General features: G+C 44.6%; 4 protein-coding genes and 1 pseudogene across 6 annotated transcripts in view; 3 read left to right on the forward strand and 2 right to left on the reverse strand.

Moving 5' to 3' along the window:
• The window catches only part of LOC112266056 (striatin-4), a 22,401-nt gene extending 19,468 nt beyond the window's left edge, over positions 1 to 2,933 (forward strand). The window contains exon 18 of the mRNA XM_042295883.1: positions 1 to 2,933. This exon is cut by the window's left edge and continues 1,982 nt beyond it. The gene's annotated coding sequence lies outside the window, so the exon portion shown is untranslated.
• Positions 2,934 to 4,850: 1,917 nt separating this feature from the next.
• LOC112266057 (serine/threonine-protein kinase D2) lies at positions 4,851 to 52,404 on the forward strand. Of its 2 annotated transcripts, none has more exons than XM_042295881.1 (18): positions 4,851 to 5,788; positions 35,521 to 35,659; positions 36,893 to 37,024; positions 37,513 to 37,814; positions 38,070 to 38,253; positions 38,392 to 38,463; positions 39,332 to 39,494; positions 39,577 to 39,688; positions 41,180 to 41,257; positions 41,710 to 42,031; positions 42,219 to 42,271; positions 42,401 to 42,473; positions 42,585 to 42,691; positions 43,330 to 43,491; positions 50,439 to 50,537; positions 50,762 to 51,029; positions 51,161 to 51,246; positions 51,517 to 52,404. In XM_042295881.1, the coding sequence occupies exons 1-18, from the start codon at positions 5,462 to 5,464 to the stop codon at positions 51,736 to 51,738; spliced, it is 2,901 nt and encodes a 966-aa protein (XP_042151815.1). In that variant the 5' UTR covers positions 4,851 to 5,461; the 3' UTR covers positions 51,739 to 52,404. The 2 variants fall into 2 exon arrangements, with proteins under 2 accessions (XP_042151815.1, XP_042151816.1); XM_042295882.1 differs by lacking the exon at positions 4,851 to 5,788 and adding an exon at positions 23,749 to 23,869.
• Positions 52,405 to 53,653: 1,249 nt separating this feature from the next.
• On the forward strand, positions 53,654 to 78,181 carry LOC112265092 (G-protein coupled receptor 4). Of its 2 annotated transcripts, none has more exons than XM_024442134.2 (2): positions 53,654 to 55,625; positions 76,133 to 78,181. In XM_024442134.2, exon 2 carries the CDS (start codon positions 76,162 to 76,164, stop codon positions 77,164 to 77,166), a length of 1,005 nt encoding a protein of 334 aa, XP_024297902.1. In that variant the 5' UTR covers positions 53,654 to 55,625; positions 76,133 to 76,161; the 3' UTR covers positions 77,167 to 78,181. The 2 variants fall into 2 exon arrangements, with proteins under 2 accessions (XP_024297902.1, XP_024297901.1); XM_024442133.2 differs by lacking the exon at positions 53,654 to 55,625 and adding an exon at positions 66,665 to 67,521.
• A 13,388-nt stretch (positions 78,182 to 91,569) lies between these two features.
• On the reverse strand, positions 91,570 to 97,436 carry LOC112265941 (prolactin-releasing peptide receptor-like). Its single transcript, XM_024443458.2, has 3 exons — positions 97,352 to 97,436; positions 94,352 to 95,196; positions 91,570 to 93,942 (listed from the first exon to the last, which is right to left on the reverse strand). The coding sequence occupies exons 2-3, from the start codon at positions 95,177 to 95,179 to the stop codon at positions 93,604 to 93,606; spliced, it is 1,167 nt and encodes a 388-aa protein (XP_024299226.1). The 5' UTR covers positions 95,180 to 95,196; positions 97,352 to 97,436; the 3' UTR covers positions 91,570 to 93,603.
• A 31,970-nt stretch (positions 97,437 to 129,406) lies between these two features.
• The window catches only part of LOC112266058, a 147,698-nt pseudogene continuing 137,104 nt past the window's right edge, over positions 129,407 to 140,000 (reverse strand).

A 140,000-nucleotide genomic window follows, 5' to 3' on the forward strand; every position in this document is an offset into this window, starting at 1 on the left:
GGGTTAGGGTAATCTAATCCTAGATATGTGGTTAAGGTCAACTTTAACCAAGAGCGCCTACATGCCACAGGGTCACTACAGGGGTCAGAGAATCAAAGGTTGCTGGTAAAAAAAATGACTGAGAGGTCAACGTTTCTCTCCACTGCAAGACCTTCTGGGAAGCCACTCTCTGGTTGGACAGGTTTTTGTGGGCTTGGTTTAGTTAATGTCAGCTTCATGTGTTTGCTTTTACATGATGGTTTCAGATGCATTGAATTTGATGAGGCAGAGAGAATGCCTCAGTGCTACTTACTGTAGCACACTGGGTGCTGTCATGCTTTGTTGTTGAGAGGATAACTATAGTACGCAGTTGTCAATCACCCAGCTGATGGTATCACCCACCTCTTGGAAGTCCGGTGGCCATTTTTTGTGTAACAGTGCATCTACTCCCACCAACGTTATAGCTTCCATACGAAGTGCATTCCAGTGACACACTAACTAACGGTTGGCTATATGCAGCATTACATCAGCTGCACTAGACCCCAAGACTAGACCAAGAGGTTACCCCGTAACGAGCCCGTTTGTGTCTTAGTGTGGCTGTGGAGCCCATGGCCCAGTTTCCCAAAAGAGTCTTAAAGAGCGGCTGGCCCTAAAAAGTAGCATCGGTGTGAGTCGTAAGCATTTATTTTACTGTCAAAATTGACTACAATGTGTAAATAGAATCATTTTGGTCATAAAGTCAGTCTTGTCCAAAACGGAGATTTGAGAGATAGGAAAAAAACTGTATTTCACAGAATGAAAAGTACCATAACAGTTTTCCATAGGTTGGGTTTATTTGAATCCTTCCCACAGCTGGCTGCACCCAAGTAATCATCAATTCTGAGTGCAGCTGCACCATGACCCAATGTAATGTTCATGATCAATTTGGTTTGACTTTGGATATCCCTATGGGGCAAGTTAGGGACCATCAGTAAATTACACAATGTACATGGGACAATATTTGAAATGTTCAAACCAACTATACAATGCAGAAAACCAACTATAAATCATATCGCAATATTGAAAGCAATTAATGAGACACCTAAAAGATGTGCAACATGAAAATATTGTCCCGGTTACATTGTGTAATTTATTGACGTCCCAAACTATCCCCAGAGATCAGCTATCCAAAGTTAAACTAATTTTGCCACGGTCGCGTACCAGCTAGCTGAAGCTAATTCGCGAAACGATTTTGGCGAACTCTTCCCTCCTGCGAACACGCACAAGAGACACTCACATCAAACCACACCCCGACTGAATTCAGTCCTGGCCGCTAAGCATTTACTAATGAACCGAATCTAAAACGAGGACAAATCAGGAAGTGCAGTTCATCGTTAGAATCTCCATAGGAGCGTCGTTAAATCGCCAAGCTGTTTCCCAAAACCATTACTAAAGTCGCATTTGAAATCGAGTGCCTCAGAACAGCGAAGTGTGTCGTTAGATGCTTAAATTTAAAAAAACGTTGTTTTTTTTACCCATCCTGGTCACTTTATACACAGACCAGAAGATGTCATCTAAACAGAATTCGAGATGTTTATCTGTCTCACTGTGAACGCAGATAACTTCAGACCGAAGTTGACCGCGAAGGATACAAATATGCATCAAATGAAAACCGAGTTGACTGCATTAAAAGATGGATACAGAAAATAGGTTTATAAACATACATACATAGGCCTGTTTATTTAAATCATATTGAAATCCATTTCATGTTCAATCAATTGAGTTCTATTTAGCTGGCTAGTCTGTCTGCAATTTTTGCCTCAATACATTTCATGTGTAATGTGCGCAATGATATGCCAAATCTGTGATTTGTGCATTATTATTGGTTAAGCATTAGAATAAACCACCTCAAAATTTGCAGCCATTAGGTGATCATCTCTCTAGGAGCTGACCGGTTGCCAGTATTGTGAAAGAATTATGTTAAGGTAAGATATGAATAGAGAAAGCAGCCTTTTTATCCTATAGGTATCGACACTTGCTCCAACGACGCACTTGGCGAACGTTCTTTCTGCGTGGTGTTTTGGGAAACGCATGTTACATCTTCGGCCGTTGCAGGAACGATGCATCGGTTAAAAATACTTGTACGCCTAAATTCCATCGCTACCGGGAAACCAAGCCCCGAAGTGTCTCCCTGGTATTTCTCCTCCCTTCAAGTAAATATTAAGACTGCATGAGTGTGTTGGACGAACTCTGCACTCCGTGTCTGTGTGTCAGTCAGAGTCCACATGTACGTCTGCAGCATTGAGCTACAGACTGGTCCTGATATAAACGCTCAAATATGTCCCGTCTTCTGAGAACAGACAAATCAATGTGAAACAAACAAAAAATACAAAATCAAGAAAGCGAGAGGAAAATAGATATGACTGTAAATGATAGAAGACTAGAGCAACCATTATCTGATTTACATGTCCATTCTCATTTTTTATTTGTTGCTTTCCCCCCTTTGATTAGAATTATTATCTAAGAATACTGTAGTATCAGTGAAATATTTCTTCTTTGCTAGGCTTAGAACTTGCTTGTGATTGATAATGACAATGTATACCTTGTAAAAAAACAACAACTAAACGGTTAACAAATCAGAAAAAAAAGAAAAAAAACATCAAAAAGTGATCAGTCCGAGGCCAAGGTAAAGGACTCTTGTTTCTTTGTGTTTTTATTTTTTTAATAGCAACTTATCACTGTGTGATATTTTGTACATCATATTAAGCGGTATTCAAACAATTTCCTCTAACTACAAGGGATAAGAGACCTGCTTTTTATTGAGTTTGTTTTATTATATATATTTTTGGAACTGCATTCTAGCTTGTATCAAATTACAGATTTTCCTTCTCTTTACTTTGCGGGTCTCGTGTTGTATGTCATTAAAGAAGAAAAATACAAAAAATTCTAATAAAATAACGATTTTGTACAGTGAATTGAGAGCAGTGTTGTCATTCATTGTATCATGACAACTGTAATTGATTACTGTATTACTACATATTAATTATCAAGTTAATGATACATGGTTTCTTTATTTATGTTATTTCATTTTTAAATTTATCTGAATTATATATATATATATTTAACCCCTTTTTCAATTACGATCTTTTCTCATGGCTGCAACTCCCCAACAGGCTCGGGAGATGCGAAAGTCGAGTCATGCGTCCTTTGAAACATGACCCGCCAAACCGTGCTCCTTAAAACACGCTCGCCAGCTGCACCAATGTGTCAGAGGAAACACTGTTCAACTGACGGCCGAAGTCAGCCTGTCCTTCTGTGCACCCTCTGAGACTTCTAGGAAGATTTCAAGCCACTTAACCCCAACATTTCTCCAAGTTTTCCCCATTATTGCAAAGCCCTAGTTATTTTGTTGCTTTGACAAAGTCATTTCTAAAGATTATTATTTATTAGTGATTCATTTTACGCTTAAAATAAAAACTTTCACAAATTTTAAGTTACGTTAAGTGGACTGAACTCTCATTTTAATATGGTGAAACTATTCCTTTTTAAATATTTTTTTTTCTCCAAAAGAAAAAAATGTAAAATAATTAAATCATAGCATGAAATCATGACCTGGTTCTACTCTTTTTTTGGCCATTTTGTGGTGGAAAACTGACCGTGTCGAGCATAATATGTCAACCCTGTTGCCCATAGCTCGACAGGCTAGAAATGTTTTAACGTTCTCCGTCACAAGCTTTATCGCTGATGTAAGATGGCGTCGTCAACCCTGTTACTTTGCAAGTATTTTTTATTTACTTATTTGAAACCTCTTGAGATGGGGAAAGCATGTTTTTTAAAATTCAGTTTATCATGTCCTCTTTATGACAGAGTGTAAACATTTGCAGAAATCAAATAGGTTTTTTCCAGCACCAAGTTCCACTGCCCAAAAGGGACTAATTTTGTGGAACGACCCAATACGCTCTTCTCTCCCTCACCTGACTTCTCTTCAGACCAGGAATGCCTGAAGTACCCGTCTTCTAACCCGGTCATTGCCAATTCTGCAACTAGACAGTTTTTACAGGGCTCTAGGAAAAGATACAACACGACCCACAGCAAGCAAGTGACCAAGGGATTGTTAACGAACAAGCCACATTAACATGACAATCTTGACAGCCACCTGCTACCCATGCTCTGGAGAAGACAACCCAGAAATATCAAGCTCACAGCACCCCTTCCTGAAGATGAGCAAGGCCGGTTTTATTAGTTATGTGATGAAGATCAAAACAGACCTTGGATCTGTTCCAGTGTTATGATTATGTCAGAGACTCTGGGGGATACATCTCCCTCTAGTGGCCCTTAAAGGAGGTACAACTCAGAACAACCATCGATAAGAAAGTGCTTCTTACAGTAGGTTTATTGTGGCCACATCTCTTAATTACCTATATCTAAATAATCGTTTTTCACAATAAGCAATTATACATTGAACAGATATTAAACAAAGAGTACCTACCACAAGTAATAAACTGAGTGAACTATCAAAAGTAATTTTTTACAGCTCTTTTCTACTTCACTGAGTAGAATGGTAGTTGAACTGTAGGTGTGGTCCTACATTCGAATCAGAGAGAGGCCTGAATGTCATTGGCACTGCCAAGAGGGTGAGGAGAGAGAACAAAAAGCAAAGCCACAGAGAAAAGAGGGATAGTGTTTTAGAGGGAGAGAGATAAATAGTTGTGTGCAGTTCCCCTCAGGCTAGAATAAGAAGAGCCCAGCTGTTAGAGAAGGAGTAAACAAGACAGATTACTGCAACATAAAACATAGAGCATGGGAGAAGACCAGGGAGTGGGAGGGACTGACATGGGCTTATCCAGAGCTCTCCTCCACCCATTGGCCGAGAGTTGTGTCAGTCATATCACTTCCTCCTTGGCTGTTGCAAGTTGAGAAAGGAGGGAGCAGGAGGGAGAGGGAGGTACTCTCGGTCTTGCTTTTCTACAGAAAAATAGTTAACTCGGCTGAAACTGAAACAGGACAAGACTTGTTAAAGAAAAACACCACCAGGCTGTCTCTCCTTCATTCTCTCAGTTTCCTGCTCAAGGAAGCCATTTTGTACAGGCTGGAGTCTAAGGACAACAAACTTTTCCCCCCCTTCTTACTCCTTCCTCAAGTGTTTCCTGTGAAAATTGAGACTTTCTCATCAGCAGAACAACTTCTTCACCCGAGAAGGAGGAGCGGTGGGTAGGAGGGGAGAAGTTTTTCTCAGTCTGTCTCTCACGCTTGCCTCGCCGGGATAATGAAAGAAGACGTGTGAGTGCAGATGACAAAAGATCAAGAGGGAGAGATAGAAAGAAAGAAAAGAAGAAGCAGGTCTTCCTGGATAGGGATCTCCTCCTGACTCCTCTGGGAGAAGGGGTGGTCAAAGGGCAGAGACTCCCAGTAGCGGTGTGTATTTGTCTGTGGATCACCGTGTCGACACCCTCGCTCTCCTGCTCTTTTGAGGGAGGTAGAGCGTGCGCGTGTGTAGCGAGGGATGGCCAACGCCAGCCCCTGTATGTCGTCGGGACCCCTATCCCAGGTCTTCTTCCACACGGGGGGCTCCTCTCCCCCAGGCTCTGTGGTGATGCAGCAGGGGACCCCCATGGCCGTGCCTCCCTCCCCTGCTCACGGTGGTCTCCCCCCTGTGGAACTGGGGGCTGGGCTGGGCCCTGGGGGGGTTGCCAATTCCTACGTGCCCCCCACCCCAGCTGGGGTCTCCTTCATCATCCAGATTGGGCTGACCAGAGAGTCAGTGCTGCTGCCCCAGACCGCTGACCTTGCCTACGTCAAACAGATTGCCTGCTCCATTGTCGACATCAAGGTGAGAGCACAAGCTGTGTGTGTGTGTGTGTGTGCAGCCTGGCCTCATAGCCATACGAAACATACTTGACGTATTTCTGAGCATCTCCAAGATGTATGGTCTAGTTACTTTAGACAGAAACAAAAGTAGGGAGGTTGATCAGGGAGGATGGGTGGGCGTACTCTGTGACCGTCTAGCAATCCAAAGGTTGCTTGTTTGAGTCGCGATGTGTCACATATTTAAGTACAGAATAATACTAATTGCTCTGAGACCATGTCGGCGTGTGTGAGATTTACCTACGGAATACTGTATTTGCCCTGAATTGGTGTGTGTGTGTCGTGTTTATCTGTTTAGTAATCGCCGATGAGCCCTAAATGCCAGTGCTATCTTTATCCAGCTGTCTCTGACATCTCATAGCTGATGATGAGGAATTTTGGCAGTGAATGTCTCTCTCACACACACACACACACACACACAAACACACACACTGAGTACATCCAGGTGCCATGAAGTGACATATAGATGTATATGATTTTGTCTCGAAGTAAGTCCAGCAGTTGATGACATCCAGGCAAACACCGTTACATCACTGTGACAGACCATGAGCTAATAATGTCACAAAACCAGGACGCCTACCAGGCCACTCTAATTACGACAAGTACCCCTGCATGAGCCTCCCATGTCTGAAAGGATACCTTCCACAATCTGCATTCGCAGTCCAATTTATGAAACGCATTTAAAGCCACTGATGAGGTTTTCATTTGATTTGGTTGTGCTCAGAGTGGCACCAATCTCTGTGCATCAAAAGGAAAGGTAAACAATTACTGAGTAATCCGCCGTGGTGTCTTACCATACAGCCAGGTTTTTACCTGGGCCATGCATGTGCAGTACAGGGAAGAAGGCGGCCATTTTGCAGCAGCCAGCAGGAGAGCATAATCCTCAAGTCAGTGTCTGGCATGAGAGGCGTTGGTTTCTCTCAGCCAATTACACTCTGAGATTGTTAGATTACCAGATTTCCAAAGCCAGTCGCTGGAGGTTTGGCCAACAGCAGCTTGAAAAATGTGCAAAACGTGGTAACTGTTCCAGGAAACGCTGCTTTCCCTAATCTGTTTATTGTTTTGCGGGAACAAAATCAGCTCCACGCCTGCCCCTTCATGTCCCTGTTACGGGTCTCAGAAGTCCCTGTGTCAACTGTAGATGTTTATGCTAGGACTCCCCTTTTCTCCCCCTTCGGGAAACACTCTACCGTACTCATCACGGTTCACATTTTAATGTCACGTGCGCGAGTACAGTGAGGTGCCTCTCTTGCAAGCGCTGAACCCAGCGATGCGGTCTTCAGCATCAATGTGGCGCCACAAATAAATAGAACTCAAGAACACGCGGAAAATCAAGAAATAAGAAGAACACGAGAAGGTAAGAAGCTATGACACCGGGTCAATTCCCATAACATGTTTCCAAGGTGCTGGATACTGGAGTGACGGAGGCAGATATGCATCGGGGTTAAGGAGACTAGGCATCAGGATGTGTGATAAACAAGGGAAACAGCAGGCATAAAGGAAGATTGCATTGGAGTGTGTGTGTGCATGTTATGTGTGTGTTGGAGTGTCAGTGTGCGTGAGTGTGTAGAGTCCCGTGTCTCTACACACTCACGCACACTGACTTATTGCTTGTGGATAGAAGCTGTTCCAGGCGTCTGTTGGTGTCAGACTTGATGCACCGGTGCCGCGCGGAGAACAGTCGATGGGTTGGGTGGCTGGAGTCTTTTAACGGTTTTCCAGGACTTTGTTTCACGCCGCTTGTTATAGAGGGTCCTGGAAGGCAGGGAGCTCGGCCCCAGTGATGTACTGGGCTGTCCACACCACCCCCTGTAGCTCCATGCGATCGAGGGCGGTGCTATTGCCACACCAAGCAGGGATGCGGCCAGTCAAGATGCTCTCAATGGTGCAGCTGTAGAGCTTTTTGAGGATTGGAGGGCCCACATGCTAAACTTTTTCAACCTCCTGAGGGGGAAGAGGCGCTGCCGTGCCTTCTTCACGACTGTGCGTGCGTGTGGACCATTTTAAGTCTTTAGTGATTTGAACCAGAGGAACTTGACGCTATCTACCCGCTCCACTGCAGCCCCGTCGATGTGGATGGGTGCATGTTATTGGTTCAAAGGAGACTGGAGGGCCACTTTAATGAACACCAGCACCTGAAAACCAGTCAGTCAGTCCCCCTGTCCTTACATATGGATGGCATGACAGGGGCTTTGTATTTAGGGGGATTTCAGGTTTGGCAGTGTGTGTGTGTGTGTGTGTGTCAGGAGTGTGTGTCAGGAGTAGGGGGGTTTTGTCACGGTTCCATCATTCCCTTCGGCGCTCCTCTCCCGTCCGTCCGTCTCAATCAGAAATGTTGAGTCACCAGCCACGGCCAGGCCAGGCTGCTCTCTCTCTCTCTCTCTCTCTCTCTGTTTATTTAACAGCCAGCCAGCCTCGCTGTGTTCCACTGACACGTTTTTCCATTAACTCCAGAGCCTACAATATGTAGGAGGACACTCTCTTTCCCTGCCCTCCAGCCCCTGCTCCTAGTGGCATAAGATCAAATAAGACCTTAACACTAGTGCTGTGTATGTCTGTTCAACCCTGAAACAGCAGAACACTTGATGGTTTATTCAGTGATTTGTGGACAGGCATCCTTCCATTCCCTCCTCCTACTCTCATCTTCTCTCCTTCCTTCATTCTCTTCTTCCCAAAAGCTGTTATTCTCTCTCCGCCTCCCGTCCTCCCTTCCTCTCCCCCATCCTCACCTCTCTCCCCTATCTGCTCCTCTCTTCCCCTGTCCTTCCCTCTCTTCTTCTCACATCTGTTCTTCCCTCCTCCTCTCCCTTCCTCCCCACTCCTCCTCTCCCCATCACTCTCCCTGCTAGCGGTGGCCCATTGTCTGACAGATAAAGAGGAGGAAATGAGGCCTGTTTCCTCTTGGAGTCCACTCTGTCCGGGGGCGATCCACGTCCTCCTCCTCCTCCTCTTCCTCCTCATCCTTCCACCTCCATCCCCCCCGTCGTCCTCCACGTATTCCCCCAGGGCGCCTCCCCCTCTCTCTGGGGTTGGTGGGAGACGAGGTAGGGTAGGGGGAATTTGGTGCTGACCGTTGGGCAGATCTCTCTCATTGTTTCCGGACAATTGGGGTCTATTGAGCCTCCACTCCCAGTGTGTTGCTGAGTTTCAGACGGTAACTCTGACTCATAGAGACCACCCCCGCTTCCCATTGGTCCGAGGCTAATACGGACCTCCTGTGAAGCCACAGGATCAAACGTTAAGTCCCCATAAGACCATGGCTGGAAGGCAAACCTACGGGACAATCTACAGTAGATATGTGTGTCGGGGATGTTGTACTGCATGCTAGAGACGTTTTAATGTCGCAAACAAGCACCAGTTGAAAAGTGGTAATTTGTGTCTCGTCATAGAGCCATTCAGTCCCATGTGGCTGTGAGCTTCATGTTGCTTGTTGTGTCTCTTTCATCGGCCAATCAAGTCTCACTCTGCCAAGAGGTGTGTCTATTCAAGCTGATCCTTACCTCTCAGAGCAACAACCTGTTTACTAATTGGACTTGTAATGAATGTGCGCGCATGAGACTGGGGAGGGCCGACCTGTCGAGGCTTGACTGTGTCATTTGAAGTGTTACCATAGTTTCATCACGTCAGATGATTGTTGTAACAGGATTGTAATAACTGATGCCTGAACGTTGCACAGATCCTTTGCACTGAGGTTGGTATGGTTATTCACTAAGAAAACACTAGCAAACCCACCTTTCATTGGTTTCCCGCAGACGGAGAGAAAATACTCTCAGGATCACAGATTTCTACTGTAAGTCAACCTTGTTTGCTTGCTATTTAGGTTTCAAAATTCAGCAAGGCAATGCCCCCGTGCGCAAAGCGAGGTGTGTATTTAGTGTAGGTGTCTGTGATTCTCAGTCTAGCATACAACACGTGGCCACCCTCACTACTCCTGCACTCTAGAGTGGCATCTGTAGTGAACGAGGCTCACGGAGGAATGGAGAGACCAAGAGAGAAGAAGAAGGAGTTTAGCATGTAACAACAACAAAAAAACACTTAAAGGGAAAAGCGAGAGAAAGACAGAGTGAGAAAGACAGAGTGAGAAAGACAGAGTGAGAAAGACAGAGTGAGAAAGACAGAGTGAGAAAGACAGAGCAATTGAAATGTGGAACTGTACACAGGAAGAGGTGTAGCGATTTGGACAGGTGGGCCATACACCCCCCCCACACACACACACAGCTGTAACTGAAAGTCACTGGCCATTGTTTCCACCTCCGTTCTGGAATGGGCAGTTTCTTTATCTGCCTCCCTGGAGGAGCTGGGCCTGGGAATGTGATCATATACACACACACTATCTCCTGTTTACCTCTGTCTCTCTTTAACACACACACACACACACACACACACACACACACACACACACACACACACACACACACACACACACGCCCATGTGTACGCATGCATGTAAGCACACATAGACACCCAGTGGTGTTGTCATACTTGAGCGAAAGTAAAGATACCTTTTTAATATAAAATTACGAAAGTGAAAGTCCCCAGTAAAATACTACTTGAGTAAAAGTTTAAAAGTATTTGGTTTTAAATGTACTTCAAGTATCAAAAGTAAAAGTAGAAATAGTTTCAAATTCCTTATATTAAGCAAACCAGACTGCACAACTTTCAGGTTTTTTATTATTACGGATAGCCAGGGTCACACTCCAAACCTCTGTCAGGTATACTCCCTCTCCGGCCTCTAGGTCATCAGCCTGCTGATTATCCCGCACACCTGTCACCATCGTCTCGCGCCTCATGACACTCACCTGGACTCCCATCACCTCCTTGATTACCTGTCACTCCCCTTGGTTCTTTCCTCAGGTGTTAGTGACTCGGACTCTGTTTCAGTTTCATGTCTGTGCGTTGTTCGTGTTTTGTATTATGTTTTCATTTATTTATTCAATTATTCACTCCCTGAACTTGCTTCCCGACTCCCAGCGCGCACGTTACAACCTCAGACATAATTTACAAACGAACCATTTGCGTTTATTGAGTCCACCAGATCAGAGACAGTAGAGACGACCAGGGTGTTATCTTGAATCTTGGAATTGGGCCATTTTCCTGTCCTGCTAAGCATTTAAAATGTAACGAGTACTTTTGGGTGCGAGGGAAAAATGTATGAAGTTAAAAACTTCTTAAAGCTACCCATCCCTGTCGCGGGATTATTTTCGTCAGCAACCGCTGAATAGCATATCGCCACAGTCAAATAATATTACAAAAAAAAAAATCATATTCATGAAATCACAAGTGCAATATATCTCCACTCAGTAAAGCCTCAAACATAAATTGTACACAACAGTGAAATGGGCAAAAAAAAAATATTTGCATTTTATTTATTTTTTTACCCCCTTTTTTCTCCCCAATTTCAATCTAGTCTCATCGCTGCAACTCCCAAACGGGCTCTGTAGGCGAAGGTCGAGTTATGCGTCCTCCCGAAACATGACCCGCCAAACCTCGCTTCTTAACACCCTCCCGTTTAACCTGGACGCCAGCTGCACCAATGTGTCCGAGGAAACGCCGTTCTCCTGATGACCTGAGGTCAGCCTGCAGGCACCTGGCCCACCACAAGGAGGCGCTAGAGCATGATGAGCCAAGTAAAGCCCCCCGGCCAAACACTCCCCTAACCCAGACGACGCTGGGCGTTACTACAGACCCGGGATCAAACCCAGGTCTGTAGTAACGCCTCTAGCACTGCAACTGTCCTGTTGCGTAACAATCACATTTTGGAACAGTGAGAGCATTCTGACATCACGCACATAAAAAAACTCCTGCTGGGGCGACCGTTAGAGATGTTTGGAACTCACATGTGAAAACGTTAAAGTATTTTTACCAAAATACACCACTGCACACACCACACACAGGCAGGAACACACACACACACACACACACACACACACACACACACACACACACACACACACACAAGAAAGCAGTAAAGAATACTTGCGCGCGCACACACTGCACCGCCAGTCCTGATCGTGACAAAAAGGGTCCAGCCTGATGGACAACGTTGTATTGTGTGGCGGAAGACAATCCTCTAGCATTCAATATTATTGCTGTTATTGTAGCTACATGACGACTCCGCCTAATCCAGGTCTGTCTGTCTCAACCAATCCAGCCCTCCGAACGATTGATCTGCATGTATCACATATGTTCATTTGATACATTTTGTTCTTGTTCTAACCCATTTTGGTTGAGTGCGTGTGTATGCGTTTTGGGAGCCCTAAATCAAATTGTATTTGTCACACGCGCAGAATACAACAGGTGTAGACATTACAGTGAAATGCTTACTTACAAGCCCTTAATCAACAATGCAGTTTTAAGAAAAATACCTAATAAAATAAAGAAATAAACAATGTAACAAATAATTAAAGAGTGGCAGTAAAATAACAACAGCGAGGCTATATACAGTGGGTACCGGTACAGAGTCAATGTGCAGGGGCACCGGTTAGTTGAGGTAATATATTCAAGTAGGTAGAGTTATTTTAGTGACTTATGCATAGATAATAACAGAGAGTAGCAGCAGCGTAAAAGAGTGAGGGGGGGGCAATGCAAATAGTCTGAGTAGCCATTTCATTAGATGTTAAGAAGTCTTATGACTTGGGGGTAGAAGCTGTTTAGAAGCCTCTTGGACCTAGACTTATCAGACCAATTCGCTAAACCCAGGCAGGTGCACAGCTCAGTGAGTCAGGAAAGCATTAGTGTGGTTAGCACAATGGTCTGAGCCGCCACTCCTTTACCACACCACAGCTTTATGCAGACACACACACAACCAGCAGGCTTCTAGAGGAAATGGTGTCCCATATTGAAACGACAGCTTCCGCCATTGATCCACACAGCACTCCCTTACCCAAACCCCGTACTCTTCCCTCTTCCCCACTCTGTTCATTTGCATCATAGCAGAGCAGCTCGGAGCAGCTTTGCATGAACGTACAGTGTTTCCTGGCGGGCATTAGCAGGCAGCGTACTCCTCCATTTGACTATTCAAAGCACTGCTAATGACATGTCCACTTATCAAAGAGAGGAGGGGGAAAGGGAGAGAGGATGACAGAGAGCGATATAAAGGGGTATTGACAGGGATTGAGAGATTTAGAAAGAGAGCGAGAGAGTAAAAGGACATTTACAGAGATTGAGAAATAGTGAGAGAGAGAGAAAGCGAGAGATGGGAAGCAAGGTTCAGGCCATACGCTGCTAGGATCATTCTGCTAGGATCAAGAATGCTGTGGTTTTGTACCTAGTTTGAAGCCACGGTTTTCTCGAGTTGAGCAATCGTTCTTTTAAGCGCAATGAAAGTGGACTTGATCATTTCAAAAATGTTGAGGCCCGTCTGTCACTCAGTTAGTCTAGGTAGTAACAACCTTGTCAGTGTTTTTCTACAGAAGGTGTCAAAGGCTGTATAGTAGGTCCATACTGACTGTTACTGTAGAGCCCTGCATTCCAGATCACCCCGAGACATTATAAAACTAATCCAATGATTTAGCTTTGTACCATAATTCAATTTGAGGCAACAGCAGCAGAAGCATTCGGTGTTACTATGCAAAACCCTCCCAGCTGGTCCGGCAGGCAAGCAGGCAAGCAAGCAGGCAGGAAAATTCTTCACATTTCCAGGGCAGCAGACGGAACACACAGGGCTCTTTGAGAGCAGGGAGAGAGCTCTGTGGATCAAGGGCAGACAGACATGTGCACTTCTATCTCTTCAGACAACAACGCTCACTCACGTAAATGCCATGAATCCCTAACCCAGTTGGTATACATTCAAACCCGAGGAAGGGGTTCCTAAAGGTGCACTATTCAGAAATGGCTCTGCCATTTCCTGGTAGCTAAAGTTCCAATTTCTGTTTGGTGACGAAACAAGCAAGTGTCGGTTAGAGAATCGCTGTACCATTTAAACCGCTGTGAAATACGCCACATGGCTAATAAGTATCGTCGAACATCTCATTCCAAAATCACGGGCATTAATATGGAGTAGGTCCCCCCTTCGCTGCTATAACAGCCTCCACTGTTCTAGGAAGGCTTTCCACTAGATGTTGGAACATTACTGCTATAACAGCCTCCACTCTTCTGGGAAGGCTTTCCACTCGACGTTGAAACATTGCTGCGGGGACTTGCTTCCATTCAGCCACAAGGGCATTAGTGCGGTCGGGCACTGATGTTGGGCGATTCCAATTCATCCCAAAGGTGTTCGATGGGGTTGAGGTCAGGGCTCTGTGCAGGCCAGTCAAGTTCTTCAACGCCGATCTCGACAAACCATTTCTGTATGGGTCTCGCTTTGTGCACGGGGGCATTGTCATGCTGAAACAGGAAAGGGCCTTCCACAAAGTTGGAAGCACAGAATCGTCTAGAATGTCATTGTATGCTGTAGTGTTAAGATTTCCCTTCACTGGAACTAAGGGGTCTAGCCCGAACCATGAATAACAGCCCCAGACTGTTATTCTTCCTCCACCAAACTTTACAGTTGGCACTATGCATTGGGGCAGGTAGCGTTCTCCTGGCATCCACCAAACCTAGATTCGTCCATTGGACTGCCAGATGGTGAGGCGTGATTCATCACTCCAGAAAACGCGTTTCCACTGCTCTACAGTCCAATGGCGGCAAGCTTTACACCACTCCAGCTGATGCTTGGCATTGCGCATGGTAATCTTAGTTTTGTGTGCGGCTACTTGGCCATGGAAACCCATTTCATGAAGCTACCGATGAACAGTTATTGTGCTGAGGTTGCTTCTAGAGGCAGTTTGGAACTGAGTAAATAGTATTTTTACTCACTAAGCGCTTCAGCACTCTGCGGTCCCATTCTGTGAGCATGTGTGGCCTACCACTTTGTGGCTGATCCATTGTTGCTCCTAGACGTTTCCACTTCCCAATAACAGCACTTACAGTTGACCGTGGCAGCTCTAGCAGGGCAGAATTCTGAAGAACTGACTTGTTGGAAAGGTGGCATCCTATGCCACGTTGAAAGTCACTGAGCTCTTCAGTAAGGTAGTTCTGCTGACAATGTCTGTCTACACATGCCTGTGTGCTCGAATTTATACACCTGTCAGCAACGGATGTGGCTGAAATATCTCAATCCACTCATTTGAGCGGGTGTCCGCACACTTTTGTATGTATAGTGTATATTTTACATAACCAAAAAATATTGTATTTTCAGCAGTTTGAAGCTGGTGTACAAAATCGAAAGTAAAAGACGCACAAACAAAAGAACTGAAAGCATAAAAATAGCACACAGAACAGATCTACCTCTTCTTAGACTTGCTTTCAATGACAATGACAGATCTGAAACTCACATTTCATTTTTAGGTGAATTTGCTCAGATCGGCCCATATCGCAGCTTCAACTTAGATGCCGTTTCTTTTTGAGATGCTGCCTGGACGATGTTCTTCGGTGCTTTCCAGGAAAAGCCGTGTTTGCTCTGGACGGTCTGGGGCGGCCTTTTTCTACAAGGCCACGGATGGTATCCGTGGTTAACAGGCACGGCAGCAGATACTCAGAGGGTTACGTGTGTGTCGGTGCTGGTCCGCGACGTGTGTCGGAGGCCTACGTAGGCACGCACGCACGCACACACACACTACCGCACTCGGGGAACCTGAGGTTAGAGAAGCATTTAGTAAATACACTTGACACTGAGGCTGGCACTGCCGTGACTTTCATAAAAAGAGGAAGGAGGGGACATAGACGATTATCATAGATAGATTATATGAGAGAAAGATATAGGTGTGTCATGTGGGTCTTCAACCCTCTCGGTCTCGTGCGCTGGGCTCACAGTGAAAAGCTGTTCAACCGTGGCTAATTACTTTGAGTATGTGGGCTGACAAACGTGATTTATCCCAACTAGTGGTTTCCCTCTTCTATGGGTTTTCTAACATGCTCCTTTGATTTTGTTAGAGCCGTGGCGTGTGGTTTGAGTAAGAATCGCACGGTAGAATAATAAGAATCGATCATGTCATAATACATTTAGCAACAAAAAAAAGTGATCTTTTAATTTACAGTCTGTGGAAACTATGAGAATAGAAAGGTTCAGAACTTTTGTGAAGCATCACAGCGCAGTTGAGAAATAAATGTCAAAAAGAAATTCAATATGGATGGTGTTAAGTGATAGATGGGAGGGGTTGAATGGTGCTGAAGGGTGGGACTAATAACAACAAGATAACCAACGTGAAATGTATAGAGGTTCAGAACTTTTGTGAAACGGCACAGTTAAAAATATACATCAAAGGGAAATAAAACTGGATGGACTTCAGAAATAGAGGAAGGCCAGGACTAAAAACAAACAAAAGATAACTACTGTAACATGTACATAGTATGTATAAGCTGGAAGTAGAAGCCTAAGTGTTGTTGTCCATTAGTTTACTACAATTAGGTTAGGGGAAAATAATGAAGGAAATTATATTTTTAAACAATATAATATACAATATAAATCTAGATATTTGCAAAAAATATATGGGGGATTGGAAATGATGCAGACAATTACATTGATGGAAGCTACAATCTATCTGCAGTATTAAAGCTAATCTCACACCTAAAAAACCACCAAAAAATACACAGGAAGTACAGAAACCTTAAAGATCAATTCTACAGAAGTTGGTATGTAGTTTCATATCCACATTACAATCCAACATGAAGCAATACCAAAATGGCCGCCATATGACAAGAAGGGTTTAGTGTAAGAGTTAAGGTTGGTGTTTTAGTAATGGGCCGTGTTAGGTAAGCCTGACGACAATGGGGTCAGTGTGCTAGCTGGCTGGGTGGGGTCACCCTTGTCCGCCTGGGGCTGTTTTGGGACTGAGCCTGAGGAGGTGAGAGGACTGCCAGACTGGCTGGGGGAAGGGATGGGGGGTGGGAGGGCAGGAGAGGAGCTACCTCAAGTAGGTAAACAAATTACATTAGGGCTGAGTAGAGGACTCTGGCAGTGGAAAGACAAGAGTGGAGAGAAAATGGGAGAGAGAAGTGGGAAGGTTAGGGAGAGAGATGAAGTCAGAATGAAATGATTTGTTTCTAGTATTATGCTGGGAGCATCACTAGAAGGGAACGCTGATGTCCCTTGTAAAAATGTCTAGACAAACTCTTTGTAGAGGGGAGCGCTGACATTAGTCATGTGACTGGAGCTGCAGCACTAGCCTGCATCTCTCTCTCTATCTTGTTCTCTCTCCACCCTCTCTCTCCACTCACTCACTCACTCACTCAATCTTGTTCTCTCTCCACTCTCTCTCACCTGTTCTCTCTCCACTCTCTCTCACCTGTTCTCTCTCCACTCTCTCTCACTTGTTCTCTCTCACTTGTTCTCTCTCCACTCTCTCTCACTTGTTCTCTCTCTCTCTCTCGCTTGTTCTCTCACTCACTCACTCACTCACTCACTCACTCACTCACTCACTCACTCACTCACTCACTCACTCACTCACTCACTCACACACACAAAAGCAGTGAAAACCCCTCCATCCTGACCTGGGAATGAGGGATAAAAACCAGAACGGGTTATGGGAGGAGGGAAGGAACACAAGCAGAGGGAGGAGAGGGAGCCTACATAAAGGGAATGACTCACAGCCCAGTAATGTGTCCATTGTGGTTCCCAGTGTGGATGGGGAGGAATGTGTGTGTGTGTGACCGACCATGCACGCCTTGGGAATGTTCAGCAAACACACGTTGTGCAGTGTTCTTTTGAGATCTCTCTGGAGAGTCCCATCTATAACACCCGGCCTGCTGAGTGGAGGTGGGATGGAGGGAGGAGGAGGCGTTTCTGGGAATAGAAGAGGGGGTCTTTCTATCTTCTTTACATTTTGCCCATCTTAATCTCCTCCTCTTCCATCTCTTTTCCTGCTCTACAGATGCAGGACCTTCATTTGACCCCCCTGTTGTTGCACAGCAGGAAATTTAAACTTGTTGTGCATTGAAGGTTTCAAAAGGCTTCTAAAGTTTGCACTTTCCACTTAAAAATGTCAGACTTGACTTGACCCAACAAAAAAATTGATCAACCCCTACGAAAAATGTCCATGAACAATAATCCACACAGCAATTCACAATTTCCTGTTGCTGCAGGTTTATTTTCCTGCTGTGAGAAACATGGTCAAATGAAGACCCTACATCGGTATGCTTCGTACACCTGTTCCTCTCTCATATCCCTGACTCCTTTACTTTCTCTCTTTTTTTTCTTTCAGGTCTCGCTCTCCATCACCCTTTTTCCCTCTCCCTCCTTCTCTTGTGAATAAAGAAGGCTGTGCTCAGTTCCGAGTGTGTAGAGCGAGGCCCGGGGGGATCAGGGGCCAGGTTCCTATCGGCTTACCTGGCCAGGCAGAGGGAGAGGCAGGCCCACAAAAGCCCAGTCCAGTGCAGCGGAGCACAGCTCCTTTATCCCCAGCCCCCCCCCGCCCCAGTCTGGACACGGCTCTCATATTACCTCCCCGCTCCCCCAGAGCAGAATGAGACGCTTTGTCGCCGAGCCCCCACCCGAGACCAGCCCCCTCTAACACACCGATCCCACCAAACAAACTTAAATGCATGTGTACCCACACATGGAAATGAACACAGACCTTGCTTATAGCGTATAAACTATCCCTCTCTCCTACGCATAATCCTCCCGTTTCATAAGAGACACCTCACAGGACTGGGCTGCTGGTTTCTGTGTACTATAATAGCTAGGTGTAGATTGTGTGTGTGTGTGTGTGTGTGTGTGTGTGTGTGTGTGTGTGTGTGTGTGTGTAAAATATGCCAGATGTTGTTGTGGGGGGAGGCCAGAGGGAGGAGCTTATTTTGGAAGTGGGTTGCTTTTTCAGCTCCTACTTGGAGCAGACCTTTGCCGCCAATTTACTGAAATGCCAGCCCCTTGTGTTACACCTTAATAGCTTTGGTTATCAGCGCAAGCCTGTGGGGCTGATATTCAGGAGTCTCAGCCATGTACTTAGGCTGACAGTATGTGGCCTTCAGATTGCAGGCCTGAATAAGCAGCTAGCGAGTTAACGCTCTGTGTCGGCTTTGCTGTGTGGAGAAGATACTATCTGTATCCACAAGTGTCCAGATATCCATGTCCTTTGAAATGGTTGAATCCTTCTCAACTGTAAAGTGATTTGTGGATTCAAATAAAGTATTTAATATGTGTGTGTGTGTGTGTGCACGCTTGTGTGTGTGTGTGTGTCTGTAGAGGATATTGGTCAAGTTATTACTATAAATTATTAATTTATCTTGTTATAAATCGGGGCACCAGTCCGTTATTGGACAAAAATGACCTTTTTAAGAAGACCTGACCCATGCTGTATCTTAACAATTGCACAATAAGAACAAAATGTGAACAATAGTACAAATGGATTTATCTGAATGTATATCGGAGGAGCCTAATATCAGACTCATGAATTCGTACCGTTTTCTAGAGTGTTTTGTATCAGAGAAACAGCAGGTAAAATACAAAAGCTGGATAATAAAAAGAGTAAGATTGAAGGATGATAATGGCAGATGTTACAGGGGGGGGGGGAAGGTTAATTCAATAGGTTGTTTACCAGCAAAGTGTTAGAGGATAATACTGTCAATTTGCATCGAGCAACATTTACATACTCAAGACTTTACTTAATTAACAGGTCAAGCAGGTGCATACCGCGAAAGAGTATGGTCTGTGAATTATGAATGGAGGAAGCAACTTAAAGGGGCAAGTAGTGGTTCGGTTATAATGTTAAAGTTACCTAAAGAGCTACATATTACACATCATGCCAATGCTAGGGAGAGAAAGGGACATTTGCTGTATAGTTACACTCAATTGATGGAAATGGGGGTCAATGGTCAGACGACAGTGCTGCCGCACTATCTGACCGTAACCCTTAACCCGTTAACCTAACTCCTAACCTTAACCTCAAACCCTAACCCCTAGCCTAGCTAACATTAGCCACCTAGCTAACATTAGCATTAGCCACCCAGCTAACATTAGCAACAACAGATTGGAATTTGTAAAATATCATACATTTAGCAAATTTGTAATACATCATACGAATTGTAATTCGTAACATACAGTATCACACAAAATGGATGATGGATGTCCACAAATTAATACATATCATACTGATGGTAGTGTCTCGGATTTACGGTAACTATGTTACGTCTACCCCTGAGTCCAGGTTGGATATGTTGGTCCATTGTTGAATAAGTAGGCCTGTTTTCTTAGGCATATGGTGTTTTCTTAGGCATAAGGTATATGAATCTGGACTTTTATTCCCTTGTTGTATACTGGAGCAAAAATTATTCCAGCTTGGGCTCTTCCGGTTTGTGTAGAATATGTCATATAGCCCTGGATCCAGATAGCAGGCTGATTGGTGCCATATCCTGGCCCTGCTGGTCAAGATTGGCACTATTGGTACTAGATGTGGGCATATCTGTATTTGCACTCTAGTGTGTGTGTATCTGTGTTGTCACGCTTGTGTGTGTGTGTCATCAGTTTTTCCACTCCTCTCCCACTCCTGTCCTGCTGGTTTACAGAGCGTGTTCTGGTATGCAGCAGCCACGTCAGGAATGTAAACCTGTGTGCCTTTCCATGCCCTAATCTCCATGACGAAGTTCAGACAGAGCACTGCCTCATACTTCCTTCCACCGCTAACCACGAGTCAGCGAAAAAAGGCGCGTTCACTGAACAAGAACACATAAATAGCATTCCTCTCTGTTTGAGTAGACTAAATTAGCTGCATTAGCTAATTAAGTGAAAGGTAAACAAATAAAATGAAATATAGTTAGCTCTCTCTGCTGCTTCTCCTGCATTTTTTAACAAAATAATTTGCTCAAAACTGTTAAACTATTGCCTTTCTCTCTCTTTGACTCAAGTACGTACCACACATTACGCACTGCAGTGCTAGCTAGCTATAGCTTATGCTTTCAGTACTAGATTCATTCTCTGATCCTTCGATTGGGTAGACAGCATGTCAGTTCATGCTGCAAGAGCTCTGATATGTTGGAAGACGTCCTCCAGAAGTTGTCATAATTACTGTGTAAGTCTATGGAAGGGGGTGAGAACCACGAGCCTCCTAGGTTTTGTACTGAAGCCAATGTACCCAGAGGAGGACGGAAGCTAGCTGTCCTCCGGATACACCATGGCGATACCCTATAGAGTGCTGTTGATGCTACTGTAGACGTTCATTGCAAAATAGTGTGTTTCAATCAGTTATTTGGTGATGTGAATATATTTAGTTATAATTTTTTAAGATAAAAATTGTGAAACCTTAGTATAGTTTTATTTTTTATTTTTATGAAATTCACTGAGTAGGATGGTCCTTTCCTTCCTCAGAGGAGGAGCCTCCACTGCATTACACAGCACTATGCCTATAACCATGAGGGCAAATGTTAAAATCACATACTTAGGGTTAATATTACTATAACTTTATGTTAAGCTAGTGGTGAATAATTTGGTGGCCTACACATCTAGTCTCTGTTGCTCAATTCCAGGGTTTCTCTCTGAAACTTGGGCCAACAGTCTGGCTATTAGGAGGCCCGAGCCTGTTTCTTCCTGTGTGTGTGTGTGTGTGTGTGTGTGTGTGTGTGTGTGTGTGTGTGTGTGTGTGTGTGTGTGTGTGTGTGTGTGTGTGTGTGTGTGTGTGTGTGTGTGTGTGTGTGTGTGTGTGTGTGTGTGTGTGTGTGTGTGGTGTGTGGTAAGGCTGAATGTGAGGACGCAGGGGAATACTGCACTCAGGCTTGTGACACAAACACTCTTCTAGCGAACGATCTGACTTCCTGTCTTCCAGAGAGTATTGGGCCTTGTGTCTAGGTGTAGTTAGTAGGTTTGGATATCAGTGATTCGGCAGTCATCTCCCAGTTTGCAACAACCGGTCACTCTCACACTTCCGCATTGGATTTATGGCATTAACAATAGGCAATATTCCTACCACCACCCTCCTCTCTGTTTTTCATTTTACTGTTGAAATCGGAAGTTTACATACTTAGGTTGGAGTCATTAAAACTTGTTTTTCAACCACTCCACAAATTTCTTTTCAACAAACTATAGTTTTGGTAAGTCGGTTAGGACATCTACTTTGTTCATGACACAAGTAAGTTTTCCAACAATTGTTTACAGACAGATTATTTCACTTATAATTCACTGTATCACAATTCCAGAGGGTCAGAAGTTTACGTACACTAAGTTGACTGTGCCTTTTAAACAGCTTGGACAATTCCAGAAAATTATGTCATGGCTTTAGAAGCTTCTGATAGGCTAATTGACATCATTTGAGTCAATTGGAGGTGTACCTATGGATGTATTTCAAGGCCTACCTTCAAACTCAGTGCCTCTTTGCTTGACGTCATGGGAAAATCAGAAAAGAAATCAGCCAAGAATTGTAGACCTCCACAAGTCTGGTTCATCCTTGCGAGCAATTTCTAAACGTCTAAAGGTACCACGTTCATCTGTACAAACAATAGTACGTAAGTATAAACACAATGGGACCACGCAGCCATCATACCACTCAGGAAGGAGACGCATTCTGTCCCCAAGAGATAAACGTACTTTGGTGTGAAAAGTGCAAATCAATAGATACAAAAGTATCTATATCCACAGTAAAACGAGTCCTATATCGATATAACCTGAAAGGCCACTCAGCAAGGACGAACCCTCTGTTCCAAAACTGCCATAAAAAAGCCAGACTACGGTTTGCAACTGCACATGGGGACAAAGATCGTACTTTTTGTCTGATGAAACAAATATCGAACTGTTTGGCCATAATGACCATCGTTATGTTTGGAGGAAAAAGGGGGATGCTTGCAAGCTGAAGAACACCATCCCAACCGTGAAGCACGGGGGTGGCAGCATCATGTTGTGGGGGTGCTTTGCTGCAGGAGGGACTGGTGCACTTCACAAAATAGATGGCATAATGAGACAGGAAAATTATGTGGATAAATTGAAGCAACATCCTGAGACATCAGCCAGGAAGTTAAAGCTTGGTCGCAAATGGGTCTTCCAAATGGACAATGACACCGAGCATACTTCCAAAGTATGGTAAAATGGATTAAGAACAACAAAGTGAAGGTATTGGAGTGGCCATCACAAGCCCTGATCTCAATCCTATAGAAAATTTGTGGGCAGAACTGAAAAAGCGTGTGGGAGCAAGGAGGCCCACAAACCTGATTCAGTTACACCAGCTCTGTCAGGAGGAATGGGCCAAAATTCACCCAACTTATTGTGGGAAGCTTGCGGAAGGCTACCCAAAACGTTTGACCCAAGTTAAACAATTTAAAGGCAATGCTACCAAATACTAATTGAGTGTATGTAAACTTCTGACCCACTGTGAATGTGATGAAAGAAATAAAAGCTGAAATAAATCATTCTCTCTACTATTATTCTGACATTTCACATTCTTAAAATAAAGTGGTGATCCTAACTGACCCAAGACAGGGAATTTTTACTTGGATTAAATGTCAGAAATGGTGAAAAACTGTATTTGGCTAAGGTGTATGTAAATGTCCGACTTCACCTCTATCTGTCAGTCTCTCTCTCTATAAACTCTGACGTCACTGGCCTGTGCTGTCACTCTTACCCTGCCGGTGCTGATTCGGGGGCAAAGGGAGGACAGGAATAGAAGACATTCCTGTCGTCTGTTTCATCCCTCCGTCACAGTGACCTCACGGGGTTAAGAATAGCCCATGCCCCGCTTACCCACAATGAGAAAGGAGAAATTCCAGCTTCGAGCCAAGCTGTTGTCAGGTGCTAATGAGGCTGCACGCTGACGTCTTTTACACCTCAGTCGCGGCGGCAACGCCTCATTAAACACTTGTCCCTGTTTCAGTGGCAGCATGGTTCTCTTTCATGTCCTCTATTAGGCCCCGTTCTAAACATGTCCCTGAACAGGGAGGGTCCCAACTCCCCACAGGACTTTCCCACTATGGAGGACTTTCCACGCCCTGTCTGGAGATACTCACACTCTCAGTGATGGGGTTTGGCATTGGTGTTGTATACTGTACAGTGTGTTCAGCTGAAAAACGAGACATGGCTGTCTAAACAATGGCTGTTGTTTGAGGAGGGTGTATGTTCCTCTTACCTTTAGAAGAACAGGAGGACAAAGCTATGGTGAGAACTCTTCTGTTTCTGACTCTGTCGTAAAGCCATGTATGGCTATTGAAATATTGTACTGAGGAGCCTTGTTCACAACACAAGGCACGAGTTATGTTATTGATAAAAGCAACTTTTTGGATAGTTGCATAGTATTGAGGTAGAGGGAGGATAAAAGCGGTATTTCTGTGTCCCTGCGATCATAGATTGTGTGAAAATGTCATCACTTTGGCGATCTAAAGGCTGTCAGAATAGCTGGAGGGGTACACGGTAGAGGTCGACCGATTATGATTTTTCAACACCGATACCGATATTTGGAAGACCAAAAAAAGTTGATAACGATTAATCAAACTATTTTTATTTATTCATTTGTAATAATGACAATTACAACAATACTGAATGAACACTTATTTTAACTTGATATAATACATCAATAAAATCAATTTAGCCTCAATAAATAATGAAACATGTTCAATTTGGTTTCATTAATGCAAAAACAAAGTGTTGGAGAAGAAAGTAAAAGTGCAATATGTGCCGTGTAAAAAAGCTACCGTTTGAGTTCCTTGCTCAGAACATGAGAACATATGAAAGTTGGTGGTTCCTTTTAACATGAGACTTCAATATTCCAAGGTAAGAGGTTTTAGGTTGTAGTTAATATAGTATTTATAGGACTATTTCTCTCTATACCATTTGTATTTCATATACCTTTGACTATTGGATGTTCTTATAGGCACTATAGTATTGCCAGTGTAACATTATAGCTTCCGTCCCTCTCCTCGCCCCTACCTGGGCTCGAACCAGGAACACATCGACAACAGCCACACTCGAAGCAGCGTTACCCTCTGCAAGGGGAATAACTACTCCAAGTCTCAGAGCGAGTGACGTTTGAAACGCTATTAGCGCGCACCCCACTAACTAGATAGCCATTTCACATCGGTTACACCAGCCATTAGGCTGATAGGCTTGAATTCATGAACAGCGCTGTGCTTGCGAAGAGCTGCTGGCAAAAGGCACAAAAGTGCTGTTTGAATGAATGCGTACGAGTCTGCTGCTGCCTACCATCTCTCAGTCAGACTGCTCTATCAAATCATAGACTTAATTATAACATAACACACAGAAATACGAGCCTTTGGTCATTAATATGGTCGAACCCGGAAACTATCATTTCGAAAACAAAACGTTTATTATTTCAGTGAAATACGGAACCGTTCGGTATTTTATCTAACGGGTGGCATCCCTAAGTCTAAATATTCTTGTTACATTGCACAACCTTCAATGTTATGTCATAATTACGTAAAATTCTGGCAAATTAGTTCGCAATGAGCTAGCCTGCCCAAACTGTTGCATATACCCGGACTCTGCGTGCAATGAACGCAAGAGAAGTGACACAATTTCACCTGGTTAATATTGCCTGCTAACCTGGATTTCTTTTAGCTAAATATGCAGGTTTAAAAATATATACTTCTGTGTATTGATTTTAAGAAAGGCATTGGTGTTTATGGTTAGGTACAGTCGTCCAACGATTGTGCTTTTTTCACTAATGCGCTTTCGTTGAAATCAACCTCCAGCGCTGCATCGATTATATGCAACGCAGGACACGCTAGATAAACTAGTAATATCATCAACCATGCGTAGTTATAACTAGTGATTATGATTGATTGATTGTTTTTTATCAAATAAAATAAGATTTCCAAAATTAAAACCACTTGAATCTGATTTCCTGGTGTTTTTAAGTGTTTTATGTCCAAAAAAGAAAAATCTGTAAAAAATAATAATAAAAATAATTTGCTCAGAAAACTTGGGGGCCCACATAAAACCACCTGCAAGCTAAATTCAGCCCGCGGGTCACCAGTTGGGGAACCATGCCAAAGACAGTCCCTCTCTCTTGCTTTCTCACTGTCTGTGATGTCATAGACAAAGTTGCTCTTTCTGTGAGGTCATAAACACAGTCCTTTCTGTTGCTGTGAGGCCATGGTGTAAGCACTGTAGAATGCTATGAATGCTCTAAATGAGAGTTTTTCCTAGGAGAGGTCACCATAAAAAACCTCACATGTCTAATCCCTCTCAGGGCACCTCTTTAATAATGTCGGGGAGTTGTGGTTTTGCCTCGCATCATGTTGTTGTTTCCTGTTACGGCTATGTGTTTTACTGAGTGAACCCACATGAAAAAATACTATAGAATACTACAGTACTTTCTATAGAATTCTGTAGTAAACTGTAGTATACTGTAGAATACTATACTACATACTGTAGTATCCCTCAATTGTGTACTACTTACTAAAGAATGTTGTAGTATATTGTAGAATACTATAAAAAATGCTAAAATAGTATCCATAAAAACACTGTAGTAAATACTACAGTAATGTCCGCAAAAACGCTAAACTTAAAAAAAAAACTGTAGTAAACACTACAGTATTTAATTTGAGTATACCATGTGCATCCCCCTCCCCGATTTATTGCCACCCATATGTGAGAAACCTTACAGTACATGCCAAGTATAGACAACATACTGTGTTCCCTATAGGTTATAGAAAAGAGAAGAAGCTCTGGAAAATGTGCCCTTTTAACATTTCTCCAGTAGGTTTTCTCAAGGAGAAAGCCTCCACTTCTATGTCAAAGATAATAAAACAGAAACACTATAGTAAATACACGCCTCATTTCCCTGTTGTTTTCCAACACATTTTCATCATATCCTATTCTACCATATGATCATATGGCAGTGATATGTCTGGTCAATCCAAGACGGGAGCGAAAGTCAAACGATTTAGGATTTGATTAAATCCGTAGCACGTTGTAGCTCAATTTTACATTTAAATGCAAATGTTTCCACATTAGCGGAGTTTGCATTCACTGTAAAAACTGCACACTCTGCTCAATCGGAAATTACCTTTTCATTTCAATCGAGCGATCACACGGATTGAATCTAATCAAACCCTTAGCCTCAAGAGAGAAAGAGATGGAGAGAAAATATGTCAGGAGAAGCCGGGCCAGAATCAGGACAAGGAGCTCTCTGCCAGAGGCTACTGAATACAGCCTGGATGATCACAACAGATGACCACAAGGTCAGGTGATAGCACTGTTAAAAGAAACAAGGAAGCAAATAAACAAACAAACTGATCGAGAGCAGCGATGTGGAAAGGGCTGCTTATGAAGCATGACGTCATTTGGTCTGAATAGAATATATTGTTCTCTGAGCTCCCATTTCTAAATCAAAGAGATTTCTCCATGACACCCAGCCTATTCATTTGTTTGTATTGTGTGTGTGTGTACCCTTGACTTCACTATGTTTGTTTTGAGTGCTGATGTTTTTATATTTTCGATGTGTGTTTATTTCAATTACTTCGGTTTGGACAATCTACCCTCTGCCCAAGATAAAGATTCTGAACTCAGCAAAAAAAGAAACGTCCTCTCACTGTCAACTGCGTTTATTTTCAGCAAACTTAACATGTGTATGAACATTTGTATGAACATAACAAGATTCAACATCTGAGACATAAACTGAACAAGTTCCACAGACATGTGACCTCTCAGAAATTGAACAATGTGTCCCTGAACAAAATCAAAAGTAACAGTCAGTAGCTGGTGTTGCCACCAGCTGCATTAAGTACTGCAGTGCATCTCCTCCTCATGGACTGCACCAGATTTGCCAGTTCTTGCTGTGAGATGTTACCCCACTCTTCCACCAAGGCACCTGCAAGTTCCCGGACATTTCTGGGGGGATTGACCTTCACCCTCCGATCTACCAGGTCCCAGATGTGCTCAATGAGATTGAGATCCGGGCTCTTCGTTGGCCATGGCAGAACACTGACATTCCTGTCTTGTCGGAAATCACGGACAGAAAAAGCAGTATGGCTGGCGGCTTTGTCATGCTGGAGGGTCATGTCAGGATGAGCCTGCAGGAAGGGTACCACATGAGGGAGGAGGATGTCTCTCCTGTAACGCACAGTGTTGAGATTGCCTGCAATGACAACAAGCTCAGTCCGATGATGCCGTGACACACTGCCCCAGACCATGACGTACCCTCGACCTCCAAATCGATCCCGCTCCAGAGTACAGGCCTCGGTGTAACGCTCATTCCTTCGACGATAAACGCAAATCCGACCGTCACCCCTGGTGAGACAAAACCGCGACTTGTCAGTGAAGACTTTGTTAGTCCTGTCTGGTCCAGCGATGGTGTGTTTGTGCCCATAGGCAAAGTTGTTGCCGGTGATGTCTAGTGAGAACCTGCCTTACAAACAGGCCTACAAGCCCTCAGTCCAGCCTCTCTCAGCCTATTGCGGACAGTCTGAGCACTGATGGAGGTATTGTGCGTTCCTGGTGTAACCCGGGCAGTTGTTGTTGCCATCCTGTACCTGTCCCGCAGGTGTGATGTTGGGGTGTACTGATCCTGTGCAGGTGTTGTTACATGTGGTCTGCCACTGGCGGACGATCAGCTGTCCGCCCTGTCTCCCTGTAGCGCTGTCTTAGGCATCTCACTGTACAGACATTGCAATTTATTGCCATGGCCACATCTGCTGTCCTCATGCCTCCTTGCAGCATGCCTAAGGCACATTCACGCAGATGAGCTGGGACCCTGGGCATTCTTCTTTTTGTGTTTTTCAGAGTCAATAGAAAGGCCTCTTTAGTGTCCTAAGTTTTCATAACTGTGACCTTAATTGCCATCTGTAAGCTGTTAGTGTCTTAATGACCGTTCCACAGGTGCATGTTCCTTAATTGTTTATGGTTCATTGAACAAGCATGGGAAACAGTCTGTTTGGGATAGGGGGCAGCATTTTCACTTTTGGATGAAATGCGTGCCCAGAGTAAACTGCCTCCTACTCAGTCCCAGATGCTAATATATGCATATTATTAGTAATATTGGATAGAAAACACTCTTGGGTTTCTAAAACTGTTTGAATGATGTCTATGAGTATAACAGAACTCATATGGCAGTGGAAAACCTGAGACAAATCCAACCAGGAAGTGGGAAATATGAGGTTTGTAGTTTTTCAAAGCTTGGCCTACCGAATACACCGTTTTTATGGGGTGAAGTTGCACTTCCTAAGGCTTCCACTAGATGTCAACCGTCTTTAGAAACTTGTTTCGGGCTTCTGCTATAAAAGAGGGGGAAATGGGAGCTGAATGAGTCATGGGTCTGGCAGAGTGTCTCAGGCTCGTGACGCGCGGTCCCAACAGAGTTAGCTCTCGTTCCAGTGCTTTTCTACAGGCAATGGAATTCTCCGGTTGGAACATTATTGACGTTTTATGTTAAAAACATCCTAAAGTTTGATTCCATACATCGTTTGACATGTTCCTACGACCTGTAATGGAACTTTTAAATTTCTTTCTGGATGTAGTGCTCGCGCCTCGTGAAAATGGATTACTGGGCTGAACACGCTAACAACAAGTGGCTATTTGGACATAAATTATGGAACTTTATGGAACAAATCAGTCATTTATTGTCGAACTGGGATTCCTGGGAGTGTATTCTGATGAAGATCATCAAAGGTAAGTGAATATTTATAATGTTTTTTCTAACTTCTGTTGACTCCAACATGGCAGATATTTTTTGGGCTGGATTGGGCTCTGAGCGCCGTACTCAGATTATGCTTTTTCCTTAAAGTTTTTTTGAAATCTGACGCAGCGGTTGCATTAAGGAGAGTCTATCTTTAATTCTGTGAATAACTATCTTTTCTCAATGTTTATTATGAGTATTTCTGGGATTTTATGTGGTTATCTGCAAAATCACTGGATTTTTAAAAATCAAAACATTACTGCACGTAACGCGCCAATGTAAACTGAGATTTTTGGATATAAATATGCACATTATCGAACAAAACATACCTGTATTGTGTAACATGATGTCCTATGAGTGTCATCTGATGAAGATCATCAAAGCTTAGTGATTAATTTTATCTATATTTCTGCTTTTTGTGACACCTATCTTTGGCTGGAAAAACGGCTGTGTTTTTGTGACTTGGCTCTGACCTAACATAATCATATGTTGTGCTTTTGCTGTAAAGCCTTTTTGAAATCGGACACGATGGGTAGATTAACAAGAAGTGTATCTTTCATTTGATGTATTGGACTTAATGTGTGAAAGTTCCATATTTCCAAAAAATATTTTTGAATTTCGCGCACTGCCTTTTCAGCAGAATGTTGTCGAGGGGTTCCGCTAGCGGAATGCCTGCGCTAGAAAGGTTAAAACCTTTACAATGAAGATCTGTGAAGTTATTTGGATTTTTACAAATTATCTTTGAAAGACAGGGTCCTGAAAAAGGGCCGTTTCTTTTTTTTGTTGCTGAGTTTAGTTGTTATTGACAGCGTCAACATGGTGGACACTTGGAGAAAGGGACAGTGTGCAGTCTGTAGGACATTTTCTGATGAGGGCTGGCTGCTATAGGGACTGCTATAGGGTCATCTCTCTCCCTTCTACTCTTTGTGTGACTCAAAACATAGTCCAGTCAGTGAGAATAGAAGGAGAGAGAATAGATCCTGTACAATTGATATATTTGATCTCACTTTAATAGATCTCAGCTTTTTGTTGTCGAGTGCTCTAACTCCTTTCTACCTCAAATTAGTTTGTGCTTTTTGCGTACTCATTGTCAAGCATGACAATCCATATGGCGTTGGCAAAAGAGCAGAAACAAACTAGTACCCAGGCTAGAATGAATAGCCCACCGACAGAAATCCTGGAGGATTTGATCACCTAACATCAACCCCAACAGCAGCAGAGCTCCTCCAACCAGTAGCCAACCCAGAACAGAACTCCCTCCCCTCAGTCACAGCCAACAGCAACATGACTTCATCTGCTAATAGAGGGAATGAACCCACCTCCCTGGTGGACACATTTCTCCCCATGTTTGTTGGACTTCTGAACGACGGGGCAGCAAGGGGTCAGACGGCTGGAGGTGACAAATGTGGCAATGGCATCACTGCTTATTAGCGACAACCTGAGGTACTTCGTCGAGATTGACTGGGGTTAGAATGAGTGGTTGGATAGATTTTTAAAGCCCTGCCGACCTGACGGGTTTTACCTTGGGCTGGGCAACTCTTCCTCTTCCTAACTTATTCTGAAGCAGTGGATGATGGGGATGGAAAGATCAGGGAGGAGAGTGAGAGAGGAGGCAGAATTGAGAGAGTGGAGGAACCAGGAAAGAGGAGTCGAGAGAGAGAGAGTAGGGCAGGAGAAAGTAGGAAGGGGGAGGAAAAACAACGGAGGAATATGACAGGATAGAGAGTGGGAATGTGCAGAGAGGAGGGCCTCCATAATTGATCAGTCAGTCATAATGAAGGCATTGGCCCGAGGAGGGAGCAGGCGGGAAACCTGATCCTTGGCAACACAAAGACGCTGGCTAGAGACACAGCCCTGTCTCCAGGCAAACGAACTAACTCAATCTGCCAACAAGATATGATTGCACCCGCTCCCATTGTCTGAATACATACTGCACAAACGGGCCTGTGCAAATAAATACTCACACAGTCTACATGCATTTAGATATAGACTGCTTAGAAGCCTAGTACACTATGCCTCCCATGCGCTATGCTAACCCAGATACCGGGAAAGAGAAGATGTCTTGTTACCCACACCACAAGTTGCTCCACTTAAAAGTAGAAGAGCCAGGCCAATGAAAAGGGAGGTTTGGTTATGTCATCTAGCCGAGGTGTCAGACTGTTAATGCATTCAACAATACTACATTGTTGCCTAGGTTAAGTTTGGCCCAACCCAAATTGGCTAAAGACGCTGGCAGCAAAGGCTAAGGATGTTATTATCGTCCGCATCGAGGCCAGGAGGCTAGCAGCGCCACAGTGTGAGGAGGAGGCAGTGTTGAGAGCATTGGAAGCTGCCTATGTTTGCTTCAGTAGAAGCGCGGCAATTGGCCTAGGACGCCTAGCAGGGGCGCTTCGCGTGGATCGACTGAGGCCTGTCGTCGGGTGGGAAGGCAGTGGTTGCGGAGTCGCGTCTGCAGCAGCAACATGGCAGTGTGTGTCATACTGGGATAGTGTGACAGTGTGTTGTGATTAGGGCCCACCACTGTGGTTTGGGAAGATGGACATTATAACCTTGAGTAGGTCTGTGGTGACAGCGTTCTGGTCTGGCCCTATAGCAGGTTTGGGTGTGATGTTGACGAACAGAGTTGGAAGGTTAGTGTGGGAGCAGGGTCAACAGGGCTGGGGGGTTCCTTTGTGGTTCTGGGTATTGGGACAGGCCTGGTCTGGAGTGGGTCTCACTGTGTGTGTTGTTGACTCCTGTTAGGGCAGCATAGTAGCATGACCCAGCTGGGTGTGGTGGGCTAACCGGGTTGTGTTGTTTGGCAGGGAGTCAAGCAAAGCTCTTGGCCTCCCTCAGATGTGATGTTGTTGATTCCCCACTGGGAGAAAGAAAGTGGGTGTGTTTGGTGAGCAGCAGAGACGTAAACAGAGAGACTGTGGGAGTGTGTGCAGTGTGTACAGGCAGGGAGTGTGTAGTGTTGTTTTTACAGCTTGTTCTTTTGTTGTTATATATAGACATTTTACATATAGCATTATTAGTAAAAATAAATAAATAATCATTGCATGAATTAAGTAATCTGTCATCAAGGCAAAGGGTGGCTACTTTGATGAATCTCAAACATAAAATATATTCTGATTTGTTTTTTATCGTCACTCCATGATTCCATGTGTCATTTCATAGTTTCGATGTCTTCCCTGTTATTCTACAATGTAGAAAATAAAGAAATCCCCCCCTTGAATGAGTAGGTGTGTCCAAACTTTTGACTGCTAATGTATATACTTATATTACTGTTGATTGGTTGACTATGGCTTTCCAAATCTCCCAACAGTGCTATTTATTGGGTTAATTTGAACTAAATGTGATTTTTCAGCCATTCCTGAACCTGTGACCAGAAACAAGCTACATACTGTAGGGGCAATACCAGAATAAGTGATCTAATAATTCTGTCTCTTCCTAGCCTAAATCTGCAGAGCTCAGATCGTTGTGTGCCCCATATACATAACGTCTGTTTGAGGCAAGAAATGTGTATAATCATTTAAATTGAAAAAAAACCTCCAACAAACTTCAGTTCTGAATCAAATGTCGTTTTGCGTATCAGTTCGTAAACCATGTGGCATGGAATCGGCACGTCGAGAATCTCTTTCCAACTATTTTGCAACCGCAGTCAACATTTTGGTCCACCCCCCAAACAAGAAGTTGCTAATTCTGGTCTTTGATAACGGGAAGAAAAAACAACTTCCCCATCTTCTCCCCCTTCCTCTTCCTGTTAGTGTGTAGGGTCTGGCCAGATGGGCTGCAGGGTGGAATCATGGGAACAACAGGAGAGGGAGAGAGATGGGGTGGAACAGAGGAGGAGTGAGACAGATGCTGAATACCAAACCAGTCCCTTCCCCACTCTCTCCAGCCCTCCATTTGCACGACAAATGTCCCAAAACGGAGGGAGTGAAATTGATCGAGGGTGTACAGTAGGGGCTAGGCTGCGATGAGTTTACGCAATTTCATGCTAAATAATGGAGAGGCGTGCGTGATTATATGCCACGTGCATTTGTTTGTCTCTGGTTGTCGCGGCGTGACACGTAAGACACGAAACGCCTCCCACGTGAAACGGTTGAATTGTTACCGAGGTCAACACGGTATATTGTAAAACGACAGGGAGAATTGTTCTTTTGAAATTCATGCTCGTTTCATCATGTGGAATATGGAATTGCATCATTCGAGTCCCGATTGCTTCCAGAAGTTGATGGGTTTATTTGATATTCTTCTCGCCAGTCTGGAAGTCGACAAACGGGAGGGCCTTCCGGGTGAGGTGGTAGGGGGCGAGCGAGAGGTCGGGGCCGCTTTCTCTTGACCAGCTCCAGTGTGTACATTCCAGCACGCAGGCCTTCTCTCCTAGTAAACGAGTAACGCTACCCCATAACCCCGTCATCCCTTTGACAGGCCTAGCAAACAAGTTGAACGTACCTGTGCCACGCCCCATATGGGAGAGGTCATCACCTCGCTGTTCCCGATGACCCAGATACACCGACTCCCTTACTAACATTAGCAGCATGCTGCATTTTATGCCGCCATCAAGCAATCCTATTTCATAGGCCCATATACTGTGCGTGCCAGCTGTTTTATACATCACCCTGGGGATTCTTGTGGTGCTGGATGAAGTGGTCCTGTCCCAGCCCTGTTGACCCGCGCCCTGTAACATGTATAGTGCTGCTGACCTGAACCAGACTATACGAACTATTCAGGAGCATACAAACCACTAGCCTCGCCATACAAACCACTAGCCTCGCTTAGGTGGCATTGACTGACTCATTCATAACTGCCAGGGTACTTTTGGAAGTCGTGTGTGTGAGTGTGAGACAGGGGTATAGTGTTACCCCTGTGGCTTTTTTAATATGTTCTGTCTGTTCCATACAGAGCACCCCCGCCCATCCCCGTATGATATGGAGTTGTCTATTATCTATCCTGTTGCCTCGTCACTTTACCCCTAGCTATATGTACAGTACATAGCTACCACAATGACCTCGTACCCCTGCACAACGACTCGGTCCTGGTACTCTCTGTATTATAGCATGTTCATTTTTTTATTCGTTATTCCCTGTGTATTTATTCCTCGTGTCACTATTTCTATACATTTATTTCATTCATCTTTATCTCTGGACAAAGGAAGCATTTCAACTGTTAGTCTACACCTGTTGTTTACGAAGCATGTGACAAATAACATTGGATTTGATTGTTGCTTCTCAGTTCTGTGGCTCGGGGAAGGGTTATCTTAACACTGACCCCCAGTCAGCTGTGAATTTGATTTGACAGCTGCTCACTGAGATTTTAACCGCTTGATATCTGAAATAGGATTCTGGATTATATACAGTGAGGTCTGAAATGATTGGCATAGCCCTAAAACACGCTAACCTCTGCGCGTTACCAATGACACGAGAGGTTAAGCGTGTCCTAGAGATATGGTCTTTGACCCTCCTGAAACTTTCTCACTCATCATTGTTCACGATTCATTCAGGATTTTCCGTAATTATTGTAGTATCCACATGAATGTAAAGTGTATAGAAACATATTCAATTCTTATTTACACTAAAAGTGACTCCAAACTTCACCATTAAATTCTATTGGGCACAAAGTCATTTGAAAACAGTAGTCATACGATATAGCACAATATTTAAATTATTTATTTAATATAGTCATTATTACTCCTCCTTATCAAGGGTGTCAATTATTTTGGAGCCCACTGTATGTGTGTATGTGTTTGCCATGTGAACAGCATGGTTTTTTCAGAATGGTGAGTGTGTGTGTGAGAGCCACACACACACACAACAGGAAACGGTTAATTACCCCCTTTCCCCCTAACTCACCACCCAGTTGCCAGGTGTGTATGTGCATGTTTGCCCCCCATTCCCTTTGTGCCATCCTTAACGCTTCACTGAATAGAGTTTCCACTGGGGGGCACACCTGCAGCCTATCACTATGCAAAAAAAAATCTGTTTGGTCAGCATTTATTTAACAACTTGGGTGTGACACCATATAGCAATTCCGTAGACTACACATGATATGTCTCTCACTCTCATATGCGTCAAGACGGTATATTAGTGTCTCCAAGATTACCTTGGTTTTTAGAGATGGTGAAATTATACAAAAAAAGAAGAAGATATGAATGAGGTATTAATCTATTCTTTCTGTCTGTCTGTTGTAGTTCCCAGAGTGTGGCTTCTATGGCATCTATGACAAGATCCTGCTATTTAAACATGACACAGGCACCAACAACATCCTGCAGCTGGTCAAGGCTCCCCAGGACATCCAGGAGGGAGACCTGGTGGAGGTGGTGCTCTCCGGTGGGTAGCAATCTCTCATCCACTTCTGCTCTCTTTTCATCCGCCCGTCCCTCTTCTCCCCTTACTCATCCTTTCATCCGCCCGTCCCTCTTCTCCCCTTACTCATCCTTTCATCCGCCCGTCCCCTTCTCCCCTTACTCATCCTTTCATCCGCCCGTCCCTCTTCTCCCCTTACTCATCCTTTCATCCGCCCGTCCCCTTCTCCCCTTACTCATCCTTTCATCCGCCCGTCCCCTTCTCCCCCTACTCATCCTTTCATCCGCCCGTCCCCTTCTCCCTTACTCATCCTTTCATCCGCCTGTCCCCTTCTCCCTTACTCATCCCCTTTCATCCGCCCGTCCCCTTTCTCCCTTACTCATCCTTTCATCATCCTTTCATCCGTCCCTTCTTCTCCCTTACTCATCCTTTCATCCGCCCACCCCCTTCTCCCTTACTCATCCACCCATCCCCTTCTCCCTTACTCATCCCCTTCTCCCTTACTCATCCTTTCATCCGCCCTTCCCCTTCTCCCTTACTCATCCTTTCATCCGCCCGTCCCCTTCTCCCTTACTCATCCTTTCATCCGCCCGTCCCCTTCTCCCTTACTCATCCTTTCATCCACCCATCCTCGTCTTCCTGCTCCCCTCCTCTTTTTTTTCTCTCTGATCCCCTCGGCCTCTTATTCCTCCGAACCCTCTCTGTTCCTATCCCTTGTATCCTTATGGGACGCTAAGTAGAGCCACAGGGAACATGCATGACACCATGCACTCAACACCATATGTGTTTGGACAATTTGCCTCTGTACTCCAGCATTATGGATTTGGGCCAAGCATAATCGGAAACACAATCAAAACAAACTGTAAATGCATCCACTTGCAGAGTCACACGCTTCATGTAATCATTGGGTGCAGGGAATATAGGACCAAATACGACACTTTTGACTACTTTTGTAGTGTTTGACTACACTATAAGTGCATTTGTCCAAATACTGATGACTGCTGCAAATGGGGACTAGATACAAACCACGCTTTCATTTCTATCCGGAAAAAAACAAATATGTATGAAAATACCCTCAAATGAAAGGTGACATTCTGTAATGTTGCCTCATATGAAACATGTGGTCTCCACTCCAAAAGGCTGAAGTACGAAACATATTCACAGACAGTATATCATTGCTAATGTGTTTGACAGGTTGATACCCAGGTTGATGCCCAGACTGACTGTTGTGTTCTCTGTTGTGTTGTCCGTCTGCAGCTGCGGCCACCTTCGAGGATTTCCAGATCCGGCCTCATGCCCTGAACGTCCACTCGTACCGTGCCCCGGCCTTCTGCGACCACTGTGGAGAGATGCTGTTTGGACTGGTCAGACAGGGCCTCAAATGTGACGGTATGAGAGAGAGTGTGTGAGAGGAGGGGAGGAGGAGGGGGACCTGTTCTGCTTGCCCGATAAGAACTTTGTCTGACGAAGGATATATATTTACATTAAGCGACTTACTAACTGTGAGCATTCATCTCAAGATAGCTAGGTGGGAAAACCACATCTCAGTATTCTTTCTCAAATACAGTAGCTATCAGCAAAGTCATTTCCCTTTCGTGGGTGAGCTCATCTCCCCATCTCCTCCCCCTTCCTTTCTCTCTATCACGCGGTCTCTCTTTCTCTCTCTCTCTCTCTCTCTCTCCCACTATATATATATATATATATATATATATATATGTGTGTGTGTGTGTGTGTGTGTGTGTGTGTGTGTGTGTGTGTGTTTTTCTTTTTCTTTCTCTTTCTCTCTCTCTTCTTTCTCTCTCTCTTCTCTTTCTCTCTCTTCTTTCTCTCTCTCTCTCTTTTCTCTCTTCTCTCTCTCTGCCCCCTCCCCCTTGCAGGCTGTGGACTGAACTACCACAAGCGCTGTGCCTTCAGCATCCCCAACAACTGCAGCGGCGCTCGCAAGCGGCGCCTGTCCACCACGTCTCTGACCAGTAGCCCGTCGCTGCGTCTGTCCACCAGTGAGTCCCTGAGCAGCGTGGGGACCAGCTCAGTCAGCACCTGCATGGAGGATGCCAGCCTGATCCGCTCTCACACCACCCAGACGCTCCCGAACTCCACCTGTACCGCGTCAGCGTCCCTGGGCCTGTCCACCAGCGCCTCCATCACCAGACCCATGGCCCGCGCCAACACTCACATGGTGAGCCAACGCTCGCATTCCATTTCAATTCAATATATGCAGGAAGTCATGTGACGCGTGGCTTTTCAGGAACATTTGAGTGATGTCGGTTTACTCCCCCTCCCCCCTCGCGACTGTGTTGGAATGGGATTGACCCGAACCGTGGCTCTGTGCGGTAGTTAAGGGGAAAGCCAGCGCTCTGATTTACATAGGTAGAAATGCCACTGATAGATCTGTGTAAGTCTAGTTTCTTGGTCTCCTCGCGTCCCCTTCCAGCCGCGGACCCCCAGCGAGGCGCGGCGGTTCTACACGGGCCGGCCGGTGCACCTGGACAAGATCCTGATGAGCAAAGTGAAGGTGCCGCACACGTTCGCCGTGCACTCCTACACGCGCCCCACCGTGTGCCAGTACTGCAAGAGGCTGCTCCGGGGCCTCTTCCGACAAGGGCTGCAATGCAAAGGTTAGTGTGGGGTGAAAGTTCAATGTGGGGACCCCCTTTGGGTGTTTATCAAGAGGGGGATAAATGTATTTGGAGTGCATATTGGGAGGAAGATGAACTGTCTTAACAATGCCGCTGATTGTTCGCGTTGTGTCGTAGACTGCAAGTTCAACTGCCACAAGCGCTGTGCGTACAAGGTTCCCAACGACTGCCTGGGGGAGACCATTGGAGGTAAAGCTGACAAAACACATCTTTGTTGTGTCACGTTGTGCCATGATGTGTCATGTTGTGTCATGTTTTATCGGGTTGTGTCACATTGTGTCATGTTGTACCATGATTTGTCATGTTGTGTCATGTTGTGTCATGTTTTATCGGGTTGTGGCACATTGTGTCATGTTGTACCATGATTTGTCATGTTGTGTCATGTTGTGTCATGTTTTATCGGGTTGTGGCACATTGTGTCATGTTGTACCATGATTTGTCATGTTGTGTCATGTTGTGTCATGTTTTATCGGGTTGTGTCACATTGTGTCATGTTGTACCATGATTTGTCATGTTGTGTCACCTTGTGCCATGATTTGTCATGTTTTATCGGGTTGTGTCACATTTTGTCATGTTGTACCGTGATTTGTCATGTTGTGTCATGTTGTGTCATGTTTCATCGGGTTGTGTCACATTGTGTCATGTTGTACCATGATTTGTCACGTTGTACCATGTTGTACCATGATTTGTCCAGCCACACTTGAGAGGACATAGTCTACAGCAGGGAGGGTTAACTTTGATGGGGGGGGTGGGGGCCACACAAAAAATGAAACTCGTCATGCAGGGCGGCAGTGGCTTGTGGGCCTGCGTACCCACATCCATATCACCAATATTATATACAGTATTAGTACTTATATGGAGCACTAATATTACATAGTACTTACTTTGCACATTTGATTTATTTTATCAGACAACGCAAGTGGTAAGTACAGCCTACGTACCTACTGGTATAGTGGGGCGTTGTAATGGAAGGTGGTGTTACCCTGTTTTCTCTGTCTTATTCTCTAGATCAATTTGTAGTCATGTGTGGCTGGCTCTGTCCTCCTCTCTCCTCCAGACATGTTGAGTCCCAGTGTGGACCACGAGGTGCCTATGGACTACAGCAGTGAGTATGCCGACTCAGACAAGTCTTCTCTGATGGACGATTCAGACGAGGCCTGCAGCATCCCTGGCTCTTTCTCCCCCGAGAGCAGCCAGGATGGGGTCGGCGGGGACCAGAGGTACGCGCGTACGCTCACGCACACTAACGCCCACACGCATCACACCCACCGACCACCTAACCCTGTCCCGCTTGTTTCTCAGCGCTAACATCCCGTTGATGAGGGTGGTTCAGTCCATGAGGCAGACCACCCGTCGCTCCAGCACATCCATCAAAGAGGGCTGGGTGGTGCACTACAGCAACAAGGACACACTGGTAATGCTACTGACTGACTGACTGACCGACTGACAATGTGAGACATTTTCTCTACCACACCAGATTCTATTCTCTCTCTCTCTCTCTCTCTCTCTCAACTTTTGCATACAATACATTTTCTCTACCACACCAAATGTTACTTTTTTTCTACTTCTTTTCTAAAACGTTCCTTTATTTTTTATTCTACTCTATTTTAAGGGTACCTAATTAACATGAATATGTGTTTTCTTACACATCCTGTTTTGTGTGCTTCTTCTTTTACCAGGTACTGCAGGAATGTCTACCAATGGCTATCCGATTAAACTCAACGATTTACGCTGGAATTGTGCGGCGACTAGTGTGGGCGGACTGGAGCTCCGACTTCACATAAAAGGATGTTTTTGTCTAAAAATGACTGACTTCAGCACCCAAGGAATAGCCCGCAATTACACACCACATAGTTCTGTGTAAATGTGGGCTATTCTTTGGGTGCTAAACTCAATCGTTTACATTAAAAAAAATATATATATATTTTATAAATTGTGACGTCAGAGCTCCAGTCCGCCCACACTAGTCGCCGCTCAACGCCATCATAAAACGTTGAAGTTGAGTTTAGTCAGCTAGCCAATCACATGCCCATCCTGTTGTGACAAATTACACTGGTCACTCAAAAAAAAGACTTAAAAAGTACAAATAGTGCTCACTTTAGATTAGGGACTGCAGAAAGACTTAACTAATGATTAGTAAATGGTTTCTACATGTAATAATACATGTTGTAGTAATGATTAATACATGGTGAACACATACAAAGGCCGTAGAAAGGGTTTATTAGGTTCCCTTACAATAGTGTTTCCACTCCTTCTTTTTCTAGAACTTTCAGAGAAGCTTTCTCCTCCACCTTTGTTCTCCGCGACATTGACACACTGTTTATCATTCTCCCCTACCCCTCCAGTCCTCCGCCTCTTCTTCACAATGTTTTCGGTCGGAGTTTCTCTTACCTCTGCAACTTTGACCTCCCCTTTTAATGCTCTCGTTAATGCTCTCGTTAATGCTCTCGTTAATGCTCTCGTTAATGCTCTCCCTTTTTTTCATCTGTGTGAAAGTGTGTTTGTGTGTCTCCGGCTGAGTGGGATAGATAGTGTATATCTGCTCCCCGCCGCACGAAAACACCTGGGAGACGTGTGTTGAATTCACATCCGCAGCCCCCTTTTTTCTCTCTTCTTCTTCTCTCTCTCCTTCCTCTTACAAAGTGTTGCTGTTTACCTGACACTTTCTGCCTTCTCAAAGCCAACCTGTCCTGGCTTTACTGACACTGTCACTGTCTCTTTTCTCCTTCTCTCTTCCTACCGTTCCCTTTCGTTCCCTCTCCTCCACCCATCAGCTGGCCTGCCTCATCCTTCTCCTTGTCCACTCTTCCTGGACCACAGCTTAACCTCTGACCCCCTCAGTGAACCTTGGTTGACCCCCTTTACCCCCCCCTGTCCCCTCCTACTCCTCCGGCACCCCCCACAGAGAAAGCGGCACTACTGGCGTCTGGACTGCAAGTGCATCATCTTGTTCCAGAACAACACCACCAACAAGTACTATAAGGTATTGTATTCTCCAGCTCCGCCCAACTAGGTTAGCAAGCCAATAAACTTCACAGGTACTATGTGAGTCGGGTCTCAGTCAATCGATCAGTCAACTTTATTTTATAGAGCCTTTTTTTTTTACATTGGTATTGGTCACAAAGTGCTTATACAGATACCCAGCCTAAAACCCCGAAGAGAAAGCGATACAGATGTGTAGACGCTCTCACATACATTGACCTGGTGAAAGTCTACACACCCCTTGCGGAGTTTTCACATTTTTCTGCCTTAAAATGTCATCTAAAAAGGGTTTGAAAAAAACAAACAATCCTAATGATCTACACAACCTATTCCACATTTTCAAAGTAAAAAAAAAAAAAAAAAACATTTTTAAAAAAATGTCTCAATTGCGCTTGTCTTCACATGATTGATTGCGTACATCCTCTGGGCTCACGTCCTCCCCCCGTCCTGTAGGAGATCCCTCTGTCTGAGATTCTGGAGGTGCGCCCCGCAGGTGACTTCACCCTGGTCCCGCCGGGCACCAGCCCCCACTGCTTCGAGCTTGTCATGGGCACCATGCGCTACTTTGTAGGGGAGGACCCCAACGTCCACGTCCCCGCCCTGCCCCCCACCACCCCCCAGGCCTTCCCCCCCACACCCCCCTCCCCCAGCAACGTGGTGCCCAATAGCGGCGTGGGGCGGGAAGTGGCCAAGGCGTGGGAGGGCGCCATTCGCCAGGCCCTCATGCCAGTCATCTTCCAGGATGCACCACCGGTAGAGGGACACACTCCTCACAGTAAGATATAATCTCACCTTACCTCAGTCCATAGCTCGAGGAACTCAGAAGCTTGTTTTCAGAGCTCTTGGCACGCGCACACACACACACACACGCTCAATCTCTCTGTCGTGACCCCACATAAGCTCAGGTGGAAGTCCTGTATATGTTAGTGTGGATGGTTAGCATTTTTGACTTTGATCCGCAGGACAGGCTTCAGTCAGCATCTCAGTGTCCAACAGTGTGATCCAGGAGAACGTGGTGAGTCGTCTCTTGCCACGCGGTCGTAATACATGATCGTACATTATACCCGTTCACAATCATTACCTAGGACTTTGTAGTGATGATAATGGTGATGATGCTTAAAAAACTTTTTTTTTTATCCTCCAGGACATTGGTATGGTGTACCAGATATTTGCAGATGAAATCCTCGGCTCTGGCCAGTTTGGAGTGGTGTATGGGGGTGAGTGTCCCTAATCGTCTACACTCTCTGTTTTGAGTCGTTGAATCTCAGTTAATCAGACTCCTGTAATTTCCTCTCTTCCTCTCTTCCTCTCCCCTCCCCCGCCACCAGGGAAGCACAGGAAGACAGGGCGCGACGTGGCGGTGAAGGTGATTGACAAGCTGCGCTTCCCCACCAAGCAGGAGAGCCAGCTGAGGAACGAGGTGGCCATACTGCAGGTGACCACCAGGGGGGGACGCAGAAACACATTTTCAACGGGTCTCCCACTACAAGTCTAGTTCATCAGCTAATTGTTGGCTGGCTGGTGACTTACTGCTGCCACACAAGCGTTGCATCCCAAATGGCACCGTATTTTTACCCCGATAAAAAGTAGTGCAATATGTAGGGAATGGGGTGCCATTTGGCATGCAAACCTCGAATACACTACACGCTATCAGCAACAAAAGAGTGATCAAATTAAGGTCCAACGTCTGTACAGGCCACGAGGGTTCATTTTTACATCGTGGGGTTGTCATGCCAACTGTATTCAATTACATTGGCAGGTTTTGCAGCATCGTTATCATCTCTATGGGGTGTAGTTAGATAAAGGTCAGTAAACACTGCCTTCACACTATACTCTAACTGATACTCATTCTAAATCTCTCTCACTCTTCCGTCCCCTCCGCTCTACCTCTCTGTTTCTTTCTCTCCTGCCCTGTGTGTCACTCCCCCCTTTTCTTCTGCCGGTTCTCTCTCTCTTCTTCTCTCTCACTGTCTCTCTGCACTTTTTCCCCACTTTCCCCACGCTTTCCCTCTCGCACTCAAACCCCTCCCCCTCTCCCTCTTCCTCCTCCCCCTCCCTCTCTCCATCTCCCAGAGTCTACGTCACCTGGGCATAGTGAACCTGGAGTGTATGTTTGAGACTCCAGAGAAGGTGTTTGTGGTGATGGAGAAGCTCCATGGAGACATGTTGGAGATGATCCTGTCCAGTGAGAAAGGACGGCTCCCAGAGAGGCTCACCAAGTTCCTCATCACACAGGTGTGTGTGTGTTTGTGTGTGTGTGTGTGTGTGTGTGTGTGTGCTCTTGCTCTCGTATGGGGGAAAAAATACATTTAAAATTGTATTTTTCATAATCCTTTTAGGATATATGTGAAATATTTACAATTGGGCAATTAATGTATTTGTCCATTTTGAAATGTTCCACGAAATGAGTGCCTTTTGATAAGTTAAGTAACAATTATGCACTAATATTGAATTTGTAAATGTCTGTTATATGAAATGAAGTCCCCTGAAAATTGAAGATTTTAACCCCCTCGAAATACTCCAGGTTTTCACGGTAGCTAGGTTTCCATCCAATTGGTGACAGATTTTCATCAAATCAAATCAAATCAAATTTTATTTGTCACATACACATGGTTAGCAGATGTTAATGCGAGTGTAGCGAAATGCTTGTGCTTCTAGTTCCGACAATGCAGTAATAACGAACAAGTAATCTAACTAACAATTCCAAAAAAAAAAAACTACTGTCTTATACACAGTGTAAGGGGATAAAGAATATGTACATAAGGATATATGAATGAGTGATGGTACAGAGACAGCATAGGCAAGATACAGTAGATGATATCGAGTACAGTATATACATATGAGATGAGTATGTAAACCAAGTGGCATAGTTAAAGTGGCTAGTGATACATGTATTACATAAGGATGCAGTCGATGATATAGAGTACAGTATCTACGTATGCATATGAGATGAATAATGTAGGGTAAGTAACATTATATAAGGTAGCATTGTTTAAAGTGGCTAGTGATATATTTACATCATTTCCCATCAATTCCCATTATTAAAGTGGCTGGAGTAGAGTCAGTGTCATTGACAGTGTGTTGGCAGTAGCCACTCAATGTTAGTGGTGGCTGTTTAACAGTCTGATGGCCTTGAGATAGAAGCTGTTTTTCAGTCTCTCGGTCCCAGCTTTGATGCACCTGTACTGACCTCGCCTTCTGGATGACAGCGGGGTGAACAGGCAGTGGCTCGGGTGGTTGATGTGCTTGATGATCTTTATGGCCTTCCTGTAGCATCGGGTGGTGTAGGTGTCCTGGAGGGCAGGTAGTTTGCCCCCGGTGATGCGTTGTGCAGACCTCACTACCCTCTGGAGAGCCTTACCGTTGAGGGCGGTGCAGTTGCCATACCAGGCGGTGATACAGCCCGCCAGGATGCTCTCGATTGTGCATCTGTAGAAGTTTGAGTGCTTTTGGTGACAAGCCGAATTTCTTCAGCCTCCTGAGGTTGAAGAGGCGCTGCTGCGCCTTCCTCACGATGCTGTCTGTGTGAGTGGACCAATTCAGTTTGTCTGTGATGTGTATGCCGAGGAACTTAAAACTTGCTACCCTCTCCACTACTGTTCCATCGATGTGGATGGGGGGGTGTTCCCTCTGCTGTTTCCTGAAGTCCACAATCATCTCTTTAGTTTTGTTGACGTTGAGTGTGAGGTTATTTTCCTGACACCACACTCCGAGGGCCCTCACCTCCTCCCTGTAGGCCGTCTCGTCGTTGTTGGTAATCAAGCCTACCACTGTTGTGTCGTCCGCAAACTTGATGATTGAGTTGGAGGCGTGCATGGCCACGCAGTCGTGGGTAAACAGGGAGTACAGGAGAGGGCTCAGAACGCACCCTTGTGGGGCCCCAGTGTTGAGGATCAGCGGGGAGGAGATGTTGTTGCCTACCCTCACCACCTGGGGGCGGCCCGTCAGGAAGTCCAGAACCCAGTTGCACAGGGCGGGGTCGAGACCCAGGGTCTCGAGCTTGATGACGAGCTTGGAGGGTACTATGGTGTTGAATGCCGAGCTGTAGTCGATGAACAGCATTCTCACATAGGTATTCCTCTTGTCCAGATGGGTTAGGGCAGTGTGCAGTGTGGTTGAGATTGCATCGTCTGTGGACCTATTTGGGCGGTAAGCAAATTGGAGTGGGTCTAGGGTGTCAGGTAGGGTGGAGGTGATATGGTCCTTGACTAGTCTCTCAAAGCACTTCATGATGACGGATGTGAGTGCTACGGGGCGGTAGTCGTTTAGCTCAGTTACCTTAGCTTTCTTGGGAACAGGAACAATGGTGGCCCTCTTGAAGCATGTGGGAACAGCAGACTGGTATAGGGATTGATTGAATATGTCCGTAAACACACCGGCCAGCTGGTCTGCGCATGCTCTGAGGGCGCGGCTGGGGATGCCGTCTGGGCCTGCAGCCTTGCGAGGGTTAACACGTTTAAATGTCTTACTCACTTCGGCTGCAGTGAAGGAGAGACCGCATGTTTTCGTTGCAGGCCGTGTCAGTGGCACTGTATTGTCCTCAAAGCGGGCAAAAAGTTATTTAGTCTGCCTGGGAGCAAGACATCCTGGTCCGTGACTGGGCTGGGTTTCTTCCTGTAGTCCGTGATTGACTGTAGACCCTGCCACATGCCTCTTGTGTCTGAGCCGTTGAATTGAGATTCTACTTTGTCTCTGTACTGGCGCTTAGCTTGTTTGATAGCCTTGCGGAGGGAATAGCTGCACTGTTTGTATTCAGCCATGTTACCAGACACCTTGCCCTGATTAAAAGCAGTGGTTCGTGCCTTCAGTTTCACACGAATGCTGCCATCAATCCAAGGTTTCTGGTTAGGGAATGTTTTAATCGTTGCTATGGGAACGACATCTTCAACGCACGTTCTAATGAACTCGCACACCGAATCAGCGTATTCGTCAATGTTGTTGTCTGACGCAATACGAAACATCTCCCAGTCCACGTGATGGAAGCAGTCTTGGAGTGTGGAGTCAGCTTGGTCGGACCAGCGTTGGACAGACCTCAGCGTGGGAGCCTCTTGTTTTAGTTTCTGTCTGTAGGCAGGGATCAACAAAATGGAGTCGTGGTCAGCTTTTCCGAAAGGGGGCGGGGCAGGGCCTTATATGCGTCGCGGAAGTTAGAGTAACAATGATCCAGGGTCTTTCCACCCCTGGTTGCGCAATCGATATGCTGATAAAATTTAGGGAGTCTTGTTTTCAGATTAGCCTTGTTAAAATCCCCAGCTACAATGAATGCAGCCTCCAGATAAATCGTTTCCAGTTTGCAGAGAGTTAAATAAAGTTCGTTCAGAGCCATCGATGTGTCTGCTTGGGGGGTATATACGGCTGTGATTATAATCGAAGAGAATTCTCTTGGTAGATAATGCGGTCTACATTTGATTGTGAGGAATTCTAAATCAGGTGAACAGAAGGATTTGAGTTCCTGTATGTTTCTGTCATCACACCATGTCACGTTAGTCATAAGGCATACGCCCCCGCCCCTCTTCTTACCAGAAAGATGTTCGTTTCTGTCCGCGCGATGCGTGGAGAAACCCGCTGGCTGCACCGCTTCGGATTGCGTCTCTCCAGTTAGCCATGTTTCCGTGAAGCAGAGAACGTTGCAGTCTCTGATGTCCCTCTGGAATGCTACCCTTGCTCGGATTTCATCAACCTTGTTGTCAAGAGACTGGACATTGGCGAGAAGAATGCTAGGGAGTGGTGCACAATGTGCCCGTCTCCGGAGTCTGACCAGAAGACCGCTTCGTTTCCCTCTTTTTCTGAGTCATTTTTCCGGGTCGCTGCATGTAATCCACTCCGTTACACTGGTTGTAAGGCAGAACACAGGAATATTTAAAAAATCTGCATAAAGAAAATATGTGCATTTTCCCAGGAAAACTGATTTAAAAAAAATCAGTGTGTGATGAAAACAAAATTAGATTTTTTTCTTCTTGTTCTGAATAAAAATCTACATTTCAATGTGTTTCCATTGCATTTTTAACTCAAAGTTTCCAAAAAAATCTGTTATGACAAAACAAATGTGCCTACTCTGGTCTTGGATAAAAAACAGCTCACAGATACATTGCGGGTAGGCTAGTCTACATGACGAGATTATTATGGATAAGAGCGAGGCTATTTGTATTTGTCAAACATCGATCATCATGTCACCAGACCCTCGATATTTATTGGAAAGGAGCGTTAAAGCTCATCACCGAGGACTTTCGCCACCCTGTGAAGTTCATTGTAAATTATTTCATCTTTTTATTTATTTATTTTTTATTTTACCTTTTATTTAACCAGGCAAGTCAGTTAAGAACAAGTTCTTATTTTCAATGACGGTCTAGGAACAGTGGGTTAACTGGCCTAGGAACAGTGGGTTAACTGGCCTAGGAACAGTGGGTTAACTGGCCTAGGAACAGTGGGTTAACTGGTCTAGGAACAGTGGGTTAACTGCCTGTTCAGGGGCAGAACGACAGATTTTTATTATATCAATATTTGAGCAAAAAGGCGTTTCCACCTCCATTTCTCGCATCATTCATTTCATCAAAATTGTACCAAAACTTCCTGTTTCCATTGCAGCTGTCGTGATGTTTTTTTTTTTTTTTTTTTTTTAAATACGGTATGACTTTACTCGCATAACAACTGTGGATGGAAACTTGTTTTTTTGTAAAGCCTTAGTTATTGTGCTAACTTATTTCTGAATATTATTCTGTATTTAATGTGATTTAATGATTTGTCTATATATGTCCCTCCTTTTAAGGTCTACCCCATTACGGGAACCAAACTGGTTTTAATATGATGAAACTATTCCTTTTTAAAAATATATATATTTATTTGAAAAGAAAAATTGAACATCTAACAGTCAAATCATAGTATAATAGCAGCTGATCTGGTTCTACTTTGTCCATTTTCTGCTGTTTTGTGGTGAAAAACTGAGCGGGTCGAGCATAACACGTAAACCTTGTTTACCTATACATAGGCAGGCTAGAAATGTTTGAACTATTACATGTTTTTTCTCTTGCATTTACGGTAATTGCCCCTCCCTGTTGCACATAACAAGCTTCCATTACCCTTGTCACATGGGGATTCATGGCTGATTTAACTCGTAATTACCAGTTGGAGTGCGTTCAAGGGATTTTCCCCAGATGTGGTAATCCATTTCCGGGTTGCAAAAATTCTAATAGTTTGCCTAAATTCAGTTTATGTGACAAAACAAGTAGTATAGTGTAGAGAATCATTGTACCATCTAAACTGCTGTGAAATATATTTTCCAAAACCAAAAATATTGTATTTTCAGCTGTTTGAAGCTGATGTACAAAACTGAAAGTAAAAGATGCCAAAAACGAAACTTAAGAACAGGAAGCATAGAAATTGCACACATAGAACAGATCTACTGCTTCTTTGACTTGCTTGCCATGAGAATGACAGATCTCACATTTCTATGTGAATTTGTTTTATTCTGGTCACAAGATAATTGATGCTTGGCTGCCCTTTGGAAAAAATAAAAAATAATAATCTTATAAAAAATAAAATACAATTGTTTTGGTCCATCATAATCTCATTATGTACGCAATGCACTGAGTATACCAAACATTAAGAACACCTGCTCTTTCCATGAGATAGACTGACCAGGTGAAAGCTATGATCACTTGTTAAATCCACTTCAATCAGTTTAGATGAAGGGGAGGAGACAGGTTAAAGAAGGATTTTTGAGCCTTGAGACAACTGAGACGGATTGTGTATGTGTGCCATTCAGAGGGGGAATGGGCAAGACAAAATATTTAAGTGCCTTTTGAACGGGGTATGGTAGTAGGTTCCAAGCGCACCGGATTGTGTGGAGAAATGCAACGCTGCTGGGTTTTTCACGCTCATATTTGTGATCATAGTTCAGTGGTCCCTGCAGCGTACTATCGCAAATATGTGATTTGGAACAGTAGCAACAGAACGTATGATGCAGAAAACATTTCTAAACAATGTTTTGTACTGAAGGAAAATTAAGTTATTCACAACTCTATTCCTCAATTTCATATTTAATTGTAAAAGATAAATGCGAACTTCATCGTAAAAGATAAATGCGAACTCCAAGCATCATACAGAACACATCCACAGCTAAACTCAATCCATGAACCAGTCTAAATAACAAAAATAAAACACAAGTTAGCGACCGAACAGCTAGACTTGTTTACAATGTACCACATCTCTGGCAGGCACAACGAGATACGTGTCAGCTAACAGCGGATCAATTGTTTACGACGGCAGCCATGTTTGTTTGTGTTTGACAAGTGAAAACTCCCTAATCCCAGAATGCCATTCACTATAAAACACAAGTAGTCAAAGTCAAAGATGGCCGTGCCCATTGCCCGAATAAGATCAACTTAGTTTAGCCACTTTGGCAACTCAATATTAGGAAGGTGTTCCTAATGTTTGATATACTCCGTGTACGTGTTCTCTAGCCAACAGCAGATAGCGCTGTTGGCTAGAGTGCATGTGCCAATACCATAGAGGACACAGTCGCTTCGCTATATGAGGCAACATTTTTGTGAAAAAACCTTCAGTAGAGTTGAAAATGTGATGGAAACCCATTTAACTTGTATTTTCTACCTTGTATTTTTTATTCAGTACTTGGGAAGTTAACCACAAAATGTATTTTTATGTGCACTGCGTCATCACAGGACACCCTTTCATCTGCAACAAGTCAATTTGATGGAAACACATCTCTGGTGGGAAAATGCCGATTTTAGAATATTCACAGTCAAATCTGTGCCAATTTGGATGGAAACCTAACTACTGATCAATACGTAACGAGTCATTTAAGAAGCCACATTAGTAACCAGTTTAGCCACCCTGTAGACTAGATGTCACAGCCACGCATTTCTGGAATATGGTCAGGCATTACATGCATTTTTAGCAAAGATTCAAATTTGAAATGCATTTGAAATATATAAAAAAAGATTTGATAATATTTTGGATACAGTTAAAAAAAACAATTTAAGCCGCAATGTTCATATTCGCTTGAGGGTTTGCTGGTCACCGTTTCGTGTTCACTCACTATGTAACACACACGTTCTAGGTGTATGTTTTTTTTCCGGGGGTGTATTCTCACTCTGTGTGTGTTTCTAGTTTCTTGTTACGACCCAGAAAGTCAAAGCCAAATCCGGGTTTGTTTGTGTGTGTAGATTTTGGCAGCTCTGAGGAACCTGCACTTTAAGAACATCGTCCACTGTGATCTGAAGCCTGAGAATGTCCTGCTGGCCTCTGCCGAGCCCTTCCCCCAGGTACAGAACCCTGTCATCACACTATCACACACAGACTCTACACATCCAAGCTAATGTAGACAGACCTTTACTCCATGTAATGCACCTTAATGCATAGTATACAAATTCACCCTGACTTTATTCTACTCCAAAGTAGCGATTCATGCAGTATTTCTTCTTCTTATTGACTCCCTCTCACTCTTGTCTGTCTCTCTCTCCCCCCCCTCTCTCTCTCCCCCCCCCAGGTGAAGCTGTGTGACTTTGGCTTTGCCCGTATCATTGGTGAGAAGTCGTTCAGGCGTTCGGTGGTGGGCACCCCGGCCTACCTGGCCCCAGAGGTGCTCCTCAACCAGGGCTATAACCGCTCCCTGGACATGTGGTCTGTAGGAGTCATCATGTACGTCAGCCTCAGTGGCACCTTCCCCTTCAACGAGGATGAGGACATCAACGACCAGATCCACAATGCTGCCTTTATGTACCCACCCAACCCCTGGAAACAGATCTCACCTGATGGTAAGACACACACACTTGCACCGTTAAATGGCCAATGCAAGTGTCTTGTGCATGGGTAAGTATACCCAAATATACAGATTATTTTGGCATACACATACTGTTCTCACCTGTGTGCCTGTGTTTCTCTTCAGCCACTGACCTGATCAACAACCTGCTCCAGGTGAAGATGAGGAAACGCTACAGCGTGGACAAGAGCCTGAGTCACTCCTATCTACAGGTACGCTAGTCAACAGAATCATGGCGGCTATACAGAAGTTCATTACCTACAGTGGAAACACAAGGCCCCCTAACTTACTTATTTCTCATGTTTCTCTCCATCCTCAAACCTCTTGTCTCATCCACTTCCCTCCTTCTATGCTCTTATCTTCTCCTCCCTCCCTCCCTCCCTCCCTCCCTCCCTCCCCCCCTCCCTCCCTCCCTCCCTCCCTCCCTCCCTCCCTCCCTCCCTCCCTCCCTCCCTCCCTCCCTCCCTCCCTCCCCTCTCCAGGACTACCAGACGTGGTTGGATCTGAGGGAGCTGGAGACCAAGCTGGGTGAGCGCTACATCACCCATGAGAGCGACGACTGCCGCTGGCAGATGTTTGCCCGCGAGCACACGCTCCCCTACCCGGCCCACCTGGTTCCCCCTCTGCCTGCGCCTGGCTCCGACGATGAGGCTGGGGAGGACGCAGACATGCAGGGGCTCACCGAGAGGGTCAGCATACTCTGAGAACCTGGAGAACCAGCAGAACCAGAACCCACGAGGGCCCAAGGGACTCAAGACTGACCCAGGGAAGAGGAGGGGAGTGTGGGGAGCGAGTGGAGAGACAGAGGGGCTGGCTGGATGGATGGTTGGAGGTCTGGAGAGTGGGGAGGGTGAGGCTGGGAGGTTTAGCTGTAGAACAGCGCCTTCTATAGACATGATCCTGTCCGTCTACTAATGGTGTCCCACTCCTGCCCAAGCCTGTCCAATCTCCAGACCCCATCCTTGACCACTCTCTCTTCAACCCTAGAACTCTTTGAGTTTAACAGACTGCTCTTCTGTATCCCACAAGGACATACTGTATCCAGTGGTCAGGGGATGTGTAGAATATCGTTGCTGCAGTGTGCTCATTCAGTCTAAACTGCAGTATGGCAAAGGTCAGTTTGGATGCGAGAGAGAGAGATGGGGAGGGAGAGAGACAGACAAAAAAAAACATTAAGGACTCGATCGATCCACTAATGCGTAACTTATACCCACCCATAAACAAATCCTTATGAACCGTTCCTTTTTATTTTCATTGAATGTGATGAGTGGAATCGCCCTGCATGTGCTGTCAGACCTGTTTGCTGCAGACCAGTCATTTAGTGCCTGTGAATGGTAGATAAAAGGCTTATAACTGTAGGCAGCAGATCAGTGCTTGTGTGGTGTCATGGTCTCAGAGGAAATCTGTAGTTCAAATGACAGCAAAGAAAACGAAGCCAGAAATGGATGTAGTAATCGAAGATTGCCCCTTTTTAAAACTGTCGTCTGATACAGTGGCTTACGAAAGTATTCACACCCCTTGACATTTTTCCTATTTTGTTGCCTTACAACCTGGAATTAAAATGATTTTTTGGGGGGGGTTGTATATAATTTGATTTACACAACATGCCTACCACTTTGAAGATGCAAAATATTTTTTATTGTGTAACAAGAAATAATACAAAAAAACAGGACTTGAGCGTGCATAACCTTTCACCCCACTAAAGTCAATACTTTATAGTGCCACCTTTTGCAGCAATTACAGCTGCAAGTCTCTTGGAGTATGTCTCTATAAGCTTGGCACATCTAGCCGCTGGGATTTTTTCCCATTCTTCAAGGCAAAACTGCTCCAGCTCCTTCAAGTTGGATGGGTTCCGCTGGTGTACAGCAATATTTAAATTATACCACAGATTCTCAATTGGATTGAGGTCTGGGCTTTGACGAGGCCATTCCAAGACATTTAAATGTTCCCCTTAATCCACTTGAGTGTTGCTTTAGCAGTATGCTTAGGGTCATTGTCCTGCTGGAAGGTCAACCTCCGTCCCAGTCTCATATCGCTGGAAGACTGAAACCGGTTTCCCTCAAGAATTTCCCTGTATTTAGCTCCATCCATCATTCCTTCAATTCTGACCAGTTTCCCAGTCCCTGCCGATGAAAAACATCCACGCAGCATGATGCTGCCACCACCATGCTTCACTGTGGGGATGGTATTCTCGGGGTGATGAGGTGTTGGGTTTGTGCCAGACATAGCGCTTTCCTTGATGGTCAAAAAGCTAAATCTGACCAGAGTATCTTCTCCCATACGCCTTTTGGCAAACACCAAATGCGTTTGCTTATTTTTTTCTTTAAGCAATGGCTTTTTTTCTGGCCACTCTTCCGTAAAGCCCAGCTCTGTGGAGTGTACGGCTTAAAGTGGTCCTATGGACAGATACTCCAATCCCCGCTGTGGAGCTTTGCAGCTCCTTCAGAGTTATCTTTGGTCTCTTTGTTGCCTCTGATTAATGCCCTCCTTGCCTGGTCTGTGAGTTTTGGTGGGTGGCCCTCTCTTGGCAGGTTTGTTGTGGTGCCATATTCTTTCCATTTTTTAATAATGGGTTTAATGGTGCTCCGTGGGATGCTCAAAGTTTCTGATCTTTTTTTATAACCCAACCCTGATCTGTACGTCTCCACAACTTTGTCCCTGACCTGTTTGGAGAGCTCCTTGGTCTTCATGGTGCCGCTTGCTTGGTGGTGCCCCTTGCTTAGTGGTGTTGCAGACTCTGGGGCCTTTCAGAACCGGTACTGAGATCATGTAACAGATCATGAGACACTTAGATTGCACACAGGTGGCCTTTATTTAACTAATTATGTGACTTCTGAGGGAAATTGGTTGCACCAGATCTTATTTAGGGGCTTCGTTGCAAAGGGGGTGAATACCTATGCACACACAGCTTTTCTGTGTTTGTTTTTTCACTTCACCAATTTGGACTATTTTGTGTATGTCCATTACATGAAATCCAAATAAAAATCTACTTCAATTACAGGTTGTAATGCAACAAAATAGGAAAAATGCACGGAACTGTCCTGGTTGGTGCAACGCCATTATTGATGATGACTTATTAGGGAAGACTAGAGACTGCTCGTCATCGGAAGTGCTAAATCACAAGCCATGGTGTTTCGAGTGGGTCCTAGACCTGTAGACATACACTGCTATGATGGAGGCAATGTGGACGTTTTCTGAATTGTTTGTCATGGACACCATTAAACACCAATGGGCAGTCGGGAGGGGGGATGCTATTGCTATTTTAGATACAGTAGAAAGACAACAAACGGCCCATCTTTGGAGTCAATGTTAAAGTGTGGGAGGAGGGCTATGATATTGATGACTGACTATGAATCTAGCGTGTCAACAAGTTGCATGTCCATGTGAAGTAGATTTGTCTAGGAGAAAAGCATAGTTATGAAGGACTATTAATGTACACGTATAACCATGTCTTTATGTAGTGTGATCGATGTATGCCTGGCGAATGTAAACCTATCGAAGATCCCGGCATTTATATGTAACATCAGTACAAACCTTGACATACCATTTTTCATCTGTGTCATTTTATTCAGCGCGTTGCCTCTTGAACAATGAGACGGAAGATTAGGGGGGGGGCATATGGAAGACTTGGGAGAATTACAGGGGTGAATAATGATGGTTGTGCATACCACTCGTATCTAGATCAAATTGCGTCCCGGCACGTATGTTTTTGTGACATGCATCAGTGGTGCTCATCAGACATTATCTGCTCAGAGTTTCCATCACACTGCAACACATACAGTATGTGGATTGAATGACCGATTGAGAGAGAGAAATACAGAGAGAGAGCGTCGACAATGCTTAATAATCAACGTGTGTGGGGTGAGATTTTCCTCGTAAGATGTTTTCTCCCCTTCTGATTGACAGGCCAATATCTGCCTACTTAATACATCTTCATCACATTTTGGGGGTCCTGCTTCCAAGGCCTTTTCACAGCCTGTCAATCAGCTCTCCTAGATCACGAGTGTCAATGCCATACTACAGATGGGAGAGAACTGGGGCTTCAGATAGACATGGCTTCCAACCGCCTTCCATTCAATTCTCATGGTTTAGAAGGGGGGTGGTGCGAAACTCATTCCATGCTGAGCCGAGTGTCTGTTGATTCTTGTTATTTTCTTTCAATTTGTGTCCACTTTAGACCTAGACAACCAGGTAAGGGGATTTCCTAACTAATCCGTGACCTTAATTGATCAATCATGTACAATAGAGGAGAGAACCGCAGACACTCGTCCCTCCATGAAATGAGTTTGACACCTGTGCCACTTGTCAGGATACAAAGCCAGCATTTTGCATGATTCTACATGGGCATATTATGAGAGCCTTGTGGCCAGCTGTGAAGGAAAGTACCTGCTATATATATATATATGCCATTTAGCAGATGCTTATTTCACATTTGCATATGGTGGACCCAGCTGGAATTGAAACCACGACTCTTGACGTTGCAAGCCCCCATGCTCTACCGACTTAGCTGCACAGGACCAAACTGAATGGTGAGAGTTCTTCACTAGCCTGCTGGGTCTGACAGAGGAACACTTGTTACTCCTACTGGTTGGTAAGTGGCAATCTCACACAGCAGGTAAAAAGGACATCATACTCTGAACTTATTGGTGGCAACAATAAACCCATCAAACATGAGTTCAAATACTTCGGTATTTGTTGTTTAAATATGTATTTTCTGTGTATTTGAGTATTTTCAAAGAATCAACTACTTCTATTGGAAGTATTTGAAAGATCTGTCAAATAATTTCCTATGAAAAGCCTACTATTTGAAAGTGTATTTGAATACTTATTTCAAATCCTATTTTCAAATACCAGGGTTAAATGAATGTATTAGAGTCAGGGTATTTGAGTATTTTCAAATACTTTCCAAGTGAATTTCCAAATACATTCAACTGTCTTTTCAATAAAACATTTTTTTTAAATAAACCCAAAAAGTCTTTGAAAGTAATTTAAATACACAAAATAGTATTTTTAACCCAGGTATGAAACCCATACTTGTTAAATTATGAGACGGGATCCAGAAAGATGGTTCCTTCACAGTCAAGTTATGGAAGAGGGTATTTCAATGAGAGGACTCTGCCTAGACCTTTAGCTGCCATGGCAACAGACAATAGTCCTACAGTATACATTTTTAGACTAGTTCAGTTTTCCTCTCGGTACAACGCCAAACATGGTCATGAGTTAGGAGTCATCACACGCACGCACACAGACACATGGAAACACACACACGGACACAAGCACAGACACACCTACACCAACTATTTTTTTTTTAAGTACAGTGCTGGATGTCATTGTAATCCCTCTCATATATACTGTATCTCAGAAACAGACCAGGCCAGCGCTCACCTCTATGCATCCACCCACCTTGTCCTACAGAGTTTCTAATAATGGGCTGATATATCCCTGTTTTGACCCACGTAACGTACAGCCATGTTGATTTAAGACTTCATAACAAATGTCAAACGACATACATTTAACAACTACTTTGGCAAAGCAAGTGGAACTGATAATGGAAAGCTTAAGTTGCTCTACTGCTCACAGATAATGTGGAAGAACACATGACCTGTCCATTACCATATTTTTCCAGCTCAAAACAAAATATAGTATAACAGGGATACATGTGACATGTTGTTTGGCTCTAAAATACCAACTACACTCTACAAAAGATAAACAGTGTCACGCTGGAGGTTAAATGCATCATGATTCATCAACCGTTTATCTGCAAAAAATAAATACAGATAAAAAAAATGTAAAAAAGGGAGAGTGAGATGAAGAAACTGCGTAAAGATATGTGAAGCTGAAGTATGTGTAATCATAGCAGAGCTATCTGTCCTCCAAGCTGAGGGCTTGTTTACCATACAGCCGTGATTGGACAGCTGCAGTCATCAGAAAAACAGTCCCTGGTTAGCTAACACAGGACTCGATTTGGCACCAGCTGCTCTGCGGACTGTCAGCCAGGGTGATGTGGCTAGAATCATAAGTAGCATGATGGTGCCGTGGTGAATTCTGTGCCCCTATGTGCATCTGTGACCAGTAGCTGTTTCCAGGCACTAAAAAGTTAGATTTTAGAGAAGATTATAAAACATGGGCAAGTTGACTTTTTTTACCCATACAGGGAAATTAGATGGCCGAGTGGTGATGGATGTCACGTGCCAGCGATTGGTCTATTCAGTCTTAAATGTTTTCAAACAGAGAACACACAATGCCCTGTTATCAACCTAGATTACACGGTAGAGACGGTCCTGTCCATGACCCTATTTTGCACAACTTCCTGAATTTGCTGTGGATGTAATTGGTAAAGTTGACACTATTGGTAACTGTAGAGCAGGGATTCTTGAAAGTCGGGACAGTCCTTGTCTGGCAGGGAAACTTTTTTTTTTTTTAAGATGACATTTTTGCATTTGGTTACATTATTTGACCTTAACATTTAGGGGGATTTTATAAGGGGAAACGTTTAATATTATTCATTTCCATGTCGACTTTATACCCAGAAATGCCCTTGTCCAGAGAAAATTATCCTAATTTCAAACTCTCAGAAAAAGTGTTTTGGCTAGTCAACCTTCAGTGGACACCCCTCCTAAAACCCCACGTTTCATTTTGGTTGTTGTCAGTGACTCTTTGTTAGTTTCCCCTTTTGTATGGGCGACATTTTTCTGGCAGCTTCATTAAATAGTACAATCAAAACACCAGTCTCAACGTCAACCGTGAAGGGGTGACTCCGGGATACTGGCCTTCTAGGCAGAGTTCCTCTGTCCAGTGTCTGTGATCTTTAACCCATCTTAATTTTTTCTTCTTATTGGCCAGTCTGAGATATGGCTTTTTCTTTGCAACTCTGCTTAGAAGGTCAGCATCCCAGAGTCGCCTCTTCACTGTTGACGTTGAGACTGGTGTTTTCGGGTACTATTTAATGAAGCTGCCAGTTGAGGACTTGTGAGGCGTCTGTTTCTCAAACTAGACACTCTAATGTACTTGTCCTCTTGCTTAGTTGTACACCGGGGCTTCCCACTCTTTCTATTCTGGTTAGAGCCAGTTTGTGCTGTTCTGTGAAGGGAGTAGTACACAGCGTGTGTACGAGATTTTCATTTTCTTGGCAATTTCTCGGATGGAATAGCCTTCATTTCTCAGAACAAGGATAGACCGACGATTTCCAGAAGAAAGTTCTTTGTTTCTGGCCATTTGGAGCCTGTAATCGAACCCACAAATGCTGATGCTCCAGATACTCAACTAGTCTAAAGAAGGTCAGTTTTATTGCTTCTTTAATCAGTACAACAGTTTTCAGCTGTGCTAACATAACTGCAAAAGGGGTTTCTAATGATCAATTAGCCTTTTAAAATGATCAACTTGGATTAGCTAACACAACGTGCCATTGGAACACAGGAGTGATGGTTGCTGATGCAAGAGCACAAAAAAGAGCTTTGAGGGCACCTCCTCCATTGGCCCCGCCTCTGGAATGGGAGCCGAACAACTGGTTGAATGACATACCCCGGGTTCAGGCACCACCCCCAGATGAAGGGGAGGATGAGTCATCAAGCAAGACGGAGGGAGTCAAACCAGAAGTAGAGTTTGACTGGGTGAACTTGATGGAAGATTTGGGTTTAGATGATGCATAGCCACAGCCACCAGAAGCATTGCAAATAATAATAGCACTGCCACCTCACGCCACAGCCACCCGAAGTACTGCAACTAGTAATAGCACTGCTACGACACGCTCAGAGCTGCATTTTCAGTGCTAGGCTACACTGTGAAAAAAACATAATTCAGAGCATGGGTTGACTTGGTCCCGACAAAAGAGTATATAAGAAGCATGCCTTCAACAGATAGGCATGATAGTGCTACTTGACTTATCACTGACGGACAGCTTGTGATACTTCAACTATCATCAACCTAAAAGGTCATATCTGACTTTCATACTCTAGAACAATTGTATCTCTTGACTTCTGATTTCTGAACGAGACATACTGAGACAACTACCCTCTACACCCCTGTTGCTTAAAGATATCCACCCCTTAACCCGAAGTAGATAAATATCATCAGTGGTGTTACAAAGGGTCTTGATCTCGAACCGTTCTCTTCACGAATCACTAAATCATAGTACAAACTTCTCGTAGGAGAAACAGATACTGAGTGATTGGATAAGCCTCTAGAGAAATTGTGAGTTGGAAGAACATACTCTTTGGGGACCAACCAGGTCAACCTGCGCTAAGGTAATTAACCGCTTGTTTTAATACATATATAAGGCATTAATAGTAGTACGTGTTTTGATGATGTTTGATGTTATAGATTTAGGACTAAAAAAATAAACTGTAATAACGTGTGCAACTGTGTGATTTGCAAACACGGAATAAAAAGCAGAAACTAGACCCAAAACCCTAGGGGAGAGAACACCTCTGACACTCCCAATCTAGGGAAACAAGTCTAGTTTCTACACTAAGAAACAAGCCTAACGGCATCACTCAAGGCTAATCTCTGAATAAAAGGGCAGGATACATAACCAGGCCAGTCCGGCGGACCTGTGAGTCACCTGTTAGCCGGGTGACATAAGAACTTGAGTGAGACGACTTGTATCACTCTCGACGGGGGTACCTTAATAACGGTCCTATAGCAAAATCCCCTACCGCGATAATGCTGATAATGTGCCCCTGCATGCCTATGTAGATATTCCATTCAAAATCATCTTTTCCTTTAAAAAACGAGGACATTTCTAAGTGACCCAAAACTTTTGAATGGTAGTGTAGCTCTGTCTCTCGTCCTATCTTTCAAGAATCCCTGAGATATCAGTTTCTCCTCTGGGCTACAATGTATTAAGAGCTCTATTCAATCCGATTCGATTTAGCTGACAATCGCATAGCGCTGTTCTGGCGGTGTCAGAGGTGGAACTATAATAGAGGTGTCAAATCTACAAGTGGCCCCTAAAGCAGACATTGCCATTGGCTGCACAGAATCGCACGAACAGAAATCCCAGGCAGCCTTGTAGACAAGTTAAAGCACTGGAATGTGAGATGCAATCTACACCTCCATTTAAGATGAACGAAACCCTCATTATTTAGTTGAATGATTTTTCAATTTGAGAGTTATTATTTCTATATGGCCTACACTTACTCGTTCTGAACTTCCAATATGAGTGTGGCAGGTGTGGCTTCATGAAAATGATGCAAGAGCAGCATCTCACGGAATTGAGTGCTCCAACGCAATTCCCCCTCCGACACAGCCACAATATGCCCTATGTGGGTGTCTGCTATCACACGTTAACACGTAATCTGATTGAATCTAGGCCTTAGTAATACATTCGCATCGTATTTATAATATCTCCAAACATTCAAAAGGCATGGATGGACATATACACTCTCAGTTGTACACTCAGAGTAGAGTAAGACCATCACCCATATTTTTCATGACATTTCTACCCAAATTAAATGTTCCTACTTGCTAAGTACAGATGACCTTGATGCTAACTGTTACAGAATGTTACAGGAGACAGGCATTGCCATAACTACTGTATGATGCAGTGCAGAGTTTTGGCATACACAGGCAGCAGGACCTAACTGAATTCATGGAGGAGAGCAGAGGTGGGGCAAGGAGATATGTTGTCTGCAGAAAAATGTCAATTCAAATATGTCTGTCTGCTTGTCTGCCTGCCTGTCTGTCTGTCTGCCTGTCTCTCTGCCTGCCTGCCTGCCTGCCTGCCTGTCTGCTGTCTGCCTGTCTGTCTCTGTCTGCCTGCCTGTCTGTCTCTGCCTGCCTGCCTGCCTGCCTGCCTGCCTGCCTCCCTCCCTCCCTCCCTCCCTCCCTCCCTCCCTCCCTCCCTCCCTCCCTCCCTCCCTCCCTCCCTCCCTCCCTCCCTCCCTCCCTCCCCTCCCTCCCTCCCTCCCTCCCTCCCTCCAGGATGACATACCTGAGGGGGCATAACTAGTATTGTGTTACAGCCCTAATAACACAAGATACAAAAATGTATCTGAAATGTAGCCGTGGACATCAACAACCGTCATTTAACAGAATAACACAAGAAAGTAACCCAGTCTTAATTTGTACATATAGTACATCATTAAAGAGAGACTGGGTTGCAAGAAGGATATGTGCCCCTCTAGGAGATGTGTATCCAAAATGCAGCTGTAGATGCAGTAGGCACACGCATAATTTGTGGCTTTTAAAAATATATATATTATTTAACTAGGCAAATCAGTTAAGAACAAATGTACAATAACGACATAAGAACAGTGGGTTAACTGCCTTTCTCTGGGATTCAATCTAGCAACCTTTCGGTTGATGGCCCAACTCTCTATCCACTAGGCTAAAAACATGCACAGATCAATCAACTCGACAGGGAGCGCACCACTAGTTGCTAAAAGATTCTTACAGGCTTCATAGCATAGCATTCATCTATATTTTTCTCTATATTTCTGTTGAATTTGAGACACTTTGCAATGAGTGTAACCAAGCCGCCACTTCTTCAGGTGCACAATATTTTCTGTGTGGGAGAGTTTCAGGAAAGCAAACTCAATCAAAGTAAGTGCATGTTCTACAGTCATAGTTGATGTAAAATGTTCTACAGTCACAGCTGATGTAAAATGTTCTACAGTCACAGCTGATGTAATATGTTCTACAGTCACAGCTGATGTAAAATGTTCTACAGTCACAGCTGATGTAAAATGTTCTACAGTCACAGCTGATGTAATATGTTCTACAGTCACAGCTGATGTAAAATGTTCTACAGTCATAGCTGATGTAAAATGTTCTACAGTCACAGCTGATGTAAAATGTTCTACAGTCACAGCTGATGTAATATGTTCTACAGTCACAGCTGATGTAAAATGTTCTACAGTCACAGCTGATGTAAAATGTTCTACAGTCACAGCTGATGTAATATGTTCTACAGTCACAGCTGATGTAAAATGTTCTACAGTCATAGTTGATGTGAAATGTTCTACAGTCATAGCTGATGTAAAAATGTTCTACAGTCATAGCTGATGTAAAATGTTCTACAGTCACAGCTGATGTAAAATGTTCTACAGTCATAGTTGATGTGAAATGTTCTACAGTCATAGCTGATGTAAAATGTTCTACAGTCATAGCTGATGTAAAATGTTCTACAGTCACAGCTGATGTAAAATGTTCTACAGTCATAGTTGATGTGAAATGTTCTACAGTCATAGCTGATGTAAAATGTTCTACAGTCATAGCTGATGTAAAATGTTCTACAGTCATAGCTGATGTAATATGTTCTACAGTCACAGCTGATGTAAAATGTTCTACAGTCATAGTTGATGTGAAATGTTCTACAGTCATAGCTGATGTAAAAATGTTCTACAGTCATAGCTGATGTAAAATGTTCTACAGTCACAGCTGATGTAAAATGTTCTACAGTCATAGTTGATGTAAAATGTTCTACAGTCATAGTTGATGTGAAATGTTCTACAGTCATAGCTGATGTAAAATGTTCTACAGTCATAGTTGATGTAAAATGTTCTACAGTCATAGCTGATGTAAAATGTTCTACAGTCATAGCTGATGTAAAATGTTCTACAGTCATAGCTGATGCAAAATTTTCCACAGTCATAGCTGATGTAAAATGTTCTACAGTCATAGCTGATGTAAAATGTTCTACAGTCATAGCTGATGTAATATGTTCTACAGTCATAGCTTATGTAAAATGTTCTACCTGGGAGTATCTAATTTGAAACTGCCGTGAATAAGAGTAAATTCCCATTCTGAGCTCAACACACACAAACACAAACGGCATAGAGAGAGAGCAGGGAGAGGTGAGAAAGTAGGCTATATTGTTATCATAGTATTGACCACTTTTACAACAGCCTCTATCACACAATAACTGTAACGCAAATGAATAAGAACCGAGTGAAAGTTTGCCCACTTGTTGTAGTAGGCCACACACGGTATGGGTCCTACATACAAAATGTACCACAAATGGAGGCCTATCTGAAATGCAGTCATATACACAACAACTGTCTTGTCATTTCGCACACAAGAAAGCACCAGCTGTAGATGTCCCCACGAAGACTGGTAGCCCAAGATGCGCTCATTAAAACAACACACACTGGAAACGTCATTCAGGACCGTGGACAGAAGGCTACAGCCAGTCAGCTCGATGAAAGGACAATGTTAGATGTGTCGGCAGCGTCACCTCCGAGCACAACCAATAGGCTACATTGGTCATTGTGCCTATACCCGTCAAATAACACAAAACTGTATATCTATCAATAGCAAATTGTCCCACAAAAGCAAGGAATGAGATGAATCACAGATACATCTAAAAGATGAATTGAAGTAAAAAGCAAAGGCCTAAACTCTACATTACATTTTTTTTAAATGAGCCTAACAACAAGTAGGGTTACATAAGGGAAAACCAATGAATGAATCATTCAGGCACGGTAGCCAGGGCCATAAAGGTCATAGCTTACCATTTAGACGAGTTGCAGCCTCCTCCATGCTGTGTTGAACCTCATGACAAATGTCAGATTCCATTTTCCTTTCCTGCCGAAATGTACTTGTCAGCTCCCGTTCATATGCCAGCCGGACCAGCTAGGCTTTTCGTTGATGTAACATGCTGCGCCTGTGTTCACTGAGGAAGCCCTTAAGAGTGGAGAAGGAATTTTCACACATTGCTGTAGATGTCCCCAAATGTTAATCCAAACCCATGCTTCAGTGCCAACAGCACAGTCTGCATTGCTGACAAAGGCCCGCCGTATCTTTGAAGACAACTGATTGGGGTCCATTTGTTGTTGCTGGCTGTGGTGCCGATTTCGTTTTGCAAGAACCAATGAACTCCGCTTTCACTGGTTCAGTTTTGGTTAGATCCAACAAGTCCTCGGGAGCTAGTTACTAGTGGCTGGGGTAATGGAGGTGCAGGTGCTTGTTGTGATGTTACCCTCGTGGTGTTGGTGCTAGGCCCTGGCTCTCCTCAACCTCGGTGGTCAGCAGGCGGCGTGGGGGGTGGGCAGGTATTACATTTGCTGCTAGGCTCCTCAATCTCGGTGGTAGGCCTAGCGGGCTGCTCGGTGAACTTGGCATCGCACTCGACATGGTGGTCCTCCATTTCTTTTTGCTTTTGGCAGTGGCTAGCCATTTTCAGATATCCACGCTGATTAGCCAGCTATAAATATTCCGCTCACCGCTTCCTGACCTTAACGAAGCTAGTAGCTACTAGCTAGCCTATTGTTAGCTGTAGCTGTCTGGAAAAGTGAACAACTTTTTTTTCTCTCTTTGAGAAAAAAGAACGGTTCATTTGACCCCGACCTGGGTGGGATCCAATTAGATTCGTAAATGAAGGTGATGAAGACGGTATCTTATGGCATTGCATGGCTAGGTGCCCAATCACAATGCATTTTGGGATTTTAACTACTAAATATTACATTATTACATCCCCCCCTCCTTCCCCCTCCTCAGATCATGAAAGCGCACCGGCATAGCCTCTGTCCCGGTCTGCGCTACTGGCAGGTCCAACAACACTACATTGGCAAAACCAGGCATTGTAATTCATATACCATTCATTATGTTTATGGGGAAACAAAACAGAGAGGGCACAAATTCTGTCTGGTGACTCCACGCCCGGCTTTGCCCACCCCGTAGAGGCTCTGTCTTTCTCCCTTCATCTCTCCATCTCCCTGTTGAGCACAACACATCCCCACATCAGGACAGATTTTCCTTTTCTCTCCAACTCCAACTTCTAATCTCTGAAACGTGTCACCACTGACATTTACATCTGCTCACTTACCCACATACAGTGCATTAGGAAAGTAAGCAGATCCCTTGACTTTTTCCACATTTTGTTACGTTACAGACTTCTTCTAAAATGGATGAGAAAAAAAAATCCCTCTTCAATCTACACACAAGACCAATAATGACAAAGCAAGGTTGTTAGAAAAGTTAGCGAATTTATTACAAATAAAAACTGAAATATCACAGTATTCAGACCCTTTACTCAGTACTTTGTTGAAGCACCTTTGGCAGCGTTTCCAGCCTCGAATCTTCTTGGGTATGACGCTACAAGCTTGGGACAACTGTATCTGGGGAGTCTTCTTGGGTCTTCTTCCATTCTTCTCTGCAGATCCTCTCAAGTCCTGTCAGGTTGGATGGGGAGCGTCGCTGCACAGCTATTTTCAGGCCTCTCCAGAGATGTTCGATTGTGTTCAAGTCCGGGCTCTGGCTGGGCCACTCAAGGACATTCAGAGACTTGTCCCGAAGCCACTCCTGTGTTGTCTTGTCTGTGTGCTTACGGTTGTTGTACTGTTGGGAGGTGAACCTTCGCCCCAGTCTGAAGTCCTGAGCACTCTGGAGCAGGTTTTCATCTAGGATCTCTCTGTACTTTGTCCGTTCACCCTCGATCCTCACTAGTCTCCCAGTCCCTGCCCCTAAAAAACATTGCCACAGCATGATGCTGCCACCACCATGCTTCACCGTAGGGATGGTGCCAGGTTTCCTCCAGACGTGACACTTGTCATTTAGGCCAAAGAGTTCAATCTTGGTTTCATCAGACCAGAGAAGCTTGTTTGTCATGGTCTGAGAGTCCTATAGGTGCCTTTTTGCACACTCCAAGCGAGCTGTCTTTTACTGAGGAGTGTCTTCCGTCTGGCCACTCTGCCATAAAGGCCTGATTGGTGGAGTTCTGCAGAGATGGTTGTCGTTCTGGATGGTTCTCCCATCTCCACAGAGGAACTCTGAAGCTCTGTCAGAGTGAACATCGGGTTCTTGGTCACCTCCCTGACCAAGGCCCTTCTCCCCCGATTGCTCAGTTTGGCCTGGAGGCCAGCTCTAGGAAGAGTGTTGGTGGTTCCAAACTTCTCCACTGTGTTCTTGGGGACCTTCAATGCTGCAGACATTTTTTGGTACCCTTCCCCAGATCTGTGCTTCAACACAATCCTGTCTCGGAGCTCTACGGACAATTCCTTCGACCTCATGGCTTGGTCTTTGCTCTGACATGCACTGTCAACTGTGGGACCTTATATAGACTGGTGTGTTCCTTTCCAAATCATGTCCAATCAATTAGATTTACCACAAGTGGACTCCAATCAAGTTGTAGAAACATCTCAAGGATGATGAATGGAAACAGGATGCACCTGATCTCAATTTAGAGTCTTATAGAAAATTGGTTGTAAATAAGGTATTTCTGTTGTTTTTTTTTGCAAAAATGTTTTCGCATTGTAATTATTATGGGACGTTGTTAAATAAAAATACAATAATTATGTGTAGATTGATGAGCAAAACAATTAATCTAATACATTTTAGAATAAGGCTGTAATGAAACAAAATGTGGAAAATAGAAGGGGTCTGAATACTTTCCAAATGCACTGTCCCTTCATGCATTCCTGTACTGTACATCTCCCTGCGGTGACGCTCATTTAAAAACATTTTTTTTGTCACAGCTGTGACTCATTGAACCTCACATGCATGTTGAGAGAGCACGACAAGACAGAATTCAAAGACCGAATGACACATGTTTACACAGAGTGTAGGGAGAGCCGGTTTATACAGGATATTCACTTCCCATTCCCAGATAAACACAGACTGTGATACACATATCTCCCTCCTGTACTAATAGGCAGATGCTGTCCAAGTCATGTGATTCCCCCCAGATGTGATTCACCTCTAGTACAGAGATGACGTTAGGGACGACCTGACCCGTGTTGAATCATTTCTGCATTTTCACTGGCGGTTTCAGTCCGCTTGACGTGTTGTATTGGACATCTACGTCACAGGAATAGCCCGTTAGACAGATATCAAAGATCGTTATCTTCCATTGTATCATTGACTCACAATGCCTGCATGTCTGGAGAATCTGCTGCTTCTGTTAGCTCTCTTTTGTCTCTTGTTAGTTTCAGTTTCATTGTGGTCTCTCGTGGAGGAAACTACCATTGTGGTCAGCCTGACTGCCAGTCAAGTTGAACGTTTCAGTAAGAATGATCCATCTGGATGTGCTGGGGGAGATAGTGTGTGTGACAGGGGGCTCTAGCTGAGTCTCTACCCTCCCGCCCCCACCCTAAAGTCATTACTTTTAAGATGCACGTGTATTCTGAAAGGAAACTCCCACCCTCTTGCCCTAAACATCCCTCTTCTCTTCCCCTCTCGTGGCTGACTTATTCTCTCTCCGTGTCTCCTCTCGTGCATTGGCTGTCTGTCTGACGTCTTGACTTCAGTGAGTGGACTGACTGCTAATGGTTGGCATTTCCCAGTCACAGAGGACGTGTACTGGGTTGAAAAACACCAGCCTGTCGGTTGTCTTCTCTCATCGGAGTGCTTCTGACTGGAGTGGTCGCAGCTTTCTTCCTGTCGCCATGTGGGACTCTCACGGTCTGGCAGTACCTCAAATGTTCTGAAGACTCCCCTCAGGCTGATTGAATGGAAATCTCCTGTCCATGAGGGTTACGGAAGGAGACAGAAGTTCTTGACCCACTGTGGAGAACCGTTGTCGACAACAAGCGAAGTCCCACAACTGGCAGGTGAGGGCTTCTAAAAACGGTGTTCAAGGACTCAGAAGTGATTTAAAAGTGTAGCTGAAGGAATGATAAAGCTTTTGTCAACGTCTTCCTCTCTGATGGAGTTGAGATATTCACTAAAAGTTAGTGCACAGAGTATCGCTGTATGTTTTGGAAGATGAGACATTCACTAAAAGTTAGTGCACAGAGTATCGCTGTATGTTTTGGAAGATGAGACATTCTCTCAAGTTGATCGGTGAGTCCTTCAGGTCTCAGTTCAAATCGCCTCACAGATGCAGGTGCATGCTTTTTAAATATTCTACCTAAAGATTGCGCTGACAAGTTTAATTTGAATTCGGTCCTAAAAGAACTGCCCCCCAGCCTTACTAAACGATTAGACTAAAGAGGCCTGGGAATGTAGCCAGTGACTGGTTCAATGATCGAGGACATGCTAATTGCTCCCACAGGTGCTTATAGGGCAAAACAGAGGGTGGATTCTGAGAACTGTGGAAATGTGGAGGAGAACAGTCTTCTGATTTGAGAAAGAAGAAGACATTTTTCTCAAGATGTAAACGAGTTGTGCTTCGAGACCGTTGGGACACGAGGCTGACTGTAACCTGGGAGGGGCTGACTGTAACCTGGGAGGGGCTGACTGTAACCTGGGAGGGGCTGACTGTAACCTGGGAGGGGCTGACTGTAACCTGGGAGGGGCTGACTGTAACCTGGGAGGGGCTGACTGTAACCTGGGAGAGGCTGACTGTAACCTGGGAGGGGCTGACTGTAACCTGGGAGGGGCTGACTGTAACCTGGGAGGGGCTGACTGTAACCTGGGAGGGGCTGACTGTAACCTGGGAGGGGCTGACTGTAACCTGGGAGGGGCTGACTGTAACCTGGGAGGGGCTGACTGTAACCTGGGAGGGGCTGACTTTTCGCTGTCACTGGACGTCTGAGAGTCCACACCTGTGTGTTTGGTGAAGAGAACGTTAGCATACTGCTGGATGGATGTAATGAACTGAAACCCTCATTAGAAACATCTTTAGAGGGCTAGGAAGGGTGGCTTCAGTGGGTAGATATTACGTGTCGTGTCAGTCAAATGTACTCTTCTAGGCGCTAAGCAAGGTTCATTTGACGCTGAGAGAATAGGGACAATACAAGGAGGAAAGTACACCCACAATCTCAGGGAGTTATCCAAGACGGTGTTTAAATCTGACATGTAGCAGACCGAGACACCTGTGGGAGAGAATGCAAGGACAGGTAGCATGTATAGATGCAGACTCCTTATGAAGGGTTGCCCGCTACACTAATATTCACAATGCTTTATTAATGAGACAGGTCAGAAAGCTTTAAAAAAAAGAAGTACATTCTCCAGGTCAAACTTGAGACATAACCAAAGCTTGCCTGAGAAAGTAGACCTCCGGTGTTCTTCAGTAATGTACTGGAATGTACAAGTTTGGACAGGCATTCAGCGAGCATTTATTTTCTAAAGAAAGAGGAAATGGAACTGTGTTCGAGTGAAGGGTAACCACAATAGCACAGGTATCAAGAACACACGCACAGCGGTCACAGTGTTACAGTATCATGCACTATGTGTCCGCAATATGAATGTATTTTAGGAGTCGACGAAACATTAGTGATCCTTGTTACTACGAGGGGAATACCAGAGTTACTCACACCTCAAGCTGTTGGCAAAAGGTTCAACAACGCAATGATTATCCCACCAATGTCTCTGAAACTAGAAGATGTTTTTAGATTCCACAGTGATTACTGTGGGCCAAATGTTTTGACTAGTCAGTGCTCTAGTACAGGGTTTTCCAAACTTGGTCCTGGGGCCCCCTCTGGGTTTCTTCCCCCCAGCACTACACAGTTGATTCAACTAATCAAAGCTTGATGATGAGTTGGTTATTTGAGTTAGCTGTGTAGCGGGTGGGAAAAAACCCCAAAATGTGCCCCCAGGGGGGGCCCAGGACCGGGTTTGGGAAACCCTGTAGATTACACCAGCCTAGCAGAACGTTCTGGTTATTGATTTACACAAGTTGTCTTTCAGGTCTGTAGTCTTTCAGCAAACCAAAATACAGTTCTCAGATTGCCCCTATTCACGAGGGTTTAGACTACCGTGGTAAAAATGAAAACAACAAATAGTCAATGCTCAGTCTTAGTGGGTACATAATGAACGACTAATCCCACCTCATGGACCATTGTTCAGGCAGGCTCTTTTTATTTTGCATGTTATGTCTCAGTCATCCACATGGTGAGAGCTTAGATTAATGACACATCTGTGGATCACCCATAGAATGACCTTTTAGATCAAGACCACGAGGAATAAACCAGGGAATAGGATTGAGTGCTTTATCAGGCTAGATAAACACTAATTCTATACTGTAGAGTACCTTTACATCACATTTCATGCCAATTTAGTGAGACTGCCAACTTCCGTAACACATGCACTGCTACTTACATCCATAGGCCTACCCGCACCCACACCCACAAATGCACACCAACACACCCATACTTACACGTGTACACTCTTAGAAAAAAGGGTTCCAAAAGGGTACTTTGGCTGTCCCAATAGGAGAACCCTTTTTGGTTCCAGGTAGAACCCCTGAAGGTGGTTCTATCTGGAACTAAAAGTGTTCTACCAGGAACCAAAAAGGGTTCTCCAAAGGGTCCTCCTATGAGGCCAGCCGAACAACTCTTTTATGTTCTAGAGAGCACCATTTCCCCCCTAGTGTTTAGGATCTTAATTTGATCACCCTGTAACAGTATACCTTTTTGGAAATGCAAGAAATGCTCAACTTGTAGTGTATTTGAGGTTTAAGGCGGCTTCTGAAGTTTGGAATTTACACTTTCAAATTTCCTCGCAAGAAAAATGTATCGACCCCTACAAGAATGCCCATTAATTAAAATCCACATTATAAGTCACATTTTCTGTTGCTGCAGGAATATTTTCCTGCTTTAGCAAACTAGATCAAATTAAGATCATACATACTGTACATTGCCTGGCACCCGCTCACACAACACACACGCACTCTGCTCTACTTCCAAATGGCATCTCAATTCATGAGGCTGGATAAGAAATCAACCTTCCTCCCTATTATCCACTTATACCATTAAGGGTCTTCTGTTTCTGCACACTGACAACAACAAAGCCCGAGCAGGAGATGGATGGAACATAGCAACATAATCTACTCAGCCTCATAAAAAAAAAAAAAAAAAAACTGATTTCCTGCCTTATCTTTCATAACTAATTCTTTCTCCAATGAGCTCGAACCAAACTACTCCTCAATACCCATCAACAGCAAAATAAATTATACCTTGTATTACTCCACCGGAGACCTGAAAAGATAGTTATGTGATTAGGCTACTAATAATCTAAATGCACGTAGGTGGTATTGAAAGGAATTTAGATATCCATCAGATTGTTGCTACCGTGTTTCCCAGAGTCTAATTGGGATTTAGATTTGAATGATGATCTCGGTTCCATGTGACAGTCGGACTTGCCTGTCCATTTCATGAGCAAGCTAGGACAGAAGCTTAGATCTGATTATCAGTGTGTAGTACCAGTCCGAATGTCATCACCAAGTTACAGATTTCTTCCTGCTATCATCACAACAACCCATATGAACTCTATAGAACTACTGTATGTCCGTCCTTACATTAGAGTAAAGGATTTAAACAATTGTTAAACCTACAAACTGTCCTGCTGTCAGTCTTATTGCCTCCAAATATCTAGTTCATCCAATCATAGAGTCTGGCTCTGGCACATCGGACGTCACAATGAAGTGCAAATGCTCTCCCACTAATCACAACCTGTGCTGTAGCAGATAGTCAGCCAGTTTGAAATCATGCAGAGCAATATCCATGGCAAATTTAGATGCAATTACTGGACAGCGGAGCGGCATTAACATAAGGTCATATAAACCCGTTAGGAGGTGGGAGCCAATATTTCCATGACACATTTTTGTCCAATCATAAGGTCCTGAACCCTATGACAGTAACTGCTATCATACACTGAGGGGGTCAGAAAAGATGAGTCACAAAGCCTGAAATTGGTGAAACTTTTCACACGAAAGGGTTAAAAGTGGGGAGATGCTGTAGTTTCATAGGCAATTTGGAATTGGCGAGTTGCACTGAAATCTATATTTTTTATTTTTTAAATTTTTTATTTCACCTTTATTTAACCAGGTGGTCAAGTTGAGAACAAGTTCTCATTTACAACTGCGACCTGGCCAAGATAAAGCAAAGCAGTTTGACAGACACAACGACACAGAGTTACACACGGAATAAAACAAACATACAGTCAATAATACAGTAGAAAAATAAGTCTATATACAATGTGAGCAAATGAGGTGAGATAAGGGAGGTAAAGGCAAAAAAAAGGCCATGGTGGCGAAGTAAATACAATATAGCAAGTAATACACTGGAATGGTAGATTTGCAGTGGAAGAATGTGCAAGGTAAAGATAGAAATAATGGGGTTCAAAGGAGAAAAATAAATAAATACAGTAGGGGGAGAGGAAGTTGTTTGGGCTAAATTATAGATGGACTATGTACAGGTGCAGTAATCTGTGAGCTGCTCTGACAGCTGGTGCTTAAAGCTAGTGAGGGAGATAAGTGTTTCCAGTTTGAGATGTTTGTAGTTCGTTCCAGTCATTGGCAGCAGAGAACTGGAAGGAGAGGCGGCCAAAGGAAGAATTGGTTTTGGGGGTGACCAGAGAGATATACCTGCTGGAACACAGATTTCAGAATTTTTGGTGGTCTTCCTAAGCCAGGATTCAGACATGGCTAGAACATCCGGGTTGGCAGAGTGTGCTAAAGCAGTGAATAAAACAAACTTAGGGAGGAGGTTTCTAATGTTAACATGCATGAAACCAAGTTTATTACGGTTACAGAAGTCATCAAAAGAGAGCGCCTGGGGAATGGGAGTGAAGCTAGGCACTGCAGGGCCTGGATTCACCTCGACATCACCAGAGGAACAGAGGAGGAGTAGGATAAGGGTACGGCTAAAAGCTATGAGAATTGGTCGTCTAGAACGTCCAGAACAGAGAGTAAAAGGAGGTTTCTGGGGGCGATAAAATAGCTTCAAGGTATAATGTACAGACAAAGGTATGGTAGGATGTGAATACAGTAGAGGTAAACCTAGGTATTGAGTGATGATGAGAGAGATATTGTCTCTAAAAACATAATTGAAACCAGGTGATGTCATTGCATGTGTGGGTGGTGGAACTGAAAGGTTGGATAAGGTATAATGAGCAAGGCTAGAGGCTCTACAGGGAAATAAGCCAATAAACACTAACCAGAACAGCAATGGACAAGACATATTGACATTAAGGAGAGGTATGCTTAGTCGAGTGATCATAAGGGTCTAGTGAGTAGTGAGGTTGGTTGGGGTCACGGTGATTCAGACAGCTAGCCGGGCCATCGGTAACAAGCTAGCATAGGAAGGAGGTCTGTTTCTAGCCACCTTGTGCGTTTCCGTCGGTAGATTAGTGGGGTTCCGTGTGGTAGAGGGAATCAATCCAATTGGCAAAATAGATATAGTTATAGTGACCCAAGAAAAATTGTCTGATAGAGCTATTCAGATAGCAGCCGATAAGACAGCTAAATATTAGATGGAATTTCAGGTAACGTCGCGATAGAGGGGCCAGTTGGATAACTCCCTCGGGCAGATAACGTTGGTAGTCCAGTCGTGAAGGCCCGGTGGGGCTCCGCATCGGCAGTAAAACGGGTCCGGGTAGGTGACTGTAGCCCAGGAGTGGCTGATGGAACTCTTCAGCTGGCTAGCTCCGGAATAATTGATATTTGCTCTGGGATCGACGTAAGCCAATAGTCACACAGATAGCAGCTAGTTAGCTGCGAGATCCAGGTGTAAATGTCCAGAGCTTGCGGTTGAAATCCGGGGATATGTAGAGAAAATTAGGTCCGGTATGTTCTGGTCTGGGTCGCGTTGTACAAAACTGGCGATAGCTAAAGGATAGCTGATGACCACAAACCGTGGTTAACTGAATAGTAACGCTAGCCAGTAAACTATTGACCAAATACTTATTTTCCACCATAACTTGCAAATAAATAAATAAAAAATCCTACAATGTGATTTTCTGGATTTTTTTCCCTCATTTTGTCTGTCATAGTTGAAGTGTACCTATGATGAAAATTACAGGCCTCTCTCATCTTTTTAAGTGGGAGAACTTGCACAATTGGTGGCTGACTAAATACTTTTTTGCCCCACTGTATATACACGGGACACGACAAGACGAGGAAAAAGGACGTCTTTCTGCTATGCCATCTTGGTCATGACCTGTTGTTTGGCAGCATGAGTGAAGGATGCTTTGTTGCGAAATAGGCAACTGATTCTAGATTTAATTTTGGATTGGAGATAATTAATGTGAGTCTGAAAGGACAGTTTACAGTCTAACCAGACACCTAGGTATTTATAGTTGTCCACATAAGTCAGAACCGTCCAGAGTAGCGATGCTAGATGGGTGGGCAGGTGTGGGCAGCGATTGGTTGAAGAGCATGTATTTAGTTTGACATGCATTTAAGAGCAGTTGGAGGCCACAGAAGGAGTGTTGTATGGCATTGAAGCTCGTCGGGAGGCTTCTTAACGGTGTCCAAAGAAGTGCCAGTGTTACGCCCCTGAAAAAGGGGAGAAATAATCACGAGAGTGATGCGGTCTTGTTTTCTCAATAATAACTTTTAGTGCAAATCATTTTACAAGAGTAACACATTTTACAGAACAACAGATCTACAGGAAATAGATAGTCTTTAGGGTACAAGGCTTATTCAAGTCACAACACTGTAATTCACTGAAACAGATACTAATTTCAATATAACTGTCAAGCACAAAGCTTTCACTCAGTAAACCAACAGGCAATAAAGTGTCATACAAAAACAACGCACATGTTCATTCACAATCGACATAAAATGGCAGCTACTCTCAGTACAAAGCTATTCTTCACTACAACCGAGCTGGGCTCATATTACTCTCTGCAAACTTAACTCTAACTTCCTCAAGATGTTACTAAGACACACCTTAAACACTCTTGACATGTTAGCGAGTTAAGGACAGTCAGGTCTGGAGTGAACCAAGGGCTATATCTGTTCCTTGTTCTACATTTTTTGAATGGGGCATGCTTATTTAAGATGGTGAGGAAAGCACTTTTAAAGGATAACCAGACATCCTCTACTGACGGAATGAGGTCAATATCCTTCCAGGATACCCGGGTCAGGTCGATTAGAAAGGCCTGCTCACTGAAGTGGTTTAGGGAGCGTTTGACAGTGATGAGGGGTGATCGATTGACCGCGGACCCATTACGGATGCAGGCAATGAGGCAGTGATCGCTGAGATCCTGGTTGAAGACAGCAGAGGTGTATTTAGAGGGCAGGTTGGTCAGGATGATATCTATGAGGGAGCCCGTGTTTACTGATTTAGGGTTGTACCTGGTAGGTTCCATGATAACTTGTGTGAGATTGAGGGCATCAAGCTTAGATATCCGTGAGACTATTACTAAACCTCAGAGACCCAATCTTGAAGGGTAGACTCATATTTTTCATCCAGAGCCCATTACGAAGCTAAAATAGTATGTTACAGTTTTTACTGTGTAAGAGTGGATAGTCAAAAGTGTCTTTTTGACACATTCATGATTTTGCTAACGAAATGGGGTTGGAGAAAAGTATGATGAGCTGGATATTGAGATTTTTAAAAATGATTGTGAGTAAGAGGATGTCATCTTTTGAGGGATGAGTTCAACTGTGTTCAATGGATATGTTATACATTATTGTGTGTTTATTTTTGTGTCTCTATAGTATACTTTCTTGGGCTTCCGCAATATAAAATTTAAGGTCTTTTCCAAGTGACCCGATATATGCAGCGTTTACCTTGAATGCGGTCTCCGCTATACCTTCCTATAGTTTACCCAGATTTTTAGCAGAGAAGCAGAAAATAATGTTTTGTTTCTTTAAAAAAAAGAACCACCAGTCAGGAGCTTTGCTTAGATATGTAGAAAAATACCTAATGTCACCTAATGGAAATATGTTATTTGTGTATTAATTAGGATGACATGATATATGCCTGTATTGATGATGTGGGTTATCATTCCATGTACTGTGTCGAGTAATTTGGATGTAATATCCTGTGCAGTATATTGAGATGTGAGATTTACAACAGTCAAAATGACAACCTCATTAATATTGAACAAGTAAAGAGGTATGCTTAGATAAAACATCGCAATCACATACGGCTGTGATGTAGCCTGGATTTTGAACCAGGTACTGCAGTGATGCTTCTTGTTCTGAGATGTGGTGTCTTAGACCACTGCACCACTCGGGAGCCCCTTAACTTCCAATCACGCTGTAAAGTTGAACTTCTGCGACGTGGATTGAATAGAGCCCTATGTGAGTAACATTCTGATAAATTAGACTATGGGAAGTTCAAGGAAAGAGAGACTAGTCTGTCTCATTCATGAGTCATGGCCTTGTGAAAGAGACTAAATATGAATCTCCTGATTAAATAAAGGGGGGAAAAATGCATAGATGTGATAATCAAGCTTTTCTGATCAGGGTTCATACATCACAAGCGATTCAAACTGTATTTTATTTTACACAAATTACATACAAAATGTACTTGTTTGTCTTTTCAGGAACTACTCCAGTTTGGACCTGAACAAAGATGGAGAAACAGATGGATAAAACAAACTTGACTTGCGTGACAATCTCTCAAAGCCCTATCAGTGACTTCCTGATGGGCATCTACATCCTGGCCTTTATCCTGGGCTTGGCCTTTAACCTCTTGACCCTTGGCCCCATCGTCCAGCAGGTCCGCAGCCAGAACGTCCTTGGGGTATTCCTGCTCAACCTGTCCCTGTCTGACATACTCTATATCCTCACCATGCCTCTCTGGATCAACTACTACCACCAGGACCACCACTGGAGCCTGGGCAGCCTGTCCTGCAGCGTGGCCGGCTTCTTCTACTACTCCAACATGTACCTTAGCATCTACCTGCTGTGCTGCATCTCTGTGGACCGCTGCCTGGCCGTCACCTACCCCCTGAGGACCAAGGCCTTCCGCAGCATACGCTACGCCTGGGTGCTGTGTCTGGTTGTGTGCGTGGCTGTCATGTCCGCACACGGCCTGGTGCTGTTCAAGGACAACCTGCAGGACGCCCACGACGACACGCAGGACCGCTGCTACGAGACCTACCCCATGCCAAAGCCCGTGGCCCTGTTCAACCTGCTGCGGGTGGGCATCGGCTTCCTGCTGCCCCTGCTGGTGCTGGGGCTCTGCTACTGGAGAATCCTGGGCCAGGTGAAGCAGAGCGAGGGGCTGGGGGAGCAGGTTAAGAGGAAGGTACGGCTGCTCTCCTTCGGGGTGATGGGGATCTTCTCTGTGTGCTTCGCCCCCTACCATCTCCTCCTGCTGACCCGTTCCCTGGCCTACTACTATATGGGCAGAGAGAGGTACTGTGAGTTTGAGGAGATCATGCACTTCCCCTTCTCGTGCACGCTGGCCCTGTCCAGCCTGAACAGTGTGGTGGACCCAGTGCTGTATGTGCTGATCAGTAACGGGGTGAGGGAGGACATGAGACTGTGCTGCTGTGGGAATAGAAAGAGTCAAAGGGAGAGAGACAGTTCCGTCATCGCAGTAACATGGAAGACACATACAAACATGAAATGATTACATAGTGTTTGTGTGCAGGGTTGGGTAGGTTACTTTCTAAATGTAATCAATTACAGTTACTAGTTACCTGTCTAAAATTGTAATCAGTAACGTAACTTTTGAATTACCCAAACTCCCTCTCTGTTACTTTTGGATTACTTTCCCTTTAAGGGGCATTAGAAGAAGATGAAAATTATCCATCAAACGCATTTGGTGTGTCATCATAGTGATCCCTGACTCGCTCAGGTGGAACAAACGGATGCTTTTTCAATACTGAATTGAATACCATTGAGAAAACAACATCCTTTCTGAATTTAAAAGTAGTCTAAGAAGTAATCTAGTTTTTCAAAAATATCTGTAATCTGATTACAATATTCTTGCTGGTAACGTAATTGAAACAGTTAGTTTTTTTGTAATCAGATTACATGTAACTGAGCGTGTCTGTTGTATTTATGCCCTTCATCTACTGCAGTAAATCCCTTCCGTGTACATTGTAAAAAAAGGACAGCAGGTTTGGCTGTGGGACTTCAATAACATGTTCTTTCATATCAACCCACTTCCATGGACAATCAGTCAATCAGGTTGTCCTTAAAATGTTCAAAGAACAGGACTGCAGCCTTTGTGTAGTTTTTCTAATATCCTGCTTGGTGATGAGGGTGGATATTCATTCATATGCATCATGTTCTTTTTAATTGGAGCTTTCTCTTAATGCCTGTCCTCATTGGTATGGAAAATCCTTTCAAAGGCTGTCTGTTCTGGCTTTATGTTACAGGGTCGTTCCGCTTGAAGGGCCCTTGTATCTCTTCAGGTCTGCCAGAGGTTTTTGTTGATATTTTGTTGGTTTACAAATGAACCTTTTATATTCTAATTTTCCTGCTTTGTGGACCGACAAATGAGAACATTGTTCAATTTCGTATTTATCCTAAACAAAATCTATGTAGTAAACTGGTGTTGAAATCCCAGAAAATACAGTACGGGACAATGAAGACATGTTGAGAATGTTCATCCAATAAACAAAAAAGGAAGCTACCCACATTTGCATATGTGTTTCTTATGTTTACACGTACAATTCCATTATGGTTTCAATCAGTTCCTCTCTCAGTCCCTCAAGGTAAAATACAAAAATAGAACAAACATACAGTACTGGAAAATAATTAACTTCCTCATCAACTGAGTCAGTACATCTTTTTTTAAACTCATGTTCTGAACATGAGAGATCACTGTAGGCCACCGCTTTAACGAAGGAGTGTGATGTGGCTGTGGGGATGGGACATTGTCCCTCTGTCCCCAGGTAGGCGCTAGGGTAGGGTATTTGTAGGGCTCATGGTTCCCATCCTAGTGGTGGTCCCTATGGTCTGGATAAGAGCGCTCTGGCGCTGATGAGGAAAGCTGAACCGAAAACTCTGGAGACGCAGTGGCTCACGGAGAGCACGGCTTCAATCCGCCTCACTGACAGCTAACATACTACAAAATACAGCAAACAGAGACGCAATTAAAACGGACATGCGGTCCGTAATCTCGAGCTGGTAACACAGATGACCCCACACGCCAATAATTAAAACGGCTATGTTGCAGCAGTTACAGAGAGAGAGATGGGCGTTTTCTTCTGAGCTTGCGTTGCGAGTCCCCACACATGGTTGTCTCTCTCTGATAATCCATCTGTGTGTGTGTAGGGACGGCTTGAGTGGTGTTTAAATGTGAGGGACAAAGAGAGCTAGGTGGAAGGGAGAGCTATAGAGAGATACTGGAAAAGAGAGAGAGAAAATAGAGAGGGGGGGATAGGGGAAGACAGGAAAGGACAGAGACGGGGAAGGGAAAGTAGACCGGAGAAACAGAATGAGAGCGAAGGTAAAATTAGAGAAAGTGAGCGAGAAAGTGTGAGGAAAGATTGAGACATTTACCATCTGATATCCATCAATCTGTCAGATAAACTAAACATAACAATATTCCACTGCTGGTCCAGGAGAAGCTGAAACTTTGGACACTTTTTTTTTTTTTCCCCCAGAACCCCCAGAGGAACGCCGACATCACTCTTACTGGCAGCTGCTCGACTCCTTTTCTGATGCATCACAAAAAATACACATTCCTCCACTGACTGAGGATGACTAGCTGTAAAGCCACGTAGAGCTCACCAGTCGCCATACTGCAATGCCTTTGTAATCAACCTGTCTAATCAGAAGCATTGAGTGTTTCACGACTCATTGATGAGCAACATGATATATCATCCACTGCTTTCAAACGGTTTATTTGAGTATCGCTGCCAAACAAGGTCATTTCAGTCCTGCTTGATTCCTTGGAGGAACGCCGTCATAAGCTAATATCAGTAGGTCGCATGAGGCAAATCCAATAACCAGTGGTGAGAAGGAAAGTTTATCATTAAATAATTTACTCCAAACCAATATAACAGTGTTTGCATGAATGACGCTGAGATGGTCCTAATTTATTGGAAGTGAAGTTTGTTCTATCTGCTCAGCGCTGATAAGGGCTGAGAAGAGAAGATCTTTAACTAAATCTGACAGGAACGGTCGGGTTCCAGACACAGTCCAGACTGCATTGATTTTGGAACACAATCGGGCCACCACATTCTTTTGTCACCAAACGGAGGGTTCAATTATCGCTTCTCAGTGGCAATCATTTTTGTGACCTTCTCAGCTCTGACAGTGGAGTAAGTTAAAGAGGGACAGTGTTGGACTATGTGTGGAATGGTGTTGAATGATTCCCATTATAGTATGCGGCTCGTCAATAAAGCTCCCAAGGTGCCCGTCGATATGGTAGCAGGCTGAGTGGTTGGCATTTTACTGGTGGGAACAGTAGGCTTTGATGTGAATGCTTTGCTCTGGTTCTGAGCTGCTCACGGGGACTAAACTCTTGAAATGAGACGCACAGATTTATCTGTCATATTGAATTGGTTTCATGAGGGCTGGGGACAGCCTGTTTACAGAAGGAAACCCCCCTCTCCTAGAGATAAGGTACTTTCACAGAGCAAAAAAAAAAGTCATTTCCAGTGTAATTTCCTCTCTTTACTTCACTGAATCACTATTGGTCTGTCTCAGTGCCCGAGCTTTGTTGGACATGATGCCAAGGAAAGATATGCAGACAGTGTTAGTTTTGGAGACTGTGAACATTCTGCAGAAATAGAACTAATTCAAGGTAGCAAACTAGGTCCTATTTCTTAAAAAGCCACGGGTGTGTTCCGTTGTCTGCTTGCTCTGTTTGTGAAGCTGCTTCCGGGAAGCAACTCATAAATTATGTATGATCCGTTAGTGAGTTTCGTTTGCAAACACAACATGTCATTCTAGGATCTTTATAAATGTAGCCCCTCAGTGAAAACCAATCTCCTCTGTCTGAGGGTCCTTGATATTTCTCATCAAATTATGGATCAATATTAGATTGCCTAAACCCTTATTTCGACGTGTATCATTTATGAAAGCAACGTGCTAAATTATGTATCAACTGTAGCAATATCATGTTATTTTTTAGTCAATGAATGCAGCTCTCTAGCACCCAGGCACACATGGCCGAGATGAATGGAGTTTTGAACACGTGACATGTACAATTATGCAAATAAATGCATATGTGACTTCACCCCATTGATGCAGAGCTTATCTCAGTTACCCAGACGTAAAACTATCTTGCAGAGTTTGTCATGTCCTCTTCTACTTCTGGGAGAATGCCATTAACAGTTTTTGCAAAAGAAGGAAGTGAAGTCTCCTCCCTGGAAAACGGAAACTTTAGGCCAAACCCCTCCCTTCTGCTAATTCCACCAGTGTTCATCATGGCCAAAAAAAGAAAATGTTTATTGTCATGATTTTTTTTATGATATAGTCAATTTTGACTTTGTGTATGGACTAGCGGAAACCATTTATCATCTGCACACGGGCTTGAAAATCACTGCACCGTTATTGAAAATCAATGACGAAAACCAGGAACTGCTGCTCGTATTTCACATAATTCTACATGAGCCCAGACAGATTTGAGCTGTTTCATCTGTCCACGAGAGATTAATCCAGCTGACGCTTGTATATGATCATGCAACATAAAATGGCTGTATGTATAGAAAACACTTGACCAATGAGCAGTTTGTAAACAATAGCAAAGGATTGGCCCTCTGTGGAACAAACAGTTAAGATACTCTCCTTGATATGCATGTTTTGTGTGACCGTGTATGATTGGAGACACTTCCAAGACCCTTGTCCAAGTCTCTTCATGTCAACTATGGCTTGCACACACACGTGTATACACACCGTCGATCATGTTCGTCGGAGGATCTCTGCAGCGCTCTCGGGAAGGCTACACGCTGTCCCATTCACTCCACACAGATCTGTGTAAAAACTAGGCTTGCAATCGGGAATCGGGTGAAAATAAGCAGGAAATCCGGAATTTTTGCAACCCTGGTAAAAACACTGAAACCGTATTGCTACGCTACAAGAAGAGAGCACACCAAGACCTTTGCTTTCAATGACCAACGTGGAAAAGCTTCGCTCTCCCCGTGCCTGAAGGACACCATGGTCTTAGAGAGGGTGTGTTGGTACTATCCATGACAAGCTCCCTTAAAACATGAGTATATTGTACCCCGACAGCAATCTTGCGAGATTACAACTAAGCACTAAGCTTCTAGAGGAGTAGACAATGGAACACAGAAATCACAAAAGACAAGTACTTCAGATCCAAGTTAAAAGCTCGTCTATTGTATCTCAATGCCACGTCTTCCATTACTGCCAAATGTGACATGGAGCAGCTACAATGAACACGCCAGTGACAACTGACAGATTCCCTGCCACGCCACTCTCACAGTTGGAGTCCCAATCAATGTGCCATTATTACTGATCACACAGAGTGTTGTGTGTTATGGTGAACACTTGCAGCGTTTCCCACATTGACAAGGTTGAGGTATGCAGTCGGGGTAAACTGAAAGCGAGATCTGTAGTTGGTGAAACTGCCATCGCCGTTTTCAATATACAACAACAACAAAGAGGTTTAACCTCAAACATCGCACACTCTTTTGTCCCGTGGACATCAACGCGCGATTAAAACGGCCAACTTTTTACCGTGATGCCGGATGCCCCCTTTTCATTTCATCAACAACACAATAACAAAGGCGCTGGGGTGAACAGTGGCACTCTTTCCACTTCCACAGATTTCTGCTTCAAGGGCTCTATTCAATCCGTATCGCTGAAGATACACTTTATAACAGGATTGACAATTAATAACAGGATTGACACTTAAAGTCAAAGGCATGGTAGCAGAAACGGCATTCATGGTAAACGCTGCATGTGTCACTTTTTAACACGGATCTTCCGCAATGCTTTGGCGATACGAATTGAATACAGCCCTAAAGATAGAATCATGAGGCATTTATAAGTTATATACTTACAGGAATCATTGGGTATATTATTAATGTATGAGTCCAAAAATGGATGTAGTAACTAAGCTATAAAGACAGTTTTGTTGACAACCAAAAATGGACGTTGATTTTACATTACATCAAGTTTTTGCCCGGGCATTTTTGGTTGTAATCTATGTTTGTTGTAGCTGTCTATTTACCACCCCAAACCGATGCTGGCACTAAAACCAAGCTCAACGAGCTCTACGGGCCATAAGCAAACAAGAAAATGTTAATCTAGAGTTGGCACTCCTAGTGGCAGGTGGATGTAATTCTACCATCATGTCACATGTGCAACTATAGGTGAAAAAACTCTAGATCACCTTTACTCCACACACAGAAACACACACAAAGCTCTCCCTCGCCCTCCATTTGGCAAATTTGACCATAACTCTATTTTCCTAATTCTTGCTTACAACCGAAAAACCTTTTGGGACTATGCATCTGATTCAAATAACCAACTCATCATCAAGCTTTGGTTATTTGAAGCAGCTGTGTAGTGCTAGGGCAAAAACCAAAATGTGCACCCAGGGGGGGGCCCCATGACCGAGTTTGGGCAGCCTACCAATCATTGTTTTTGCGACCTGTAGACAGCCAGTGAAAAATGCGCTCTTATAACAGCTGCACAGTGCGGATCCCAGCCTATGGAATAAAAGTTTGAGGGAGTTCCTACCTTCTTTAATCCTCTGTGGTATTGTGTTCCATACTGTCAAAAACAAGTTTAATTTAAGAAGACCACGAGTGGGGCTTTTATTGCTCAATCTATTTTGTGCTGATTAAAAAAATAACTAAAACCCATAGGCCTAATGGACACACAGACTTAAAAAGGCAATCTGTAGTTGCTACTGTACATGAATTTGTGGACTTATAAATTCATGTTATATATACCCTTGATTCTTGAAGAATATAACTTAGAAATGCCTCTTGAGCTTAGTTCAACTGTCGTACCCCATGAAAACCCAAAAGGTAAAGCTTGTTTTTCTCCAATGTCCAATATGGCTGCCATAATACCATTTGATGGTCAATTTTTTATTTATCCGTTATTTTACCACGTAAGTTGACTGAGAACACATTCTCATTTACAGCAACGACCTGGGGAATAGTTACAGGGGAGAGGAGGGGGTATCATGTGTCAATATACATTTTGCTGATGAGAGGCATTTTTTTCAGAATTGTGTACAACATTCATGCCCATAGAGACTGTTTTGGTGAAAAAAACATTTTACTCTGAATCCAGTACGGCCAACATAATTACACTCAAACACGTCCGCCTGCATATAAATTGCCCTGGTTTATTTTTGCATTGCGGCATTCTGTCTTTAAAGGAAGGTTTTCATACGACTTTTGGTATAACTAGGACTATGAGTGCCACTGCCGTACCTGACATTGTGTTTGAATAGCTGAAGCCAACTAGCTTTTTGATGTGTTCCTCAATTCTCACGACACAAGCACGAAGCAGTGTAAACAATGGAAGGACATCCGGCGCCGACAGAGATGGCCGCCTCGCTTCGCGTTCCTAGGAAACTATGCAGTTTTTTGTTTTTTTACGTGTTATTTCTTACACTAGTACCCCAGGTCATCTTAGGTTTCTTTACATACAGCCGACAAGAACTACTGAATATAAGATCAGCGTCAACTCACCATCAGTACGACCAAGAATATGTTTTTCGCGATGCGGATCCTGAGTTCTGCCTTACAACCAGTGTAACCGAGTGGATCACATGCAGCGACCAAAAAAAAAAAAAAAAAACGACTCAGAAAAAGAGGGAAACGAAGCGGTCTTCTGGTCAGACTCCGGAGACGGGCACATCGTGCACCACTCCCCAGCATTCTTCTTGCCAATGTCCAGTCTCTTGACAACAAGGTTGATGAAATCCGAGCAAGGGTAGCATTCCAGAGGGACATCAGAGACTGTAACGTTCTCTGCTTCACGGAAACATGGCTCACTGGAGAGACGCAATCCGAAGCGGTGCAGCCAGCGGGTTTCTCCACGCATCGCGCCGACAGAAACAAACATCTCTCTGGTAAGAAGACGGGCGGGGGCGTATGCCTTATGGCCAACGTGACATGGTGTGATGAAGGAAACATACAGGAACTCAAATCCTTCTGTTCACCTGATTTAGAATTCCTCACAATCAAATGTAGACCGCATTATCTACCAAGAGAATTCTCTTCGATTATAATCACAGCCGTATATATCCCCCCAAGCAGACACATCGATGGCTCTGAACGAACTTTATTTAACTCTCTGCAAACTGGAAACGATTTATCCGGAGGCTGCATTCATTGTAGCTGGGGATTTTAACAAGGCTAATCTGAAAACAAGACTCCCTAAATTTTATCAGCATATTGATTGCGCAACCAGGGGTGGAAAGACCCTGGATCATTGTTACTCTAACTTCCGCGACGCATATAAGGCCCTGCCCCGCCCCCTTTCGGAAAAGCTGACCACGACTCCATTTTGTTGATCCCTGCCTACAGACAGAAACTAAAACAAGAAGCTCCCACGCTGAGGTCTGTCCAACGCTGGTCCGACCAAGCTGACTCCACACTCCAAGACTGCTTCCATCACGTGGACTGGGAGATGTTTCGTATTGCGTCAGACAACAACATTGACGAATACGCTGATACGGTGTGCGAGTTCATTAGAACGTGCGTTGAAGATGTCGTTCCCATAGCAACGATTAAAACATTCCCTAACCAGAAACCGTGGATTGATGGCAGCATTCGTGTGAAACTGAAGGCACGAACCACTGCTTTTAATCAGGGCAAGGTGTCTGGTAACATGACTGAATACAAACAGTGCAGCTATTCCCTCCGCAAGGCTATCAAACAAGCTAAGCGCCAGTACAGAGACAAAGTAGAATCTCAATTCAACGGCTCAGACACAAGAGGTATGTGGCAGGGTCTACAGTCAATCACGGACTACAGGAAGAAACCCAGCCCAGTCTCGGACCAGGATGTCTTGCTCCCAGGCAGACTAAATAACTTTTTGCCCGCTTTGAGGACAATACAGTGCCACTGACACGGCCTGCAACGGAATCATGCGGTCTCTCCTTCACTGCAGCCGAAGTGAGTAAGACATTTAAACGTGTTAACCCTCGCAAGGCTGCAGGCCCAGACGGCATCCCCAGCCGCGCCCTCAGAGCATGCGCAGACCAGCTGGCCGGTGTGTTTACGGACATATTCAACCAATCCCTATACCAGTCTGCTGTTCCCACATGCTTCAAGAGGGCCACCATTGTTCCTGTTCCCAAGAAAGCTAAGGTAACTGAGCTAAACGACTACCGCCCCGTAGCACTCACATCCGTCATCATGAAGTGCTTTGAGAGACTAGTCAAGGACCATATCACCTCCACCCTACCTGACACCCTTGACCCACTCCAATTTGCTTACCGCCCAAATAGGTCCACAGACGATGCAATCTCAACCACACTGCACACTGCCCTAACCCATCTGGACAAGAGGAATACCTATGTGAGAATGCTGTTCATCGACTACAGCTCGGCATTCAACACCATAGTACCCTCCAAGCTCGTCATCAAGCTCGAGACCCTGGGTCTCGACCCCGCCCTGTGCAACTGGGTACTGGACTTCCTGACGGGCCGCCCCCAGGTGGTGAGGGTAGGCAACAACATCTCCTCCCCGCTGATCCTCAACACTGGGGCCCCACAAGGGTGCGTTCTAAGCCCCCTCCTGTACTCCCTGTTCACCCACGACTGCGTGGCCATGCACGCCTCCAACTCAATCATCAAGTTTGCGGACGACACAACAGTGGTAGGCTTGATTACCAACAACGACGAGACGGCCTACAGGGAGGAGGTGAGGGCCCTCGGAGTGTGGTGTCAGGAAAATAACCTCACACTCAACGTCAACAAAACTAAGGAGATGATTGTGGACTTCAGGAAACAGCAGAGGGAACACCCCCATCCACATCGATGGAACAGTAGTGGAGAGGGTAGCAAGTTTTAAGTTCCTCGGCATACACATCACAGACAAACTGAATTGGTCCACTCACACAGACAGCATCGTGAGGAAGGCGCAGCAGCGCCTCTTCAACCTCAGGAGGCTGAAGAAATTCGGCTTGTCACCAAAAGCACTCACAAACTTCTACAGATGCACAATCGAGAGCATCCTGGCGGGCTGTATCACCGCCTGGTATGGCAACTGCACCGCCCTCAACCGTAAGGCTCTCCAGAGGGTAGTGAGGTCTGCACAACGCATCACCGGGGGCAAACTACCTGCCCTCCAGGACACCTACACCACCCGATGCTACAGGAAGGCCATAAAGATCATCAAGGACATCAACCACCCGAGCCACTGCCTGTTCACCCCGCTGTCATCCAGAAGGCGAGGTCAGTACAGGTGCATCAAAGCTGGGACCGAGAGACTGAAAAACAGCTTCTATCTCAAGGCCATCAGACTGTTAAACAGCCACCACTAACATTGAGTGGCTACTGCCAACACACTGTCAATGACACTGACTCTACTCCAGCCACTTTAATCATGGGAATTGATGGGAAATTATGTAAATATATCACTAGCCACTTTAAACAATGCTATCTTATATAATGTTACTTACCCTACATTGTTCATCTCATATGCATACGTTGATACTGTACTCTATATCATCGACTGCATCCTTATGTAATACATGTATCACTAGCCACTTTAACTATGCCACTTGGTTTACATACTTATCTCATATGTATATACTGTACTCGATATCATCTACTGTATCTTGCCTATGCTGCTCTGTACCATCACTCATTCATATATCCTTATGTACATATTCTTTATCCCCTTACACTGTGTATAAGACAGCAGTTTTTTTTTGGAATTGTTAGTTAGATTACTTGCTCGTTATTACTGCATTGTCGGAACTAGAAGCACAAGCATTTCGCTACACTCGCATTAACATCTGCTAACCATGTGTATGTGACAAATAAAATTTGATTTGAATGTACACAGGAAAGCAACCTGCAACCACAACAGTCAGCCACTCTAGCAGCGCATATGTACAGCTCTAACATCTCCCCCCCAGTGAAACTAAGTATGCAAAGGTTAATTCAAAGTCTTTGAGGTGACCAGGACATGAGTGTGTCCAAAAAGGGGGAGGATGCAAAGTAGCCATTAGTGTTTGTAGTTCTGTGTCCTGACCGGGTTGCACAGCTAACTGGTCATTCTGGGAAAGATACAGAGACAAAGGCTGTGTCCTTCCTGTATGACTGGCAGAGTACTCGGGGGCTGTGTGGTGATCAGTTTTCGTTTCTCCACAAAAGTTGGGTGCAGGCACTCGGCAGACGCAGCTTGCATGCCAATGAGACCCATCCGCCTGACTGACGCTGGGGATACTGCAGTAGTGGAATGGTTCGTTGTCTGGTTGTCTGTGAAAGGGCTGTCGCATACAGCCGTTGGCTGTTGAATGGCCTCCTGACGTGTGGCAGTCTAGTTACACGACATTTCTGTCTTTACTAACTGCCAGAGGGGGACTGATGGTGGAGTGGGCCTATCAAGGACAGTTCTTGGAGAATAAGAATGGCATTGACATTGGGGGTCAGGGTTAGGGTTAACCCTTCACTGGAACTAAGGGGCCTAGCCCAAACCATGAAAAACATGGCCAACCAAACGTTACAGTTGGTTCTATGCATTGGGGCAGGTAGCGTTCTCTTGTCATCTGCCAAACCCAGATTCATCCGTTGAACTGCCAGAAGGTGAAGCGTGATTCATCCATCCAGACAGCGCGTTCCCACTGCTCCAGAGTCCAATGGCGGCGAGATTTACACCACTCCAGCCGACACTTGACATTGAGCATTGGGTTCTCTGCAACAGGTATGGCTGAAATAGTTGAATCCACTAATTTGAAGGGGTGTCCACATACTTTTGTATATATAGTGTATACTGACCAAAAATAAAAAGGCAACATGTAATGTGTTGGTCCCATGTTTCATGAGCTGAAATAAAAGATCCCAGAAATGTGACATACACACAAGAAGCGTATTTCCCTCAAATTTTGTGCACACATTTGTTTCCATCTCTGTTAGTGAGCATTTCTGATTTTGCCAAGATAATCGATCCACCTGACAGGTGTGGCATATCAAGAAGCTGATTAAACAGTATGATCATTACACAGTTGCACCTTGTGCTGTGGACAATAAATGGACACTAACATGTGCAGTTTTGCCACACAACACAATGCCACAGATGTCTCAAGTTTTGAGGGAGCGTGCAATTGCAGCATGCTGACTGCAGGAATGTCCACCAGAGCTGTTGCCAGAGAATTTACTGTTCATTTCTCTACCGTAAGTTTTGTTTTAGAGAACTTCGCAGGACGTCCAACCGGCCTCAAAACCGCATACCATATATGGTGTTGTGTGGGCCAGCGGTTTGCTGATGTCAACGATGTGAACAGAGTGCCCCATGGTGGCAATGGGGTTATGGTATGGGCAGGCATAAGCTACGGCCAACGAACATAAGTGCATTTTATTGATGGTCATTTGAATGCACAGAGATACCGTGACGAGATCCTGAGGCCCATTGTCGTGCCATTCATCCACCGCCATCACCTCATGTTTCCGCCTGATTAATAATTAGATTACAATAGCCACGACATAAAAAAACGTGTAACTGCATGTATTTTTGTCAGGCAGGACCATACAGCACTGAACAAATTTGACTTGGAAAGTAGTCTATCACTCGGTGACTAAAAAGTAAAGCTTACATTCATTATAAATATTCATAGTTGATATTTTAGGCTATTGTATCTCTGTGTTTACAGGTTTATGTGTGTGTGTAGGGCAGACAACTGACAGCTTGTATTTCAAATTTGAGCAATATCAGAGCTTGTATAATTGGGTTACATGAGTTTGTGGCCCACAACCCTCCTTCCAACTAGGGATTATTCTGCACTGTTTGAGTTTAGGTGGTGTGTCACAATATTTATTAATTTAACCACTTTTACAGTAAAATATTTGTTCACCACCATCCATTTCATAAATGTTAGACATTAGAGATGCGAAAAAAACATGTTTGTATTTTGTTCTACCTCGGTTAGTGGTATCTCAAAAAACCTAAAGCCCTTTTTGAGAATTGGCCACTAGTCCAATATTCATCTAATACTATTTGTATAAAAAAAATATTGAAATTACACCTCAATTTGCGAACATTTGGAATTTGCGATTAATCCCAGCAAATCCTGCAGTTAACTTGATTACATTGTTTTTTTTATCGTTTGACAGCCCTAATTGCAATGCATGTCAATATTATATAAGTAATTTGACTCACTCCCTCCCTACATGCCACACACACACACACACACACACCCCAACACCAGCTTGAGAGAGAGGAGATAAAGTGTGAATGGTCTCTAGGGTTCATCCATAGACTATATACTTATAAGGCCATGGGCTGAAACTGCTGCTGTTGTGTGTTGAGCCCTGCTGGGATTGGGGAAGACAGCCTATATCCAGGCTTTCTAATCCCATTACTGTCATGGCTGCCAGATAGGATAAATGAAACCAATTAGCATGCACACACATTTAACATCATGACATTACTGGTCCGTCTAACTGCTCTGCCCTTTGTTTAGAGCCACTTCCTGTGGCACTTGTCACGGGTACTGGTTGAAATAGCTACATCATTTCGCTATTGGTGGATGTGCGTGTGTGTATTTAAGTGTTTGTCTTTGTTTGTCTCTGTGTGTGTGTGAAAATGTGACGTGTGAAATAGGCGAAAAGAGAATTGAGTCATGTCTTTTTCACAAGACTGATTTCACAGGCTTTTTAATTTGCAAACAAACAGGATCAGGTGCGTGCGTCATGCACCAATTATTCTCGGAGGATGGGGGGGGGGGAGAATTTAGCATGTTTCAAACACTTGACACAGCTTTTTCCTACAATGTATCCATAATCATTATGCCTAATTTTATGTAAAAAAAAATGTATATTTTTCTGCGTAGGTTATCTAAGCATACCTCTTCATTTGTTCATTTGTAATTTTAATGAGGGTGTCATTCTGACTGTTGTAAATCACACATCTCATTATACTGCACTAACATGCCTAGGATATTACATCCAAATGACCAAACACAGTACATGGAATGATAACACACATCATCAATACAGGCATATATCAGGGCATCATAATTAATACACAAATAACATATTATCATAAGGTGACAGATTACATTTAAACAACGTATTATTCTGCAGATCTAAGCATACCTCCTGACTGGTGTTTTTTTAAATTTTTTTTAAAGAAACTAAATATTATTTTCTGCATCTCTGCTAAAATATGGGTAAAATATATAAATGAATGTGAGCTAAGCTAGTTAGAAAAGCTACTCCAACTTGATTGATAGCCTGAAATAGCTGGGTAGAGGTTTGGAGATTGGGAACATATCTAGCTGGCTAGCTAAAGCCAACTTCATACAATTGCTAGGTGGCTAGTATTACAGAGAAACAACAAAACATTTTGGCTTTATTTATTCATCAAGAAGGAACAATAGGCTACATGGCTTGATCGAATTCATTTCCAAACCTACCTCCCGTGAGTCCTAGCCATCACTGGCCATTACAACCAAATCAACTGCTGTGTGTGTCACGACACTCTCTCTCCTCCACTGACGACACTGTCTGCACGCACTGGAGCCCTCAAATCTGGACCTCGAAGCCAGCTCTACTTCTTGTTGTCATTGTTCCCCTCTAATCGGGGACTGATTTAGACCTGAGACACCAGGTGGGTGTAGTTACTTATCAGGTCGAACAAAAAAACAGTAGGCTCCGGACCTCATAGGGTAAGAATTGAATACCGCTGCACTAGAGTACAGTATCTAGCGTCCTGCCTATCTATACTCTGTCATGCACCTGGGAAGGAACCATTTGCCAGGGGCTCCCGAGTGGTGCAGCAGACTAAGGCACTGCATCTCAGTGCTTGAGGCATCACTACAGACACTCTGGTTCAATTCCAGGCTGTATCCCAACCGGCCGCGATTGGGAGTCCCATAGGGGAGCACACAATTGGCCCAGTGTCGTCCGGGTTTGGCCGGGGATAGGCCGTCATTGTAAATAAGAATTTGTTCATAACTGACTTGCCTAGTTCATTTTTTAAAATTCATCTCCACAGAATAAGGGGGTACACTTTGCCTGGTCCAGTCATTGTGCCCCCCACTGCAAAATACAGCTGTCAGATCTTTTTTTTAAAAATAAATAATTATGACTAAAATGTGGGCTTAAAAATTCAAGTTCAGTAATTCATGCAATATCTGAAAAATATATCAACAGGAAAAATCTAATGGGGTACGTGCCCTTGTGCCCCCTATGGGCATGGGGCCCCTGAACAGCATACAGGAAACCAAGCTGATGCCAAAAAAGAGGTAGGGTAGAACAGGTGCCTCTTCAGAGAAGGAACATAAACCGTGTGCGTGCGACGGGGATGTGTGAACCTGCGGGCATACGCATTAGCAGGAGGAATTGTTTCAAATGTGTGTATGTGTGACTCACAACCTACATGAACCGTTTGTTTAAAGGAGTTTCATTCAAAACCCCTGAGACTTTTCCATTATATTTAGCAGATTGGGAAAAAAACACATTTTGCTCACACGTAACAGCAGCATTCAGTTTGGATTAAATCGGGTTGAACACAAACATCCATAACTATCACAATTAAAGTCATTCCGGCCCAGTGTTCTTGTTGGAATGACGCTATGGGTGGTTTGCTAGAGTGAGTCAGTGACAGCGTGCTCAGGAGGCCTTGTGAACGGTAGCTACAATAACGCTGGCTAACTAAGCCATCCTAACACCTCCAATGAACTGTCAGAATGAAACTAGGGTCTCAACCACCACCCTAAGACAGGCATGGACACCGCTGCCCAACCCCGTTAGAAACACACACCTCCTCGGAAACCCAGTGTATCACGACACACTGGGAAATCAGACAGTAGGAACGTCGTGCAACATCATTTTTTTTGGAGGAGAAATTCACTTTGAAAACATTCTAACCTTTTTCACAGAGCATAACACCAAAGTCACAGACACCACCTGAGAGGGCCTCTGGGAATGAATCCATTTGATTAGGCTCAAAGCCAGTATCTCTGGGTTCAGCAAGTGGCGAAACAAAGACTAAAAAAAGTCCCTTGTGTTCTAGCTGCGCTGACCAGCAACAGATAAGGAACTAATCCAATTGTGAGGTACATTTGGCAGACTGGGTGCTGTTCCTGTCCTGTCAGTTAATATGGCAGCCATATTGTCACTGTTGGTAACTGAACAGATAGCACTTCGCTTTGGGTTAATTGCGTTCCAGGGAGCTGATTGGGTTTGAGACTGCAGAGGACAACTGCAGGGATCAACACCTATTCAAAGATACTCCAACACACCTACAGTAACTAGCACTGGGCTGGGGAATCAGTCCCATATCACCCAGGCGAAAAGAAAGAGAAGGGGGGAGACAGATAGAGAAAGGGGGGGCAGAGAAAAAGAGAGAGGAATCACTATAAAACTATAGCGACATACATTGAAATAAATCGGAAAGAGAGATTTAAAAAGAGGGAGAGAAAGTATGAAAGATTTCAAAAATCAGGCAAAAGCATAGTAGAATGAGGGAACAACCGAAAAGAGCGAGCTGTCTTTGCAGACTGTTTTTGCCCTGCCGTCCTCCTCTGTTGAGTTTGTAATCCATTTGGAGAGTGAGGAGTTCAGAGAAGGGTCATCTCCCCCGCTGCCGCTGCCAGACCTGCATCCCAGCCCATGGTCGTGACAGTGTTTACACTCTCTGCCTCGCAATGGCTGGGAGACCTGCTCATCGTCTTTGGCAGCAGGGCTTATGTAGTGACACCCAAGGCAAACAGAACGAACTATCCAGAGGGGTGACGGTCTCCACAGAGCAGTCTAAAACCCCTGTCACACCGTCTCTCCTCGTTCTCCCCCTCCTCCCTCCTCCCTGCTCCTACAGCGGGTGTCTGGCTGGACACCCGTTGTCGTCTCTAACGCGTATATGAGATATATGTAATGGCTGCTGCTGTGGTATATGACCTTTGACCCCTACCTATAAACCATACCGTGATGTTCCTGATGTTTTCAGAGGGTGCTGTCGTTGGTGGGGTCGGACTCAGGACCGACGGCTCCCGGGGTCTCCTTGGCGGGGGCGGAGACCTCAGAGAGCAGGCTGAGGCAGGTGGCCGGGTTCCGGGAGGTGGAGCGGGAGAGGAGCTGCCCCCCTGGGGGCTCCTGGCGGCAGTAAGGGCACAGGTAGCCCTTGAGGTGCAGCCAGACCTTACTGTGCAGGGAGGCGTAGATGAAGGGGTTGTAGCAGGCGGAGCTCATGGCCACCAGGTGGCAGCACACCTGCAGCACGTTGACATAGCGCTTGTCCACAATGTGGTAGTCTGGGTCTAGGTCCAGCAGCAGGTTCAGCACCTGTAGGGAGGGAGGAGGAATGCACACAGTCAGTGGGTCACATGCATTAGGATAACATTGGGATTACATTAGGATTACATTGAGATTACATTGGGATTACATTAGGATAACATTGGGATTACATTAGGATAACATTGGGATTACATTGAGATTACATTGAGATTACATTGGGATTACATTGATTACATTGAGATTACATTGAGATTATATTGGGATTATGCACAGCCTAGGTGATGTAACTGCCCCTAAAATGCTCTTCATATTTTCTGAAAGAAATCTGCTTAATTATATAAAAATGTCAACAATGTCAGGAAAGTTAACGGGCTATCAGGAAGTGGGCAGTGGGCTATCATTGTGAGTGCATTGTACCTGTGCCTGTGTGTGTGCACGCACAACCGTGTGTTCTCACCTGCAGGGGCAGCCAGCAGAGGGCAAAGGCAAGCACGGAGGCCACCAGGAGAGAGAAGGTTTTCCTCCTCCTCTGGCTCCAGCGCTGCTGGCAGTGTGAGGGCTCTCCGGGCAGCGTGTGGCGTCTCAGGTGCACTGTGATGGCACAGTAGGATACGCTGACTGACAGCAGAGGGATCATGTAGGAGGCTACCAGGATACAGCAGGAGTAGAGCAGCCTGAGCTGGCCAGAGCTCGGCCAGAACTCCTCACACACCACCAGCTCCACCCCACGGGGCCTCAGGTCCAGGTAGCGCGTGTGGAGGGAGGGAGGGGCAGCCAGGGCCAGAGACAACCCCCACACCCCCAGAGCCACCGCACCACAGCCCCCGACAGAGATCCTCCTCCTCACTGGGTGGGCCACCACCACGTAGCGGTCCACAGCGATGGCCGTGAGGGACAGTACTGAGGCGAAGACAGTGGCGGCCTGCAGCAGCGGCACCAGGTGGCAGAGAGGGCGTCCAAAGGCCCAGCCACGGCTGTCGAAGGCGTACGAGGCCGTCAGAGGGACACAGGTCAGACACATCAGCAGGTCGCCGGCCGCCAGGTTACCGATGAAGAAGTTGGTGGCATTGTGGAGCTTCTTGTCGGCCAGGATACAGGCCAGCAGGATGGAGTTGCCTATGCCGGCCACGGCCACCAGAAGGCAGTAGAGGGGCAGGAAGAGGGGCTTGAAGCGCAGCAGCAGCTGCATGCCAGAGAACACGTCCAGGGGGTTGTTGCTGTGGTTCAGGGAGGGGCCTCCAGTAGTGTTGGCCCCACTCAGGACCTCCTCCAGGATGGGATCCATCTTAGTACACTGCTCCCCTATAGCACAACATAGGGAGTCACTCCATTGTGGCAGTTAGGAAACACTGGAGGAAGCACCATCATTTACAGCATGATAGAGCAAAGAATATAGTTGAACCAATATCTAAGTTCATAACCTTGACCCTCAGCAGCCCCGTCTCCCTTGGCTGCTAACTTAATATATACCAAAGATGATAGATGTACTGACAAGATACGTGTCTCTCGTTGTCCACAAAGTGGCACGGCGGGCTGTCTAGCTCCTGCCTATCCTTCCTTTGATTGGTGGGTACATCTCATTATTGTAATCCTTCTTTGAATATTCAATGAGGGTTGTTGACGTCAAACGCTTGTATTCATTGGAGAGATGCTATGCTACTAGTCTCACGCCATGAAAATGCATAGCCGTCTCGAGACCACTCCACCAAAAAGTGTTTCTTCTCAAAGATACCGGGATGTCACGTGTCCTAATTATATCAGCACACTTGTAACAGCTTACGAAACTTCTATTCGATCAAATAAACCTCACATAGCAAAAAAGCCATTCATTTTTCTGCTTACCAAATTCGACACTATCTCATTGACCTCAAAACAAAAACTCAATGCTTGGTGGGCGAAACAATGAGAAAACATCACCGCCGCCGAGTTGGGCCTCTCTCTTTCTCTATGTATGTACTAACTAGAATTTCATTTTGTTTGGGGGAGGGGGATGAGGGCGTCTGTGCAAAGGTCATGTCTCTCCTGTCCAGTCTCTTTAATACCGTGACCGCCCACCTTACTGGCTACACTCACTTTACTCACTTGGTCTAAGCGCCGGCGCCTCAGATATGCATCCCCTGTAATGCTGTTGCCATGCACCTGATGGAGCTCTTCCAGTCTCATTTCTGAGCCTTGATGAGAGCTGAAAACCCTCTGACTGTAAAACAGGGGAGCTCGACATCTCATCCAGAACCCTACCGTTTCACGCCTGCACTGACGCATGTTGTGTGTGTGCGATTAATCAGATGGCTTTATCAATTAAAATGTTTTTTTTTTTTTTTCTCTCTAGTTCATGTGGGCGACTATCATTATTTATTCGCTTAGGAAAATGAGATTATTAGTGGCCTCAAATCACAGCCTACTTTGAGGAATTGGATTGTGATCGCCCATGATCAAATATGCTTCAGCCAAGAAATACAGAGATGGGTAGACGGACATACAGAGATGGGTAGACGGACATACAGAGATGGGTAGACGGACATACAGAGATGGGTAGACGGACATACAGAGATGGGTAGACGGACATACAGAGATGGGTAGACGGACATACAGAGAAAAATAGATGAAGGTTCACTCTGAATATGGTAAAGCAACAGGTGGTGAGGAAGAAGGAGGGATTGAACATGTTGCCCAAGTCCTTGCGCGGTGACATGACAAACAACTGTACGTAATGAAATGCATTTGTGAACGGCGTCTCCGTGGCACAATGTCGAGAGCCTACAGTGCATTTGATTTGGGTCGTCAGGTCTTCACAGGCTGCGTAGGATCTTGTCCAAGCAGAGAGAGACATTGAGATGAAAGTCAGTCCGAAACTCGGAGTGGTATTGCGGTCTAGTATTGGATGGCATTTCAACTGTGAAAGGACCAGCCTCGCTATTTACTTTGAAGTGAGCTTAAAAACAGTACGGCAACAGAGATAACCATCAAAATGCTCCTGAAACACATTGGTCCGTCATGATAGCAGGGCAACAGATTCAAAGTCGTTATGGCACACTATCTGATCGAGTACACTGAAGGATCGGGCAGACAACAACAACAACAACAAAAAACACAACAAAAAGAATGGCTAATGCAAAACTAACACGAATATCAGAATAACAGTACATTTGTGATTGAACAAATAACACGTGATTACAAATTCTAATATCGGATACCATTTGAACCATTAACAATTTTAAGAAATCATCCATCAAACTAGCGATGCATAGTTTTAGTATAATTTTTTTTGGGGGGGGGGATATAGAATAGAATTTCAAATTTCACAATACATTTTCAAATGTTCATATTTTCTGTATTCCACAATAAAACAAGCAACATTGATTTAAACTGTAATTATGTGCATTCTGTGTGTTTGTATGCATAGTTGTGCAGTGTGTAGTAGTGTGCACAGAGTGTGTAAGATAAGAGAGAAGCCTACTTGTACTGTGCCTTGCTTTTCCTGAGAGGCAGTACGCGTCTCTCCTCTCTGTCACGTCTCTTCACTTCTGTGACTGTCTCTCTTCTCTTCCCTCCTTCCCTGTGCTGTGAGCATGCCCCCTCTCTCGCTCTCTCACTCTCTGAGCCCAGCCAGTGCCTGTACCACAGATGCTCATATAGACTTAAGAGAGTGAGAACACTTTCCCCTCAGAGCATATAGAAAAGTGATTGAAAAGAGAGATTGTGTGGTGTCCCCTTCTCCATCTCTCTTTCGCTCTCCCTCCAGAGATGTCAATCACACACCCTGCATGAATTTCGACATTATTTCCCCTCCTAAAACATGTGGCTAACCTCCTTCCATAAGTGCACAATGCAACACATATGGTTCTCTCTCTTATGCACTCAGACACAAATCCAAACCTGCATAAAATTATATGCTAACATTATATGAACAAGTCTGCAATTAAATTTCTCTGTAGGCTATCCCTCCATCCCTTCCTGCCTCACACGCACACACAGGAGGTTGGTGGCATATTAATTGGGGAGGCTCGTGGTAATGGCCAGAGTGGAATATGTGGGAACGGTATCAAATACAGAAGACATGGTTTACAGGTGTTTGACACATTCCATTGGCGCCGTTCCGGCCATTATTATGAGCCGTCCTCCCCTCTGCAGCCTCCTGTGACACACAGTCAGTTATTTAAATCAATGTACAATTGTAAGGGCTCAGACACATCAACAGCGTTTTCTGGCTGAGAGTACACACACCTCTGAATGTAATTTACGAACCGAGTGAGCACTGATTTTACATGTAGAATCGCGCAAAAGAATTCCAGCAGACGTCTACAATGTGGTGGTCCCTAAAACCCAGCCCGCTGAACATAACGGCAGACAAATGCTAGATCCACATTTGGTGCGACGTGTGCGAGCCCTAAGGCAAGCAATTGCAATAGGATTGGGAGTTTGCTCAACAAGATTAAGATACTCAAAAGGTAAACGTTTATAATTAATACTATGAATTTGGCATCTTTCTATTGGGCTAATGTTAGTTCAATCATCAGATGTAAGTGATATATTTTCAAAACTCCAAGTACACAACTCAAAACTGATAACACTTGTAATGTCCCCCATCTTGTGGTCTGAACCTTTGAATGTGAATTGGTGTTTCACACCAAAAATCTTAGTTTTCCGTGAAATACCGTGTGAACATTTTGTTTAGACACCAATACATCAGATAATGATAGGCTCACTATTTAATCTAACAGCAAAATACTGATACACGTTTCAAAACTGTTCTTTTTGAAGTGCTTCTTTAGAAGGAATGGATAGTATTCAGGTTTTCCATACAGTTTTTGACTAAAACTTGAAATGGATTGCATTTAGGGTTGTAAAATTCCAGCAACTTTCAATAAACTCTTGTTTTTGCCAGAAATCCTGGTTGGAGGATTCCGGGAATCAGAAGGGGAAAAGGAGGTGTTCCAGAATCATCCAACAAGGATTTATGGAAAACCATGGAATTTATTGAAAGTTCCCAGAATTTTGCAACCCTACATTGTATAAATTTATCAGCTTACAGTGTATTCACAAGTGTAAGGACCAGAAATTGAAATGGGTTTAGCATATTTAAGGAAATTGAAGGATGCGAGAATGGACCAGATGAAGCCAAGGGCTGCAGATGAAGGATCCAGGGACGTTGACTCTTATGTGCATGTGTCAAACTCATTCCACGGAGGGCCAAGTGTCTACCGGTTTTCGCTCGTCTGTTGTACTTGATTGATCAATTAAGGTCCCTGATTAGTTAGGAACTCCCCTCACCTGGGTGTCTAGGTCTTAATTGGACACAAATTGAAAGGAAATAACAAAACAAACAAAAAAGAATCAGCACACACTCAGCCCTCCAGGGAATGAGTTTGATACCTCTGCTGTCGGGTTTGGCTTGGAGTTACAGGTGGACATCACTGTCAGGCAAAGGCAGTCAGGCTGCTGTGGTGACAGCCACCCCCATAAGATCCTTGAAGGAACCTAAGTGAAAGGAAATGACTTTTTTTGGGGGTGGGGGGGAGGAAGAATGACTGGTCGGTTTTAAATAGGGTGGAAGTGGTGATTAATAAGAAGAGTGAGAACAGGTGTGGAGGCTGATTTGCAGTTAGCAGCTGGAGATTGTTTGAGGAGTTACGTTCAAGGCAACTAGTTAAGTGTCGCAAACAGTAGGAGGCTGATTGGTAATGGTTAGCAGCTGGTGCTTGTTGAGTTGCTAGGGAGCTGCGTTCAAGGCAACTAGTTAAGGGTTGCATTGAAGCCTGGTCCTCGCTCCTGAATTTTTGTTCATTCTTAAAGTAAAATTCCACCCAAAAACGATATTTTGGTATTTGTGTCATTATTCCATTGACATCAGTGGTGTAAAGTACTTAAGTAGTACTTTAAAGTATTTTTACTTAAGTTGTTTTTTTGGGGTATCCATACTTTAGTTATATTGGTTAACTTTTACTTTACTACATTTCTAAAGAAAATAATGTACTTTTTACACCATACATTTTTCCTGACACCCAAAAGTACTCGTTATATTTTGAATTCTTAGCAGGGCAGGGAAATGGTCTCATTCACACGTATCAAGAGAACATCCCTGGTCATCCCTACAACCTCTGATCTGGCAGACTCACTAAACACATGCTTAGTTTATAAATTATGTCTGAGTGTTGGAGTGTGCCCCTGGCTATCCATAAATAAAAAACTAAATGCTGCCGTCTGGTTTGCTTAATATAAGGAATTTTAAATGATTTATATACTTTCACTTTTGATTAAATATATTTTAGAAATTACATTTACCTTTGATACTTAAGTATATTTAAAACCCAAATATTTGTAAAAACTTTTAGTCAAGTAGTATTTTACTGGTTGACTTTCACCAATTTTCTATTAAGGCATCTTTACTTTTACTCAACTATGACAATTGGGTACTTTTTCCACCACTGGTTGATATGGTCCCAGAATGTTTTGCTTGTCTCATTCAAAATACAGAAATCCCTGTATGATAATCATACAATGCAAAATGCGTCATACGTGGTTGATTTCTGTGTTTTGAAAGTTACGTATCTTGAAAACTTGATTGCTGACAAGCAAAACATTTTGGGACTAGGTCAACAATTGACTAATGAAACAAATACCAAAATATTGTTTTTGGGTGGAGTTTTTCCCTTCTACACCCTTTAATGAAATTCAGATAATGAGTAGAATATATTCTTATAGCAGTGCATTGTACACGACACCATCATTCCAGATGGAGTCTTTCCACTTTGATCTATTGAAGGACACTGGCTGATGGAGAATTATGATGCATTTACATCCACATAGGATTTGGTTTTACCTTCCAACATAAATTGATATCAAATTGATACATGTATAAAAGTAACAATATAGAAATTGCGTGTTCAGCAGTTATCAAACTATACATAGGCCATCATTGTAAAGAAGAACTTGTTCCTAATGGACTTGCCTAGTTAAATAAAATTAATACATTAACTAGGCACTACATAGTGATAGTTAATTGTATTCTTAAGAAATGACAAGCAAATCATATCGAAATATTGCATTTTGAAAAGCAGATACGTAGACTGAATATGCATGAGTTGGTGCGGTGAACGTGACTTGTGCTTAGAGTTTTGAAACACGAGCCATTTTGATGATCTGTTTAGGTTTTTGTTCATAGAAAATGTACCACAAACATTCTTTTTTGCACCAAAAATTGCACCTAAGTGATTGAACAAGAACATTAGTCATATAGATAGAATGCCAAGTTCATGATATTAATAAAACATTTACCGTTGGATATCTTTTATACAAATGTCATCTTCAAGTTGGTAATTCATACGTTGAATTCACATCTCCATCTCAAACAAAACCAGTCTAGGATTAAGTCTAGGATTAAATCAAATTAATTTGAAGTGCATTTAAAGTTCAAAGGCACTTAAATCTTTTGTCTTGCCGATTCACCCTCTGAATGTTGGCACACATGCACAATCCATGTCTCAATGATTAAAAATCCTTCTCTTACCTGTCTCCTCCCCTTCATCTACACTGATTGAAGTGAATTTAACAAGTGACATCAATAAGGGATCACTTGGATTCACCTGGATTCACCTGGTCAGTCTATGTCATGGAAAGAGCAGGTGATCAAATCAAATCAAATCTTATTTGTCACATGCGCCCAGTACAAGCGTACTATGAAATGCTTACTTAGAAGCCCTTAACCAACAATACAGTTCAAGAAATGGAGTTAAGAAAAAAATGTACTAAATAAACTAAAGTTAAAAATAAAATAGAAGGTATTACAATAAAATAACAATAACGAGGCTATTTACAGGGGGTACCGGTACCGAGTCAATGTGCGGGGGTACAGGTTAGTCAAGGTAATCTGTACATGTAGGTAGAGGTGAGCTGACTATGCATAGATAATACACGGGTGGGGGGGTTCAATGTAATTAGTCCGGGTGGCCATTTGATGAATTGTTCAGCAGTCTTATGGCTTGGGGGTAGAAGCTGTTAAGGAGCCTATTGGAAGTAGACATGGCTCTCCGGTACCGCTTGCCGTGCGGCAGCAGAGAGAGCTTCTTCATGTTTTGTACACTCAGTGCATGTAATGAATAACATATAGAAAAGACAATATCCAAAGGTAAAAGTGTATTATTAATATCATGAATTTGGCATCCCATTATTGGGATATATTAACTTCCTCTAAACTTCCAAAGACTCCAACAACCATGGATGAATGAAAGTATACCTTCACATTGGAATGATGGTATCCGTTGGGTAAATCAGACGTCAACGTAGCCTACATAAACCCAACCTCGCTCCGAATTGACTTTCACAAACAGCTTGTGTAAGAAAAGCAAGAGGAATTAATTTCAACTATTCAATGTTATTTACAGTAGGTAGTCTACGCGAATGAGTACGGAAGTGCATTACTCCTCACATACCAGTAGGAGTCACTGTTCAGGCAGGAATCCATAGACAGTGGCTTTACATATTATTTCAATATACCTCCCATCAAGACGTTGATTCAAACATACCATTTTACTATCAACATTGAAACAAGGTCAAAATATTTTCTAATCAACTAGGAAATTCAACAAAATTTCCACCACCCAACATACAATTACATTGAATGAAAATAAATTGTATCATTTCTACGTGGAATTTTCAACCCAATTTCAACATATACATAGTTCTGATGATTATGTTGAAATAAGATTGATGTAACAACCTGTTAGCCAGGTTAAGTTGTTGAATGTTTGAGTTGAATGTTTTAATGTTTACAAAGCTGGTTGAAATGAGAGGAAAACAGTACTGGTGTTTATAGATTTCAGGTCACAGTCGGTTGACAAATGATGAAGAAACAACATTGATTCAACAAATGTGTGCCCAGTGGAATATAGTTCAGCAGAGGAGTTTATGGGATTTGCACTGTTCGGAATTTTTGTTGCCTTTCATGAACACATTTCATGCTATTGTATGTAATTTAGCCTACATGACTGGAATCTTGTTTTAATACCACATAATTGACTGAAATTAGTGACTACTCTGACATTGACAAACTGAGATTAAAATGACCTTGTCGTGAATGCAACCAATAGCCCATGCCAATGAAAAGACGGAAAGCACTGATTGTACAATATTAGGAAATACAATAAAACACATTACTGAGTACCACTCTCCATATTTTCAAGCATGGTGGTGGCAGCATCATGTTATAGGTACTGTATGCTTGTAATTGCTAAGGACTGGGGAGTTTTTCAGGATACAAAATAAACAGAATAGAGCTAAACACAGGCAAAATCTTAGAGGAAAAGCTGGTTCAGTCTGCTTTCCACCAGACACTGGGAGATTAATTCACCTTTCAGCAGGATACTAACCTAAAACACAAGGCCAAATCTACACTATCAAGAAGACAGTGAATGTTCCTGAGTGGCCGAGTTACAGTGTTGACTTAAATCTACCTGAAAATCTACAGAAAGTCCTGAAAATGGTTGTATAGCGATGAGTAACAACCAATTTGACATAGCATTCAGAAAATAATATGAAGTGATAATTTGCAAACATTTCTAATAACGTGTTTTAACTTTATCATTATGGTGTATTGTGTGAAAATGGGTGAATTCAGGCTGTAACACAACAAAATGTGGAATAAGTAGGAATACTTTCTGAAGGCATGGTAGTCCTCAAAAAATCATGTTAAAACTTCTTAGGGCTAGGCACCTTTTTTCTCAATTTCCTGCCTCGATGATGTGCCCAAAGTAAACTGCCTGTAGCTCAGGCCCTGAAGCCAGGATATGCATATAATTGGTACCATTGGAAATAAAACACCTTGAAAGTTTGTAGAAATGTTAAAATAATGTAGGAGAATGTAACACAATATATAGGGTAGGAGAAAATCCAAAGGAAAACCAACCAGAATATTTTTTTGAGAGACCATCCTCTTAGAAATGCCAGAGAAATGCAAATTGCAATTCCTATGGCTTCCACAGTGTCTATGTTCAAGGTTTTAGGCTTGTAAACGAATAAGAAATACAAGTTTTAGTAGAAGGACAAGTCTTAGAAATCCGTGTTTGCGCTCGCCATGAAGAAATTACCCACCTACTAAAATCAGTTTCCTATTGAACATACTTCTTTCCGAAATAAATATTATAGTTTGATTACATTGTCTGGTATCTGAGGAGTAAATAGAAACGTATTTTGACTTGTTGAAACTAAGTTTAGAGGTAGATTTTAGGATTCCTTTCCCTGCAATTGAACGAGTAGATTACTCAAATTGATGGCGCCAATTTAACAGACTTTTTGGGAAATAAAGAAGGATTTTATCTAACAAACGGCACTACATGTTAAAGCTGGGACCCTTTGGATGACAAATCAGAGGAAGATTTTCAAAAGTGAATATTTAATCTTTATATCTGAATGTATGAAACCTGTGCCGGTGGAAAAATATTTTGATGTGGGGCGCCGTCCTCAAACAATCACATGGCATGTTTTTGCTGTAAAAGCTACTGTAAATCTAATAGTGCAGTTAGATTAACAAGAATGTAAGCTTTCTGCCAATATAGGACACTTATATGTACCTAAATGTTTCAAATCCATAATATGTATGATTATTTATTTGAATTGCACGCCCTCCAGTTTCACCGGAAGTTGTCCTGTTAGCGGGACACCGATCCTTTACCAACAATGCAGTTCAAGAAAGAGTTAAGAAAAATAAGAAAATTAACTAAAGTAAAAAATTATAAAAGTAACACAATAAAATATCAATAATGAGGCTATATATAGCGGGTACCGTGTCAATATGGGGCAATGTCCATTCGAAATTCAAGCTGTTAGACAACAACATTTGGAAAAAGTCAAGGGGTGTAGATAGGTTTCTTAATTAAGGCACTGTATATACAATAGGCTACAGTATAGGCAACAGGAAAAAAAAAATGCTGTTCGCTAAAAATGTCTAGTTGTTGAGAAAAAAAGAAAATTGGTAGCTTCTACAGTCATAGTAGTCTTTTCTTTTCAGCATTAGGCATTTGCTTTCCAACCTGATATTGTATTTTGAAATTGTATATCTATGGCCGCAACACAACAACAACGGCCTACTCGGAGCGCGGAGAGAGAGTGTGGTTTGCAGGATGGATGAGAAGTTTCAGATAACTGCAGTGAGTCTATTTAAATATGAGTGTGTTATATAGGGACATAATACTAAAGCAATGCCCCCTTTTGCCCCATTGTAGAGCCGGGCCCGATTCAGGTACACTAGCTGTACAAAACACTTTCCCCTTCGGGACCGGCTCTACACTTTTATGGACTGGCACATTTACTCCCTGGGTCAATTACTGTATGCGAAGAAGGGAAATGTGAAGTTGTGTGATATCAGAACTGTTTGCAAATAATAACCTCAAAGTTATCTTCTGAAATAGATTCACAGAACATTCAGTAAATTGGTGTGAAGAATTTGTCATGGATGAACGTATAAACCGTATAAACGCAACATGCAACAATTTCAAAGATTTGGTGATGGTGATGAATGGCATGACAATGGGCCTCGGGATCTCTTCACGGTGTCTCTGTGCATTCAAATTGCCATCGACAAAGGGGGATACCTAGTCAGTTGTACAACTGAATGCATTCAACTGAAATGTGCCTTCCGCATTTAACCCAACCCCTCTAAATCAGAGAGGGGGGGGGGGGTCAGGACAGAACAGATCAGGACAGAACAGGACAGAACAGGGTCCAAGTCCGACAAGCTTCTTTCGTAATTCAGACCTTAAGGAGAGCGACACAAATACCAAAGAGATTGAGCTGTCCCACCTCACCATCTCCTGTTTTGCCTCTTAGAGAAGATATACTTGTGCCCAAAAGAATGTTGCCCTGTAAGTGATTTATGAGCTAATTTAGGTCTCGATTCAATCAGTTCCGCTTTAGCGGACATAGCGGTTATTTCTGGCGATGTCGGAGGTGGAAATGTGTTAGAGCTGTGAAATCCACAAGCGGCTCCCGGCATTATACCTAAAGCGGACATTGCCATTGGCTGCACGGATACACGCGGCATTGTTTACAAGTTTGAAGACTGGAATGTGATGCAACCTACACCTCGATTAGGACGATAGAAACTTCATTATTTCCTTGAATGAATTTCAGTTTGAGCGTCATTATCTCTGAAACAGGCTCAATTTTCTCGTGAACTTCTAACGCGAGTGGGACAGGTGTGGCTTCATGACAATGATCACAAAAGAGCAGCTGCTCACCGATTTGACAGCTCCCAACGCAATTACACCTCTGACAACACCAGAACATCATCTTTGCTGGGTGTCGGCTGTCGTCGGTTAACGCTTGATCCGATTTAACCCATGTGTTATCACCATCAACGCTGCAGTTGCAGGGGTACACGTAGCAAATGCATACCGTGCACAGAACACCCGTTTTCTAGTGTCAATTTTTGGAGCGCTGTTGCAGGAGTGATTTTTGTTTGCTGTTCCAAATAAACGTTTTAAACACACTGCGTGGGCCTAGAAGTTATGCTTTGGCTTGTAGTTGAAAGAGTTTTAGAGTGAAAATTGCAATAACTTATTTACAGCCCACCAATGTCAACATTGACAGAGTAAATACATAGTAAAAAAACAAACATCGTTTTTAAGCTTCAGATGTGATTGTGTTCCCGTCTCCTTGATGATGCCCGAAGATACAGCCTGCTATAATGGCTATGATTATGCGGGTGAACTGGGAAGATTTGAAAGGTTAATTGCGAGCGTGTCTGTCTTGGTAAATGTCTTAGCCTGGGTTGTGTTAATGGCATTGGACCCGGGGCCATGCCCATAGTCAAACACAATCAAAACAGATCATTTTAACCCTGGCTTTAACCCAGGAACAGTTACTAGCACCATCTCAGGTCTGAGCCCTGAATAGTCATGACCCCTGAGCCCATTGGAACATCTTTCAGTGTAAAGAAGGCCTCCTTGACAGAATGGTATATAGAAACACAAGGAACGGAATGAAGGGTGCAATGGGAGCCTGTTCTGAGTTTTAACACTCAAGCTATAATTTTCACCCAAGAGTCACATTCTTTTTTATCACAGCCCAAAGGGGGTTTCTTCAATTCTTCATGACATTGTCAATAAACCTGCTTCAAACACTCTTACGTGTTGTGGAAATTGACCCACTGTGCTGTTTAATTCCCTCTACTACGTCATATTGCTGAGTCTACCTTTACATTTTTTTGGGCGAAAAACTAAATTATACTTTAATCACATGATGGTAAATTAGCTTTCTAGTACTAATGTGGATTGTACTCTGGAAAAAAAGCAAAATTGTGAATTCCTAGATACTAACTGCACTGTTGGAGCTAGGAACACAAGCATTTCGCTACACCCGCAAGAACATCTGCTGAATACGTGTACGTGACCGATGACATTTGATATTATATAAAGGAAACCGTTATTGAGAGGTGAGGTGCTGCTTTTGTGTGCGGTCGGGGAAGACGAAATGAACAGAGAGAGCGAGTGAGAGAGAGAGAGAGGGTGGTTAAAAGTAAATGATTTAAAGGTCACCTGTCTTCACCCCTCCCTATCACTCACTCTCTGGGTGGAATGTTGGGTTGTTGTTTGAGGGATGGAAAAAGGGTGGGAAAGTGATGAGTAAGGTGAGGGGGATAAAGGGGAAGAGGGTCAAACAGAGACCGAGAAAGTGACAATGACAGAGAGAGAGAAAGCCTGTCATCATGTCATTCGATGGTGCCAAAACCCTCATCTAAACTTAAGGAGGACAGACGGACACACTCTAGCTAACCTCCCACGTACAACCCAATATACCTCTCAGGTTCAAATAGGCTGGTTTCACTACATTTGTGCATACAGTGTGAAGTGAAATATAACATCATTTGAAATGAAATGAAATCGCCTGCATTCCAATAGAAACTGGTTATTGCTTCCATGTGTCTAGGTCACTGACATTAAACTGCAGTAATACTTTGCTGTCATCTCTCCCATTCCTCTTGTAGATTATTGTATTGTAACCTGTTAAACCACTATTGTGCTCACTGTCACAGGCAGGAAAGGCTAATCAAATCATTGAATGTAATTTATGTTTGGCTAATTGAAAACAGTCTCCCCTGTTTCATCTTCCCTACATATTTACCTTTCGACAGGACTCTCTCTCTCTCGCCTCTCTTAGCTATTAATACTCCAGTTTATGAAAATGACTTGCAGGCCGTCTTTGTCCTGACATTAACTGACTAATTCATAATGGCAAGTCTGAATATTCTGTAGGGCCAGAAGGATCGATTCATGAAGGATATACAGACAGAGAGGAGAGAGAGTCATTCTATGAGTTGATTCAAATAAATGAGACCTCACTACCATTGAACAGTTTGAATGTAATCATTTTGATGACATTCATAGTGTAATTAAAATAAAAAAATCTGAGGTGGTCATGGTTGGAGCTGTTTGTTTATCTTTGTCGTCGTCTCCACTTGGATTTGCCTCTTGACTGCAGGTACGTCTGTCTGACTGCCACAGCTACCTGCAATCTTCACACACAAAGATGGTGAGAAATATGTAGTCGGTGTCCCGCAGTGCTCTCAGTTCCATTTCACGTGTGTGTGTGTGTGTATCTGTGCTGTCACGCTTGTGTGTGTCATCAGATAACTTGGCGTGTGCGTGTGTGTGTGTGTGTGTGTGTGTGTGTGTGTGAGAGTGAGAAGGTGATTGGACCTCTTACCTATATATCAGGGGTGAATCTCTCCAACAGCAGCTGGTCGTCATGGAGTCTTAACTTACCATCCTGACAGGTAATAGGCCTACTCCCACAGGTCCAGCAATCTACAGTTCATTCTGAAAGTATTCAGACCCGTGGACTTTTTCCACATTTTCTAACTTTACAGCCTTATTGAAAAAAAGAAAATCCCTCATCAATCTACACACAATACCCCATAGTGACAAAGGAAAAACTATTTTTTTTAACATTTATTTGTAAATGTATAAAAAAAAACTGAAACATCACATTAATCCTTAACTCATTACTTTGTTAAAGCACCTTTGGCACACCTGTATTTGGGGAGTTTCTCCATTCTTCTCTGCAGATCCTCTCAAGCTTTGTCAGGTTAGATGGGGAGCGTCGCTGTACAGCTATTTTCAGGCCTGTCCACAGATGTTTGATTGGGTTCAAGTCTGGGCTCTGGCTGGGCCACTCAAAGACATTTAGAGTCTTGTCCCGAAGCCACTCCTGCCTTGTATTGGCTGTGTGCTTAGGGTCGTTGTCTTGTTGGAAGGTGAACCTTCGCCCCAGTCTGAGGTCCTGAGCGCTCTGGAGCAGGTTTTCATGAAGGATCTATCTTTACTTTGCTCCGTTCATCTTACCCTCGATCCTGAATAGTCTCCCAGTCCCTGCCGCTGAAAAACATCCCCACAGCATGATGCTTCCACCACCATGCTTCATTGGGAAAGCAGGTAGCCTAATGGTTAGAGCATTGGGCCAGTAACAGAACTGTTGCTGGCACGAATCCCCGAGCTGACAAGGTAAGAATCTGTCGTTCTGCCCCTGAACAAGGCAGTTAACCCACTGTTCCCGGTAGGCCGTCATTGTAAATAATAATTTGATCTTAACTGACTTGCCTAGTTAGATAAATTGTAGTAATGATGCTTGGCATTCAGGACAAAGAGTTCAATCTGTCATCAGACCAGAGAATCTTGTTTGTCATGGTCATAGTCCTTTAGGTGCTCTTTGGCAAACTCTAAGTGGGCTGTCATGTGCCTTTTACTGAGGAGTGGCTTTCGTCTGGCAACTACCATTCAGGCATGCTTGGTGGAGTGCTGCAGAGATTATTGTCCTTCTGGAAGGTTCTCGCATCTCAAAACAGGAACTCTGGAGCGCTGTCTGAGTGACCATCGGGTTCTAGGTCACCTCCCTGACCAAGGCCCTTCTCCCCCGATTGCTCAGTTTGGCTGGGTGGCTAGTGTTAGGAAGAGTCTTGGTGGTTCCAAACGTCTTCCATTTAAGCATGATGGAGGCCACAGTGTTCTTGGGGACCTTCAATGCTGCAGAAATGTTTTGGTAACCTTCCCCAGATCTGTGCCTTGACACAATCCTGTCTCGGAGCTCTACAGACAATTCCTTTGACCTCATGGCTTGGTTTTTGCTCTGACATGCACCCTCAACTATGTTTATTTTTTAATTTTAATACATTTGCTAAAATTTCTAAAAACCTGTTTTTGCTTTGTCATTATGGGGTATTGTGTGTAGAGGTAAATGTTTAATTTAATCGATTTTAGAACAAGGCTGTACCGTAACCAAATGTGGGAAAATTCAATAGGTCTGAATACTTTCCGAATGCGCTGTATACTCGCCATCCCATTGGTCCTGGGAGTCTATAGGATACTCACCATCCCATTGGTCCTGGGAGTCAATAGTCACCATCCTATTGGTCCTGAGAATATGTACTTACCATTCCATTGGTCCTGGGAGTATATACTCACCAACCCATTGGTCCTGGAAGTCTAGTCTCACCATCCCATTAGTCCTGGGGACATGTACTGACCTTCCCATTGGTCCATCACATTCAACATGGAGAATCTGTACTTATCATCTCATTGGTCCTGGGAATCTGTACTCACCATCCCATTGGTCCTGGGAATCTGTACTCACCATCTCATTGGTCCTGGGAATCTGTACTCACCATCTCATTGGTCCTGGGAATCTGTACTCACCATCACATTGGTCCTGGGAATCTGTACTCACCATTGATTTTGGACCTGGCATTAATGTAGCCTGTTTTAACATTCTCCTCAATCATACTGTCTGGCATTCTATGACATGTTTTATATTCATGGTGGAGAATTCTGACTAGGCTGCAAATAAGACATTAGAAGCTCAATTCTGACATTCAACAGTTATAGGAAATATTAAAAAATATATATAAATACCAGCTCAAGCAATGTGAGTCCTTGTGTCATCCAGTAGATGGTGGACCAGCCCAGGAGCATGCTATATGGGGATACCGTCCTCCTGGCTAGGAGTCGGAGATCCAACACAGTCGGAGATCCAACACAGGAGTGAGAGATCCAACACAGGAGTGAGAGATACAACACAGGAGTCAGAGATCCAACACAGGAGTCAGAGATCCAACAAAGAAGTCAGAGATCCAACACAGTCGGGGATCCAACACAGGAGTCAGAGATCCAACACGGTCAGAGATCCACCACAGGAGTCAGAGATCCAATACAGTCGGAGATCCAACACAGGAGTCAGAGATCCAACACGGTCGGAGATCCAACACAGGAGTGAGAGATACAACACAGGAGTCAGAGATCCAACACAGTCGGAGATCCAACACAGGAGTCAGAGATCCAACACAGGAGTGAGAGATACAACACAGGAGTCAGAGATCCAACACAGTCGGAGATCCAACACAGGAGTCAGAGATCCAACACAGTCAGAGATCCAACACAGGAGTCAGAGATCCAACACAGTCAGAGATCCAACACAGTCGGAGATCCAACACAGGAGTCAGAGATCCAACACAGTCAGAGATCCAACACAGGAGTCAGAGATCCAACACAGTCAGAGATCCAACACAGGAGTCAGAGATCCAACACAGGAGTCAGAGATCCAACACAGTCGGAGATCCAACAAAGTCATTGACATCTCCAAGGTTTCCCCACTTTGGATTCTTCAGTCCTGGAGTATGTGGGTGTCCAGTTCAGACAGTTGTTTCCCTGGTTGTCCTCCATCTGATCTGAAAGTGTGTTTGAGATCGGAAGTCTTCGTTCTTTCCCCATTTTTCCCCCACACTTTCCCACTCCCTTCCTCTTGGGAAGGACTTACTCTGGGAAACGTCATAGATACGTCATCGGAGGGCTCACTCCAAGTCAAGGAGAGGACGGCAGTAATTTCAATTGGAACGTGGTACTGGAGATCGGACTTCCTTTTGAGCCAGTCTCACCATGGCTAGAGGCATGTCTCTCTGCTAATGTTTCTTTCCCCACTTTAGATAGTCCTGGAGAACGGGGAGGGGGGTCCAGTGGTGCTCAGCTAGTCTAGTACAGGAATTGATTGAGAGATTTGACCCTGACACTTACACATATAACTAGGCCAAGTAGAGCAGCTAAAGTGGTGTATTAGCTATTAGACTGACCTGTGATGGTACGGCTCAGCTCTTGAAGTGTCCCCTCTCCGATCATACCATGGTGGGAGCCCCTGAGGCTTCGGGTCTGAAAAGACCCAAACATCATTAGAGAGCTACAGTATACTGTAGTAGGGTGTGCAGGGCAGGGATCATCAAATACATTCAGCCGCTGGCCAATTCCTTCTTGAGCGGACGGTCAGGGGGCCGGAACATAATTACAAATAATTTGTATACTGAATGAAAATATAAAACGCAACACGCAACAATTTCAATGATTTTACTGAGTTACAGTTCATATAGAGGATAGGCCTTAATCTACGGATTTTACATGACTAGGCAGGGGCGCAGCCATCGGTGGGCCTGTGAGGGCATATGCCCACCCACTTGGGAGATGGGCAACAGTTCTCTGGCAACAGTCTGGTGGACATTCCTGCAGTCAGCATGCCAACTGCATGCTCCCTTAAAACTTGAGACATCTGTGACATTGTGTTGCGTGACAAAACTGCACATTTTAGAGTTGCCTTTTATTGTCCCCAGCACAAGGTGCACTTGTGTAATGATCATGCTGTTTAATCAGCTTCTTGATATGCCACAACTGTCAGGTGGATTGATTATATTGGCAGAGAAGAAATGCTCACTAACAGGGATGTAAACAAAATTAAATAAATACAATTTTTGTGCCTATGGAACATTTCTGGGATATTTTATTTCAGCTCATGAAACATGGGACCAACACTTTACATGTTGAGTTTATATTTTTGTTCAGTATAGATGGCAAATTGACTGCAAAAAGGCCTAACAGACATAACATTTTATTACTGCCAACGGCATCAATACCAGGGACGGATGCCTGGAAAGTGGTTGCCTCACACTTCCCTGCCTTGCTCTTCCCCTTGGGGACCAGGGGGCAGGGCTTTCCCGCATGGCGGCAGGAAGGTGCCGAGCATGCGGGAGGAGGGGGTCTCCAGAGGCGTGGGGTAGGCTCTAGTCTTGAAGTGGCCATCTCCAGCAGCTTCAGAGGCCGGGCAGAGCAAGGAATCTTGGGGATCCCGCGGGGCCTACCCTGGGTGGGCGGGTGTGGAGGTCCAGGCTCCTGGGTGGCCGGTTATGGCTTTCATCAGAGCCCTGGGAAGCCCTGCGAGTCCCACAGGGGCCTGCCCTGGGTAGGCGAGCGAGGCTCCAGATTGGCAGCCACGAGGACAGAGAGGGTATATGGAGGCCTCGGGGGCGACCGGTCAGACTGCTCAGGGAGCTGTCTTCCAAAGGGCTCTGGGCACTGAACAAAATATAGTACAAGGGAGGAGCGAAAACCCACACTTGGCCCACTGGAATGAATTTCACACACGTCCCCCTCCGTCTCCTCTTTATGCCATCTCCCTCACTCCCCCTTCTATCACCCCCTCAACCTACTCCATGGCCAAGCTGTGCTCAAAGTCAATGTTCTGTGTCTGCATGTATAGCAGAAGAAAGGGGAAGAAGAGTAGTATTCTTCCTCATCCTGGAAGTGGAGTGGGAATGCCAACTAAAGTCATCAATGAACTAATTGATCACCTATATCAGGGATGTGCATATCCAGTCAGAGAGGGGCTGACTGGTGTCACATGGTTTCCCAGCCCTAGCTAACACACCATCTTAAACTCATTGTATTATAAACTGAATAGCATGATTAGTTGATTATTGGAGTCAGATGTGTGTCGGCTAATACGGGGGCCAAAGTGTGTCACCAATCAGGCCCATAAGACTGGAGTGGCCCATCCCTGACCTATATGTAAGCTATTGCTATCACTGTCTATGATTAGCACAATTACAAATTCAGAAATGTTTGATATAGCTAATATATTTAGAAGTTGAACACTTTCATATAGAGTGCATGCAGACACAAAACATTGACTTTGAGCACAGCTTGGCCATAGTGGGGAACCCTGCAACACAGGGGTCTTAGTTGTCCCTTTAAAACGTAGACTGGGAATGTGGTTACGCTGTCCATGCCTCTTGGTCCTGGCTCAGCTGGTAAAGAACGGTGCTTGCAATGCCACTGGTTGTTGTGGGTACAATTCCCACGTGGAAACAGTACGAAAAATGTATGCATTTACCACTGTATATCGGTCTGGATAACAGCGTCTGCTAAATGACTCAAAATGTCAAAAGAATGTCAATGTCATCGAGAAATGAATCCATATCAAAATGTCACCATCTTATCCAGAGACGGTGGAGGGGTTGATAGAAGGGGGAGGAGGGTGAGAGATGGCATAAAGAGGAGACGGAGGGAGGGGGACGTGTGTGTGAAATTCATTCCAGTGGGGACTTGATTGATGAATAGTAAAGAACTCCACTTACCTGGTTGTCTAGGTCTTAATTGAAAGGAAAAAACTAAAACCCACGGACACTTCGCCCTCCATGGAATGAGTTTGACACCCCTGATGTAGAGGAAGGGAATGCAATCTCTCTCTCCAGTGCTTAATTTGTCAATGGAGAGGTGCCGGAACAAAAATTGAGCGCGAGAGGGGGTGACCCGGGAGTTCTGCAGTACCAGAACACTTTGAGGAACAGGAAACACCTTTATAATAATGTAGAACAGAAAGCCAGCAGGCTCCGGACCTCGTAGGGTAAGAGTTGAGTAACCCTGGCCTGAACTTAGGTGTGAGGAGACATATTTTAGGCTACAATATGCTTTTACTGACTGAGTTTTACCCACTCACCCAATGATGCGCAGCTCACTCGCTGGTCTCTAACAATGGACATTGGCACATTAGAGGCATACATAAAAATCTATGGATATTCTAAGGCTGGTGTTATCAATGTTAAACCTTATAATAAACCGTATAATATTATGTGCGTACAGTGGGCTGTTTCAAATAGAGAACAGATATCCAGAGAGCTGTCAACATACAGCGCCAACAATTGTTCTATGCTGCCCTCATGTGGTAGGCCTAATTTGTTCCACTAGAAAACCACCGGAATTTGCACAGTAGCTTTTCCATTTTTCAATGCAAAAGCTCTACAACTTTAACTGACCACGTTATCCGAAAACCCATATTCCGTGATTTAACATTCATCTAGAATAACAGTGCTTAAAAAACATACTCAGGTGCTTTAGAGCAGAGTCATTATCAGTGGGAAAAGTATTGGAAATATTTCTAATTGAATAAGGACGATATTTAAACAAGCAAATGCTCAGCATTCAACATGAATTTCAAGTCATTTTTTTATTGGCCCATCCACCTCAACAAAATGTGTCTGATTTCACCATTGAGGCTTCTATCAAATGTAAGAGCTTTAAAATGGTATAGCATACACTGTAGTGGGAGGAAACATGGTGTAGTTATGCTCCTTCAAAAGCTGATAAAAATTCCCTTACACATTGAGATTTTCACACTTCTAGAGAGCTCCTCTTCGTTTACGCCGATTCAGCATCGTTCCCACTCTCTTAAGACTTATCCCCACCCACACATGTAAACACATGAGTCAGCATGGCATTGTCCTCTCTACTTAAAGGTAGTCTCTGTGATATGACGTAGGTGCAGAAACTAAACAGCGTAGGGATTCATTTCTTCAACAACGAAGAGCGTTGAAGTGCGAGGCTCAACTTCTCCACTGTTTCGGTGCCCTAGCATTCGGATTTTATTCAGACCATTTCCCCTTATCCACATTTTGTTACGTTACAGCCTTTTTCTAAAATGGATGAAGAATACAAGTCTTCATCAATCTACACGCAATTATGCCAGAGAGAAAACAGGTTTTTAGAAATACCTTATTTACATAAGTATTCAGACCCTTTGCTATGGGACTCGACCTTGAGCACTGGTGCATCCTGTTTCCATTGATCATCCTTGAGATGTTTCTACAACTTGATTGGAGTCTACCTGCGGTAAATTCAATTGATTGGACATGATTTGTAAAGGCACACACCTGTGAATATAAGGTCCCACAGTTGCCAATGCATGTCAGAGCAAAAACCAAGCCATGAGGGCAAAGGAATTGTCCGCAGAGCTCCGAGATAGGATTGTGTTGAGGCATAGATTTGGGGAAGGGTACCAAAAAAATTGAAGTTCCCCAAGAACACAGTGGCTTCCATCATTCTTAAATGGAAGAAGTTTGGAACCACCAAGATTCTTCCTAGAGCTGGCCGCCCGGCAAAACTGAGCAATCGGGGGAGAAGGACCTTGGTCAGGGAGGTTACCAATAACCACATAGTCACACTGACAGACCTCCAGAGTTCCTCTGTGGAGATGGGAGAACCTTCCAGAAGGACAACCATCTCTGCAGCACTCTACCAATCAGGCCTTTATGGCAGAGTGGCAAGACAGAAGCATGACAGCCCGCTTGGAATTTGCCAAAAGGCACCGAAAGGACTCTCAGATCACAATAAACAAGATTCTCTGGTTTGATGAAACCAAGATTGAACTCTTTGGCCTGAATGCCAAGCGCCAACTCTGGAGGAAACCTGGAATCATCCCTATGGTGAAGCACGGGGGTGGCAGCATCATGCTGTGGGGATGTTTTTCAGTGGCAGGAACTGGGAGACTAGTCAGGATCGAGGGAAAGATGAACAGTGCAAAGTACAGAGAGATCCTTGATGAATACCTGCTCCAGAGCGCTCAGGATCTCAAACTGTTAAAAAGGTTCACCATCCAACAGGACAACGACTCTAAGCACACAGCCAAGACAACGCAGGAGTGGCTTCGGGGCAAGTCTCTGAATGTCCTTGAGTGACCCAGCCAGAGCCCGGACTTGAACCTGATCGAACATCTCTGGAGAGACCTGAAAATAGCTGTGCAGTGATGCTACGCTCCCCATCCAACCTGACAGAGCTTGAGATGATCTGCAGAGAAGAATGGAAGAAACTCCCCAAATACAGTTGTGCCAAGCTTGTAGCGTCATACCCAAGAAGACTCCCCAGATACAGTTGTCCCAAGCTTGTAGCGTCATACCCAAGAAGACTCCCCAGATACAGTTGTGCCAAGCTTGTAGCGTCATACCCAAGAAGACTCCCCAGATACAGTTGTGCCAAGCTTGTAGCGTCATACCCAAGAAGACTCCCCAGATACAGTTGTGCCAAGCTTGTAGCGTCATACCCAAGAAGACTCCCCAGATACAGTTGTGCCAAGCTTGTAGCGTCATACCCAAGAAGATTCCCCAGATACAGTTGTGCCAAGCTTGTAGCGTCATACCCAAGAAGACTCCCCAGATACAGTTGTGCCAAGCTTGTAGCGTCATACACAAGAAGATTCCCCAGATACAGTTGTGCCAAGCTTGTAGCGTCATACCCAAGAAGACTCCCCAGATACAGTTGTGCCAAGCTTGTAGCGTCATACCCAAGAAGATTCCCCAGATACAGTTGTGCCAAGCTTGTAGCGTCATACCCAAGAAGACTCCCCAGATACAGTTGTGCCAAAGGTGCTTTATCAACGTAATGAGTAATTACAGTGTGATTTCAGTTTTTTATTTTTAATACATTCACAACAACAACAAAAAAATAGTATTTGATTTGTCACTATGGGGTATTGTGTGTCGATTGATGAGGGGAAGTAAACAATAATAATTCATTTTAGAATAAGGCTGTAACGTAAGAAAATGTGTAAAAAGTCGATGGTCTGAATACTTTCAGAATGAACTGTAGATTGCTGGACCTGTGGGAGTAGGCCTATTACCTGTCAGGATGGTAAGTTAAGACTCCATGACGACCAGCTGCTGTTGGAGAGATTCACCCCTGATTTACAGGTAAGAGGTCCAATCACCTTCTGGCACACAGACATACACACACACGCACGCCAAGTTATCTGATGCAGCACTCCATCACTCTCCTTCTTGCTCAAATAGCCCTTACACTGCCTGGAGGTGTGTTGGGTCATTGTCCTGTTGAAAAACAAATTATATTCCCACTAAGCACAAACCAGATCCGATGGCGTATCACTGCAGAATGCAGTGCCCCCCCACACCATCACACCACCTCCTCCATGCTTCAAGGTGGGAACCATACATGCAGAGATCATTCATTCACCTACTCTGCGTCTTACAAAGACACGGCGGATGGAACCGAAAATCTCATATTTGGACTTGTCAAACCAAAGAACATATTTCCACTGGTCTGATGTCAATTTCTCATGCTTCGTGGCCCAAGCAAGTCTTGGTGTCCTTTAGCAGGGGTAGACCAACAGATTTTTACCTCGTCAGCTCGGGGATTTGATCCACCAACCTTTAGGTTAGTGGCCCAACGCTCTAACCAGTATGCTACCTGCCGCCCCATGAAGGCCTGATTCACACAGTCTCCTCTGAACAGTTGATGTTGATGTGTCTGTTACTTGAACTCCGTGAAGCATTTATTTGGGCTGCAAGTTCTGAGGCTGGTAACTCTAATGAACTTATCCCCTGCAGCAGAGGTAACTCTGGGTCTTCCTTTCCTGTGGCGGTCCTCATGAGAGACATAGCGCTTGATCATAGCGCTTGATGGTTTTGCGACTGCACTTGACGAAACTTTCAAAGTTCTTGAAATGCTCCGAATTGACTGACCTTCATTTCTTAATAGGGATAGGCGGCCCGTCAGCGGGACACCTGTCGACATCCAGGGAAATTGGAGGGCACGCAATTCAAATATATAATGGTAATATTAAACATTTCTGAACATACAAGTATCTTATATAACTTAAAAGCTTAAATTCTTGTTAATATTGTCCGATTTACGTATGGTATGCTTTACAGCGAAAGTAAAAATAGCAGGCGCACCTCCTCTTCGTCGCGCACCGACAGACTGATTTTCCACTGTGACTCTTTGTACCGAAACTACAAATTCTTCCTCTTTTTGGAAGGAACAAGCCTGAAACCTTGAACAAAGACTGTTGACATCTAGTGGAAGTCACAGGAATTGCAACCTGAGAGCTAGAATTGCATAGCACCCTTAGCTTTCCATTATAAGAGCCTGGGACCTAAAAAAATAAAATAATTCCAGTTGGTTTTTCTTTGGATTTTCGCCTACCATATCAAATTGTGTTATAGTCTCATACATTATTTTAACATTTCTACAAACTTCAAAGGGTTTTCTATCCAATGCTACCAATTATATGCATATCCTGGCTTCTGGGTAACAGGCAGTTTACTTTGGGCACGTCAGTCAGGTGGAAATTCAGGAAAATACACCCTAGCCCTAAGAATGATGTACTCTCATTTTCTCTTTCTATTTGAGCTGTTCCTGCCATAATATGGACCCTACCTTGTCACAATACCACTGATTGTCTCAAATGCCGTAAGAAGGAAAGAAATTCCACAAATGTACTTTTAACGAGGCACACCTGTTAATTAAAATGCATTCCAGGTGACTACCTAATGAAGCTGGTTGAGAGAATGCCAAGAGTGTGCAAAGTTGTCATCAAGGCTAAGGGTGGCTACTTTGAAGAATCTCAATTATAAAATATATTTTGATTTGTTTAACAATTTTTTTGGTTACTTCATATCTTATTTCATAGTTTTGATGTCTTCCCTATTATTCTACAATGTAGAAAATAGGTACAAATAAAGAAAAACCCCTGAATGAGTAGGTGTGTCCAAACCTTTGGGTTTTCTATTGCCTGAGGGAAATGATGTGCAGTAGGGGATTATTCATTTAGCAGAAAAACTAGATCTTACCCAATTATCCACGTTGAAATTCAGTGGCATGCCCAGCGGGCAGTAACCCCTGTTGTTATGTCTAAGCTAAATCTGGTCCCAAATCCCTGGATACTGTGTGTATGCCCTGGCTACTGCTCACCTGTAGCATTACATCTGACCCCTGGCAGACTGACCTGCAGTGGCATCTGCTAGACCAGGATGCCCAACTAAGGCTATCCAACCAACAACCATGCTATGAATGTGAATGGGCCTATATGACTTAACCTATTGCCCTCCTTACCTTATGATATATGATGTTTTCGCCACCTGGGTTGGCCAGAGAGTCTAGAGTTTCCCTGACTGTCAAGGAGGCGGGGGCACACCTGAGGGATGAACGTTGTGCGTAGAGGAAAAGATTACCGCCTCTCTATTTCTGTACCGCAAAGCTATTTATTGGTCTTAGGCTGCCGTGGCAGAGAATGTGCGAGTGCCTGTGATTTTGTGTGTGTGTGTGTGTGCGTGTGCGCATACAGAGCAGTGTGGTTCTGTGTTTTCCACTTCCACGAAGCATCCTACTGCGCACTCCACCATTTGGATCTGTCAGAGGGTACAGGATCTCTCTTTCACGGCTGGACCGAGGACAGTAAGGGAAATCAGCAACATCACCGCGGCCTATCCCAGGCATCAAGGAATAGTTGTCACGATGATAGTCACCATGTTAACAGCTATGTACATGGCAGTCAGAGTAGTAGAAAAGGTAAGACCAGGTCTATGGATACATTTCACGTGCCTTTAACAGCTGGTCCGACTTGTGGAGTTCGATGTGGATATTCTTCTGTTTATTTGACTTTGTGCCACTGTGTGGCACACGTGACAGGCGTTGGCTAGCTCTATATAACATCATCGAATGTCACAATGGTAGTACATTAAGGAGTTGTCCGTGTATGTCATAACTTTGGATGCTACATTTAGTTTAGTTTATCAGGATTACCATTAGCCTGGGGTCTGTCAACATGCACAGTGGGGTGTATGGAATTCTGTTTGATTAGCTTTCTTTTTTTAATCGTGAGCATGAATATCTTAGATAGCTTTGTCCACAGTGAGTGTTTTTAATTTGAAAATATTGAGGATGTTGTCCTGATTAGTGGTCTGTATGCGTGAAAAGGAAAGTGAACGGAGGGTCAATACTCAACTTGACCTCATAGTTTCACTTCGGGATTTGACGTAATTGGATGAACACACACACACGCCGATTTAAGGGGCTTTAATCCTCTCACACACAGAGTCAGGGTTTAAGGACCCTCTCTTTCACACACACACACACACACACACACACACACACACACACACACACACACACACACACACACACACACACACACACACACACACACACACACACACACACACACACACACAAAACACATACACACACATACACGACATGAGAGTTCCACGGGCGTTTAGGTAAACAGGAAGCTCAGGAACACACACACCCACGCAAATGTAATCCTTTCCATGTCTATCCCAGATAGGAGTGCTATTTGCTCGCAGTGATCCTCCGTTGCCTTTCGTGGTGACCCACCCTCTGCCCTGGCAGGTGCACCACGTGTCACAAAAAAGAAGGAGCAGCGCAGCAGCTGAGGTCAGTCCCTCAAACATTCCCATCCTCCAGCACCACACCCCTAACACCACCTCAACACCTCATCCTCTCACCACCCCCCTCCCTAGTAACATATCTCTGACGTGTCACGGCAGCAGGTTTGTGGAATAACGTGAGCAACTCAAACAGACCACTTCGACTTTCAACCCATTTCGGACACCTCTTTGGCTAATATTTTGGATTAGTTAACGTCGCACACAACGTGATGTGCTGAGGTGACTGCTGTGGAGGAGGAGTCACGCTCTCGCCCACTGCGTGTCCTTGACTTAGTTAACGTTGACTGAGGACCTTGCCTCAACATCCAGCCAGCAGGTAGTCATGTGTTCCAGCAGCAGTGACGGCTCAGGCTGGGATTAAGAGCAGGATGTGGGGGATGGCAGCAGTGCACAAGAAAGCCCGTAGAGAGAGGAGGAAGATAGAATGGCCTCTCTGAGAACTATTTCACGAGGAACAATGGGATCTGTAAAGAAAGTTACGTGGGCACAGTCAACAACTTCTGGTGTTACAATAACAAGGCAGAGCAGCCTTTGATTTTGAAAAGTCTGATCTGAAATGACTTTAAAAATAGTTGCTGTCGGACATGATGTAGGCCCCAGCTCCACAGAGAAAGGCAGGCTGACAGACAGACAGACAGGCCAGTCCCAGGCTTCACCTCCTCCAGAAGGCGGTACCTGTAATCCCTATTGAGGGGATTTGTGTCTGTGGACTTTACCCAGACCGGAGATCAGAGAGGTAGTGTGTGTGGTTCTGCTAAAGGCCCACAGTTGTGTCAAGAACATGTGCAGCTGTAGCTGTGTGATCTCTGGTGGAAGGGATAGCAAATCTGCTGATATAACTAACTTAAACAAATGTACAGGGAAAGGGTGGTATATGGTCTAGAGGTATCTAACAGTGCTCATTATAGTGTCCCTAGACATGTGCTAAGAATAAGGTTGTGAAAATCTCATGAAATCATTATGTTTGAGGTGCCTACCTTTTGTTAGTCTGCCATACTCATCAGATGAGACAGGGGGGCGCCAAAGACAATCTGACACAGAGAGACCAAAGCATACCGACAGGGGGATGTAATTGCGTAACTTAGCCTTTTCAATGCCATTGTGATGATAGAATTACACAATGAACAGCTAATTAGCAGCACGTTTGGATCCAACAACGAACAGCGTATTCACTGCCTTCGGGCCTCCATTATTGTAGTGCTGAAGGCCACAAAGCATCAATTACCGGCGTTTCCAGAATTGGCTACTGAAACCCCACTGCAAAATTACAGTCGCCACATGACCTTAGCTATGGGGACACATAGCCGCCTGTCTGCAAGTTGGGATGTCTTGGAATGGCATGTGAAGAATGACACAGTCATGTCCAAACATTCCACCAAACAGGAGATGGACAATCAGGCATGCCGGCAGTAGCCAGGCGTGTGTGTGTGTGTGTGAGTGAGTGCGTATGTGTGTGTGTAAGTGAGAGGGATACATTCTGCAGTTGCTACCTCCATGTATTTTTTTTTTTTACGTATAAATTATATGCAACCATTGATTCTGGAAGAATATAACCTATAAATGCGTCATGAGCTTAGTTCAACTGCCGTACCCCATCAGGACCCAAAACAGTTGTTCTATTTTCACCTGCAGATTGCCCCTTTAACAACTTTTTTCTGTAATGCTTTTGATTGTAGCTGCTTTGGCAGTTCACAATGTATTCTTCTTTACAGTGCGACGGCCAGACGAGGAACAGCGTAGGAGTGTTCAGAAAGAGTGAGTCTGAGACCAAATAATGTTTAAAAGAGTGTTTTTTTAAAAATGTGCCAATCTAGAAAACACTTCCCAGGTGCTGAATCCGAGAGGAAAAAAAATGTAGATATATATTTTTTAATTGGCACATTGGTATGCTGCTCCCACGGTGTTGAATGAGAAATGGACAAAGGTTTGACTAGGTCTTCCTCATTAACGGGTCGAGACATCCTTTTCTCTTTAAAACACTTCGGGAGCAGCGTACGAGTGTGTGGATTCATATTTGTCTTATCTATGACACTGAACAGTCCACGGCAATATATCTACAATAATGAAGTATAATCACCTACCCACATAGAGGCTTGCTGAAAGGCTACATATAACTTCATAACCCCTAACGCTAAAGACCACTCGTGCCTTACAACTCATGTACTTGCTACATTGTTACACACAGTAAATTCGGACATCTTCCCCAATGCAACGCTGGCTGTTGCTGTTGCCACTTTGACTGTACCCTGTCTCCTGACGTGCGATCGGAAAGACTCCGCGTGCGGCAACGGGTGTGCAGCGGCGCCTCTCAGCCCCACTCTGCCCGTGGAGAAAGCTGCCGCCACCATTCAGAACCAGTTCAGGAAGTACCAGCAGAAGAAGAAGGAGACCAAGTAGAACCACACCCGCACCACCGGAGCTCTGCATGACAGACAGACGGACACAAATACACAAACAGACAGACAAGACAGAGTCCCCTCTGAAATGTAAAGAGCAGAGGACCAAAGATGTCATCTAACTCCATTAGCCATTTTTCATAGCATGTATACCAAAGGAAATAGTATAGATTGACTTTATATGAAAGATCAGTCAAACGTTTGGACACATGTACTCATTCAAGTATTTTTCTTTATTTTTACTATTTTCTACATTGTAGAATATTAATGAAGACATCAAAACTATGAAATATCACATATGGAATCATGTAGTAACCAAAAAAGTGTTAAACAAATCAAAACATATTTTAGATTCTTCAAAGTAGCCACCATTTGCCTTGATGACAGCTTTGCACACTCTTTCAATCAGCTTCACCTGGAAATCTTTTACAACAATCGTGAAAGAGTTCCAACATTTGCTGAACACTTGTTGGCTGTTTTTCCTTCAGCCTGCGGTCCAACTCATCCCAAACCATCTCAAATGGGTTGAAGTCAGGTGATTGTGGAGAACATGTCATCTGATGCAGCACTCCATCACTCTCCTTCTTGGTCAAATAGCCCTTACACAGCCTGGAGGTGTGTTGGGTCATAGTCCTGTTGAAAAACAAATGACAGTCCCACTAAGCGTCCCACTAAGCGTATCGCTGCAGAATGGTAACCATGCTGGTTAAGTGTGCCTTGAATTCGAAATAAATCACTGACAGTTTCACCAGCAAAGCACCTCCACACCATCACACCTCCTCCTCCATGCTTCACGGTCAGAACCACACTTGCGGAGATCATCCGTTCACCTACTCTGGGTCTCACAAAGACACGGCGGTTGGAACCAAAAGTCTCTAATTTGGACTCATCAGACCAAAGGACAGATTTCCACAGGTCTAATGTCCATTGCCCGTGTCACAAGCAAGTCTCTTCTTCGTATTGGTGTCCTTTAGTAGTGGTTTCTTTGCAGCAATTCAACCATGAAGGCCTGATTCACACAGTCTCTTCTGAACAGTTGATGTTGAGATGTGTCTGTTGCTTGAACTCATTTGGGCAATTTCTGAGTCTGGTAACTAATGAACGTAGCCTCTGTAGCAGCGGTAACTCTGGGTCTTCCTTTCCTGTGGCGGTCCTCATGAGAGCCAGTTTAAACATAGGTCATGGTTTTTGCGACTGCAAAATTCTTGAAATGACCTTCATGTCTTAAAGTAATGACGGACTGTCGTTTCTCTTTCCTTATTTGAGCTGTTACCAAATAGGGCTATCTTCTACATACCACCCACTACCTTGTCACAACACAATTAAATTGCTCAAACGCATTGAGGAAAGAAATTCCACATATTAACTTATGACAAGGCACACCTGTTAATTAAAATGTTTTCCAGGTGACTACCTCATGAAGTTGATTGAGAGAATGCCAAGTGTCCAAAGCTGTCATCAGGGTTGGCTACTTTGAAGAACCTCAAATAAAACATATATTTTTGATTTGTTTAACACTTTTTTTGGTTACTACATGACTCCATATGTGTTATTTGATAGTTTTGATGTCTTCACTATTATTCTACAATGTAGAACATAGTCAAAATAAACTCTGGAATTCCGGAATAAACTCTGACATTTTGACTTGTAATGTACGTCGAACATTATACAGACACAGACGTTCAATCACTAATTTAAGTGACAAAATGTTACACACATCCTGTGTTTCACTATGTGACTAAAAATATATGTATACATGAATCATAGGTCCTTTATATGCGTATCGACATGTTTGTATTTGTGAAGATATTTATGTGCGGCAGGTAGCCTAGTGGTTAAGAGCGTTGGGCCATTAACCGAAAGGTTAAGGTTGCTAGATCGAATCCCTGAGCTGACAAGGTAACATTCTGTCGTTCTGCCCCTAAACAAAGGCAGTTCACCCACTGTTCCTAGGCCGTCATTGTAAATAAGAATTTGTTCTTAACTGACTTGTCTAGTTAAATAAAATGTGCGAGAGTATGTTTGCATGTGTGTGTCAGCGTCTGTGTGAGAGCATGCACATTGTACTGTATGCATTACAGTACGTATCAAATAGATGGATTGTAAAATGTAAAATAACATATACATCCAACAAACTCCATTAAACCCCTCAGTAATCCTGGATTGGTTCTCTTTTTGTTACCGCGTGTTGAAGTAATGGCTCTAATTTCACGTGTGTGTTATTTCCTACCGTATAATCAATCATTCTTGTGAGGTTTTCAAAAAGACTTGCTCGTTTTAGTTTCAAAACGCTTTCCACTGCAAAACATTTTTGCCACGGTCTGTGCAAATAAATACACCCCTTGATCCAGCATAAAGGAAAGGATGGAAAAGGGAAGACATGACTCATAGAAAGATAGCTTTATTGCACAAGGTGTTGGAGTACTCTTTTTCTGGTTTTGTTTGTTTTCATAGAAAAAAAAAACAGTAGAGTTAAACAAGCAATTGCAAATTGAAGCAACTTTTTCCATAAAAGTTTAGGAATGCTTCCCCCCCCCCCTCACCCCTTTCTCCTGTTTGTTTCTCCATTGTCCTTTTTATAACCAGCAAAATATTCAGAGCATGCAATGCCGTTTTTCCTCAAAAGAAATAAAAAATAAAAAATACTACAACAAAGAAAAATGAATACAAAGCAATCGATGGCCCCCAAAAATGAACTCAACGAAACCTCTCGGAAAAAGAGGAACCAATTGTGAAAGCCGTATGTGGTCCACTCTATTGTTATGTTTGTTGCCCCATTCAAAACTCTAATTTTAAGCAGTGTGGCTATAATTCTATAGTTTTCTTTAACCCTCTCCTGTTTCAAGTTATAACTTTAATCAAAGTTTACATTGTGCCCTGGTTTCATCTGGAGATGTTGAAAATAGTACGTATTTATACAAAACACTTTGCTATGTACAAGAGTCTTTAATAGTGGGGTAGCGATGCTGTTGTGGCAGGAGGTGCAGGGGGGATCTGAGACCCCCTTTAGACCTGGTATTAACATGTGTCCTGGGAATGGATCTTTGGTCACATCCAGTCATACCCGATCAAATTGGGCTGGAGTAGACATTTTGAGACAAATCTGATCACAGGACACATGTTATTACCAGGTGTAAATGACGGTCTGATTAGTCAAATAGGTGGGGCAAAAGTTAGGGTAGGTTGGGGAGAGTTTGATTCCTGACCCCGCCCAATATGCACACAGTTTTTCCTGTGATTGGTTGGAGATAGGGAGTCCCTGATTTCAATTGGCTAGACAGGCCTGCCACTTCACGTGGCACCACTGTGTGTCTCGAACTGTTTCAAGATAATTGCATAACCAAGGAAGCCAAAGCAAAAATAAAACAGTACCATAATAATATCAACGGGAAAGGAAAGATTCTTCTCTCTGCAAACACTCCCTGTCCTGTTCACTGTCTGCAACAGGCAGGGGGCGTGAATGTTCTCAGTTATGAGCTGTTATAACAGTTATATGTATGTCCGGAATAGGAATACTGTGCAGAGACATAATGACAACGGTAAAACACAGAGGTCTTCACTAAGTTCAGTCATGAGACGTCATGGGGGGGGGGGTGTCAACACGAACACACCTTCGGAAGGTGCAATACAGGTTACATTTGGTTCCACCCTTTGTACTCTCGTGACACCTGAAGTAGGGTCATGCTTCTAAGTTGGCCTTAGATTTAGGGATGTAGACAATAAGAAGGTGGGTTGGTGCCTTGGCATTGCCCACCACAGTTACCTGAATCCCCATGTGCCAGGGTTAGGCGTGCCAGGGTTTGGCTCTGAGCTGAAATCAACAGTGGATGTTGCCTCAGCTAAGTGACTCAGTGCTGAAGCTGCTACGCACTAACTATCCAGTACAAGTACTTATAAACGATTAGGGGTTCCCTGAAATCTTCCTCTCTCATGTCAGTGATGTCCCTCACCCTTTCCACAGGTACAATTAAAAAGAGGGTTGTGCTGAGGGCAATGAACACACTTTACCTCACTGACCACAAAAACCATTCCGATCACAAAACTACAGCAGTGTCTATTCTCCACCACAGTGGACCACAGAGGCAACTCCAAACCAAATCAACCACAGGTCTGATGTTATTAGACACAGTAACCACACTGGCTGCCATTGGGTTCACAGACCACAAGCCATTCTGACCATTACAACATGCTAAATCGACAGCATTAGTTTTGCAACGGACCTCACTGGCTATAAGGTCCTACCCATCATTAACTACTTAGACACTTTGCATCCTGAATGACATGTTCGGTGTAGTTGTGCTCCTGCACTGTAGCTACCTGTGTACCTGGCAGATGGGCAGTGTTCGCATCAATGTTCACATTCCCAAACTCGGCCTCAGATACCGTAGCCCGCTCTCTATTTCGTCCATCTATAGCTTTCTTGGTTGTGCTAGCCGTTTCCCGTTCTTCAGCCCACTTTCTCCTCTTCCTCCTAACCGACGGCTTCTTCCAACTGAGCGATTGTCTCACTTTTTATATTTTCATATATTTTTTTAAAATTACGATGACTTCATATCTCTCTGCTTCATTCAATAGTTATATATTTGCTATATATTTAGATATAAATATATATGTACATATCTTTGACAACAAATATTGTATATATATTTTTTTATATATATATATATATTGAGAGCCCTGATTTGAAATGTTCCATTGCAAATATTGTGAGCAATTATTAATTTTTTTGGGACGTTTCTTTGTCATGGGGCTAAGCTTTGGGTTTATAATGAATAATATAAACAGAAACGTCAACAGAACCCGACAATAAGTTGAAATACATTTTAGTGGGATGGGGGGAGGGGGGGGGGGGCCTTATAGACAACATATTTATTCTTGAGACCACCTCATTTCATAACCATAACTCATGTTCACCTGCCACATCTCTTTCACCCTAAACACTTACGACTCTTTGGTCGCCCTCAACTTTCCATCTCTCCCTGCAAATCAATGTTCCTCGCTGCATTATCATGTCTGCATATTCACCTCTGTTTCAATCTGAAACTTGTTCATATCCATCCATCTTGTGGTCTGTTTCATCAGTCAGTCTTTCTGTCGTTCCTGCAGTCCATTTGTCAGTCAGTCCCAACTATTGTCATAAATGTCCATCTGCCTAGCAGAGTGTGCTAGAAGGTCACAGTGAGACTGTATGGGATGGGGTGGGGTATGGAGGGCGGGGGTGTGGGGAATGGAGGGTGTGGGGTGGTGGGGGAGGGGGTTACAGGGGTTTGGGTCGACCGATGGGTAGTATGAAGGAATGGGGGTGTGGGGTGGTGGGGAAGGGTTACAGGGGTTTGGGTCGACCGAGGGGTAGTATGAAGGAATGGGGGTGTGGGGTGGTGGGGAAGGGTTACAGGGGTTTGGGTCGACAGAGGGGAAGTATGAAGGAATGGGGGTGTGGGGTGGTGGGGAAGGGTTACAGGGGTTTGGGTCGACCGAGGGGTAGTATGAAGGAATGGGGGTGTGGGGTGGTGGGGAAGGGTTACAAGGGTTTGGGTCGACCGAGGGGTAGTATGAAGGAATGGGGGTGTGTGGGGTGGTGGGGAAGGGTTACAGGGGTTTGGGTCGACAGAGGGGAAGTATGAAGGAATGGGGGTGTGGGGTGGTGGGGAAGGGTTACAAGGGTTTGGGTCGACCGAGGGGTAGTATGAAGGAATGGGGGTGTGGGGTGGTGGGGAAGGGTTACAAGGGTTTGGGTTGGGTAGTATGAAGGAATGGGGGTGTGGGGTGGTGGGGAAGGGTTACAGGGGTTTGGGTCGACCGGGTGTAGTATGAAGGAATGGGGGTGTGGGGTGGTGGGGAAGGGTTACAGGGGTTTGGGTCGACCGAGGGGTAGTATGAAGGAATGGGGGTGTGGGGTGGTGGGGAAGGGTTACAGGGGTTTGGGTCGACCGAGGGGTAGTATGAAGGAATGGGGGTGTGGGGTGGTGGGGAAGGGTTACAGGGGTTTGGGTCGACCGAGGGGTAGTATGAAGGAATGGGGGTGTCTGGCACCAAGCGCAAATTAAGGGCAGAACAAAGGGTCTTCTCCCTGCCTCAGAGGGACGGAGAGAACGAGATAGAGAGAGGACCAAGAGGAGGGGTGGCACCTCTAATGCACGGCAAATCAACTCATCGTCTCCAAGGCGATGCTGCCGGTGTCAAACACACCGGGCCAACCAAAGTCCAGAAGGGTGAGACCGACATGCGACGTCGTACAGCGTGACCTCATTGTCCCCAAAACACTGTCAGTAGCAGATGGACGGGAGGTTTTTTAACTCGCGCCTCCGCCAAGGAGTCAGCATACAGATTGATTAGAAAGGTCCACTGCAGGTGTGTGCCAGCCACATGTATACATATCTACACATATACACGCACACACGCAGGCTCGTGAAGGTTCTGTGAACCCCTTCTACCCTCTTAATGCACATGAGTATATATATATATTCCAAAAGAGGAAGAGAAAAAACAAATAAAATAAAACTGTTCAGATTCATCTTTCGTGTGAAGACGATTCCAGTTTTTCCCCCCTCTCTCTGTTTCCTGGTGTCCTATAAAAGAGTCATCAACACTCTATACCATGTCATGAATTGCGTGGGGGGGGGGATCCCCCGAGACTCCTCCAACATCGTCGTTGAAACCACAGTCTGTTGCCTGTTTGTGTGAGTCCCTACCAGGATGGCTTTGGAGGACCAGAGACAGACACCAAGGTTGTTGGTTTATGCATAAGCACTTTCCGTGGCAATGCGCTGCTTGTATGAACTCTGAACTCTCTGTTCAGAGATATGAAAAAGGAACATGTAAAACAGCCTAAAAACATCTAGACAGGTTTATGTGAAACTCTAAATATATTGGTTCTTTTCGTTTACTGTTCTGAATTCAAGAAAAAAAGTGCACATGGAATGTAGTTTGTGCAGAAGTTCTGAGGTGTCTTAACAGATAATATGAGAGAGAGTTGGAGAGAGAGAGAAGAAAAAAAAGTTAGAAAAAACAAATATTACAATTATGTTGCGTTTGGCAAGTTATTTCCAGGGAAGGTCAAATAAAAAAATAGAGAGAGGAAGAGAACGAGAGAGAGAAACAGAGAGAGAGAAACAGAGAGAGAAAAGGATAGACAGAGAAAACACAAACTGGCAGAAAGAGGACGAACTCCTGTGCTATAAAAACCTCAATCTGGCCCCTGCCGAGCGGCCCCTCTGGCCTGACAGTGCAGGCGCCAGGTGTGTGTACATGTGTCTGGGTGGCCCCTAACCCTTCCCAAGGCTCCAACATCTCCACCAGTGGCTCCAGCTACACCAGTGTATACGATTTGGAGTAGGCCCCGCCAGCCGCCTGCTTCTGTCTCTCTAGTCTGCCCAGGGTCTCTGGGTCTCTGGAGTCTCCCCCCGTGGCTCCCCCGCTGGCCGAGGCGGTAGCGGCAGCAGCAGCGCTCTGGGCAGAGGAAGAGGAGGAACCGGGCATGGTGAGAGTCCTCTGAGACAGGGAGGTGGTGCTGGAACCACCAGACGGCCCTCCAGTCGCCCCTCCTACACCACCACCTCCCCCTGATGCTCCCCCTGAGGCGCTGAGGCCGGCCAGGCCTGCGTGGCCCACAGTCAGAGCCTGCTGCTGCTTGGAGGAGTCCAGAGTCATGTGGCGGCCCTGGGTGTGGTACGCCCGCTGGGCCAGGCTGCGGATGGGGGCCTCGCGGGGCGGCACCACCGGGCACGGGTCATGCAGCTCCGACTGCTTCCGGAAGAAAGGGTCTGTCTTCATGTAGAGGGGAAGGTTACAATAGTCACCTGGGATGAGGGGATGAAAGAGAGGATTTGACAAGCATCTTTATCAGGCATATTTGTTAAATGTCAGAGTACCGGTATGTGTCTAAAGTACAGCAATCAACCCTGCTCACCCTAACCATGCTTAGAGGCCTTTACATTACACCTACCTATAGGATCATTCTAATCAAGGGCAGGTCTCATACTCACTTTTGCCAGTCCACTCGCTCTTGTTGGCGCGGTGGGGGATGGGCACGGCTACGTTGGTAGGTCTTCCGCGGTCGTATTCCTGGGGTTTGGGTGGCGAGGCGGTGAAGCGACACAGGCCCGTCTCGGACGGCGTGCTCATGGAGGTCATGCTGTCGCCGTTGTCGTTGGTGCCCGTGGTCATCTGGTCTGAGGAACTGTCGGAGATGAAGCACTCGGTGATCTCAAACTTGGCGTGCTGCAGGTGCTCCTCAAGCTTGGCGTGTTCGTAGGCCCGCGCCAGCTCCTCGTAGGTGGAGGACGCGCTCTCTGTGGACACCATGCTGTTACGCCCCTTATCTGATGACAAGGAGAGAGGGAGAGAGAGACGGAGACAGAGGGCGAGAGGGAAAGAGGGAGAGCAGGAGAGAGCGACAGAGACAGAGAGAGCAAGAGAGTGACAGAGAGAGAAAGAGAGAGAGAGAGTTGGTGTTGTACATGAAATGCCCAAATCTTTGCACTACAGTGTGTGTGTATGTAGCCTATGTTTTGGGTGGCTCACTTGTGTCCTTCGTATATGTCTGTATGTATGCATGTGTCAATACTGTGTGTGTGTGTAGATATCATGAGTGTGTGTGTTACATGAAAGTGTGTGTGTCATGAGTGTGCGTGTGTGCAAGATATGCCAGGCTCACCCGTGTCCTGTGAGAGGCTGGCGCTGTAGCTGTCGCTCTCGGTGACGGTGATGCCATGCTGGGAGCCCACGGTGCGCCAGTCGGAGGTGAGGGTACGGGCGGGCGTAGACGACTGGCACTTGGTCAAGGTCCACTGGCTGGAGTAGCGGTTCCTCGTACTGTGGGCCGACTTCACGCTCTTCCTCGACACCGGGTCTACCGGGGGAGAGAGGGAGGGAGGAGAGGGAAGAGAAGAGGAGGCGGGGAGGAAGGTAGGAGAGGTGGAGGAGGGGAGGAGTGGTGGGAGGAAGGAGGAGAGGTGGGAGGAAGGACAGGGGGAGAGGGAGGAAGGAGGTGGGAGAAAGGGAGGAGAACACAAGAGTCAGCAAGTTGAAGGCAATGATGGAAGGAATGGACAAGATAGAATAGAACTCTACGATGTAGGGCAGTTAGGGCTCTCCACTTACTGGTCCCTGGTCTGATATCGGACATGTCAATCAGAGGGCCGGTGTTCTGGATGAGGGCGGGGTGATGCACAGACACGCCCGTACAGAAGCTCTGTGGATTCACATTCTGGCTGAACTCTGTGTCCGTCACTGGGATGGTGGCTTTGTCTTCACCTGGCAGAGGGGTTGACAGAAGCAACAATTATTCACGACTGATGAGTCTCACTCATTCATGAACATACATTTATTTGCATTATAGCGTAGGCCGAAAAGAGTAATAACATCCGTATCAGGTAGGCACTCATCAAAACACAGCAACACACACAGACATATACACACACACAGACATATACACACACACACAGACATATACACACACACAGACATACACACACACAGACATATACACACACGGCACCGACCGATCTGCTTGATGCCTTCCTTGTCCTCGATGAGCAGCTGGACTCTGGGGATATCGATGTGGAGTCGGGGGCCCTGGGGGGGCCCTTTCACAGGGGTGTCAAAGCTCCGGTTATTCTTACTGCTCCAGGGACACAAGGCACACACACACACACACACACACACACACACACACACACACACACACACACACACACACACACACACACACACACACACACACACACACACACACACACACACACACAGCGTAAATCCCCTTTTTCAGAAATAGGTTTTATCTTTCCATCTTTTAAGACATTTACTGTATGGAGAGGTAAGGTAACCACTGTTTTCTACAATGTTCATTTCAGTGTGTTGTATGGATGTTTCCCTTGGGGGTATGAACTGTAAACAGAGGAACAGCAGAGATAAGCTATATTACCTGATCAGCATCTCAGCCAGGCTTTTGGCATCTAGAGGGAACAGAAAGAGCAGGGCTTCAGTTATATGGAGCACAATTTAGTCAGATCTTCCTTACGCTCTCTCCAAAATGTCCTCTCCTCCCGCTCACTCTCTCTCACACACCCCTCAGTCTCTTCTCCACACCTCTCCTTCATTCTCTCACCCCTCTCTTCTCTTTCGTGCCCCTCTCCCCCCGTTCCCTCCCTCACCTCTCAGTCTCTTCAGTCTCTTCTCTTTGCGTTTCTTGCGGATGATGAAGAGCAGGGCGAGGACCAGAGTGACCAGGATGACGGGGCAGCCGATGGAGAAGAGCTTCTTAACGTCGTCGCCCTCCGGCCGCGCTGACTTGATGGGAGGGATGGTACCTGCTTAGAAAATACAACAGGTTACATGACAAGGTTATATGACATATATCAGGTTTTAAATACAGTACCAGTCAAAAGTTTGGACACACCTACTCATTATTATTATTATTAAAAAAAAAAAACTATTTTCTACATTGTAGAATAATAGTGAAGACATCAAAACTGTGAAATAACACATAGAATCATGTAGTAACCAAAAGTGTGAAACAAATCAAAATATATTTTACATTTGAGATTCTTCAAAGTAGATGACAGCTTTGCACACTCTTGGCATTCTCCGACTCAGAATCCGCAACACTAACCACTAGACCACACAGGCCAGAGAAATTAAAGCAGCTTGTACTCACTGCCGTCGTTGTCCAGCGTGGCAAACTGAGAGCTCTGGTTCCCGCAGCCGGCGCTGTTACACGCCTTCATCTTCAGCTCGTACCAGGTGGCCTCGCGGAGCTCAGCCAGGAACACGTCGGCCGTGGCGTTGGTGCGCACGTTCTGCCACGCCCAGTTGCCCTTAGGTCTGAACTCCAGCAGCACGGCCGTGATGGGGCAGCCACCGCTCGCCCAGCCCTGCAGGTTGAGCCGGGCGTGGGTAGAGTTGACGTGGGTGAACACCGGCTGTTCCTTATTGAACTGGGGCTCTGGAAGAGGCGGGGCAGGAAGGTGTTAGTTCTCATTTAACCGTTTTTAACAATGTCTTGAAATATTGTGATATGGTGGGATTGAATTGTATGAATATACCTGTTTCCCTCATTACCCCCCTCGCAGCCGTAACCGTCACCCCCCCTCGCAGCCGTAACCGTCACCCCCCTCGCAGCCGTACCCGTCACCCCCTCGCAGCCGTACCCGTCACCCCCTCGCAGCCGTAACCGTCACCACCCTCGCAGCCGTAACCGTCACCCCCTCGCAGCCGTAACCGTCACCCCCTCGCAGCCGTAACCGTCACCCCCTCGCAGCCGTAACCGTCACCCCCCCTCGCAGCCGTAACCGTCACCCCCTCGCAGCCGTAACCGTCACCCCCTCGCAGCCGTAACCGTCACCCCCCTCGCAGCCGTAACCGTCACCCCTCTCACAGCTATAACCGTCACCCCTCTCACAGCTATAACCGTCACCCCTCTCACAGCTATAACCGTCACCCCTCTCACAGCCATAACCGTCACCCCTCTCACAGCTATAACCGTCACCCCTCTCACAGCTATAACCGTCACCCCTCTCACAGCTATAACCGTCACCCCTCTCACAGCTATAACCGTCACCGCTCTCACAACTATAACCGTCACCCCTCTCACAGCTATAACCGTCACCCCTCTCACAACCGTAACCATCTACTTTAGCTCCTTCCTCTCTGCCCCTCCTCGCCTCTCCTCTCCTAAACCCTCCCATGTCCCTGTATCCCCCGATCCACCCTCTCCCCCTCACCTCGTCCGTGGGTCTTCGCCTCGATGATTTCACTGATGCGTCCCGCTCCCACGCTGTTCTTGGCGGCCAGTTTGACCTTGTACCAGGTGCCACAGCGCAGGTTGTCCAGCTTGAAGGACCTCTCACTGGAACTGATGAACACATCCCTCCACCCCTCCATGTTGTCTACCGAGTACTGCAGCACGAAACCTGGGGAACACACACACACGCACGCACACCCACCATGATAAGTGCACATTTTTCTTATTTTCAGATGTTTTTTTTTTTTTCAACCTTCAGATAAAATAGAGAACCACATTACATGTAAACACTTGAACACTTAAAACGTGCCAGATACCCAAATACTTTTGCAATACTCAGCTGGTTCATTCAGCCAGGTTCAGATTTCATTGTGTCAGTACCGCTGGATAACACCAGAGGGGGATGGCGAGTCATACATCTCTTCCACTACCACAGATCCAGATGGAGAAGGCTGCATTCATGACTGTTCTATGCCGCCATTACTTTCCCAGAAGCCCCCAGCTGGGTTTGGGAGGGCGCTGACCGGGCATATATGCAAATGAGAACACAATATGGCATCTGCAGTCATAATCAGCTGCCTTGGATTTATAGTCTGTTTATAACTCTCTCTCTCTCTCTCTCTCTCTCTCTCTCTGTCCTCTTCTCTTATACTCTCTCTCCCTCCCTCCCTCCCTCCATCCATCTCTGTCTGTCTTTCTTTCTCTCTGGCAGATGGCACAATAAAGGGTGGCATGCCAGATGGATTGACCTGTGTAGAAAGCTTACTGGCTTTTTAGTGTGCTTTTAGAGGTATTACTACTTTCCCAGACAAACAGTGGATAATGCCAACCAGTCTCCCTGGGGTGGTGGGAGGGTGGGGGGGTGGGGGGGGGCTGCCGTAATCGACATCCAAGTCTTCAGCGCCCAGGGGAACTGGGGAGTCTGTGCCTACACTGTCATCAGTGGATCGATCACATGGCATAGGGTGGCAGGATTAGTCGTAGACGCCGATGACCATGGTAGCTACTGTCAGTCCCACAGGCCACCTTATGGCCAGGGAGACACACCAGACGCAGGACATAGACAGACGGACATCCGGCGGAACAGACAAACCTACAGGGAGAGATACACTAATACACACACAGGCGGAGTGAATCAAAGACTGCCTGTTGAAAAGGTGTGCATACCGGGCTCTATTTTTTTGGGGCTGCTGTCAAGCCAATGCAATTGTCAAAATGCACGCTCGTTTGCAATTTCGACCTGTACAATCCGGCGTTCTATTTTCAAACCTAAGTGCTAGGATTGGTCATTTACCAGAGCTCACTGAACAAATATGCACACCGCAAATTGCACACACAGTGAACACACACACACCGCAAGGTAGTCAAGATAGTCAATGAGACAGCTCCCCTAACTGGGAACCAAAGCAGAGTGGCCACCACGTCAATAAACAGATAGCGTGGTACACAAGCGAACAACACTCAGCTTGCGCTGAGGTGGGCTACCGTTTCTCGATCACTCGTTACTGTAACCCATGCTATTTAATAAACTGTGGCATCAATCGACAATGGACCAGGAGGATCAAATTCGGCGGCCCCAGACGATTTGGAGTTGGACGGCAATGCAAAGACCACCAATAACCTACAGAACATGAGACAAACGCACGCTCTATTAAGCCACTGAGGGGCCAAGCCCTTGGCACACCTACAGCTTGTTTATTCATCCAAACCATAATAACGGCTGTGAGAATTACAAGAGTTTCACTGACACCCCTGGACCTAAAGCGCTAGTGTCAGCAGTTAAGATTTTCCATTGCATTAGGTTTGTTAAAACAGAGCCCACGGAACTAATACGCACACTGACAATTGCACACACACTGAACACACACACACACACACATACACACACAGCACGGTAGTCAGATAATCAACGAGACAGCTCCTTAACTAGGAACCAAAACAGTGGACCACCAGTCAATAAACAGAGAGCTTGGTACGCAAAGCAACAAAGAGACAGAACGGAGAGATGGACAGAGGGCAAGCAGAGAGAGAGAGAGAGAGAGGATGAATGGAAAGACTAAATGAGAGAGAGAGAGAGAGAGAGAGGAGAAGGACGGGGCACGGGGACTGAATGGTAGATATGGGGATGGAATGGAAAGAGAAAGCGCAGAGGCGTTGGGCGAATCGCAGGAGGGAGGAGTGAGCTACGTTTATGTAAATGCCCACGCACAGCGAGACTGGTCAGTACCTCTGATGGAGGATCCTCCGTTGTCCCCGGGGATCCAGGCCAGGGTGATAGAGGTGGGGGAGGTGGTGGAGACAGTCAGACGGGGCTGGTCCGGAGGAACTACGGGGGGGACAGACACACATGGTCAGCGCAATACATCACAACTGGTTGACCCATAAAAAGGAGGGGGATGACAGTGCGATGAGGCTCACCTTGCACCAGCAGGTTGACTATGATGGTGTCAAAGCCCAGTGTGTTGGTGGCCGTGCACGTGTAGTACCCAGAATCCTCAGCCTTCACCGAGCGCAGGACCAGTGTGCCATTGACCATGATGAGCCTCTGACCGTCCAGAGTCACCGGGATGGCCGTGTCCTCACTGAGATAGAGGGAGAGAGAGAGAGAGAGTGAGAAAGAGAGCGAGAAAGAGAGTGGTAGAGAGAGAGAGCGAGGGAACGCTGACGTAAACACCGATTTAACACTGGTCCAGTGGATGGTGGAGGTGGTGTTCCAGAGATGGAGGGAGGTAGTCACGGGGGGGTGGGGGGGACTGACAGAGAGGAGGGGCTGAGGAGGTTAGGGTCTCACCTGTCTTTGGTCCATTTGATGGTAGGGGTGGGTTCACCCACTGAGCTGCAGGGTAGCCTCACCTCCTTCATCCAGGGAGTGGTCACTGTACCTCCGAACGATAGGATCTTAGCTGGGGCTGAGGGAGGGAGTGACACGAGTTGAGAAAGAGTTGCTTTGAGAGGTAATCGGTCTGTTTTTCAAATTTACTCAACAGCAATGCTAATTCTTCATGAACTTTTTGTTCATTTCATGCATTTTCATTTAATCCAACAAGGCATACACTGTACAGTTTGAGGGAACAGGATCCCACACATTTCAGTGACAAAGGAAAGACTATATAAAAGACGGAGCATATCTAAATGAATGAATATGACTGGTGGATCCTCCAGCAATGGCCTGTTTTCATTCACATGGAACCTTTTTGTGTTTGCATGTCTCATGTACGCACACGTCTCTCTCTCCCTCACTGTGTTTTGCACTGTTGACGTCTTAATGCTCGTGCCCCGGTGCTCTTGTGCCGTGGCTGAATGCAGTGTTGAGTGGGCCAGCCTGGAGCATACAGCCTTTTACTACTGCTGCTTATCAGCTGGCACAGAGAGACACCGTCACACACACACACACACACAAGAGAAAGAGACTGGCTCTGTCACAGGAAGGGAGAAAAAAGGAGCGTGGTCGCACCGAGAGCACTCTCTTACTCATTCTCTCTCCCTCTCTTTAATCCAAAGGCTATTGATTCAACTGCCCTCTTCATTTGCTCAGCCCAGTCTGCCCCTCTACTGCTCTGTGTTTTAACCAGGTCTGCCCCCGTCATATCCCTCCCTCCCTCCCTCATCCAGGGCAGGCCAGCTCATCTGACCAGTGCCCTGTAGGTCTTCGTATCCTCATTAAGAACACTGGCCTCTGTCAAACAACCTGCTCTCTATCAAATCAGGAGAGGATGGACAGGAGTTATAGAAAAAGGAGAGTGGAAGAAGTGGGAGGGAAGGGGGAGAGGGAGAGAGAGAGATAGAGAAGAGAGGGAGAGAACGAGAAAGGGGGAGAGGGAGAGATAAAGAGAGAGGGATAGAGAAGAGAGGGAGAGAACGAGAAAGGGGGAGAGGGAGAGAAAGAGAGAAAAAAGTAATCGAGGAATGAGAGAAATGGTGAAGAGAGAGATAACAGAAAGGGAAGAGGGGCAGGGACAAATCTGTGACGGAGAGATTGACGGAGGGGAATTTAAAAGCCAGAGGTTAACCAACCCTGTGACCCCTTAACGCCATCCCCCCTTCCCCCCGTGGAGGACTCACCCTTCCCAGCAGGCTCCACAGTGACCTTGTCGCTGATGTTCCCCCGTCCGGCAGTGGTGACGGCGGCGGCCCAGATGAGGTACTGCTGTCCGCGGTTCAGGTGGGTGACCCGGTAGAACAGCAGCTCGGGGTTGGCCTCGTACTCGCTGGGGGCCTGGGGGAGAAAACATCACACTGTCCACTCCGGCGCTGATCTAGAATCTGTTTTACCTTTAAGACCACAATGAACACGATGATATGGACAGATCCTAGATCAGCAGATCCTACTCTGAGATGGGCTCCAGACGCTATAAGGACAGCGGTGGAAAAGAGCAGAAGCTCAGAGCTACGCAATCAGGACAAGACAGCTACTACTACTGATAGACGCAGAGAGCTTCAGGTTGCCTTTGAAAAGCAGCACAGACAACGTGCTTCCCGGAACTTTCTCTCTGTTACATGACCTTTCTGCAGTCAAAATGCTAGAGCGTGTATGAATGTAGAGTTGATGGGGAGGAGGGATGGGAGAACATGGGTGAGGGGAGAGAGCATGGGGAGCACACAGGGGGGGAAGAGAAAAAGAGAAAGA

The sequence above is a fragment of the Oncorhynchus tshawytscha genome, linkage group LG13, assembly GCF_018296145.1.
Source record: "Oncorhynchus tshawytscha isolate Ot180627B linkage group LG13, Otsh_v2.0, whole genome shotgun sequence".
Taxonomy (NCBI): Eukaryota; Metazoa; Chordata; class Actinopteri; order Salmoniformes; family Salmonidae; genus Oncorhynchus; species Oncorhynchus tshawytscha.

Excerpts from the sequence above, each read along its gene's own strand:
- LOC112266057 (XM_042295881.1), top strand. The coding sequence starts at position 5,462 with ATGGCCAACGCCAGCCCCTGTATGTCGTCGGGACCCCTATCCCAGGTC. Across the intron at positions 37,025-37,512 it reads ACAGGGCCTCAAATGTGACG|GCTGTGGACTGAACTACCAC; the intron begins GTATGAGAGAGA and ends TCCCCCTTGCAG. Across the intron at positions 51,247-51,516 it reads TGAGTCACTCCTATCTACAG|GACTACCAGACGTGGTTGGA; the intron begins GTACGCTAGTCA and ends TCCCCTCTCCAG.
- LOC112265941 (XM_024443458.2), bottom strand. The coding sequence starts at position 95,179 with ATGGATCCCATCCTGGAGGAGGTCCTGAGTGGGGCCAACACTACTGGA. Across the intron at positions 93,943-94,351 it reads TCTGCTGGCTGCCCCTGCAG|GTGCTGAACCTGCTGCTGGA; the intron begins GTGAGAACACAC and ends CCCTCCCTACAG.
- LOC112265092 (XM_024442134.2), top strand. The coding sequence starts at position 76,162 with ATGGAGAAACAGATGGATAAAACAAACTTGACTTGCGTGACAATCTCT.